The sequence below is a fragment of the Ranitomeya imitator genome, chromosome 2 (assembly GCF_032444005.1).
Source record: "Ranitomeya imitator isolate aRanImi1 chromosome 2, aRanImi1.pri, whole genome shotgun sequence".
Classification (NCBI taxonomy): Eukaryota; Metazoa; Chordata; class Amphibia; order Anura; family Dendrobatidae; genus Ranitomeya; species Ranitomeya imitator.
This window is the reverse complement of record NC_091283.1, coordinates 291,931,357-292,053,252: the sequence shown is the minus strand read 5'-3', so window position 1 is coordinate 292,053,252 and position 121,896 is coordinate 291,931,357. Positions and strand designations below refer to the sequence as shown.

Below are 121,896 nucleotides of genomic sequence, written 5' to 3'. Positions count from 1 at the left end.
TTGGGTAAACAAAAGCGATTTTTTATTTTCACGGCTCTAGGTTATAAACTTCCGTGAAGCACTTGGGGGTTCAAAGTGCTCACCACACATCTAGATAAGTTCCTTAAGGGGTCTAGTTTCCAAAATGGTGTCACTTGTGGGGAGTTTCCACTGTTTAGGTACATCAGGGGCTCTCTAAACGTGACATGGCGTGCGATCTCAATTCCAGCCAATTCTGCATTGAAAAAGTCAAACGGCGCTCCTTCACTTCCAAGTTCTGCGGTGCGCCCAAAAAGTGGTTTACCCCCACATATGGGGTATTGGCGTATTCAGGAGAAATTGCATAACAAAATTTATGGTTACATTTCTGTTTTTACACTTGTGAAAATAAAAAAAATGGTTCTGAATTAAGATGTTTGCAAAAAAAAGTTAAATGTTCATTTTTTCCTTCCACATTGTTTCAGTTCCTGTGAAGCACGTAAAGGGTTAATAAACTTCTTGAATGTGGTTTTGAGAACCTTGATGGGTGTAGTTTTTAGAATGGTGTCACACTTCGTTATTTTCTATCATATAGACCCCTCAAAATGACTTCAAATGTGATGTGGTCCCTAAAAAAAAATGGTGTTGAAAAAATGAGAAATTGCTGGTCAACTTTTAACCCTTATAACTCCCTAACAAAAAAAAAATTTGTTTCCAAAATTGTGCTGATGTAAAGTAGACATGTGGTAAATGTTATTTATTAACTATTTTTTGTGACATATCTCTCTGATTTAAGGGCATAAAAATACAAAGTTTGAAAATTGCAAAATTTTAAAAATTTTCGCCATATTTCCATTTTTTTCATAAATAATCACAAGTAATATCAAAGAAATGTTATTACTAACATGAAGTACAATATGTCACGAAAAAACAGTCTCAGAATCAGCAGGATCCGTTGAAGCGTTCCAGAGTTATAACCTCATAAAGTGACAGTGGTCAGAATTGTAAAAATTGGCTCGGTCATTAAGTACCAAATTGGCTCTGTCACTAAGGGGTTAAAGAAGGAGGGTTATTAGGTGGATTTTAATATTCTTAAAGGGACAGCAGTTGGTCCTCACTATTCTTAGAGAGCCATCAGCTGGCTATGCTTTGTTGTTCCCACTATTAAACAGTGTGTCTCCTATACTGTTATTGCCTATGCATTGAATGCAAGGCCTGCCCCAAATTTGGATGCACCCCAATAACCCTTTGAACAGACGTCCTGGATGGCCACATTAAACCAAAGTTCCCATTATTATGATTTTTTTTACTCCCACAAAGTTTGCCCATGAAGTGAATGCAAGGCCTGTTGTAAATCTGGATGCACCCCAATCCCCCTTGGAAGAAATTTGGAGGATAGCCTCCTAAAAATATTTTCCCAATTTAAAGGAGAGGGTGTCCTATACTTTTAATGCCCATACACTAAGTGTATGGGCTGACAAACATTTCCCCCTGGGGGGGAGTACACATGAACATACTGTGTGAACATTTTTTTTTATGGGCATCATAAACACCATTTAAAACAATAACGTGGCTGTTGCATCACGGACCAAGGTCTCCATGGTGATATAGTGGTGGCGGTGGCTGATGAGAAGGAGGAGGATAACAGCAAATAGCGAAAATCAGGAAGCGTACACCCTTGTGTGTGAGTGAAGAGGTACATGGGAATATACCTCTCAAAAAAAGACACAGGATTTGAGGTTATGTTTTGCTGTTATCATTCAGTTGTGTAGAGAAGTCTGGCCCAATCCAGTCAGCCTGTCAGCTTTTTCAGTTGACAGGCGCATGCGCTTATCGGTTATAATTCCACCAGCGGCACTAAAAAGCCATTCTGACAAAATGCTAGTGCAGGGCAGGCCAGGACCTCCAAGACGAGAGAGCCAGTTCTTGCCACATGTCCAGCTAAGATACCCAATAATTATAAGGTACAAAGGACTCACAGAGGACATTGGTACGATCAGCAAGGTACTCCCTCAGCATCTTCCCAAACATTGCACTCCTTGTGTGAGTACCGCGCACCTCAGGGCCACTGCAATGGGAGTGTCTGAGAAAACTCTCCTAGAACTTTGCCAGTGTTCCCCTGCTTCTGCTGGATTGGAGTTGTGTCTCTCTCTACCCATTGGTTGTCCAACGAACTGTGACATCTGCCGCCAGCGTTTTCAGATGGAATTTTTTTTAATAATTAAGCAACAAAGGCCTTCTGGTACTGCACCATTTTAGTATACCTGTCTGCCTCTGGAAGAACAGATTGAAAAAGTTCTCCTTGTAGGGGGAGTCTAGAAGTGTCACAAACCAGTAATGACAGTCACCCAAAATTTTGAGTACACAAGGGTCATGGGAAAGGCAGCGCAACATAAAGTCAGCCATGCGGGCCAGACTGCTAACAGGCAAAACTTCCATGTCCTTACCAAGATCACAACGGACCATGCTCTCCTCCTCCTATCTGTCATCAAGCCATCCACGTCATCGCCACTCACCATCTTGGTGGAGTCCTCAAAGTTTTGTAGGATGGTACATATGTCTGACATCCATGGCCACTCCTGAGGCCTTATGTGTGGAGTCTGAACTGAATGCCAAAGGCCTTGTTGCTGGTAGTCAACAACTGCCTTCTTCTGCTCTGAAATCAATTCCAACATCTGCAGTATTAAGTTCCATCACGTGGGGACATCACACACCAGTCGTTGAGCTGGAAGCTGCAAATGCTGCTGAAGCACGGCAACGCCGGCGGAAGCTATAACTGATTTTCTAAAATGGGCACACCTGTGGCATACTTTCACAAGCATATCCGGAAGCTCCATCTAGCTTTTCAGAAACCGTTGAACAACGGGGTTAAGCACATGGGCCAGGAATGGTATGTGTGTGAGCTCACCTTGCCTCAGAGCCGCCACCAGGTTTCGGCCATTGTCACACACAACCATGCCTGGCTGTAGGTTCAGCGGTGTTAACCACAGATCTGCCTGGTCTTTCAGAGCTGTCCACAACTCTTCAGCATTGTGCGGTTTGTCACCTAAGCATATTAGTTTCAGCACAGCCTGTTGCTGCTTGCCTGAGGCAGTGCTGCAGTGCGTCCAGCTTGTGACTGGTGTGGTCATTTCGGAGATGGAGGCTGAAGAGGAGGAGGTGCAGGAGCTGTAGATTGTGGCAACCCTAATTGACGTAGGGCCTGCAATCCTTGGCATCAGGAGGACGTGTTCCATCCCCAGGTCCGAATGGATCCCAGCTTCCACTTTGTTAACCTTGTGTGCCGTCAGGGAGATGTACCATCCCTGCCCAGAAGCACTTGTCCACATATCCATCTTTAGATGGACTTTCCCAGTAACAGCATGGATGAAGGCACAGCTAATGTTGTCAGACACGTGCTTGTGTAATGCGGGTACGGCACACTGGGGAAATAGTGGCGGCTGGGGACAAAGTACCTTGGGATGGCCACTGCCATCAGGTTGTGGAAATCTTCTGTCTACACGAGCCTAAAAGGCAACATTTTGAGTGGAACCAGACAAGAAATGTGTAAATTTAGTAGTGTGGCCTGTGGGGTGTTGGCAACGTATTTCTGCTCGCGTTCCAAGGAATGAGGTATGAACAACTGAATGCTGCGCTGGGACAAGGATGTGGGCATGCTTGATGATGGTACTACTTGACTATGTGCAACAACAGGTGCTGGGTAGGAGGCATCTTCGCAGGCACCATGGACAGGGGATTGGCTTTAACGCGCAACAGCAGAAGAAGCAGTGGTGTCACCAGCAGACACTGTTCTTGGACGATGGGGTTCGGCCCACAAAGTTGGGTGCTTTGCTGCCATGTGCCAGATCTTGCTGGTGGTGGTCAGGCTGGTAGTTTTGCTACGCCTGCTTATGCCGGCATTGCTGGTGGTGCAAATGGCGTTTTTGGGGTTATTGGCAGGGTCTTTATAAAAACAACCAGACTCGAGAAGATCTAACAGTTGGACTGGCAGCTTCCGTCGTGTTGGTGTTATGGGGAACGGTTGCCCGCCTTCTGTTTGCGGCCACCACACTGCTTCTTTTTGCTTGTTGTGGTGCTATGCCTCCCTCCCCCTGTGTGCTGCTGTCCTCGCTTTGCATATCCTCTTGCCAGATTGGATCAGTTACTAGATCATCCACCACCTCATCAACTACCATACCCTGGTCCTCCTCTTGACTTTCTGGAAATTGTGTCTCATCATCTTCCACCTCTTGTGACATGTTCTCACCGTCACCTTCGCGTGACCGGGGCTGCTCAAATATTTGACCATCGCTACATCAGATCTCATCTTGCCCCACTTCAAGTGGACTGGGCAAGAGGCCCAAATCTATAAATGGAAAAGCAAACAGCTCTTTGGAGTATCCAAGTGTATGATCAATTGTCTCCGGGCACTTGGCATGGTGGGAAGAAGGACGATCAGGGTGAGGAATATGCAGTCCAGATTCATGGCTACTCAGACTTGACCGTTTGGAAGACAGGGTGGTGGTGGTGGCAAAGTGACTGGAAGCATTATCTGCTATCCAACCAACAACCTTTTGACACTGCTCTGGGTTCAATAGTGATGTCCTGCTGTGGTCCCCTAGTAATTGTGACAGGAAGGTCAAGAGAGAAGATGAGGATGTTTGTTTTTCACGTTGCCCACGTACTCGGCCTCTGCATGCACCATCACGTCTAATTCCCTGTCCCTTGGCACGTGCTTTGCCCATTTTAAATGGACTTCAATATTTTATATGTTAACTACAAATGCCTGACTTTGGAGCAAACTTATATGTGATCCGTATGCGGGAAAACCACAGTTTAAAATATCTGGGCTGTAGGTAACACCTTTTTTTAAGCAAACTGGTGTCAATAACTAGGTTAAGACAGTCAAAAAATTTAAATGCAGGGCTGAAATGGCACTATTTTGAGCGCAATGATATGTGATGCCTGTGACACAGATATCCCACTTTAAAATATCTGGCCTGTGTTTTTTTGGCAGCAAAGTGTCAGACACAAAGCTAAGACACAAAAAAAAAATTCAATGGAGGCACGACATACCACAATTTTTAGCACAATGCTAGGCGATCCGTGTGGTGGTTAAAACGCAGTGTAAAATATCTCCCCTGTAGGTTAATTTTTTTCTATTAAACTGGTGTCAAGAACTTGTATAAGCCACTCCCCCAAAATTTTACACTACCACAAAAATGGCAGAATTTTATGCGCACTCAGATGTGATCGGTGTTAAGGCTAGACCCTGTTTAAAATAGTTGGATTCTAACGCTGTACTATGGAAAGGATCTGGCTGTGTTCTCCAGTTCAAACAAGCGAATTGAGAAAAAAAAAATAAAACGTGTGCTCTGGATTGCTTTTAAATAAAATAATCAGGATTAAGATGCAAAAAACAAATTATTCCTGGCTACTGATACCTGAGGCTATGTATATACGGTCAATATCTGTATTAGGCAGCAACAGACAGTAATGGAATGGACCATCTTGTTGTATGCAATAAAGTATGCCACATAGACTGCCTGCCTACCTATCACTGACATCTATATACCCTGTAATTAGTCCTTTGAAGGACTGTTGATTTAAGGCAAAAAAAAGGGAAGAAGCCAGCACTGCTTATGGTCAGAACGTAATAACTGAAGTGCAATTGCACATAAATTCTAACTGTATTTCAAATATGAGACATTTAGCAAACAATTGATCAATTCTTTGAGCTACCCTGCCACTTCACGGCATTCTCATAATGGGGCAGTCCTAATCTACGTATTTTATTTACATTGTGCCATTATGGCCTCCTGAATGTATAAAGAGTATAAAAAAAAAAAAAGGACCACATTACATGCGAACTGTACCTGGACCATTTTCAGAATCACTCCCTTGGTGCCAGGAAAGGCAAGCGCAAATAAAGGCCGATCAGGTCCAGTGCGGACATTTCAGATCTGGCTTCCACACTGCCAAACCTGCACCAAAGATGAAGGGTGAGACAGGCTGAGACACAGGTGCACAATTAACTGGAGCCTGAGGCAGGGCAGGGCTGCTGTGTGTGTGTGTGCACAGCAGCCTACCAATCACAGTGAACACAGAAAGAATGGTGCACATAACCCAGCGTGCGCGGCAACAGTGGTGGTCAGCCACATACCAATGCAAAGCAAAAAAAAGGGATGAAGCCAGCACTGCTTATGGTCAGAACGTAATAACTGAAGTGAACTGTTGATTTAGCTGGATTTGTGGATTCAACAATGCTATACACACACTAACTGATACCCCACCTATTCTGTCCCTATTGCTGCAGCAACTCTCCCTACACTGGTGATTCCGGAGCTGAGTGTGATGAGCAGGGGGGCGCCAGGTCTGTTAGGTCTTCTCGAATCTGGTTGTTTTTAAAAGACTCTGGCGACAACCCCGAAAATGCCATTTGCACCACCCGCCATGCCCGCATCAGCAGGGGTAGCAAAACTACCAGCCTGACCACCACCAGCATGATCAGGCACCTGGCAGCAAAGCATGCGACTTTGTGGGCCGAACCCCAGGGTCCATGAACAGTGTCTGCTGGTGACACCACTTTTGGTTGAGCGAAACGGATCGGACAAATTAAAAAATCGCCAACTTTCGGCAAAGTCGGGTTTCATGAAACCCGACCTAATCCTAGTGTGGGATTGGCCATGAGGTCGGCGATCTACGCGCAAAAGTCGCGTTTCGTATTACGCTTTCAGCGCCATTTTTCAGCCAATGAAGGAGGACGCAGAGTGTGGGCAGCGTGATGACATAGGTCTCGGTCCCCAACATCTTAGGCTACTTTCACACTGGCGTTTTTTGCCAGACGTCGCAATGCGTCGTTTATGGCAAAAAAACGCATCCTGCAAAGTTGTTTGCAGGATGCGTTTTTGCCCCATAGATTAACATTAGCGACGCATTGTGACGCTTTGCCACACGTCGCAACTGTCGTGCGACGGTTGCGCCGTGTTGTGGCGGACCGCCGGGAGCAAAAAACATTAAATGTAACGTTTTTTGCTCCTGACGGACCTCTTTTTCCGACTGCACATGTGCGGCCGGAACTCCGCCCCCACCTCACAATGGGGCAGCGGATGCGCCGGAGAATTGCATCCGCTGCACCCGTTGTGCAGTGCGTCAAACGCTAGCGTCGGAATCTCTGCCGGACGCATTGCGACGGGGAGATTCCGACGCTAGTGTTAAAGTAGCCTTAGAGAAGGGCATGACAGTGATTGGCTTGCTTTCTGCGGTGTCACAGGGTCTATATCTTGGCGTGCATGCCGGCTGCCATCTTACTTCTGCCGATCTTAGCATAGGGAGAGGTTGCTGCAGCTTCATCAGAAGAAGCAGAAGAAGGGATATAGTTAGGGAGGGAAGATTAACCCCAAACTGCTTGTGCTGTAGCGATTTCCACTGTCAAACACCACCTTTTCTTTGCAGGGACAGTGGAGGCTATATTTTTGTGCATCATCTCTGTAGCTTATTAGGCTGCCTTATAAGGCTCCCTGATAGCTGCATTGCTGTTTGTACGCTGCTGTGCAAACCAACTGCTTTTTTAAAAGCAAAAATCCTGTTGCTCCTTTCTGCAGTTATCTTGTTTATTTGTCCACACTTTTGTGTGCAGCAGTCCTTTTTATTGCTGCCATATTTTCCCTGAGATCATTGTAGGGAGATTGAAATTGTACTACAGTCCTTGTATTTTTTCATATTTTTCCAGCCACTTTCTGCCACTTACATTGTGTTGTTTTACACACTGGGCCTGAGTTTTGGTTCAGTCTCCCCCCAGAAAAGGGAGATTCAAATTCTCACAAAGTGGATATACTTCAGTCCTGTTAGTTTGTTGTACTGTATATCTTCCAGCCACTTTCTACCACTAACATTGTGTTGTTTTATACACTGGGCCTGAGTTTTGGTTCAGTCTCCCCCCAAAAAAGTGAGATTCAAATTCTCACAAAGTGGATATACTTCAGTCCTGTTAGTTTGTCGTATATCAGCCAGCCACTTTCTGCCACTTACATTGTGTTGTTTTATGCACAGGGCCTCAGTTTTGGTTCAGTCTCCCCCCAAAAAAGTGAGATTCAAATTCTCACAAAGTGGATATACTTCAGTCCTGTTAGTTTGTTGTATGTCAGCCAGCCTCTTTCTGCCACTTAGATTGCGTTGTTATATACACTGGGCCTGAGTTTTGGTTCAGTCTCCCCCCAAAAAAGGGAGATTTAAATTCTCACAAAGAGGATATACTTCAGTCCTGTTAGTTTGTTGTATGTCAGCCAGCCTCTTTCTGCCACTTAGATTGCGTTGTTATATACACTGGGCCTGAGTTTTGGTTCAGTCTCCCCCCAAAAAAGGGAGATTTAAATTCTCAACAAGTTTATATACACCTTCTACCTTGTTTTACAGTACCATATAACGGTTGTTATTTTGGTTAGATTTTCCAAAAAATGAGGAAGTCTGGTGGAAGAGCCCGTGGGCGGTGGTTGCCAGCTGGTACTGATGGTGGTGGTGGTGCATCTGGTGGTAGTGGCAAAAGCACAATAGCACCTAAGGCTGGAGGTGTTGAGTCAGCGTCATCATCTGGCTACACAAGGCCTCGAAGGCTCCCATATCTGGGAGTAGGAAAACAGCTTTTAAAGCCGGAGCAGCATGAAAAAGTTTTGGCTTTCCTTGCTGACTCCGCCTCTAGCTCTTTTGCCTCCTCTTCAGAAAGTTCCAAATATAAAAGCAGCGAGTCGTCAGTGGATGCTCCCGGTCAGGAACAAGACGTTTCCTTGTGTCCTTCACCCAAACCAAAAGTGAAGGATGCATCACGCGACACTACAGGTTACTCCATGGAGCTCTTTACACATACCGTGCCTGGGTTAGAAAGGGAAATTGTTAACTGCCCATTACAAGATGAATCGGACATGGAGTGCACTGATGCACAGCCACAGCTAGATTATTAGATATTATGCTGTTCCATTGACTCAGATGACTACATTGCCCTCGCAGTGTACTGAGCCAGAATCTGACCCTGCTGAGCCTATGGTGCCCCGTCCCGAATGCTATAGCACCTTACAAGGTGACACAGAGGAAGGTGCACATGACATTGAAGAGGTGATAGATGACCCAGTTGTTGACCCAGATTGGCAGCCATTGGGGGAAGAGGGTGCTGCTGCCAGTAGCTCAGAAGCGGAGGAGGATGATCCGCAGCAGCCATCTACATCGCAACACCTGTCATCTGGCAGGCCCGTATCAGGCCAAAAACGTTTGTCAAAAACAAAGTTTTAGGACAGCATGGCCATCCGGTGAAAGTAGCACAGCGTGCAATGCCTGAAAAGGTGTTCTATAGTAGGAAGAGTGTAATGTGGCAATTTTTTAACCAAGATCCGAATGATCAGTCAAAAGTTATCTGTAAGAAATGCTCAAAGACCTATAGCAGAGGGAAGAATCTTCAAAATTTAAGTACAACGTGCATGCTTAGACATTTAACCAGCATGCACTTGCAAGCCTGGACTAACTACCAAACGTCCTGTACCGTTGGTGCACCTGCTCAGAATGTAGTCAGCAAAGCTACATTGCTTCCCTCACTGTAAGCCCACCGGTTAGGACACCACCAGCAGCAAATGTGGAGGTATCGTCGCTAGGCCAAAGCAGTCAGGGAATCACAAGGTTATTGGTAGAAAACTGTTGTGAATTCCGCTCTTGGGCTCCCTCCGGTGGTTGTAAGTGGCACTTTTGTGAGTTCTGCTCTTGGGCTCCCTCCGGTGGTTTTAAGTGGAATGGCTGATCCTTGGATTTAGCAGTCTGCAACTGCTTCCACTGATTGTCTTTCTGCTCGGCTATTTATGCTTGGCTCTTCCCTTCAGCTAGTGCCACATGTCAATGGTTCCTGGTTGGATTCACATCTCTCTTGGATTTCCCTGATATCCTGACCAGTTCAGCAAAGATAAGTCCTTTCTTTGCTCTTTTCTGTCCACATGTTGTGGACTTATTTGTTCTGTGCATTCTATGTTTTGTCCAGCTTGTCAGTATAGATTAATTCAGTTAAGCTGGAAGTTCTGGGAAGCAGATTTACCCTCCACACCTTTAGTCAGGTGTGGAGATTTTTTGGAAACTCTGTGTGGATTTTTGTAGTTTTTTATACTGACCGCACAGTATTCCGTCCTGTCCTATCTATCTAGCTAGACTGGCCTCCTGTGCTACATCCTGGTTTCATTCTACGTATGTCTTTTCCCTCTCCACTCACAGTCATTACTTGTGGGGGGCTATCTATCCTTTGGGGATTTTCTCTGAGGCAAGATAGTTTTCCTGTTTCTATTTTTAGGGGTAGTTAATTCTCAGGCTGTGAGGAGGTGCCTAGGGAGTGACAGGAGCATCCCATGGCTACTTCTAGTGTTGTGTTGAGCTTAGGGACTGCGGTCAGTACAGGTACCACCTCCTTCAGAGCTCGTCCCATGTTGCTCCTAAACCACCAGATCATAACAGTACAAGTGGCCAAAAATGAATTAAATGCATCTCAAAAGGAAAAAAAAATTCTGAGCCATTTTTTTTTCTGTGCTCTGTTTTGTCTTGTCTTTTTTTTCCTCTTGATCTCTGGGTGGTTCAGGATTTATGCTCTGGCATGGATGTTCAGGGTTTGTTTTCTCGTGTGGATCAACTTGCTGCAAGAGTACAGAGTATCCAAGATTATGTTGTCCAGACTCCGGCTTTGGAGCCTAAAATTCCTACTCCTGATTTGTTTTTTGGGGACAGATCCAAGTTTTTGAACTTTAAAAATAACTGCAAATTGTTTTTTGCTTTGAAACCCCGTTCTTCTGGTGATCCTATTCAGCAAGTTAAAATCATCATATCCTTGCTGCGTGGTGACCCTCAGGACTGGGCATTCTCCCTTAAATCAGGGGATCCGGCATTGCTGAATGTAGACGAATTTTTTGAAGCGCTCAGATTATTGTATGATGAACCTAATTCTGTGGATCATGCAGAAAAAGCCCTGTTGGCCCTGTGTCAAGGTCAGGAAGCGGCAGAATTATACTGCCAGAAATTTAGGAAATGGTCTGTGCTCACTAAATGGAATGAGGATGCTCTGGCTGCTATTTTCAGAAAAGGTCTTTCTGAAGCCCTTAAAGATGTTATGGTGGGCTTCCCTACGCCTGCTGGTTTGAGCGAATCTATGTCTCTAGCCATTCAGATTGATCGGCGTCTGCGCGAGCGCAAAGCTGTGCACCATATGGCAGTGTCCTCTGAGCAGAGTCCTGAGCCTATGCAATGTGATAGTATTTTGACTAGAACAGAACGGCAGGAATTCAGACGTCAGAATAGGTTGTGTTTTTACTGTGGTGATTCTGCTCATGTTATTTCTGATTGCCCTAAGCGTACTAGGAGGGTCGCTAGGTCTGTTACCATCAGTACTGTACAGCCTAAATTTCTTTTATCTGTGACCCTGATTTGCTCATTGTCGTCCTTTTCTGTCATGGCATTTGTGGATTCAGGCGCTGCCCTGAACTTAATGGACTTAGAATTCGCCAGGCACTGTGGTTTTTCCTTGCAGCCTTTGCAGAGCCCTATTCCTTTGAGGGGCATTGATGCTACACCCTTGGCCAAGGATAAACCTCAGTACTGGACGCAGATGACCATGTACATGGCTCCAGCACATCAGGAAGATTGCCATTTTCTGGTGTTGCATAACCTGCATGATGTTGTTGTACTGGGTTTTCCATGGTTACAGGAACATAATCCGGTGCTGGTTTGGAAAACTATGTCTGTGACTAGTTGGGGTTGTCAAGGGGTACATAGTGATGTTCCTTTGATGTCAATTTCCTCTTCCCCCTCTTCGGCGGTCCCTGAGTTTTTGTCGGATTTCCAGGATGTATTTGATGAGCCCAAGTCCAGTTCCCTTCCTCCACATAGGGACTGTGATTGTGCTATTAACTTGATTCCAGGTTGTAAGTTCCCTAAGGGCCGACTTTTCAATCTGTCTGTGCCAGAGCATGCCGCCAAGCGGAGTTATGTTAAGAAATCTTTGGAGAAGGGGCATATTCGGCCGTCTTCATCACCATTGGGAGCAGGTTTCTTTTTTGTTGCTAAGAAGGATGGCTCCTTGAGACTTTGTATAGATTATCGTCTTGTTAATAAGATCACGGTCAAATTCCAATACCCCTTGCCTTTGCTTTCTGATTTGTTTGCTCAGATTAAGGGGGCTAGTTGGTTTACTAAGATTGACCTTCGAGGGGCATATAATCTTGTTCGTATTAAACAGGGTGACGAATGGAAAACTGCATTTAATACGCCCGAAGGCCATTTTGAATACCTTGTAATGCCATTCGGGCTCTCTAATGCTCCATCTGTGTTCCAATCTTTCATGCATGATATTTTCCGCAATTATCTTGATAAATTCATGGTTGTATATTTGGGTGATTTTTTGATTTTCTCCGATGATTGGGAGTCTCATGTGAAGCAGGTCAGGATGGTATTCCAGATCCTTCGTGATAATGCTTTATTTGTGAAGGGGTCTAAGTGCCTATTCGGAGTTCAGAAGGTCTCTTTTTTGGGTTTTATTTTTTCTCCCTCGTCTATGGAAATGGATCCTGTTAAGGTTCAAGCTATTCATGACTGGATTCAACCCACATCTGTGAAGAGCCTTCAAAAATTTTTGGGCTTTGCTAATTTCTATCGCTGTTTCATTGCCAACTTTTCCAGTGTGGTTAAGCCCCTTACTGATTTGACGAAGAAAGGCGCTGATGTGACGAATTGGTCCTCTGCGGCTGTTGAGGCCTTTCGGGAGCTTAAACACCAATTTACTTCTGCCCCTGTGTTGCGTCAGCCGGATGTTTCTCTTCCTTTTCAGGTTGAGGTTGACGCTTCTGAGATTGGGGCAGAGGCCGTTGTGTCTCAGAGGGATTCTGATGGTTCTTTGATGAAACCGTGTGCTTTTTTTTCCAGAAAGTTTTCGCCTGCGGATCGCAATTATGATGTCGGCAATCGGGAGTTGTTGGCTATGAAGTGGGCGTTTGAGGAGTGGCGACATTGGCTTGAGGGAGCTAAGCACCATGTTGTGGTCTTGACTGATCATAGGAATCTGATTTACCTCGAGTCGGCCAAGCGGCTGAATCCTAGACAGGCTCGATGATCCCTGTTTTTCTCCCGTTTTGATTTTGTGGTCTCGTATCTTCCGGGATCTAAGAATGTTAAGGCTGATGCCCTCTCTAGGAGTTTTTTGCCTGATTCTCCTGGAGTCCTTGAGCCGGTTGGCAATCTTAAGGAAGGGGTGATTCTTTCTGCCATCTCCCCTGATTTGCGGCGGGTGCTTTGGGAATTTCAGGCTGATAAGCCTGACTGCTGTCCAGTGGGGAAGCTGTTTGTTCCTGATAGATGGACAAGTAAGGTAATTTCTGAGGTTCATTGTTCAGTGTTGGCTGGTCATCCTGGGATTTTTGGTACCAGAGATTTGGTTGCTAGGTCCTTTTGGTGGCCTTCTTTGTCGCGGGATGTGTGCTTTTGTGCAGTCCTGTGGGACTTGCGCTCGGGCCAAGCCTTGCTGTTCCCGCGCTAGTGGGTTGCTTTTGCCTTTGCCGGTCCCTGAGAGGCCCTGGACGCATATTTCCATGGATTTTATTTCGGATCTTCCTGTTTCCCAGAAGATGTCTGTTATCTGGGTTGTTTGTGACCGGTTCTCTAAAATGGTCCATCTGGTACCTTTGCCTAAGTTGCCTTCCTCCTCAGATTTGGTTCCATTGTTTTTTCAGCATGTGGTTCGTTTGCATGGCATTTCGGAGAATATTGTGTCTGACAGAGGTTCTCAGATTGTCTCTAGGTTTTGGCGGGCCTTTTGTGCTAGGATGGGCATTGATTTGTCTTTTTCTTCAGCGTTTCATCCTCAGACTAATGGCCAAACTGAGCGAACTAATCAGACCTTGGAAACCTATTTGAGATGCTTTGTGTCTGCTAATCAGGATGATTGGGTGGCTTTCTTGCCGTTGGCCGAGTTTGCCCTTAATAATAGGGCTAGTTCGGCTACTTTGGTTTCACCTTTCTTTTGTAATTTTGGTTTTCATCCTCGTTTTTCTTCCGGGCAGGTTGAGCCTTCTGATTGTCCTTGTGTGGATTCTGTGGTGGACAGGCTGCAGCAGATTTGGACTCATGTGGTGGACAATTTGACGTTGTCTCAGGAAAAGGCTCAACGATTTGCTAACCGCCGTCGGTGTGTTGGTCCCTGGCTTCGTGTGGAAGATTTGGTTTGGTTGTCTTCTCGTCATGTTCCTATGATGTAAATACATCATTGTAAATACACACCTGTACTTTGCATCTCCCCCACCTCATTGTAGATTGTAAGCTCTCACGAGCAGGGTCGTCTTATTTTGCTTTAATTATTATATTGTTAACGTTGTTACTTATGACTTTTGAGTTTGAAACTGTTAAACTGTAAAGCGCTGCGGAATATGTTGGCGCTATATAAATAAAGATTATTATTATTATTATTATGAAGGTTTCTTCCCCTAAGTTTAAGCCTCGGTTTATTGGTCCTTATAAGATTTCTGAAATTATCAATCCGGTGTCTTTTCATTTGGCTCTTCCAGCCTCTTTTGCCATTCATAATGTTTTCCATAGATCTTTGTTGCGGAGATATGTGGTGCCCGTTGTTCCCTCGGTTGATCCTCCTGCCCCGGTGTTGGTTGAGGGAGAGTTGGAATATGAGGTTGAGAAAATTTTGGATTCTCGTTTTTCGAGGCGGAGGCTTCAGTATCTTGTCAAGTGGAAGGGTTATGGCCAGGAGGATAATTCTTGGGTTGTTGCCTCCGATGTCCATGCCGCCGATTTGGTTCGTGCTTTTCACTTGGCTCGTCCTGATCAGCCTGGGGGCTCTGGTGAGGGTTCGGTGACCCCTCCTCAAGGGGGGGTACTGTTGTGAATTCCGCTCTTGGGCTCCCTCCGGTGGTTGTAAGTGGCACTTTTGTGAGTTCTGCTCTTGGGCTCTCTCCGCTGGTTTTAAGTGGAATGGCTGCTCCTTGGATTTAGCAGTCTGCAACTGCTTCCACTGATTGTCTTTCTGCTCGGCTATTTATGCCTGGCTCTTCCCTTCAGCTAGTGCCACTTGTCAATGGTTCCTGGTTGGATTCACATCTCTCTTGGATTTCCCTGATATCCTGACCAGTTCAGCAAAGATAAGTCCTTTCTTTGCTCTTTTCTGTCCACATGTTGTGGACTTATTCGTTCTGTGCATTCTATGTTTTGTCCAGCTTGTCAGTATGGATTAATTCAGTTAAGCTGGAAGTTCTGGGAAGCAGATTTACCCTCCACACCTTTAGTCAGGTGTGGAGATTTTTGTAAACTCTGTGTGGATTTTTGTAGTTTTTTTATACTGACCGCACAGTGTTCCGTCCTGTCCTATCTATCTATCTAGACTGGCCTCCTGTGCTACATCCTGGTTTCATTCTACGTATGTCTTTTCCCTCTCCACTCACAGTCATTACTTGTGGGGGGCTATCTATCCTTTGGGGATTTTCTCTGAGGCAAGATAGTTTTCCTGTTTCTATCTTTAGGGGTAGTTAATTCTCAGGCTTTGACGAGGTGCCTAGGGAGTGACAGGAGCATCCCACGGCTACTTCTAGTGTTGTGTTGAGCTTAGGGACTGCGGTCAGTACAGGTACCACCTCCTTCAGAGCTCGTCCCATGTTGCTCCTAAACCACCAGATCATAACAGGAAACACTGTATGTAGGCCAACATCAAGAATACCATCACCCACCCTCTCTCAATCCGCCATGTCCACCACCGCTAGTTCCACCATATGCAGCTCTCCAGTCCAGCTCACCCTACAAGAGACTCTCATTAGGAAAAGAAAGTACTCATCCTCTCATCCATGTACACAGGGTTTGAACGCCAATATTGCTATACTAATCTCATTAGAGATGATGCCCTACTGGTTGGTTGAAAGCGAAGCTATCAAAGACCTGATGGCCTATGCAGTACCACGCTATGACCTACCTAGTCGGAACTTCTTTGCGAGAAAAGCCATCCCAGCCCTCCACCAGCCTGTCAAAGACCGCATTGTCCATGCACTGTGGCAATCAGTCAGTGGAAAGGTGCACCTCACAACAGATGCATGGACCAGTAGACATGGCCAGGGACGGTACGTGTCCATCATGACGCACTGGGTTAATGTGGTGGATGCAGGGTCCACAGGGAACAGCCATAGTGGGACAGTTCTGCCTAGCCCACGGTCTAGGAAACAGTTGGCTGTAGGCGTTCGCCACCCCTCCTCCTCCTCCAGAAGCAAAAGCTCGTCCACAGAGCAGTCACACGACCTCTCCATCCGCAACTGCCAGTGTTGCACACGAGGTGTCCCAGTATCGAACAGCTAGTGGTAAGCGTCAGCAGGCTGTGTTACAAATGAAGTGTTTGGGCGACAACAGACATACCGCGGAAGTACTGGCCAAATACTTGCAGCAACAAACTCAGTCATGGCTGCTCAGTGTACATCTTGAGGCAGGCAAGGTAGTCAGTGATAACAGAAGGAATTTTATGGCTGCCATAGCCCTTTCAGAACTTAAACACATACCTTGCCTGGCTCACACCTTGAACCTGGTGGTGCAGTGCTTCCTCAAAAATTATCCAGAGTTACTACCCTGCTCCTGAAGGTGCGAAGACTTTGCTCGCACATCCGCCGGTTGCCCGTACACTCCAGCCGTATGCTGAACCATCAGCGATCGCTGAATCTTCCCCAGCACTGCCTAATAATCGACATTGCAACAAGGTGGAACTCCACACTGCACATGGTTCAGAGGCTGTGCGAACAGAGGCATGCTTTAATTAATTTGTGGGAGGATACACATACATGGGCAGGCACTTGGATGGCAGACATGGAGTTGTCTGGTGTGCAGTGGTCGAAGCTACAAGACCTCTGTCAAGTCCTTCAGTGTTTTGAGGAATGCACACGGCTGGTAAGTGCAGACGACGTCATCATAAGCATGAGCATCCCACTAATGCGTCTGCTGATGCAAAGTTTGACGCACATTAAGGAGCTGGCATCTGCAGCCGAGGAGGAGGGAAGCCTTGATGACAGTCAGCCATTGTCTCCTGGACGAGGTGGCGGACGAAGAGGATGATGGGGATGAATATTTATGCTTCTCAGGGGGCAATAGAAGCTGGTGGCGTTGCAAGTTCAGGTACAGGGTTTTTGCGGGACATAAGTGATGTTGATTTGCAAGAAAGTGCTCCTCAACCCAGCACAAGCAGTGAATTGACACCTGGAACATTGGCCCACATGGCTGAGTATGCCTTGCGTATCCTAAAAAGGGACGCCCGCATTATCAAAATGATGACCGATGATGATTACTGGTTGGCCTGCCTCCTGGATCCACGATATAAAGGAAAATTACAAAATATCATGCCACATGAGAACCTTGAGCAAATATTGGCTACCAAACAAGCAACTCTTGTAGACCGTTTGGTTCAGGCATTCCCAGCACACAGAGGTGGTGATGGTTCTCTCACGAGCCGTAGGGGGCAACATGGCAGAGGTGTTAGAGGTGCACATATCCGAAGTGGCGTTGGACAGAGGGGTTTTATGACCAGTTTGTGGAGTGATTTTGCAATGACCGCTGACACGACAGGTACTGCTGCATCGATTCAAAGTGACAAGAGACAGCATTTGTCCAAGTATGGTTACAAACTACTCCCTTCCTCCCTTATCAATGTTCTCCCTGACAGGTCATTCCCCTTTGATTACTGGGCATCTAAACTAGACACCTGGCCTGAAGTGGCAGAATATGCATTACAGGAGCTCGCTTGCCCTGCTGTTAGTGTGCTATCAGAAAGAGTCTTCAGTGCTGCTGGTTCAATACTGCCTGAAAAAAGGACATGTCTGGCTACCCAGAATGTTGATGATCTAACCTTCATTAAAATGAACCAATCATGGATTTCAAATTATTTTGCCCACCTTCCCCTGCTGACACGTAGCTTGCCGGAAAAATGTCTTGCTTTTGGCCTCCTTTTACTAACTTCTCCAATTCCTCTATTTGCAGCTGCTGAATGTCCACCATAGGCCATTTTTATACCTCCCTAAATGGGCTGACTCCCCCCACAGGGCCATGATCACCACCTGGCGCAAGCAACCGTGCGAGTGCCGTTTGCCTGGACAGGTGGGTGGGCCCACTCTTGGGCGACGGCACTGGCACAGGGTTTCTCATAGTACAATAATGTGTCTCTGACGGTGGTGGTGCACAACCAACGTCAGACACACTGTCGTCATATGAGGGGCCCTGTTGTGAATTCTGTTGTCGAACTCCCTCCTGTGGTCGTGAATGGTACTTCGGCGAGTTCTGTCCATGGACTCCCTCTGGTGGCTGTGAGTGAAGCTGCTGCTTCTGAGGTTCCTTACACAGGTGACGTGGTTTATCCTTTGGTTGGCTGCTCTATTTAACTCCACTCAGATCGTTACTCCTTGCCAGCTGTCAATGTTCCTGCATTGGTTCAGTTCGCTCTTGGATCTTTCTGGTGACCTGTCTTCTCCAGCAGAAGCTAAGTTCCTGATAGTTATTATTTGTTCATTGTTTCCTTGTCCAGCTAGTTTTCATGATTTTGTCTTGCTAGCTGGAAGCTCTGGGATGCAGAGTGGCATCTCCGCACCGTTAGTCGGTGCGGAGGTCTTTTTGCACACTCTGCGTGGTCTTTTGTAGTTTTTTGTGCTGACCGCAAAGATACCTTTCCTATCCTCTGTCTGTTTAGTAAGTCTGGCCTCCCTTTGCTGAAACCTGTTTCAGTTCTTCGTTTGACTTTCATCTTTACTCACAGTCAATATATGTGGGGGGCTGCCTTTTCCTTTGGGGAATTTCTCTGAGGCAAGGTAGGCTTTGTTTTCTGTCTCTAGGGCTAGCTAGCTCTTAGGCTGTGAAGAGGCGTCTAGGGAGAGTCAGGAACGCTCCACGGCTATTTCTAGTTGTTGTGATAGGATTAGGGCCTGCGGTCAGCAGAGCTCCCACATCCCAGAGCTTGTCCTGTGTGAGTTTAACTATCAGGTCGTGCCGGGTGCTCCTAACCACCAGGTCATAACAGGGCCCTGTGCCAGTACCACCACCCATGAGAGTGTTCCCCCCCAGCTCGACCAGTGCTCTACCACTTGCAATACCTACCTCTCCCTGCTCCACCACTGTGTAGTCTGTGCTGTTAAATCCTTCAATGGCACTGCCAATACAAATTTGTTGAAATGATAGATGATAGTTAAAATATACAGGGGCCCTGGCCTCCATTTAGACCAGTTAATACTTTGCGCCTACTACCACTGTCTGCTACTCAGCAGAGGAGCCCAGCCCTGTACCTAGCTTTGCCGCCTGTTTATTCCTGTTACCAATTTTGAACTGCATTTAGCCTACTTTATTATTTGGGCCTACTAATTCTGTCTGCCACTCATTACAGTTGTCCTCCACTGAACAAAGCAATGCCGCCTGTTTAGTCCTGTTACCAATTTTGAACTGCATTTAGCCTACTTTATTATTTGGTCCTACTAACTGTGTCTGCCACTCATTACAGTTTTCCTCCACTGAACAAAGCAATGCCGCCTGTTTAGTCCTGTTACCAATTTTGAACTGCATTTAGCCTACTTTATTATTTGGGCATACTAAATGTGTCTGCCACCCAGTACAGTTGTCCTCCACTGAACAAAGCAATGCTGCCTGTTTAGTCCTGTTACCAATTTTGAACTGCATTTAGCCTACTTTATTATTTGGGCCTATATCTGGGTTTCCTCCTCATCCTGCCCATTGCCCAGCCACTGCTAGATGAGTCTGCTGGTACATTGACCCAGACCACTACATTCCCCTAGCACTCTACACAGCCAGAATCTGACCCTGCTGAAAGTCAGGTTCCCCTTCACGCATACTATACCACCTTACACGGGGACAAAGAGGAAGGTGTAGATGAAAGTGTAGGTTCCTTCATCAGGTGGGGGGCATACTCGTTGGCGACATCACTGGCACAGGGCCCCTCATAGTACGCAAAATTGTCTCTGCCAGTGGGAGGCACCACCCGCCATCAAACACACCGCCGTACTATGAGGAGCCCTGTGCCAGTGCCAACGAGTGGGCCCCCCCTGCTTGCTCAGGATCACAGCACTTCAAAGTTGAAATACTTACCTCTCCCTGCTCCACTGCTGTGACGTATTCCGCGTTTCCTGGACCCACGAAAATCTTGAGCCAGCCCTACCCCCCCACAACTTTAGCCAAATGACCCCCAGTTTTCAATGCCTAACTATTATTATAAAGTAAACTAAGATTGACAAGCTTAAGTAATAAGAATTGATGTTTTTGGCATTAAAATGGGCACTGTAGGTGTTTTCCTGTCCTCCACTCACTGCCGACTTTGATTCCCTATTGACTTGCATTGGGTTTCGTGTTTCAGTCGGCCCCCGACTTTTCGCAATAATCGGCCGATTTCAACCGACCCGACTTTTGACAAAGTCGAGTTTCGCGAAAACCAACTCGATCCGAAAAAAGTAAAAGTCGCTCAACTCTAGACACCACTGCTTCTTCCACTGCTGTGCGTGGATGCCCTGTCCATGGTGCCTGCAAAGATGCCTCACAACTAGCACCATCATCAAGCACGTCCTTGTCTCAGTGCAGCATCCAGTTGAACATACCCCAGTCCTTAGAACACAAGCGTAAATACGCAGCCAATGCCCACCAGAGGTCATCCCTCCAAACAATTTTCTATACCCCTACCTCATACTTCTCTAAGCTATTATACACTAGGGGAACTTCCCTCCTGCCTAAACTTCTGCCACCTTTATACATTTGATCAGGAATCAAGTAACCCCATGAATAAGACCCAGGAGGGTCGAAATGTCGGGTTCTATCTGCACATAATTTCTTTTGGTGGCAACCTTGATTGTTAACACAATAAACTTTTGTAATTTTTGCATCACATCAACTTTGAATGTGCGGTAATTTTTTGATATATGACTGTTTGGACCGCATGGTCTGTTTTACCAGCACCTCCCCGTTTCTGACCTGAGTGCACACCATTATCCCTCTATACTGGTGGAATTATAACTGATAAGCGCATTCGCCTGTCAACTGAAAATGCTGACAGGCTGACTCTTAGGCTGCCGTCACACTAGCAGTATTTGGTCAGTATTTTACATCAGTATTTGTAAGCCAAAACCGGTAGTGGAACAAAGAGAGGAAAAGTATAACAGAAACATATGCACCACTTCTGCATTTATCACCCACTCCTGGTTTTGGCTTACAAATACTGATGTAAAATACTGACCAAATACTGCTAGTGTGACGGCAGCCTGATAAAAATGATCAAGGATTGGTATGGGCCAGATTTCTCTAGCCCACCGAATGATCACAGGGAATCAACTTCAAATTCAGTGTCATTTTTTTGGGAGGTCTAGTCCCATGCACCTCTTCAAAGCCACACATGGGTTTACGCTTCCTTATTTTGCCTATTTGCTGTTATCCTTCTCCTTCCCCTCATCCTCATCAGCCACCACCACTAGATCAACATGGTGACCGTGATGCAACAGGCACGTTATTATGTTATAGGGTGTTTATGATGACTGTACAAACATTTTTTACACAGTATGTTGATGTGTACCCCCAGGGGGAAATATTTGTCAGCCCACTTAGTGTATGGGAATTCCAAGTATAGGAGACCCGTGCTCCGTTAAATTGGGAAAATAATTTTTAGGAGGCCATCATCCACATCTCTTCAAACATTAACACTACATCACCAGTGTGAACATGTTCCGTGATGCAACGAATTATTTTTTTTCAAGGGTGTTTATGATGTCCATACAAAAAATGTTTACACAGCATGTTGATGTGTACCCCCCCAGGGGAAAATGTTTGTCAGCCCATACACTTACTGCATGGGCATTACAAGTATAGGAGACCTGCTCCTTTAAACTGGGAAAACATTTTTCAAAGGCAATAGTCCACATTTATTCCAAGGGGGATTGGGGTGCATGCAAATTTGGAACAGGCCTTGCATTCACTTCATGGGCAAACTTTATGGGAGTACCAAATGACTAATAATGGGAACTTTGTTTTCATGTGGCCATTCAAACCTCATTTCAAAAGCTTATTGGGGTGCGTGTAACTTTGGGGCAGGGCAGGCATTGCATTCAATGCTTAAGCAAACAGTATGGGAGTACCAAATGAATAATGGAAACTTTGGTTGCATGTGGTCATCCATTACGTCTATTCAATAGGTTGTGTCCAAATTTTGGTCAGCCCTGCCACTCCCGGAATAAAAGTATAGGGGACCCACTGTTTAATAATGGGAACAACAAGCATAGCCAGCGGATGGATTTCTAAGAATAGTGAGGGCCGACTGCTGGCCCTATCAAAATAGACTTTGTGACTTTCAGAGTCCTTCCTTCATAAATGAAACAGGATGTGTCTGATGATGTGTCACACACCACATCGCCAAATAAGGTTGTAAAATGTTAAAATTACATTTCCCAGTGAATGCATTTGTTTTGGTTGAAAGCAATGCTAAAGTTGAAAAACGCATCAGAAATGCTATGTGTGAACATAGCCCAAGTAGTGGAGGAGCATGTTTGTTTTGGTTTATTTTGCCTTACATACTAATCAAAAGGATGTTCCTTAACAAATTTCCCAGGAAAATCCATTTTGGTTTCCTTTTTGTATGTTTTATTGTGCGCCTGTAAAAGTGGTGTAAGACTCTGACAACATTGTTCACAGCTGTGATCTGGGACTCAAAAATACTTCCAGAAGTATTCCCCATGATGTTCCCATGTCATTTGATCACTGTTCCCATCCATTTAAGACGTTTTTAGACCTCAAAAGGACCACAGGGGGAAGACGCGGCAAGAATGCTCGGTTTTCCTATAGACTTACATTGGGGTCATTGCTCGGGTCGAGCAACCAAGCATTCCAATTTCCTTGACCCCAGAAACGAGCACCCAAGCATTGTAGTGCTCGCCCATCATTAATAAAGACGTGATGACGCTCCGCGGCCAGCCAATCACTGTAATGCCACAACCAACATGGCTGCGGCATTACAGTACGTGGCAGACAATACCTGCCTGGTGATTAGTGCTCTTTAGAGTGCCAAACATGCAGGGTGGGGACGAGAGCTCCCGCCGAACAAACCCGGAAATGCTCGGCACTTGCCGAGTATCACGAGCACTGCGATGCTTGGGCGAGTACTGAGGATGCTCGTTCATCACTAATTATATAGTCATTACAGAGTGAACTATCTCAAGTGTTTAATTCTGTTAATGTTGATGATTATGACTTACAGCCAATAAAAACCCAAAGTCATTATCTCAGTAAATTAGAATACTTTATAACACCAGCTTGAAAAATGATTTTAAAATCCAAAATGTTGGCCTACAAAAATGGATATTCAGGAAATGCACTCAATACCTAGTTGAGGCTCTTTTGCATCAATTACTGCATCAATGTGGACTGGCATAGAGGCGATCAGCCTGTTGCACTGCTGAGGTGTTATGGAAGCCCAGGTTGATTTGCAGCCTTCAGCTCGTCTGCATTATTGGGTCTGGTGTCTCATCTTACTCTTGACAATACCCCATAGATTCTCTATGGGGTTAAGCACAGGTTAAGTTTTCTGGCCAATCAAGCACAGTGATAATGTTTTTAAACCAGGTATTCGTACTTGTGGCAGTGTGGACAGGTGCCAAGTTCTGCTGGAGAATTAAATTTCCATCTCCAAAAAGCTTGTCGGCAGAGGGAAGCATGAAGTGCTCTAAAATTTCCTGGTAGATGGCTGTGCTGACTGTGGTCTTGATAAAACACAGTGGACGTACAGGAGCAGATGACATAGCTCCCCAAACCATCACTGATTGTGGAAACTTCACACTAGACCTTAAACAGCTTGGATTGTGGCCTCTACACTCTTCTTCAGACCTGGGACCTCAATTTCCAAATGAAATGCAAAATTTACTTTCATCTGAAAACAACACCTTGGACTACTGAGCTTAAGTCCAGTTCTTTTTCTCCTTGGCCCAGGTTAGACGCTTTTGACGTAGTGTATTGGTCATGAGTGGCTTCATACAAGGAATGCGACACTTGTAGTCCATGTCCATGATACGTCTGTGTGTGGTGGTTCTTGAAGCAATGACTGTAGCAACATTCCACTCCTTGTAAATCTCCCCCAAATTTTTGAATAGCCTTTTCTTAACAATACTTTCAAGGCTGCAGTTATCCTGGTTGCTTCTAGCACATTTTTTCCTTCCACTCAACCTTCCATTAATATGCTTGGATACAGCACTCTGAACAGCCAGCTACTTTAGCAATGACCTTTTGTGGCTTACCCTCCTTCTGGACTGCGTGAATGACTGCCTTCTAGACATCTGTCCAGTCAGCAGTCTTCCTCATGATTGTGGAGCCTACTGAAACAGTCTAAGGGACCTTTTTTAAATGCTTAGGAAGCCACTGCAGGTGATTTTATTCTAATTTACTGACATAATGACTTTTGGGTTTTCATTGACTGTAGATATAGTCATCAACATAAATAAACACGAGATAGATCACTCTAATGGCTCTATATAATACGTTTTGCATTGAAGAACTGAAATAAATTAACTTTTTGATGATATACTAATTTAGTGAGAAGCACTTGTATGTGACTATGTAAAAACAATTAAGAACGTAAAGCTTCTCCCCTGTGTGAATTCTTTGGTGGCTAGAAAGAGATGGTTTCTTCACAAAACATTTTTCCACATTATGAACATGAAAATGGCTTCTCCCCTATGTGGGTTTTCTGGTGGCTAACAAGATTTGCTTTGTGGTTAAAACATTACCCACATTCTGAACAGGAAAAAGGCTTCTTCCCTGTGTGAGATCTATGATGTCTGACAAGAGCTGATTTATGTAGAAAACATTTCCCACATTCTGAACAGGAAAAAGGCTTATTTCCTGTGTGAGTTCTTTGGTGGCTAACAAGATGCGCTTTCCTGTAAAAACATTTATCACATTCTGAACATGAATAAGGTTTCTCCCCTGTGTGGATTTTCTGGTGGCTAACAAGATTCGTTTTGCGTTTAAAACATTTCCCACATTCTGAACAGGAAAAAGGCTTCTCCCCTGTGTGGGTTTTCTGGTGGTTAACAAGATTTGCCTTTTGGTTAAAACATTTCCCACATTCTGAACAGGAAAAAGGCTTCTCCCCTGTGTGGGTTTTCTGGTGGCTAACAAGATGCACTTTTTGCTTAAAACATTTCGCACATTCTGAACAGGAAAAAGGCTTATCCCCTGTGTGAGTTCTTCTGTGGGTAAAAAGATGCGCTTTGTTGTTAAAACATTTCCCACATTCTGAACAGGAAAAAGGCTTCTCCCCTGTGTGAGATCTATGATGTGTGATAAGAACGTTTTTATCTGCAAAACATTTCCCACATACTGAACAGGAAAAAGGCTTCTCCCCTGTGTGTGATCTATGATGTTTGACAAGATTTGATTTATGTACAAAACATTTCCCACATTCTGAACAGAAAAAAGGCTTCTCCCCTGTGTGGGATTTCTGGTGGCTAACAAGACTCGCTTTCTGGTTAAAACATTTCCCACATTCTGAACAGGAAAAATGCTTCTCCCCTGTGTGAGCTCTAAGATGTCTGACAAGAACTGATTTATCTAGAAAACATTTTCCACATTCTGAACAGGAAAAAGGCTTCTCTCCTGTGTGAGTTCTTTGGTGGGTAACAAGATGCGCTTTCCGAATAAAACATTTTCCACATTCTGAACATGAAAAACGCTTCTCCCCTGTGTGAATTCTCTGGTGACTAAGAAGATATGATTTCTGGGTAAAACATCTCCCACACTTGGAACAAGAAAATCTACTGTCTGTTTTATGAAGGTTTTGTTGATTAAGAAAGTTTTCCCCTAGAAAAGTCCTATTTCCATATTCTGAAAATGAAAATGTCTTCATTGCTTTAGGAGCTGTTCGTTTTTGTATGGTTAATTTGTGACTTTGATTTTCCTTAGCAGTCGGTAATGAATCAGAAGACAGGACCTGATCCAAAGGATCAGATGACAGATCTTTGCTGTGAAGGGATGATGGTATATCTTGAGTAATGGCATTTACTTCAATTGTATCCTGTGGAATCTCAAGATCATCTGATTTAAACATTGAAGATGTCAGCTGTCCTGCTGATCTCCTGGTATGGTCATCTGCCAAGAATAAAACTAAGTATTATTTTAGAATAAAATATCCTTGAATTCTATACTTAACATTTCTACTTAAATGGTCTCTAAAAATAGCAAGTTATGCAAAATTATTGAATTATTCACCAAGACAATGATAGTTTACAGTTTACTAGACTGTGCTCAAAACCGCATTAAGAAACAATTTTTTGGCATTACCATAGTGAGAAGAAACTACTTATTTTACGGCATGTGTATCTCCTGGAGCACAATCTGGGCACTATGTGTTGGGTAATAACTTGGGATATTTGCAATTTTCACTTTCCAACATCCACTGCGCGTGCTAATATCTGGAAACTGCAGTGCAGTCAAAATAGTCACTATTCCTATAGATTAATTCATTGAGGGTTATAATTTACAAAATGGAGTCACTTTATTAGGATTTCATCAGCTCTGGTTTTCTGCAATTTTATCATATTAGGGATTCTGCAAATGGTGTGCCCCATCTCCTCTGGGATATGCTTCTGCAATGTCTGCTTCGGACACCAGACACAGCCTTACTCATTCTGCAGACGATGCTGGTAACAGAGGTGGTGTTGGAACCAGAAGCCATCCAGTCTGGCTGTATTGGTATGTGTGCTGTCAGCCGCAGTAATCTGCTCTCTGTTTTAGCCAATCGGAATGCACCACATCTTTTTTTAATCAGATACATTTTTATTAACCGTAACAAGATTTACAACAGATCACATGTTCATACTAATTTTATGTTTTACAGTAAACTAACCCCCCCCCCCCATGGAGACTATATCAGGAGCAAACAATAATTCGTCCATAGTTGACAATATCAAACAGAGTTCCAGTTTACCATAAGTTGTACTCTATAATACTATATACTGGTATAACATAAATTAATCCTATCCAACCACGGCTGCCATAATTTATGGAAGAAATCTAGCTTGTTTCTCATGGTGTAAATATTTTCGCGTCTGGCCGGAGGCTCCTCTCTAATCCAAAATTTTGCAATCAGTTTCCTTGCAATAAATAATCTTGCAATTAGAATTTTAGTCACATTGTCAGATAATATTTCCTCCACATACCCTAACATACCGTATATACTCGAGTATAAGCCGAGATTTTCAGCCCAAATTTTTGGGCTGAAAGTGCCCCTCTCGGCTTATACTCGAGTCAAGGTGGGTGGCAGGGTCGGCGGGTGAGGGCGCTGAGGCATACTTACCTGCTTCCAGCGATCCTGGCGCTCCCCCTGCATTCCCACGGTCTTCGGTGCTGCAGCTCTTCCCCTCTTCAGCGGTCACGTGGGACCGCTCATTAGAGAAATGAATAGGCGGCTCCACCTCCCATAGGGGTGGAGCCGCCTATTCATTTCTCTAATCAGCGGTGCCGGTGACCGCTGATAGAGGAAGAAGCTGCGGCACCGAAGACAGCTGTCCGGGAGAAGGAGCCGGACGCAGGGAGCAGGTAAGTATGTCATATTTACCTGTCCCCGTTCCAGCCGCCGGGCGCCGCTCCATCTTCCCGGCGCCGCTACATCTTCCCGGCGTCACTGCGCTCTGACTGTGCAGGTCAGAGGGCGCGATGACGCATATAGTGTGCGCAGCACCCTCTGCCTGATCAGTCAGTGCGCAGAGATGCCGGGACCGGACGCTGGGAGCTGCAAGCAAGAGAGGTGAGTATGGCTTTTTTTTTTATTGCAGCGGCACAGATTTATGTGGAGCATTTATGGGGAAATATGAACGGTGCAGAGCATATAGGGCACAGCTATGGGGCAGTATGAACGGTGCAGAGCACTATATGGCACAGCTTTGGGGCAGTATGAACGGTGCAGAGCACTATATGGCACAGCTATGGGGCAGTATGAACGGTGCAGAGCACTATATGGCACAGCTATGGGGAAATATGAATGGTGCAGAGCACTATATGGCACAGCTATGGGGAAATAATGAACGGTGCAGAGCACTATATGGCACAGCTATGGGGAAATAATGAACGGTGCAGAGCACTATATAGCACAGCTATGGGGCAATAATGAACGGTGCAGGGAACTATATGGCACAGCTATGGGGAAATAATGAACGGTGCAGAGCACTATATGGCACAGCTATGGGGAAATAATGAACGGTGCAGAGCACTATATGGCACAGCTATGGGGAAATAATGATCTATTTTTATTTTTGAAATTCACCGGTAAATGCTGCATTTCCACCCTAGGCTTATACTCGAGTCAATAAGTTTTCCCAATTTTTTGTGGCAAAATTAGTGGGGTCGGCTTATACTCGGGTCGGCTTATACTCGAGTATATACGGTACATATTAATTAACGAATCTCTAGGGATAATGCACCCGTACACCACTCCAATGCAGTTCAACACTACAATCCAATAGGAGAAAATCTGGGACAATGCCAAAGCATATGCATAATGTCCGCCTGAGATTTCGAAAACCTTGGGCAATCAGATTTGGACTTTGAAAGCACCACACCTTACTAAAGCTTGAAGCATATTGCCGGAATCTGCCAGATACAGCCTTGATCTCCTCTAGTTCAGTCCTTTGTGCTTAGCTCCCAGCTTGTATATTTTTTTCCTGTTGTGACCTTGGCCTGTTTACTGACTACTCTTATGTCTCCCGAGTTAGTATTTTCTCTGGCCCCGTGGTTCTGACACAGTTATCTGTCTATTCTTCTTCCCACCTTATTCCACAGAACAGCCGGTAACACTGTGCCCCAAGGTCTCTGTATAAGTCCAAATCCATGTAGAGGTTAAAGAAGTTAAAAGATGATGGGCAAAACTGACTATAGACAATAACACATCTACTGAAATGATCAAGCTGAACAATCATCCTCAGGAAAAAAAATGAGTAGTGGTGAAACTTCTTTGGAGTAATTGGAGTAAGGGACTCGGTGGCTCTAAGCAATATAAACTATCGTGAGGGCCAATATTTTCTGTCAGATGAATGTCAAGAAGAAGTATTAGACATTTAAATAGAACTTTTTATAATAGTGCAGAGCTGAGGTGTCTTAAATTTTGATCTCAGGCATTTGGTAATTGAAACCTTTTTTTAAAACACTCCCAGGGAGTTACAGACTCAGATACGTGAGACAGGCCTACCACAATCAAACAATCATAAATAATGAACTTGTAAAAAAAAAAAAAAAATATATATATATATATATATATATATATATGTTATATCCTCAACAACATATGTATGAGGGGAGAACTCCAACACTAAACCGGGGTTGCACTCATTTATGGTGGACCATTGGAGCTACTATGAGTCCTGACCAGAAGAGTAGAGAAAGTATTAGTGTTCCCCATTTCAGGAGAGATTACTGCACAATCTGAATTATTTAGGATTATAAACATAAACGTAATTTATGATGTGGAGTGAATCCATGAAACCAGGGCTTGAGCCAACACATCTCCTGCAGGCAAGCATAAATTTACAGTGGGTACGAGAAGTAAACATAACCCTTTAAAGTTTCCACTTTGTGTTTCTTTGCAGCCATTTGTTAAATTCAAAAAAGTTCATTTTTTTCTCATTAATGTACACTCCAAGTGCGGTGAAATTGCAAAAAGAAGTGCAATCCCATACTTGTTTTTTGTTTGGCTTTTTTGCTACCTTCACTAAATGCTAAAACTGACCTGCCATTATAATTCTCCTGGTCATTACGAGTTCATAGACATCAAACATGTCTAAGTTCTTTTTTATCTAAATGGTGAAAAAAGATTCCAAACTTTGTTAAAAAAAAAACAACGCTATTTTTTGATACCCGCAGCGTCTCATTTTTCGCGATCTCGGGTTGGGTGTGGGCTTATTTTTTGTGCACTGAGCTGACTTTTTAAAGATACCATGTTGGTGCAGATACGATCTTTTGATCGCCCATTTTTGCATCTTAATGCAATGTCGTGGAAACGAAAAAAACATTTCTGGAGTTTTGACATTTTTTTCTCGCTACGATGTTTAGCGATCAGGCTAATCCTTTTTTTATTCACAGATCGGGCAATTCTGAAAGCGACAATACCAAATATGTGTAGGTTTGATTTTATTTTTGTTTTATTTTGAATGGGGCGAAAGGGGTGTGAGTTGAAATTTTATATTTTTTATTTTTACATTTTTAAAACTTTTTTTTATTAAACTTTCGGCATGCTTCAATGGTCTCCATAGGAGACTAGAAGCTGCTACAACTCGATTGGCTCTGCTACATAGAGGCTATGTTCAGGTCGCCTCTATATAACAGATTTATTCACTTGCAATAAGCGTCGACCACTGGGTGGTGCTCACAGAAAGCCGGCACTGACAACCATAGAAGTTTCCAGGAGACCTCAGATTGTCATGCCAAAACACTGGTGACCCGCAATGAAGTGACGGGTTGTCACCGGTGTGTTTATTTCTGGCACGATTGACAGAAGCAAAATTTAAATGCAGTTTGTAACGGGGTCTACCAAGCTGGGGTACCTCTTTCAGTACCACACCGTGTTTCAGGAGGTCCACTCTGTTTTGGCTGGAGTCTGAATGAAGGACGCTGGCTGGAATTGCTTGGTTACATGGGCGCATATAAAAGATCACTGCTTCTCCACGTATTTCCAGTCTGACAAGACTTTAATCACAGGACACCAAACATATCACACAGATACAGAGGGCAGGCCAATAGAAAAGCGGCAGGCCAGACATACATTACAATAGCCGCAGGTGGCCGGAGCCTGCCGATATTTACTGTGGGAATTACAAAGGTGGGGGGCGGACAAAAGGGGAATATCGTGTCCCCTCTGCCCAGGGTCGCAGCCTGTGGGCTGATGCATTAGGGACATGCATCTCACATGGAACCTATTATACATACATATAACTGCACAACATATTCTGGGTGCTGAGTGGTTCCGTAACACGGCTCCCCTTTTCAGCAATGCGATCGGCATACACAGTTTGATCCTTAACCGATCGGTTTGGGGATGACCGAAGTTTATGGGGTTGGTACAAGTTCCGTTTGTCGACTTAGTCCATTGGCGTTACCGTTTTGTTTGCCGGGTCTGTAGTGGATGGTGAAGTCCAGAGGTTGTAGGGCTAAACTCCACCGCAGCAATCTGGCGTTGTCTCCGGAGAACCGATTAAGCCAGACTAGGGGATTATGGTCCGTTAGGAGGGAAAACTGTCATCCATCATCCATACAAATATGGTTGCAACTTTTTGAGTGCCCATACTACCGCCAGGCACTCCTTCTCGATGGCCGCATAGCTTACTTCACGGGGCAGTAGTTTCCAACTCAGGTAAGCTACCGGGTGTTCTTGGCCGTCCGGCCCGACTTGGCTCAGTACTGCCCCCAATCCAAACATAGAAGCGTCTGTGTGAACAAGGAAACGTTTAGTTGGATCGGGTGCGGCCAATACTGGGGTATTGGTGAGGGCGTCCTTTAGTTGGCAGAAGGCTTCCTCACACTCTGGGGTCCAGGTTACCTGGCAGGGTTGGTTCTTACGGGTCAGATCAGTGAGGGGCTTGGTTACGCTGCTGTAATTGGGAATTAATTTCCTGTAATACCCCGCTATCCCTAGAAACGCCATGACCTGGGTTTTAGTGCGTGGGGTGGGCCATGTGGCTATGGCCTCAATCTTGGCTGGTTCTGGTTGCTGTTTCCCACTTCCCACCCAATGCCCTAAATACTGAACCTCTGCTTTGCCCACGTGACACTTGTTTGGGTTCAGGGTGATTCCGGCCTTGTGGATCCTGTCCAATACTGTCTCTAGGTGATTTAGATGCTCTTTCCATGACGCACTGTAGATGGCGATGTCGTCCATGTAGGCACAAGCATAGTCCTGGAGACCATCCAGAATCCGGTCAGCCAGCCTCTGGAAGGTCGCCGGGGCATTCTTCATCCCAAATGGCATAACTCGAAACTGGAATAAGCCGAACGAGGTGACAAATGCTGACTTGGGAATAACGTCAGGACTAAGGGGAATCTGCCAGTAGCCTTTGCATAGATCGATGATGGTCAAATACTTTGCCCCCGCCAGCCGGTCTAACAACTCATCCACACGCGGCATGGGATATGCATCCGTCACTGTTTTCTCATTGAGCTTACGATAGTCTACACAAAACCTTGTAGTCCCATCCTTCTTGGGCACTAACACTACAGGGGATGCCCAGGGACTATCTGACTCTTCAATGACCCCTAAACGCAACATCTCTTGTCGCATCGCCTCTCGTACAGACTCAGGGACATGGAAGGGGTTTTGTCGCAGGGGGTCTGATCCTGGGCCTCAACCTTGTGTTGTGCCAGGCGAGTGTACCCTGCTCTCTCCGAAAACATCCTCTCCTCTATTGCTGACTCAACAACTCCTCCGCCTGCTGTCTGTTGTGAATTCTGCTCTTGGGCTCCCTCCGGTGGTTATGAGTGGTAGTGCTGCGGTAGTTGGATCGCAGCATTTATCAGGTGTATCCATTTTTTGCAATTTGGGCTGGGCTATTTAAGTCCTGCTTTATCCTTTAGTCAGTGCCAGTTGTCCATTGTTTTTGGAGGATTCACATCCATACTTGGTCTCTCCTGGTCTGCTGTTCATTTCTTCAAAGATAAGTTCTGGCCTTGTTTTTGCTGTCCACCTGCTGTGGACCTTATAGTCTGTGCATTTTCTTGTTTTGTTTTGTCCAGCTTTGTCTGTGAAGGATTTTTTGCAGCCTAGCTTTGTCTCTGGAGATGCAGATATACCCTCCATGTCTTTAGTCAGATGTGGTGTTTTGTATTTTCTGTGGTGAATATTTTCTAGTGTTTTAATACTGACCGCATAGTACTCTGTCCTATTCTTCCTTTTCAGCTAGTATGGCCTCCTATGCTAAATCCTGATTTCATGTCTGCGTATGTTATTTCCCTCTCCTTTCAGAGTCAATATTTGTGGGCGGCTGTCTATCCTTTGGGGGATTTTCTCTGAGGCAAGATAGTTTTCCCGTTTCTGTCTTTAGGGGTAGTTAGTTCTTAGGCTGTGTCGAGGGGTCTAGGGAGTGTTAGGTACCCCCCACGACTACTTCTAGTTGTGCTGCTAGTTCAGGGTTGCGGTCAGTAAAGGTACCACCTTCTCCAGAGTACGTCTCATGCTGCTCCTAGGCCACCAGATCATAACAGTACAACTGGCCAACAATGAATTAAATGCATCTCAGAAGAAGAGAAGGAAGCTCTTGAGCCATTTTTTTTCTCCAGTCTATTCTGTGTTCTCTTCCCTCTTAATCTCTGGGTGGCTACGGAACCTAGTATTAACATGAATGTTCAGGAGTTAGTTTCTTGGGTGGATCAGCTTGCTGCCAGGGTACAGGGTATTTCAGATTTTATTATTCAGACTCCTGCCTTAGAACCTAAGATTCCCACTCCTGATTTATTTTTTGGTGACAGATCCAAATTTTTGAGTTTCAAAAATAATTGTAAACTGTTTTTTGCATTGAGACCCCGTTCTTCTGGTGATCCCATTCAGCAGGTTAAAATCATCATATCCTTGCTGCGTGGTGACCCACAGGATTGGGCATTTTCCCTGGAATCTGGCAATCCTGCTTTGCTTAATGTTGATTCTTTCTTTCAAGCATTGGGGTTATTGTATGATGAGCCTAATTCTGTGACTCAAGCTGAGAAGATCTTGTTGGCCCTGTGTCAGGGTCAAGAAGCGGCAGAATCGTATTGCCAGAAATTTAGAAAATGGTCTGTACTGACTAAATGGAATGAGGATGCCTTGGCGGCAATTTTCAGAAAGGGTCTTTCTGAATCCATTAAAGATGTTATAGTGGGGTTCCCCATGCCTGCTGGTCTGAGTGATTCTATGTCTCTGGCTATTCAGATTGATCGGCGCTTGCGCGAGCGCAGAGTTGTGCACACTGTGGCATTGTCCTCCGAGAGGAGCCCTGAGCCTTTGCAGTGTGATAGGATTTTGTCTAGAGCTGAACGACAAGGATTTAGGCGTCAGAATAGGTTGTGTTTTTACTGCGGCAATTCTGCTCATGTTATTTCTGATTGCCCTAAGCGTACAAAGAGAATCGCTAGTTCTGTTACCATCAGTACTGTACAACCAAAATTTCTGTTATCTGTGACCTTGATCTGCTCATTTTCCGTCATGGCATTTGTGGATTCAGGCGCCGCTCTGAATTTAATGGACTTAGAATTTGCCAGACGTTGTGGTTTCCCCTTGCAGCCTTTGCAGGACCCTATTCCTTTAAGGGGGATTGATGCTACACCATTGGCTAAAAATAAACCTCAGTTTTGGACACAGCTGACCATGCGCATGGCGCCAGCCCATCAGAAAGATTGTCATTTTCTGGTGTTGCATAATTTGCATGATGATATTGTGCTGGGTTTTCCATGGTTACAGCTACATAATCCGGTGTTAGATTGGAAATCCATGTCTGTGACTAGTTGGGGTTGTCAGGGGGTTCATGATCACGTTCCTTTGATGTCGATTTCCTCTTCCCCCTCTTCTGAAATTCCTGAGTTTTTGTCAGATTTCCAGGATGTATTCGATGAGCCTAAATCCAGTTCCCTTCCACCACATAGGGACTATGATTGTGCTATTGACTTGATTCCAGGTTGTAAGTTCCCTAAGGGTCGACTTTTCAACCTGTCTGTGCCAGAACATGCCGCCATGCGGAGCTATATTAAGGAGTCTTTGGAGAAGGGGCATATTCGGCCATCTTCTTCACCATTGGGAGCAGGTTTTTTTTTGTTGCCAAGAAGGATGGCTCCTTGAGACCGTGTATTGATTATCGCCTCTTGAATAAAATCACGGTCAAATTTCAATACCCTTTGCCTTTGCTTACTGATTTGTTTGCTAGAATTAAGGGGGCTAGCTGGTTTACTAAGATTGACCTTCGAGGGGCATATAATCTTATTCGTATTAAACAGGGTGACGAGTGGAAAACTGCATTTAATACGCCCGAAGGCCATTTTGAATACCTAGTGATGCCATTCGGACTCTCTAATGCCCCATCTGTGTTCCAGTCCTTCTGCATGATATTTTTCGTAGTTATCTTGATAAGTTCATGGTTGTATATTTGGATGATATTTTGATTTTTTCCGATGATTGGGAGTCTCATGTGAAACAGGTCAGTATGGTATTTCAGATCCTCTGTGATAATGCTTTGTTTGTGAAGGGGTCGAAGTGCCTCTTTGGAGTGCAGAAGGTTTCTTTTTTGGGCTTCATTTTTTCTCCCTCATCTAAAGAAATGGATCCGGTTAAGGTTCAGGCCATTCATGATTGGATTCAGCCCACATCTGTGAAAAGCCTTCAGAAATTCTTGGGCTTTGCTAATTTTTATCGTCGTTTCATTGCCAACTTCTCCAGTGTGGTTAAACCTCTGACCGATTTGACGAAGAAAGGCGCTGATGTGACGAATTGGTCCTCTGCAGCTGTTTCTGCCTTTCAGGAGCTTAAACGCCGATTTACTTCTGCCCCTGTGTTGCGTCAGCCGGATGTTTCTCTTCCATTTCAGGTTGAGGTTGTCACGTCTGAGATTGGGGCAGGGGCCGTTTTGTCTCAGAGGAATTCTGATGGTTCCTTGATGAAACCGTGTGCCTTCTTTTCTCGGAAGTTTTCACCTGCGGAACGCAATTATGATATCGGCAATCGGGAGTTGTTGGCTATGAAGTGGGCATTTGAGGAGTGGCGTCATTGGCTTGAGGGGGCCAAGCACCGTATTGTGGTCCTGACCGATCATAAGAATCTGATTTACCTCGAGTCTGCCAAACGGCTGAATCCTAGACAGGCTCGATGGTCCATGTTTTTCTCCCATTTTGATTTTGTGGTCTCGTACATTCCTGGTACTAAGAATGTTAAGGTGGATGCCCTCTCTAGGAGTTTTTTTCCTGATTCCCCTGGGGTTCTTGAGCCGGTCGGCATTCTGAAGGAAGGGGTGATTGTTTCGGCCATCTCCCCTGATTTACGACGGGTTCTTCAGGAATTTCAGGCTAATAAACCTGACCGCTGTCCAGTGGGGAAACTGTTTGTTCCTGATAGATGGACTAGTAAAGTGATTTCTGAGGTTCATTGTTCTGTGTTGGCTGGCCATCCTGGGATTTTTGGTACCAGAGATTTGGTTGGTAGGTCATTTTGGTGGTCTTCTTTGTCGCGGGATGTGCATTCTTTTGTGCAGTCCTGTGGGATTTGTGCGTGGGCTAAGCCTTGCTGTTCCCGCGCTAGTGGGTTGCTTCTGCCTTTGCCGGTCCCTGAGAGACCTTGGACACATATTTCTATGGATTTTATTTCAGATCTTCCGGTTTCCCAGAGGATGTCGGTTATCTGGGTGGTTTGTGACCGGTTTTCTAAGATGGTTCATTTGGTACCTTTGCCTAAACTGCCTTCCTCTTCTGATTTGGTTCCGTTGTTTTTTCAGCATGTGGTTCGTTTGCATGGCATCCCGGAGAATATTGTGTCCGATAGAGGTTCCCAGTTTGTTTCTAGGTTTTGGCGGGCCTTTTGTGCTAGGCTGGGCATTGATTTGTCTTTTTCTTCCGCATTTCATCCTCAGATAAATGGCCAGACGGAGCGAACTAATCAGACTTTGGAAACTTATTTGAGATGCTTTGTGTCTGCTGATTAGGATGATTGGGTGGCGTTCTTGCCATTGGCCGAGTTTGCCCTTAATAATCGGGCTAGTTCTGGTACCTTGGTTTCGCCTTTTTTTGTAATTTTGGTTTTCATCCTCATTTTTCTTCAGGGCAGGTTGAGCCTTCTGATTGTCCTGGTGTGGATTCAGTGGTTGACAGGCTGCAGCGGATTTGGGCTCATGTGGTGGACAATTTGGTGTTGTCTCAGGAGGAGGCTCAGCGTTTTGCTAACCGTCGTCGGTGTGTTGGTTCCCGGCTTCGGGTTGGGGATTTGGTAAGGTTGTCTTCCCGTCATGTTCCTATGAAGGTTTCTTCCCCTAAGTTCAAGCCTCGGTTTATTGGTCCTGATAGGATTTCTGAGATTATCAATCCGGTGTCTTTTCGTTTGGCCCTTCCAGCCTCTTTTTCCATCCATAATGTGTTCCATAGATCTTTGTTGCGGAAGTATGTGGTGCCCGTTGTTCCCTCTGCTGATCCTCCGGTCCCGGTGTTGATTGATGGGGAGTTGGAGTATGTGGTTGAGAAGATTTTGGATTCTCGTTTTTCGAGGCGGAAGCTTCAGTATCTGGTCAAATAGAAGGGTTATGGCCAGGAGGATAATTCTTGGGTTGTTGCCTCCGATGTTCATGCTGACGATTTGGTTCGTGCCTTTCATTTGGCTCATCCTGATCGGCCTGGGGGCTCTGGTGAGGGTTTGGTGACCCCTCCTCAAGGGGGGGTACTGTTGTGAATTCTGCTCTTGGGCTCCCTCCGGTGGTTATGAGTGGTAGTGCTGCGGTAGTTGGATCGCAGCATTTATCAGGTGTATCCATTTTTTGCAATTTGGGCTGGGCTATTTAAGTCCTGCTTTATCCTTTAGTCAGTGCCAGTTGTCCATTGTTTTTGGAGGATTCACATCCATACTTGGTCTCTCCTGGTCTGCTGTTCATTTCTTCAAAGATAAGTTCTGGCCTTGTTTTTGCTGTCCACCTGCTGTGGACCTTATAGTCTGTGCATTTTCTTGTTTTGTTTTGCCCAGCTTTGTCTGTGAAGGATTTTTTGCTACCTAGCTTTGTCTCTGGAGATGCAGATATACCCTCCATGTCTTTAGTCAGATGTGGTGTTTTGTATTTTCTGTGGTGGATATTTTCTAGTGTTTTAATACTGACCGCATAGTACTCTGTCCTATTCTTCCTTTTTAGCTAGTATGGCCTCCTATGCTAAATCCTGATTTCATGTCTGCATATGTTATTTCCCTCTCCTTTCACAGTCAATATTTGTGGGCGGCTGTCTATCCTTTGGGGGATTTTCTCTGAAGCAAGATAGTTTTCCCGTTTCTGTCTTTAGGGGTAGTTAGTTCTTAGGCTGTGTCGAGGGGTCTAGGGAGTGTTAGGTACCCCCCACGGCTACTTCTAGTTGCGCTGCTAGTTCAGGGTTGCGGTCAGTAAAGGTACCACCTTCTCCAGAGTATGTCTCATGCTGCTCCTAGGCCACCAGATCATAACAGCTGTCTCTCCCGGGGGCCTAGGTCTTCAACCAAGTGTACCTGGTCCAATGTTTTAGACTGAGTCCTTTCCCCTAAGACATCCGGCAAGGGAAGTCCGGCTAAATCCGCTGCTTCAGGTGCACAGATGGCCACTACCTCTTCAGGGCGCTCCAGGTAGGGCTTCAGCATATTCACGTGGAACATGCGGATAACCCTAGGGTCATCACAATCGGTGACATTATAGGTTGTGTTGGCTATTTCCCCCACTACCTGGTAGGGCCCCTGCCATGCAGCTTGGAACTTGTTCTGCCTAGTGGGCTCTAACACCAGGACCTTCTGTCCTATTTCCAAGGTGCACTCTCTGGCCCTCCGATCGTACCATACGCACTGGCACTGCTGGGTCACCTGCATGTTCTCATGTACAGCCTGGGTCAGCTCCTGTAGGCGGTCCCGGAATTCCAGCACATAGGGTACAATAGGTACCCCATCTATGAGGCCCTCCCCTTCCCAGTGTTCTAGCACTAAGTCTAGGGGTCCCCTTACCCGTCTTCCGTATACCAGATCGAACTGGGAGAACCCCGTGGATTCTTGGGGCACCTCCTGATAGGCAAACAGGTGTGGCAAGAATTTCTCTCAGTCCCTGTAGGTCCTGGTAAAAGTCCCAATGAGCTGTTTTAACATCCCGTTAAAACGTTCACACAACCTATTGGTTTGCGGGTGGTACGGGGCGCTTCTAATGGACTTTAGGCCGCACAGCTTCCACAGTTGGTTGGTCATCTCTGCTGTAAACTGGGTACCCTGGTCCGAGATAATCTCCCAGGGAAATCCAATCTATGAGAAAACCTGGAGCAGGGCGGCCGCCACCATCTCTGTCAGTATGTTAGGTAACGCAACAGCCTCTGGATACCGTGTAGCATAACCTACCACTGTCAATATATACCTTTTCCCTGACGGACTGGGTTTGGCTAATGGCCCTATCAGATCGACCGCTACTCGGCTACATGGTTCCTCCACAATGGGGAGGGGGCGTAATTTGGCCTTGCATCGATCTCCCCTCTTGCCAATGCGCTGGCAACTGTCACAGGTCTGGCAGTATTGACGAACATCATAGGTTACCCCCGGCCAAAAGAAGTTTTGTGTCAGACGATGTCTGGTGCGCCTGACGCCGAAGTGTCTGGCCAAGGGTATGTCATGAGAGATTCGCAGTAACTCCTGCCTATACTTCTTGGGAACTACCAGCTGTCGTTTTATAGTGGGGCTCATCTCTGTGTGGTGCTGCGCTGTGATCCGGTACAGGAGTCCCTGCTTCCATATAAACTGTTCCCCTTCCAGTACCCCTCTCCCCTCCTGTGCCTTCCCACGATATCCCTCCAATGAAGGATCCTCAAGTAACTCCCTCTTAAATTCATCTGGGGTGGCCCAAGAAATGTGTCTGGCTATGGGAATACGTGTTGGGCTGGGATGTCTTACCTGGGCCTCCTCTGAGTGTGATTCCGCCTCTGCAGCTCGAGCTCGTCTCCGGGTGGTCACAGGATATGTCTCAGCCAGAGGGGCAACCGAGAAGGCAGACAACATGGGCCCCAAGTCATTTCCCAGCAAGACGTCTGCAGGCAAATCCTTCATCAAGCCATCAACAAGGCCATCCCCGACTCCCCAGTTCAGGTGAATCCTGGCAGTGGGCAGTCGATGTATAGCTTCCCCTGCTACACGGACTGACACTGTCCGGTCCGTCTTCTCTTGGTCCCGGTAGGCCGGGTTCCTAGCTGGTCCCCCTACAATCTTCGGTGGTTTGGGGCTCTCCAGGTCCATGGGCGGACCCTTAGTGACCATCTTTGATCCGGACAACTGAGGCCTCCTGGCATCATGATGTTCATCGGCCAGACGAGCGGCTTCCTCAAGAGTCGTTGGCCGCCTGTCCTGAAGCCATTCCTGTGTCTCAGAGGTTAGTCCATTAAAGAATCATTCTAACAAGAAGAGCTGGAGGACGTCCTCCTTAGTGGTTGCTTGGCTCCCTTGTACCCACTGTAGCAGTGACCGCCGTAATTTACAGGCCCATTCAGCGTGGGTATCGGTTACGGGTTTTATAACTTTTGGCGGTATGCCTCTGGTGTCAGCGCATACCGGGCCAAAATCACTTCTTTGATCCGCTCATAGTCCATACAGTCCTCATCGGGTACCGTGCGATAGGCGTCCGCTGCCCAGCCTGTCAGGTTGCTGGCCAGAATCTGAACCCGTTCCTCCGGCTTCACTTGATGAAGGGCACACTGCCGCTCAAAGTCCTGCAGAAAGCCATGAATGTCTTCCTCTGCCTCCCCCAACTGTCGGAAGGCATTATACTGGATCTTTTTGTGGCTTACTGTTAAAGGTACCTGGTCGAAGGCAAGAGCTCCCCCTGCTCGCTGACTCTCCTCTCTCCACTCTGCCATCTCCATCTTGGCCAGCTCCACTTTGGTCCGCTCTGCCATCTCCATCTTGGCTAGCTCTATCCTGGTCCGCTCGGCCATCTTTTGCTTCAGATCAGTACCCACATCAGCCATCACCTCTCGTATGATGTCTACAGCAGGGTTTGGGCCATAGAATGCCAGTCTGTTCTTTACCTCCCTCTGGAATTCAGTCTCCTCCATGTTCACATTGGGGGGCGCTGCACTGTCGTGTTCCATGATGGCTGCTATCAAATCCGCTTTTGTTTTGTTGCTGGCGATCAACCCTCGGGCTTCCACCAGATCTTTTAATGTAGTCCTCTTTAACTTCTGGTAGTTGTTTTCCATTCATTCATTTCCTCCTGTAGAAGGGGTATCATATCCCGCTGTCTGCCACCAGTGTAATGGGGTCTACCAAACTGGGGTACCTCTTTCAGTACCACCCCGTGTTTCAGGAGGTCCACTCTGCTTTGGCTGGAGTCTGAATGAAGGACGCTGGCTGAAATTGCTTGGTTACGTGGGCGCATATAAAAGATCACTGCTTTTCCACGTATTTCCAGTCTGACAACACTTTACTCACAGGACACCGAATATAGCACATAGATACAGAGGGCAGGCCAATAGAAAAGCGGCAGGCCAGACATACATTACAATAGCCGCAGGTGGCCGGAGCCTGCCGATATTTACTGCGGGAATTACAAAGGTGGGGGGCGGACAAAAGGGGAATATTGTGTCCCCTCTGCCCAGGGGCGCAGCCTGTGGGCTGATGCATTAGGGACATGTATCTCACATGGAACCTATTATACATACATATATCTGCACAACATATTCTGGGTGCTGAGTGGTTCCGTAACACGTAACACAGTTGTCAGAGTTTGACAGCGTCATTTAACTGGTTAATAGCTGTGGGTGATCTCGATTCCACCCATGGCTATTGTGAGCACATGCCAGCTGTTCAAAGATGTGGGCTCACCGCCGTAGCCCACATCAAAGGGAGGGAGTCAGACATCGGCGTACTATTACACCCGATGTCAGTAAGGGGTTAAACCGATAAGACTTGATTTGGAAAGGCACACACCTGTATATATAAGACCGCATAGCTCACAGTGCATGTCAGACCAAATGAGAATCATGAGGTCAAAAGGAACTGGCCAAGGAGCTCAGAGACAGAATTGTGGCACGGCACAGATCTGGCCAAGGTTACAACAGAATTTCTGCAGTACTCAAGGTTCTTAAGAGCACCGTGGCCTCCATAATCCTTAAATGGAAGATGTTTGGGACCACCAGAAGTCTTCGTAGACCTGGTCGTCCAGCTAAACTGGGAGAAGAGCCTTGGTGAGAGAAGTAAAGAAGAAAACTAAGATCACTGTGGCTGAGCTCCAGAGATGCAGTAGGGAGATGGGAGAAAGTCAACTATCACTACATCCCTCCACCCGTCGGGCATTTATGGCAGAGTGGCCCAACAGAAGCCTTTCCTCAGTGCAAGACATATGAAAGTCCACATAGAGTTTACTAAAAAACACATGAAGGACTCCCAGACTATGAGAAATAAGATTCTCTGGTCTGTTGAGATGAAGATAGACCTTTTTGGTGATAATTCTATGTGATGTGTGTGGAGGAAAACAGCCAGCCAGAGCCCTGACCTAGATCCAATTGAGCATCTCTGGAGAGACCTGAAAATGGCTGTCCACCAACGTTCACCATCCAACCTGACTAAACTGGAGAGGATCTGCAAGGAAGAATGGCAGAGAATCCCCAAATCCAGGTGTGAAAAACTTGTTGCATCATTCCCAAGAAGACTCATGGCTATACTAGCTCAAAAGGGTGTTTCTACTCAATACTGAGCAAATAGTCTGAATACTTATGACCATGTGATATTTCAGTTTTTCTTTTTTAATAAATTTGCAAAAATTACTACATTTCTGTTTTTTTCAGTCAAGATGGGGTGCAAAATGTACATTACTGAAAAAAAATTAACTTTTTTGAATTTACCCAATGGCTGCAATGAAACAAAGAGTGAAAAATTTAAAGGGACCTGAATACTTTCCGTACCCAGTGTATATTACAGCCATCAGCCACGCACCACTTAGAGATATATCATGGCGCAGGTGTACTGTTTATTATGCAGTTTATCACAATCTTGTATGATGTTAGTCAGTTTTATAAGTAATTGTAAAATCAGAATATAGGGAAACTCTGCTGTTATTGTACAGATATTCACACTTGGCCTCACTGCACATTTAATGTTGTCAATTATAAAAGTGAGGTTTGGCCAGAAAGACTGGACCTGGTCTTGTAGGGACCATATGAGCACATTCAGCAGCACAGAAGGGGAGAAGGGAGATTCATCCAATATCAGGGATCTAAAAACGACCCAAGCGATCCATAATAGGATGACCAGCCAGAGACATAATATTAGGAAAGGTTTAATCTGTCTGTTTAGGCATTTTGTTTTAGAATATAAATGAGATCCCACCAGTTTCAGACTCAATATATTAGAACAAATATCAGAACATGTGTCTAATAGGTCCCAGAGACTTGTGAATAGAGAATCCTATTGGATTTTTAAACTATCCACACTCAAACCGGAGAATTTTCCATGTACATACTGTATATTTTTCTTTATATACATTTTATTGTGCATCCAATATGCATTTTACATCTATTTGTATTGTTTTGTATACGAAGAAAGGTTTCGATACAAAAAACTGCACCATGGGCGCGGTTTAATTAATGAATTAAGCAATTGGATTAGTGACACCGTTCTGGAGGATATAAAACATCCACAATGTATCATTTGTATATGCCTGAGGAAGGAGCTGGTTCACATAGGAAATGGGTAGAATATTAAAATGAAAAGCTTTTTTTTTTTTTTTTTTTTACGTCCATTTGTTTTGATGCCCAACTTTATGGCTCAGCACTTGGCAGCGCTTTTCAAAGCCCTGATTTTTTTCCTTCTTCCCACACCAGGGATTTTGGAAGCCAACAACATCATTACCCTCCATTTTCTCTAAAAGGCTCATCATAATATTTTTCTAACTTGTCAGCACATTCTACGTACGCTGTCATTTGGCTTTGTAGTTTACAGATCTGGGCAGGTAACGGTCAGAGTCTTCTAATCTCAGGGGGTAGGTGGATCCTCCAGTTGGTAAGTTCTATAGAAAAGGGCTTTTAATGCCCAAAGCCACTTGGACAGTTTTGGGTGGAGGAGAATGTTGTGATCTAGAGGCAAAATGGTGATCACACGATTGTGATACAGTCGGACTACACCACCGATAAAGCAGCCACAGCCAGTGACGGAAAAGAATCTGTGACTTCTCTTCATTTAGTGGTTACTCCTCACCTGGGTAGCCATATGTAGGAATCTCCTCTTTACACCGCTCATCACCCCTCACATATGTCTCTGTAGTATTAATATGGGTCAGATCTTCACCCTGAAACAAATATTATAAAAGTCACAGACAGATGGAGAAGTCACAGCTATCATCATCTCTAATCCTGCCATCTCCACCGTTCTCATTACACAAGTATAAAACATATAATACTGGTGGATAAAGCAACACTGAACACAAGAAGTTCACAGCCGTCTACACATTGTGACAGGGTCACTGGTAAGGTGATAGAGGGGATATATGTGTCACTGCGCTTAACAGCGTCAGTGATGTGAAACCAGAGCATTTTTCTCCAGCACACTACGTGTTGTGAGGGTTAAGTTGCATAAACAGGGCTGGTTTTATGTGGACCTTCACAGAGCGGGTGGGAGAAGGTCCACTTTATCTCCCCTGGCAGACCTGCCAGGACCTGCATGAGGTCGTGATCATGTGATCAATCACATGATGGGGAAGTTACAGGCTTGGGTTGAAATAACAGAGCTCTACAGACAGTCTGGGTTCAGCTAGCTTGGAGAGAGGACTCCAGAGGCTTTAAGGTTCGTCGACTACAGACTGAACCTGTCCTGCTCCACAGCAGAGTGCCACCCACAACATACGGACTGTGCTGCTGCATTCTGTTTTCTTTTGTTCCTGTTTTAGTGATTTTCTTACTCATCAGTTCATACTCAGTCCAATCAATGTTTCTATTTAGTGGCAGTCAGCAGAGGAAGACAAGCAGGCTAGAGTTTATGTGAACCTAAAGGTACCGTTACACTAAACGACTTACCAACGATCACGACCAGCAATACGACCTGGCAGTGATCATTGGTAAGTCGTTGTGTGGTCGCTGGGGAGCTGTCACACAGACAGCTCTCTCCAGCGACCAACGATCAGGGGAACGACTTCGGCATCGTTGAAACTGTCTTCAACGATGTCGAAGTCCCCGGGTAATCAGGGTAAACATCGGGTTACTAAGTGCAGGGCCGCACTTAGTAACCCGATATTTATCCTGGTTACCATTGTAAAAGTAAAAAAAAAAACACTACATACTCACATTCTGATGTCTGTCACGTCCCCCGCTGTCAGCTTCCCGCACTGACTGTGTCAGCGCCGGCCGTAAAGCAGAGCACAGCGGTGACGTCACCGCTGTGCTCTGCTTTACGGTTGGTGCTGACAGTCAGTGCAGGGAAGCTGACGGCGGGGGACGTGACAGACATCAGAATGTGAGTATGTACTGTTTTTTTTTTTTTACTTTTACAATGGTAACCAGGGTAAATATCGGGTTACTAAGCGCGGCCCTGTGCTTAGTAACCCGATATTTACCCTGGTTACAAGTGAACACATCGCTGGATCGGCGTCACACACGCCGATCCAGCGATGACAGCGGGTGATCAGCGACCAAAAAAAGGTCCTGATCATTCCCCAACGACCAACGATCTCCCAGCAGGGGCCTGATCGTTGGTCGCTGTCACACATAACGAGATCGTTATCGGGATCGTTGCTACGTCACAAAAAGCGTGACGTTGCAACGATATCATTAATGAAATCGTTATGTGTGAAGGTACCTTAAGGACAGACTCTATCAATCTCATTTGTATCAAGGTCTCACTCCCATTGTACTCCCAATCTCAGGCCTATTGTGTGGTTGGGGATAGCACTCAGGGAAGCCATCACCACGGGGGGTCTCACATACAGTCCCAGCTGATGGAATATGCCTTGTTCTGTGAGCTAAAGGAAAATGTTTAAGGGGCGGGAAAAAAGACATAGGGTTGAATCAGGCAGTTGTTGGAGGGATTTCGATGGAAGAGGATCCAAGCTGGAATGGATGGATGACCTATGGAGCTTTGGAGATTGTTAGCTGGAGGGGTATCCATGAGCTACGGTCTGGATATCCATAATCTGGAGGAACATAGGCTGTGACTGCACACTATACGAGCTGGAGATGCAAAATCTGTGGGCCAACCAAAAGTTGGGAGACAGTGGGCATCGCCTGGTATGGAGCCAGTGGAACTACCGATCTCAGATTGGGAACTTGTGGACTGAGGACATTGTATGTTGGCCATCTACCTAGATTTGCTGTACAACCATGGATGTATGGAATAAAAAAATTAGTTGCATCGTTAACCTGCCTAGGTGATTTTTATAACCCACAACCTCAGATCTTCACACCCTCTATTCTTGATAACCAGCCTTGCTGAAGCTGACAGGTGAGGGTTGCATCCCCCAGCTGTGAGTTTTACCTGGTTGGTTCAAGAAAATAGGGGGGAACCCAGACCGGGATTTTCATTCATTTATTTCATTATATCGCAAGTAGCGACTGAGGAATACCCCGATCATCTGCTCTTGCTGTCACAGTTACTAGCGGCAGCAAGTTTTGGATGATGGGAGTAAGAGTCCCAAAAGCCCCCACCTGTTGTCATCACTCAGATTTTAATATAACTCATCATTCTCTTCTGATTGTGCCGATCGCCGGCAGAGCAGAAGAGAGCGATGAGAGCTGTCTTCAGCACCCGCCACCGAGAAAAAGCGCTTACAGTAGCGCTTCTTCCCTGACGATCATCTGTGTGGTACTGAGGCGGCACACGGTTGCCAGATGTGTGCCGCAAGTATTACACACACGGACACTGATATCTCCGGTACCGGACATAAACGGACGTGTGAAATCGGCCTAAGGGAGATCTCATGACACCTTCTCTCCATCTACCTGATAATCCTGAGGAACATTGGGATCTTCTTGTTTAAAGTCCTGTGGAAGAAGAGGACGGGGACATCTCTCTGGTGTTGTCCTCTTACTGGATAGATCTGGATGAAACACATACAGGGACTGAATTCATTCTTTACATACAGATAATTATAGGCCGTGTGTATTTAGTCCTGTCTATTACCTGGTGATGTGAGGGGCTGGGGAACCTCCATCATGACGTCCTTGTACGGATATTTATGTCCTTCTAAATACTCCCACTCCTCCATGGAGAAATAGATGGCGACATCCTGACACCTTATTAGAACCTGACACATACAATGATACCGTCATCCCCCCAATCCCTTCTTACTGAATAATTTCCCAGCATTCCCAGTAGTGTCACCTCTCCAGTTAGCAGCTCAATCATCTTGTAGGTGAGTTCTAGGATCTTCTGGTCATTGATGTCCTCATGTATCAGGGGGTGAGGTGGGGGCCCCATGATTGGGCTCAGAGGTCTTCCCCATCCCTCAGACACAGGGTCCTGACAGCGCTCACTAGAGGTCTTCTTCACTACTGTGTAATCCTGGTTATGGAGAGACAAATTAATAAATCTCACTACAGACATTTCTGGAGTCCTCCCCTCTCCAGTTCTGTCCATCTGTTATTCCCATAGATAAGAATGATGTAATGTGACGTCATCAGAATCTCTCACCTCTCCAGTAAGCTGGAAGAGGATCTCTAGGGTGAGGTGTAGTATCCTCTCCGCCATCTTGTCTCTGTCCATATCCATCTTTAATGGGTAAATCTGGAAAATTCTCTTCTATAGATCTTCACTGAGAGGATCTGATATTGTAGAGACCTGAATGAGAAGAAGATGAGCTGATGTAACATCATAAAAATCTTGTGTAATAATACAATTACTGGAGATAATAAAAAACAAAAGTTAATTTATTTCAGTTCTTCAATACAAAAAGTGAAACTCATATCATATAGTCATTACAAACAGAGTGATCTATTTCAAGCATTTATTTCTGTTTATGTTGATGATTATGGCTTACAGCCAATGATAACCCAAAATAATTATCTCAGTAAATTAGAATAACTAGCAAAAAACACCTGCAAAGACTTCCTAAGGGTTTAAACTTGACAGATTACTGCTGACTTGACAGATGTCCACAAGGCAGTCATTGACACACTCCAAAAGGTCGGGTAAACCACAAAAGGTAAATGCTAAAGAAGCTGTATCCAAGCATATTAATGGAAAGTTGAGTCTAGGGAAAAAGTATGGTAGAAAAAGGTGCACAAGCAACCGGAATAACCGCAGCCTTGAAAGGATTAAGAAAGAGCCATTCAAAAATTTGGGGGAGATTCACAAGGAGTGATCTGCTGCTGGAGTCATTGATTCAAGAGCCACCACACACAGACATGTCAGGACATGGCCTACAAGTATCGCATTCCTTGTGTCAAGCCACTCATGACCAATAGACAATGCCAGAAGTGTCTTACCTGCGCCAAGAAGAAAAAGAACTGGACTGTTCCTCAGTGGTCCAAGATGTTGTTTTCAGATTTTGCATTTCATTTGGAAATCAAGCTCCCAGAGTCTGGAGGAAAAGTGGATTGGTCACAATCCAAGCTGCTTTAGGTCTATTGTGAAGTCTCCACAATCAGGTATAGTTTGGGGAGCCATGTCATCTGCTGTGTAGGTCTACTGTGTTTTATCAAGACCAAAGTCAGTGCAGCCGTCTAACAGGAAATTATAGAACGCTTCATGATTCCCTCTGCCAAAAAAAATTTGCCAGCAGGACTTGGCACCTATCCACACTGCCAAAAGTACCAATACCTGTATCAGTATCACTGTGCTTGATTGGCCAGCAAACTTGTCTAACTTTAACCCCATAGAGAATCTATGGGGTATTGTCAAGAGGAAGATGAGAGACACCAGACCCAACAATGCAGGCTGAAGGCTGCTATCAAAGCAACCTGGGCTTCCATAACACTTCAGCAGTGCCACAGGCTGATCGCCTCCATGCCACGCCACATTGATTAAGTAATTGATGCAAAAGGAGCCTCGACCAAGTATTGAGTGCATTCACTTAACACTAGTGATGAGAAAGTGTACTCATTGCTCAGGTTTTCCTGAGCACGCTCAGGTGACCTCCGAGTATTTGTTAGTGTTCAGAGATTAAGTTTTCATCGCAGTAGCTGAATGATTTACAGATATTAGCCAGGCTGAGTACATGTGAGGATTCCCTAGCAACTAGGCAACCCCCACATGTACTCAGCCTGGCTAATAGCTGAAAATCATTCAGCTGAGACGATGAAAACTTTATCTCCGAACACTAACAAATACTCGGAGATCACCCGAGCGTGCTCGGGAAACCCAACGAGTATACTCGCTCATCACTACTGAACACACATTTCTGTAGGCCAACATTTCCAAATTTAAAATCATTTTTCAAGCTGGTGTTATAAATTATTCTAATTACCTGAGATAATGACTTTTGGGTTTTAATTGACTGTACGCCATAATCATCAACAATATCAGAAATAAATGCTTGAAATAGATCACTCTTTGTAATGACTCTATATGAGTTTCATTTTTTGTAGTACTGAAGAACTGAAATAAATTAACTTATTGATAATATTCTAATTTTGTGAGAAACACCTGTATATTTTGTAGGGATTGTACTCATTCAGGTACGACAGGAGGAAGATAGGAGGCACGTTCCTTTCAAAGTCCATATGAGTTTATTTGCTTTATAAACCCGGAAGCGCCAAGAAAAAGGAAAAAAACAGCCTTTATAGCAGGTAAAACAAAGCATCAGTGTCCATAGCACAGTCCTCTAGCTCCTCCGAGAGCTATGTGGGAGTACCTGCTCTCCTAAGACACCAGCAGTCACTAACTCACATGGCCAGGTCACCTGACCCTGACTTGACACAGGTCCTGGCAGGATTCTGCTCCCTCAGGCTTGTGGGCACAGAGGCTGGGGTAATTTCCAGCACTCAGGCTCGGTCTGGAGCCACATACACAGGAAGCCTTCACCCTCTCAGTACACAGACAATGTGCCAAACAGCCTCCACACTCTGGCTCACAGTATCCAGCACGGCCACCCATGTACAAACCCACAGGCACCATCTTGGGTGCTCAGACACACCCCTTTGAGTGGGGTATGTAGGTGACTGGACCCACTCATCTCGCAAAGTCACCTAGAAGCCTTCCCAATGCATAGAAAACCCTCAGTGGTAGATCTGCTGAGAAAAAAAGCTCAGGCTTCCATCACAGGGCCATCCACCTCTGCGATATATACCGCCCATTAACCACATGACCAGTCATCATACCACATACCTCCCCTTCTGCCTAAAGCCGTGGGGCTTGGCACTTTCTATTACCCGACCAGTTTCCCTTCTCTGTCGTCTCTGACAGTCAAACCATCTGTCAAAGTCGGCCCTGTCACTTTTGGAACCATCCATCATTCGACTCCATCACCTCGTCTGATAGAGTTGACCCTTTGATGGACCACCCCCATCCCCAGTGGTCTGTACGGTGTTGCGATTTCCTGACACCCATACCTTCTGTCTGGTGTGACTCTTTGTCACCATGTCCACTACAGGGTCTCCTGCCTAGGTCATTAGGCACTGAGCTACAGAGGAGTCACTACTTCTAACTCTTCCATCAGGCCACCTTCGGTTGTCTCTCTGTTGGCAATTTCTTCTATTCTCTTTGTTACCCAGAGAGCAGTCATTCCATTTATCTTTAGCTTGGGTACTTCCACTGTTATGAACAGGTGATTCAGAACCACAATGGACCTAGTGGTTAAGAGCACACAAAGTGACCTGATAGTTACCAACATAGGACGAGCTCTGAGACGTGGGAACTCTGCTGACAGCAATCCCTAATCCTATCATACCACACTAGAGGTAGCCGTGGATTGCTCCTAACGCTCCCTATGCAACTCGGCACAGCCTGAGAAACTAGCCAGCCCTGAAGATAGAAAAATAAGCCTACCTTGCCTCAGAGAAATTCCCCAAAGGAAAAGGCAGCCCCCCACATACAATGACTGTGAGTTAAGATGAAAATACAAACACTAAGATGAAATAGATTTTATCAAAGTGAGGCCCGACTTACTGAATAGACCGAGGATAGGAAAGATAGCTTTGCGGTCAGCACAAAAACCTACAAACAACCACACAGAGGGGGCAAAAAGACCCACCGCACCGACTAACGGTACGGAGGTGCTCCCTCTGCGTCTCAGAGCTTCCAGCAAGCAAGAAAAACCAATATAGCAAGCTGGACAGAAAATATAGCAAACAAAAGTAACACAAGCAAAACTTAGCTTATGCAGGGCAGACAGGCCACAAGAACGATCCAGGGGAGAGCTAGACCAATACTGGAACATTGACTGGAGGCCAGGAACAAAGAACTAGGTGGAGTTAAATAGAGCAGCACCTAACGACTTAACCTCGTCACCTGAGGAAGGAAACTCAGAAGCCGCAGCCCCACTCACATCTACCAGAGGAAGCTCATAGACAGAACCAGCCGAAGTACCACTCATGACCACAGGAGGGAGCTTGACCACAGAATTCACAACATTCCACCCTTTAAAGAACCCCTTCGTCTCTCCAAATCTCGGGTTGAAAGTGGCCGACATCTTCTTCAGCTTTCCTGCAGCTGTTTATTAATTTGCAGTCTTTCAAGTCTCAGCTGCTCTATCTCTCTTAGGTACACCATGCGATATGCTGGCAGATATGCAACAGATACAGACTTGTGTGCATGAGGAGTTTACACTTTTCTGACAGTAGATGGCGAAGTTGTTACTGTTATATGCTTAGTTTAGTGTAATGCATATACTTGTTCTTCTTTGGTTTCACTTTCTTTCTAGTAAAAGGTCTTTCAGACTTCCTGTTATGCTGTATAAAGAAGCTGATGCATGTACCTCATGTTCTGTGACTATAAGTTGAATTACCCCCATATAATCTACTCCTACAAGTTTCTTCTGCGACCAAACTGTGCAACACAATATTCCAGGAGCATTTGGATATTCTTAAGGCTCCCCATTCATCTGACAACAAAGAATGGAACCATCCCATCTATACCAGCTACCTCGGCTTCGTCATCAGCCGGAATCCTCACACACCGGACTTATCTATGATATCCTGCATCACTCTTCCAAGTCTCCCAATAACTTTTCTCACCAAATTTCTGGGCACTTGAACAATGTCCTCCACCAATACCATCTGACTTTGAGCTTTCTTGGCACGCGCCAGATGTCAAGTGACTTTCGTGCGAAGACAGTGTAGGTGCATATGACTCAGGATAGCCACCTGCTTCACTGTGACTTCCCTAGTTGACAGTATAATCAACTGTTTAGTCTTGGGTGCCTACTTCGCACTACACACTTCCACTGCCTTCCTAAAATTTTCATGCCTTACTGGCATAAGCTTCTCACACGTCCTCTGGTACCTATACTATGCACTTGAAGAGCGAAGTCTCTTCCTCTTCATGGACGGACGGCTCCTGCTTTGCCTTGGACAATCCTATCAAGTCCCCTGCCATGACAGGGAGATTGTCTTGTCCAGCTTTTAGCGAAGGCTCCCCTGAGCTTTACACTCTTCTAAAACCCTCGCCAAGATGGGCCGCTCCGCCTCTTTACCACTCTGACACTGCCATTGTAAGTCTCCTGTAGAAGTCCTCTTAATGCTTCTCTGAGCACATCCATATTTTTCAAAATGGCCTTGCTCACAGATTGACACGTTGATAGGTGACCTTTGAGCTCAGAGACTTCCTTCTACAGCTAATCCACTCTGTACTCAGCCGCTTGTCTCAGGACCATTACTCGCTCGATATGGTCTCTTAGTGTCTCTTTAAGCATCTCTAGTTTGTGATCCTGTTCCCTTTTGGCTAGCATGTGTTGCACCATAACTTCTTTAATTATATTTTCAGATGGGGCAGCTTGCTCATCCACTCTCTGTTGCATCAAAGTTCTACCTGTTCCTTCATCAGCAGGTTCAGCTTTCTCTTGAGTGTTCACTCCATTACCTTCAACCGCCTCTAGGGTCTCTGCTGGGCTCTCTGAAGATTCAATGTCCTCGTTCCCTAACTCCATCTCCCCAGCCTCGGTTTCCCTGGAGTTCTCACCATCTACTGTCCTGGTGTCACACAACTCAATACAGTTCCCTTCTCCTTCTGGAGTTTTGACACAGTTGTCCTTTTCCGCCACCTCAGAGGTAAATGAACCACCAGTCTCCTCTCTGTGACCTTTGTGGGTTTTCCCTCCACCTGCACTCTCAGGGATTTCTCCTGCTACCGCGATCTTTGCTGATGGACCTCCAGCGTCACAATGTTTCAGATTTATTTTCCACTCATCAGCGACGACCTCTGTGCTGGGGTTTGTCAGTGGTAATGTGACCTCCTTATCTAGGACATTAAGTTTGTTTGCCCCTGACCCTGTCTCTTCACTCCTCTTCTCAGAGGGTGTAGTCTGTCCTGCCTTTCTGTGGCCACCGTGTCACCAGCAATGAGAGGATGACTTGCCATTTTTACTCGGGTCCTCTTTACTGCACTCTCTTTCTCTAGAGTTAGAGTCACACTCTGAATTGGAGTCACCACTACACACCCTGTCCTCCTGGGGCAACAAGTCCCCACTTAACCAGGTGTCAGACCCCTTATCTGGAGCTACCTCATTTTTAACAGTCAAACTGTTGGTCACCTCTGCTAAGTCCCAGAGTTGGTCAGACCCACACTTTCTTCTGGTCACCCTAACTCTGGACTATCGACCTTAGGGGGCACTACCAACTTCCCTTTATGCATCACATTAACAGGAACCCCTTTAGCCACCTGCAGTGGTGAGGCTCCCTTAAGGTCATTCCAGCTCCCCTCTAAGCAAACATACACTCCCCTTTCCTCTCACAAGTCCCAAAACAATTCAAAGTCTTGACCGATTACAATAGGGTATGGTAAGTCCAGGACTACAGGGACTTCATGGCTGGTAAGAATCGTGGGTGTCTCAATGATTACCCTGGTCACGGATAATCCCTAGGGACCCCGTGGATGAAGTGGACTTCCATCTTCCTTCCAGGAATCAGATAGACAGGGAGTGTGGCGCTCACAAGGGTTGTGAAGGAACAAATTATGAAAGATTCTCCATTTTGTGCTTTGACTCCATTTTCTTGTTGGTTAAAGATAAATTCTGTTATTTACTTAGGTAGAAGGTTACAGCTGCTGTGAAGTAACTCTGTCCTGTTTCTCACGAAGATAACATTTTGTTATTCAACTAGGCCATGGTTCATAATTGGTATAAAGACCTTGAGTGTTCTAACTCGAGCCGAGCCAGATAAGAGACTCGTGGGTGTATTGCTATACAAGACTGAGGCATCTGTTAATATGTTTTTTTTATGCCAAAAAGAAACGACCATATCTGTAGTTTCCATTTTTCCTGTATCCTCATGGGTTAAGTTTTTCCTGTATTCTTATAGGTTAAGAACTGTGAGCGTATTCTTATGCTGATTGGTTGAAGTATAATTTCTATGACTATGAAAACTCATACACAATAAACGGGGGCCCAGAGATCTGCTCGATCCCCCACACAGATTAATTTGGAAATCACTGAGTCAACCGTGAAGGATGAATTTAGATCCTCCCTCAACAGCTTGGCACCTGTAACGTGGGGCCCCAAACAGGGACGCCTCTGCCCCCCGGAGGACAACCAAAGGACCCTCGGAGAGGACACGGGCACTGGAAAATTGGGACTGATCATCCCCCACAACAACCACGGTAAGTTGGCAGTTATACTGTCCAGACTGACTGTTTGGTGTGGTTTTCCTGTGTTTGTGCTGCAAAGAGGATCTGAGGTTTGTCCCCGATGGTGGGGTGATTTTTGGGTGGAATCATATAGAGGTGTAGTTCCGTTGGGAGCACAGTGCTCGAACCGTACCTCATAAGGGACGGACACCCCGGATTGACCAGTGATGTAATTCTCTTTATAGTCAAAATATCCTGAATTCCTGATCATTGTTAGAATCAGGCGCGGTGAGGTGATCGAAGATTGGGTAGGATACGTAACTCAGGAATATATAGAAGTATACAATATATATATCCAGAGGTATCCGGAGGGAAGTCTAAGACGCCCTCCTCCTTTCACTGAGTACCGTGTTTATGGGTTGTCCCAGCGGGGGACAGGTAGACCCAGTGAAATAGACTATATATGGCCGCTCTAGTACTATGCACGACAAAGTAAGGATATTTAGCTCTAAAGGAGAATCATGTTTCCATGGAAGTAAGAGAAGACTTTGAATTTGTGTGATGAATCTGATATTGTTAGCCCAAAGATGAGGAAAATATTCTCAATCATTGGTTTTTCTAAGGTGTTCTGGCATGTGAATTGTGTGATGAAGGTTTTGTAGAAATTAATTAAGTCTGAGAACTGCTGTATTCCGTTTCTGTGTGAAATTTCCAAGATGGGAGGGGTCAAACATCTGCGCTATTGTTTTTCTTCCTTCTGTGCTGAGGAATGCTGTGATGTTCTTATCTGTTCTGTGTCTCTGGTATGGAGGGGGCACCAAGCTGCGTCCTCTCTGAATTTTCTATCCTTGTGTAGTATGTGCTAGGAGATCTGTGTTTTGTTTGAAGCAATAGTACAATATTGTATTGAATTAGAAAGAAATATTGTAAGTTTAAAGTAAAAAAATGGCGCCTAGTTTTAGAAGGAAACTTGTAAGAGATTGTTTGGTTATCAGTGTGATTGAAAGATTGGTAAAAGATTCACCTGCTTCAAGTCGAATGGTTGATATATAGCAAATTAAGGATTAACAGAGAAAGTGAATTCTGATTTGTTTTTGTTACTGTGAAGGATTACCCCTTCCTACCACGTCCCCAATCTGTGACGTCACTACAAAGGCCCAGCTCTCCGGCGCCCCCTTTGTCTCTCAGGTCCGTAAAGGAACTGCACCTAGAGCAAATGGCCGCCGGGGAGACTGCCCTGTTACCCACCCTGGGTATGCTAAGATTCGCAATCAGAGTAAAAGGATCAGCCCAAAATTAATTTATGATTTAATTGCCTTAAGGGCGCACTAGATAATTACAAGAAATATACAATCACAATATATCAAGAGTTACAGTCAGAGTACAATATAACAACAATAATACAAGGCTTAAAGGTATAAAGCTGGAGGTCAATTTACCAGGTTGACGGTCGCTTGTGGAAGCCGGGGGGGCATAGCATTCCGCAGGTCCAAAAACTTAGTTGCCGGGCAGCCCCCAGAAAGCATGTGCTTGCTCCCCCCTCTGGCTGGCATACCCTGTTCCTTAAGACAGTGTTTTTCAACCAGTGTGCCGCGGCACACTAGTGTGCCGCGACACATGGTCGGGTGTGCCGCGGGGAACGGGAGTCAGCTGTTCTCTGTGCCGACTGTCAAGCTGACAGCCGGCACAGAGAAGCTGCAGCGCGCCGGCTCCCAGAGATCAATTGTACTCGCAGACATCTACCAGCTGCGAGTACAATTGAGGCTCTGACCGCTGGGTCAGAGCGACGCCAGCAGCGTGATCAAGTCATGTGATCACGCTGCTAACGTCACTATCCGGCGCGCAGGAGAAAGAAGAGACTTGGTGGTAAGTGCTCCTGTGCTGTGGAGCTGAAGACACCGAAGATTCAGCGTGGGGTGGGTTTATGGGGAGTATGTGGGGGGATTTATTAAGTGTTGGGGGATTTATTAAGTGTGTGGGGGGATTTATTAAGTGTGTGGGGGGGATTTATTCAGTGTGTGGGGGGGATTTATTCCGTGTGTGGGGGGATTTATTCAGTGTGTGGGGGGGATTTATTCAGTGTGTGGGGGGGATTTATTCAGTGTGTGGGGGGATTTATTCAGTGTGTGGGGGGATTTATTCAGTGTGTGGGGGGGATTTATTCAGTGTGTGGGGGGGATTTATTCTGTGGGGGGGATTTATTCAGTGTGTGTGGGGGGGATTTATTCAGTGTGTGGGGGGATTTATTCAGTGTGTGTGGGGGGGATTTATTCAGTGTGTGGGGGGATTTATTCAGTGTGTACGTGGGGGGGGCTGGAATTTATTTAGCATGTGTGGGGCAGGGTGCATTTATTCTGTGGAAGGGGATGGATTTATTCTATCGGAAGGGCAGTGGATATATTCTGTGGGGGTGAGTGGGGAGATGGGGGTGGACACAGTAGCGAGGGGAAAAATGTGTGCTGACAGTACTGGGAGCAACGGTGATGGGATGTGTGAGGACAGTATGGGGAGTCGGGGGAATGTGTGAGGAGGAAATATGGAGAGAGCAAAGGGGTATGTTAGCAGGGGGGGGATGTACAGGAGGAGGCTATTAGAAATGTGTGCAGACAGTATGGGGGGATGAAAGTGTGAGTGGACACATAATAGATACTGAGTAGTGTGAGGGTAACAGCCAGGAGGAGACAGTATGCCAAGTAGGAGGAGTGTAATGAAGGGGCACAGTAGAGAGACTGGGCTCTCTATGAGGGACACCGTATGAGAAGGCAGTGTGAAGTATGGAAAAGAGAGAGAGGGTAGTGTGGATGGCATGTACCATAAGAGGGACAGTGAGGGTCATATTATGTGCTGGGAATAAAGTGAGGGGCAATTATTTACTCAGGGGCTCAGCCTAGGGCAGATATTGTTATTCCGGAGCATTATAATAACACTGCTATCTTTAAGGGTGTTGTGTCGGGATGTGCTGCAGAAGACAGGAGAAGATGGAAGTCTGCAGAAACGAGCTCTGCCGGTGGATGAGAAGAGTCATCATGGCATCTGGACAAGGTGAAGATGAAAAGAAAGAGGCGACTCCACAAACAACGTCATCTATCAGGTACCTGGATGTAAATGTGTTTTTTTTGTGATACTAATTCTCATTTTTATTTGTTAGGAACATTAAAGGGGATGTCCAAGGTTGTGATGAGTCTGCAGTCATACTATATGACTGCAGACTTCTGAATTCTCACAGTGCACACTGCTATCATAATTCTCTGATGTTGGTGATTTACATACATGCGGTCACGTGCTGACTAGACATGTGTGGCCTCATTCAATGAAAATGAATTGACGGAGGCCGGACACGTCTAGTTAGAATGTGGCCAGAAGTATCCAAATCACATACTTGTGCTGTCATGACCGTCCACTCTGGCCACCGGCAAGGGAGAATCCTGAAAGTGTGCAGTGCTTGCGCTGTGAGAATTCAGAAGCCTGCAGTCACATAGAATGACTGCAGACTTTCATCTCAAACATGGACGCACCATTTTGTGCCATTTTGGTTGGTGGTGTGCCTCGGGATTTTTTAAGTACAAAAAGTGTGCCGCGGCTCAAAAAAGGTTGAAAATCACTGCCTTAAGAGATCATTATAGTCTTCTTCTGTGGAGTGAGACCCTCCCAGTGACCTCAGCTTCTTCTTATACCTGGCTGAGCCCCCCTGCCTGCAGCTGGGTGGGCTTAGCAATCTCCACCCCCTCTGCCTCCCTGCAAGATTTATTCCAATTTCTAATAAATGGGATAACTTCCCTCACGATGATCGGATCAGCACACGGGCAGTACCAGCGTCTGTGGTTTGTTCTGCCGGTCGTACTGGGATCAAACCTGGACCCATTCAGTCCCTGTGGGAGGCTGATCTCTATATCTCGGGTTTCTGACCTCCCACCGCCACGGGAGTCACACTGTTGGATGCACAATTTCTTTAGGGCAAGGAGAATATTTTTTATGAGCCTGTACCTCGGACGATGCGTCCATAATTCACAATTCCATGTTGGAGACGGTTCGGCTGGGCTGCCATAATAGATGTGTATCCAGTGGCCACTTGGCATGCGTGTTTTAATTAAGTCCCCAAGCTTTTCCAAGCCCCCTGCTGGCGTGGTTTCCTCACAGCTTTGAAATACCATCTACAGTTTACACTGAGCTCAGCCCGTTAGCATACTAATAGGAACTCTATTCATTAGCAAAGGTGGGGGCCAGGAGCGCTCCTGTGACCAGGAGACAAAATGGGGTCACGCCAATCTGATAGCATGCCTGTTCAAAGATGGCGGCTGTTCCCTCATCACACCTCCCTGCTTTAGAGGGCGCTAGGGGGCATCACATTCCTGTGTTCCCCCATGCGCCCTTCCACACCTCCGTGCCGGGGCAACCCATCAGCATTACTAGGGTCTCGGCCTCTCTCTCCCTGAGCCTGTCCCTGCCTCCTCCTCTCTGAGGCTGACTCTGTCCCTCCTCTCTCTCTCTCTGAGGCTGTCTCTGCCTCTCCCCTCTTTCTGAGGCTGTCTCTGCCTCCTTCCCTGGCTCTCTCTGAGGCTGTCTCTGCCCCCTCCTCCTTCTCTCTCTGAGGCTGACTCTGTCTCCTCCCCTCTCTCTCTCTGAGGCTGTCCCTGCCTCCCCCTCTGTCTCTCTCCGAGGCTGTCTCCGCCCCCTCCTCTCTCTCTCTGAGGCTGTCTCTGCCCCCTCCTCCTCCTTTCTCTGAGGCTGTCTCTGCCCCCTCCTCTCTCTGAGGCTGTCTCTGCCCCCTCCTCCTTCTCTCTCTGAGGCTGTCCCTGCCTTCTCCTTTCTCTCTCTGAGGCTGTCTCTGCCCCCTCCTCCTCTCTCGGAGGCTGTCTCTGCCTCCTCCCCTCTCTTCCTGAGTCTGCCTCCGCCTCCTCCGCTGTCTCTCTCTGAGGCGGTCTCGGCCTCCTCCTCTCTCTCTCTGAGGCTGTCCCTGCCTCCCCCTCTGTCTCTCTCCGAGGCTGTCTCCGCCCCCTCCTCTCTCTCTCTGAGGCTGTCTCTGCCCCCTCCTCCTTCTTTCTCTGAGGCTGTCCCTGCCCCCTCCTCTCTCTCTCTCTGAGGCTGTCTCTGCCCCCTCCTCCTTCTCTCTCTGAGGCTGTCTCTGCCCCCTCCTCTCTCTCTCTGAGGCTGTCTCTGCCCCCTCCTCCTTCTCTCTCTGAGGCTGTCCCTGCCTTCTCCTTTCTCTCTCTGAGGCTGTCTCTGCCCCCTCCTCCTCTCTCGGAGGCTGTCTCTGCCTCCTCCCCTCTCTTCCTGAGTCTGCCTCCGCCTCCTCCGCTGTCTCTCTCTGAGGCGGTCTCGGCCTCCTCCTCTCTCTCTCTGAGGCTGTCCCTGCCTCCCCCTCTGTCTCTCTCCGAGGCTGTCTCCGCCCCCTCCTCTCTCTCTCTGAGGCTGTCTCTGCCCCCTCCTCCTTCTTTCTCTGAGGCTGTCCCTGCCCCCTCCTCTCTCTCTCTCTGAGGCTGTCTCTGCCCCCTCCTCCTTCTCTCTCTGAGGCTGTCTCTGCCCCCTCCTCCTCTCTCTGAGGCTGTCTCTGCCTCCTCCCCTCTCTTCCTGAGGCTGTCTCCGCCTCCTCCTCTGTCTCTCTCTGAGGCTGTCTCCGCCCCCTCCTCTCTCTGAGGCGGTCTCTGCCCCCTCCTCCTTCTTTCTCTGAGGCTGTCTCTGCCCCCTCCTCTCTCTCTCTGAGGCTGTCTCTGCCCCCTCCTCCCTCTCTCTCTGAGGCTGTCTCTGCCCCCTCCCCTCTCTCTCTGAGGCTGCCTCTGCCCCCTCCTCCTTCTCTCTCTCTCAGAGGCTGCCTCTAACTGTCGGTCCCTGGGCCACGCCTCCGGTGAACCCTGCTGGACCGTTACCCGGTACAGCCGTCCCTGGTCCCAGACCACCCGCTCGCGGTCTGACTCCCCGGGAGGCTGTGCCGCCTGCTCCTTAAGAGCTTTCAGGCTAGCGTCGGCTTCCAGCGCTTCCTGACATCCCTGACTCGATGTGGCGAGAATGGACAACACCGCCACATCCACCGTCAGCTCCCCGGGATCTGTCTCCTGGCCGCTGTCTGACTCGGCAGCCACTTGGTCAGAGAGGGGGAAGCCGTCGGACCTCTGCAAGGCTCCTTGGGCTCCGGCGCTCCCATTCCTGGTGACAGCGGCCACGACCACTGTGTCCATGGGTAGCACCTGCTTCCCCCCGGCTCCTGACCAAGTCGCCGGGTCAGGCAGACTTCCCGGCCCTCCTGACATCCCGGGTGTGGGGAACTCCCGCCCTGGGGTCTTACCTGGTGGCTCGTCTCCCGGGACGCCTCCTCCCCCCAGGGCCTGTTCCTCTTCCCGCAGGGGCCCTAGACTCAGCAGGCTGGATTCACTTAAGGGCCCTACACTGCCCGTAGCAGCCCCTCCCTCCACCTCTGAGCTCTCCCCTACAGTCTCCTCACCTGTCCTCACTGTGAGCCCTGTGTGTGTGGTGTCAGTGTATGGAGTACCCTCAGGTTTCACTCCCTCCCCCACTGTTGGAGGCACATTCAACACATCAACATTCACAGTAGAGACATGACATTCTTGGGGAGCCGAACTTGGGGGTTCAGTGGCCACATACTGAGACACTAGCCGCCCCAAATCGGTCCCAAGTAATACATTAGCAGGAATATTCGACGTTACTCCCACCTCCCGCATTCCCCTCCCGGCACCCCAGTCCAAAAACACCTTTGCGACAGGCAGCGCCGGTTCCACGCCTCCAATTCCGGAGACGGACAGGGTTCTCCCTGGCACCAAGTCTTGAGGGGACACCACCTCAGGACGTACCAGGGTTCGTTCAGCGCCTGTGTCCCGCAGTCCCATGACCGCTGAGCGGCCGATAGTGACGGGTTGGTAATTGTCCAGGGACCTCCCACCACCCCCTCCCACACATAAAACAGTGGACGGTTCCGGGGACAGGGATGGGGCCTTAAGACGCTGGGGACATGCTGTCTTGAAGTGCCCCAGCTGGTTGCAGTGATGACGTCTGGGTTCTGCACCTGGCCTGGAGAGGGCAGCAGGGGGGTACACCCCTTGCACTCTGAGGGCTGGGGGAACAGGGGCAGGATTGGGCTTACCCCCTCTCCAGGTGCTGCTGGCAGGCTTCTTCGGCTCAGGCGCCCTGTTATTGGCATACTCATCTGCCAGGGCGGCTGTAGCAGAAGCCCCCTTCGGTTTCCGGTCACGGAGGAACTGCTGGAGGTCCTCTGGGCAGTTCCACAAGAACTGCTCCATGACGAACAGTTCCTGGACCTCCTGGCGGGTGGTGAGCGCTAGACCCGAAGTCCAGTGCTCTGCAGCTCTCAGCAAAGCCCGCATGTGGTCGGTCCAGGTGTCCTTTGGGCCCCGCTGCAGGCTCCGGAACTTCTTGCGGTAAGACTCTGGGGTGAGGTTGTAGTGCTGGATCAGGGCCCGCTTGATGCTGCTGTAGTCCTGCTCCTCCCCGGCAGGTAAGTCCCCCAAAACTTCCAGGGACTTACCCCTCAAACGGGGGGTCAGGTATCTTGCCCACTGATCCGGGGCCAGATGGTGTTGAAGGCAGGTCCTTTCAAAGGCCAGCAAGAAGGAATCCAGGTCTCCATCCTTCTCAAGCAGAGGGAAGTCCTCGGCCCGGACTTTGGAAACCCTGGACTCTGGCGGTGCTGGGGCGTCCAGCGGGAGCCCGCGTTGAGCAATCTCCAGTCGGTGCTGGCGCTCCGCTGCTCTCTCTGCCGCTGCTTGCTCCGCTGCCCATCGGCGTTCTGCACGCTCTCGCTCCGCTGCCTCATGGCGTTCTGCCCTCTCCCGCTCCTCTGCTTCACGGCGTTCTGCACGCTCGGCCTCCGCTGCTTTCTCTGCAGCTGCCATGAGTCTCATATAGGCATCTTCATTACCCGCCTCAAGACGTGCCACTGCTGCTGCAACAAGGGCCGCTGATGTGGACAGGCTGGGGCGGGTAGGTGGTGGGTAGTCCCTTGCCGGACTAAGCACGGGTGGCTGGCTCCTTGGGGAGTCCTGGCTGAACTCCCCCTCGCCTGGAACAGTACCGTCCACCACCACCTCCTCATAGACCATAGCACTGGCCTGCGCCCTCACTGCACTCCTGGTGCCTTCCGCCATCTCTGGAACCTCTGGCTACTGACACAGCTGTAACCCTGACCTTGCACACAACTTATTATATCTACACTCTGACCGTCTAGTGCTGGGCTGACCTTAAGACCCCAGCAGTGAAAGTTACCACTGGTAGTCTTTAGTGTCTGGGAGTAGGGGTCCCACGCACACTATTACTCTGATCCCACGTACGCTGCCACCACTGTGAAGGATTACCCCTTCCTCCCACGTCACCAATCCGTGACGTCACTACACAGGCCCAGCTCTCCGGCGCCCCCTTTGTCTCTCAGGTCCGTAAAGGAACTGCACCTAGAGCAAATGGCTGCCGGGGAGACTGCCCTGTTACCCACCCTGGGTATTCTAAGATTCGCAATCAGAGTAAAAGGATCAGCCCAAAATTAATTTATGATTTAATTGCCTTAAGGGCGCACTAGATAATTACAAGAAATATACAATCACAATATATCAAGAGTTACAGTCAGAGTACAATATAACAACAATAATACAAGGCTTAAAGGTATAAAGCTGGAGGTCAACTTACCAGGTTGAAGGTCACTTGTGGAAGCCGGGGGGGCATAGCATTCCGCAGGTCCAAAAACTTAGTTGCCGGGCAGCCCCCAGAAAGCATGTGCTTGCTCCCCCCTCTGGCTGGCATACCCTGTTCCTTAAGAGATCATCATAGTCTTCTTCTGTGGAGTGAGACCCTCCCAGTGACCTCAGCTTCTTCTTATGCCTGGCTGAGCCCCCCTGCCTGCAGCTGGGTGGGCTTAGCAATCTCCACCCCCTCTGCCTCCCTGCAAGATTTATTCCAATTTCTAATAAATGGGATAACTTCCCTCACGATGATCGGATCAGCACACGGGCAGTACCAGCGTCTGTGGTTTGTTCTGCCGGTCGTACTGGGATCAAACCTGGACCCATTCGGTCCCTGTGGGAGGCTGATCTCTATATCTCGGGTTTCTGACCTCCCACCGCCACGGGAGTCACACTGTTGGATGCACAATTTCTTTAGGGCAAGGAGAATATTTTTTATGAGCCTGTACCTCGGACGATGCGTCCATAATTCACAATTCCATGTTGGAGACGGTTCGGCTGGGCTGCCATAATAGATGTGTATCCAGTGGCCACTTGGCATGCGTGTTTTAATTAAGTCCCCAAGCTTTTCCAAGCCCCCTGCTGGCGTGGTTTCCTCACAGCTTTGAAATACCATCTACAGTTTACACTGAGCTCAGTCCGTTAGCATACTAATAGGAACTCTATTCATTAGCAAGGAAAGTTGTCTATTACTATGACAAAAAACTGGATGTTTGTGGTGCAAGAAGGAACTGAGAAAGTGATTGAGGGTAATGTGTTAGAAAGACAAATAATTAAAAATAATAATCTGAAACAGGGGGGTTCCCTGTTAGGTAATATGGTCCCTCCCCAGGAAATTAAGCCTCTTCTCCCGACTGTAAGCCCTATGCCCCTTAACCCCAATGCACCAATATATCCTGGACTGCTGAGAAGTTCTATGGGCGTCTTATGGTAGTATTTAAAGATCTGGGGTTTTCACTGTATAATAAAGCCCATTCACACCTTTTTGTGGCAGCTTTGATGTCCGGCCTTAAATCTGAATTGAAAGAGGCAATAATGTCAGTCAGATCCGATATTGAGACTTCCATTCTGGACGATGCATTGGAAAAAAAAAAAAGTAGTACAAAGTTTTCAGAAGAACTTAACCCACTCTACATCAGCAGAGAAATCAAGGGTTAAATCAGTAGCGGCAGCGATTTCTGCTCCAATCTCAGCTCCCCCCCCCCCACAGTTACAAGGACACAGCTGGTTCCTTATCAGTGGCCCAGACTCCAGCTCCAGCCCTCCTGCACAAATCCAGTCCCATACTCCAATATCCCTTTTTAACCCTATGTCTGGGAATCTCCCTCGCCATGTTAATTCTCAGATCAAGAGCTTGTTTTAAGCAGTGTAGATGGCAGACCCAATAAATATACTCTCACAAAAACGCATCCCTGTGGGAGCTTTCCCTGAAGTTACTGCTAAGTTCGTAATCTCTCCCTCATGTCCGGTAAATTTACTGGGGGCAGATTTATTATCACAGTCCCCAGAATATAATTCCAAGATGATGGTCAGATGGTATTTACGTTATATAACCCCTAGGCAGATGAACATAATGAGATGTGTATCTTACATGCCCTTCCCACGGTTATGATGGCCCTGATAGGCCCAGATCCACCCCCAATAATGCCTGTAGAACCAGTAAAAGTGTTTCTCAGACCTGGTGCCCCTTTTCCCAAAGTCCATCAGTACCCTTTGAAACATGATCAGGAGTCGGGCCCCAAGGGTCAAATACAAACGTTACTCGATAATGGTGCCCTGGTACCCTGTGTTTCCCCATGTAACACGCCCTTGTTTCCCGTTAAGAAAAAGACCCCACCCGGCCAACCCCCTGTGTACCGGCTGGTACAAGATCTACGGGCAGTTAATGCAGCCACTGTTCTAGAAACTCCAGTGGTGCCTAATCCACATACTCTTGTCCCAGATACCTCAGGATGCTGCTTGGTTCACAGTCATCGACCTCGCCAATGCTTTCTTCAACATTCCATTACACCCAGATTGCCAGTTTCTGTTTGCATTCACTTATCAGGGACAACAATTGACGTGGACAGTTATGCTACAAGGGGCCCAAAAAACAGTCCCAATCAGTTTGAAAAAAAATATGGGCCAATGTCTTTTACCCTGGCAGTTAAATCACCCCTATGTCACGCTGCTTCAGTATGTGGCTGATATTTTGTTGTGTGCACGGACAGAGCAGGAAGCCATTGTTGCCACTGTTAGTCTCCTCAAGTATCTGGCAGATCTGAACTGTCGGGTTTCGGCCTCGAAACTTCAGTTCTGCCTTGGTCAAGTGATATTTTTGGGTCACTGTCTCCTTCAGGGTGCCAGACACCTCACAGAAGAAAAAACAAAAAAAATAGCCGTCAGCTCCCTTCCTTTCCCAAAAGATGAGACTGCACTCCAGCGTTTTCTTGGACTATGTACTTATTGTTGTCAGTGGATACCGGACGCATCCCGCATAATGCAACCTCTCTACAATGCCCTGAAAGACGGTTCAAGATATGGTGATGATTTTGGCAGATTCCACACCGGATACACTGTTACTACGGAAGACACTGTATTGCACGGAGCTGCACTCCCTCCCTCACAGTCAGCACAAGAAGCAGAACTTCAGGCTCTGTCTACTGTATGTGTTCTGGCCAAAGACAGGCGGGCTAATATATACACGGACTCACAGTATGCATTTGGTATTGCTCATGATTTCGGAGCCCTATGGGCCAATCGAGGGTTTATTACTACCGCCGGAACTCCAGTGAAGAATGCTGAAGCTGTTAAAACCCTCATGGACTCAATCAAATTACCTACTCAGGTGGCCATTATCAAAGTTAAGGAGCACGGTACTATGGAACAGTCCACAGACTGTTGGTAACACCTTTGCGGATATGCAAGCAAAAGCTGCTGCTCTCCCACCTGTTGAACAGACCATACCAACTATGGTGACCACACGCTCTCAACGTAAATAGTTACAAGAAACACTGACTCTACAAGAACCTGATCATCCACGACAGACTGAGGTTTTCTGCCGGACCCCGCGAGACCGCTTAATGACGATGCAGAGAATGTCTCCAAAGGAAGAAGTGAAGCAGTGGAAGACTGATGGAGCACGTATGGACAATGGTCTCTGGAAAAAGGACCAACTTGTGTGTCTCCCTAAGCCGATGTACCCTGCTATTGCCACGTGGGCACATGGGCCCACACATCGAGGAAAAAAAAAAACAGGCCCTTGACCTGGTACAAAAATTCTACTGGGCTCCAGGTATTTCTACAGTCCTGACAGCACTCAACCGTATATGTAATATCTGTCAGACCTGCAATCCCGGTCAACTTCAACGTGTACCCCCGAAGCACCTTGCTAAGCCCGACAATTTTTTCCAATGGCTCCAGGTGGACCTCATCACGTTGCCCAAGTCTGGAAGGTATGAATATTGTCTGGTGGTTGTCGACATGTTCTCCAATTGGCCGGAAGCATTCCCCGTTACCAACATGACTGCAAAAAGACCACAGCAAAGAAACTGGTGATGGAAGTTATATGCAGATATGGTGTTCCAGAAGTTGTTGAAAGTGACCAAGGCCCGGCCTTTCCTTCTTGGGTATCAGGAGGTTCTGACAATGCTTAGATCCACTGCAGCCCTCCATACTCTCCACAATCCAGTGGGAAAGTTGAGAGGCTGAATGGCACACTGAAGGGACAATTGACCAAAATGATGCAGGAGACTACGGCTCCATGGCCAGAGCTCCTATCCATTGTACTGTACCACATTCATACTACCCCTAAGGCAAAACATGGCCTGTCCCCATATGAGATATTGTTTGGTGCTAGGTTCTCAGTTGCAAATTTCCAGTCTCAGTAGTTATCAGAAGAAACTGACCGTGCTGTTCAATATGTTATTCAGCTTAGTAAAAATGTTGCTAACACCCATGTTTTAGTTTCTTCTTCCCTTCCAGATTCAGCAGAAACCGACACTTGTCACAATTTGAAGCCTGGTGGTTTTATGGTCGTGAAAAGCTATGTTAGAAAACATGGACTAGAACCCTTGTATGACGGTCTCTACCAAGTCCTCCTCATTACTCCTATGTCAGTAAAGCTGGAAGGAAGGCCGACGTGGATCCACGTATCGCACTGCAAGCTGGTCAAACAGACTAGTAGCAAATAAGGGGACATAATGTTTTGGTTTTTCATATTGCTATATAATAATATTGATAACCGAATGGGAGAGTCTAAATTCCCCAATATCCTTGAATAATAAGTTTGTATAATATCATGAAAGATTAGTAGTACAGATGGGTATAGCCAATAAAATTCAGTTCTATTTTCATTTACCCTATGATTACACAAATGTGGGATAAATTGCTTAGGGCCACAGATTATCCAGATGATCAAATTTGAGATATATTGGATATACTTAATACTACTGTCGCTGTCCAAAACCAACTTATCATAGTCACTAATCAAAATACTGTAGTACTGGACTACTTAACAGCAGCACAGGGTGGTATGTGTCAGGTTATTGGACCCGCTTTCTGTTATTATACAGATCCCAATAGTACTTTAAAGTTAAAGTTAGAAGACATTCAAAGACTCAGAGATTAATATGATAAAGACAATGACTGTAATAGGGACAGTTGGTGGGCAGACACCTTCTCCTTTCTTAATCCAGCCAATTGGTTTAAGGGATTTGGGGGCTGAATAGCTGGAATCTTTCAAAGTTTGTTACACATCGCTGCCTTTATCCTTGTCATGTATGTAATACGAAAACTTGTTCTTTGGTGTATTTCTGTATGTATTAGGAAATTCTGCACTAAGACAACTAATGATGAAACCAAAAGCGTTGCCACCCCTGCTCTTCTCTACACCGATTTCACAAAGTTACCTGATGAAGATGTTGAAGCCAAGCGCATGGCTGTCTTCAAAAGATCCCCACTACCGTTATCAATAATTGTTATTCGTAAATTCTAGTATACAGGGGGGACGGGTACGCCGCAACAGCCATGGCTGGTAACATGGCACCAGTCATGTGAAGACCAGTACCCCTCGAGCTTATAGCTTGGGATAGTACCTCTGATGCTGGACATTAATTAACAAAATTTATCTAGGGGGGAATGTGAAGGAACAAATTATGAAAGATTTTCCATTTTGTGCTTTGACTCCATTTTCTTGTTGGTTAAAGATAAATTCTATTATTTACTTAGGTAGAAGGTTACAGCTGCTGTGAAGTAACTCTGTCCTGTTTCTCACGAAGATAACATTTTGTTATTCAACTAGGCCATGGTTCATAACTGGTATAAAGACCTTGAGTGTTCTAACTCGAGCCGAGCCAGATAAGAGACTCGTGGGTGTATCGCTATACAAGACTGAGGCATCTGTTAATATGTTTTTTATGCCAAAAAGACACGACCATATCTGTAGTTTCCATTTTTCCTGTATCCTCATGGGTTAAGTTTTTCCTGTATTCTTATAGGTTAAGAACTGTGAGCGTATTCTTATGCTGATTGGTTGAAGTATAATTTCTTTGACTATGAAAACTCATACACAATAAACGGGGGCCCAGAGATCTGCTTGATCCCCCACACAGAGGCACGCGTCTCCGTCTGGTCATTTTCAGTTGCCGGCAACGCCCTGTAGATTAATTTCGAAATCACTGAGTCAACCGTGAAGGATCAATTTAGATCCTCCCTCAACAGGGTCACCACGTTCCCTGAGTCTAGAAGTCCAGTCACGCACTCTCCATTGACTTCCACAGAACAGCTTTGCGACATCATCTTGTCAGAAGCTCAGTACAAACCCGGACGTTCGAACACTCCTCCTGCCATCAGTCCCTCGGCGCATTCGCTGCTGCCCCTTTTTGGGCCACCATCCCTATTTGGGTCACCGCCCCCTTTTGAGACTCCACCACCTTTTGGGCCACCGCCCCTTTGGGATTCCACCCCTTTCAGGGCAACTATCCCTATTAGGGTTACAGCCCCTTTTTGGACTCAACCCCCTTTCAGGCAACCATCCCTCCTTGGGGTGCATGCCGTGGACTCCCAATATCCTCTCAAGTCCCTCACAGCTTATGCACAGCAGTCTATTAGCCCTAACAGTACGGCAGTCTATTCGCCCTAAGAGTACCTCACAGTGAGGCTCCACAACGCTCTGCACCACTTATTCCAGGCACTGCATGGCTCCGCACCTCTCTGTATGGCTCTGCAATGCTCTAGATGGCTCTAAGGACCTCCAGACGGCTTTGTGGACCTCCAGACAGCTCACCGATCCACACGGGTACTCTGCACAGCTCCTGCTATGGTCGCTCCCGGTCCCGGCACGCTCCTCTGAGCCACAGCAAACTTTGTAACCCTGCCGAGTTACCGCCAGAAGCTTGCAATCTTAATGGCCCCACCAAACCACAGCAAACGCCTGCTGTAGTCCCCCCAGGTACCCTGGATCGATGCTCGCAGTCTAGCACCAACTGTAGGGATTGAACTCACTTAGGTGCGACAGGTGGAAGACAGGAATCATGCTCCTTTCAAAGTTCATATGGGTTTATTTGCTTCATAAACCCGGAAGCACCAAGAAAAAGGAAAAACAGTTTTTATAGATGGTAAAACAAAGCATCAGTGTCTATAGCACAGTCCTCTAGCTCCTCCGAGATGTTTAAATTTTAAATTCAAGCATCTTTTTATATAATTATAATAAAATATTTTGATTTTATCTTATGCCTATACCTCTGTATCCCTCCAATATCATTGTTTGGAAATCTTGCATGAACAAATAGATGGTACACTAGGTCAAGTGACCTTGATGAATCAGTTTACTGTTATTATAAAGACCATAGCCCTAAAGTCAGAACAGATTTGGAGCCAAGCAAAAAAACGGCTTGCCAGGGAAAGAATCTGAGGTACCAGGCCATGGTAAAGTGCCCGAGGCAGCTGGTTGTGGAGGCAGAACCCAGGCAGCACCAGACAAGTCCCAGAGTCCAGACTATGCCAGCCAAGGCCCGAGAACCAGACTTGCACCGGTCAAGACCCAGAGTCCAGACTATGCCTGCCAAGGCCTGAGAACTTGACCTGCACCGGTCAAGACCCAGAGTCCAAACTTCACCAGGCAAGAGCAGAGTCACAGCTCTTATTTCTTCTGGTACAAGAGACATCTGCCGTTGGTCAAGCACCGAAGATCTGTGAGGAGACTCCACTCAGTAGTATATGCTTGCAGCGAAGAGCAGGAGGCGCGAGTGAGCCGGGCCATAGCTTCCAGCACTGACGTCAGTACAGGTGTTGGTCCAGGGTGTACAACAGACCAGGTGAAAGTCAGTTGAAGTGAAGGCGACCCAGCGAGGCTTGATAGACTTTGTTAGGAGGACTTATGGCCTAAAGGGAAGAGGCGGAGACCCCGCTATGACCTGTGTTCGCAGAAGAGACAGTGTTGTCGACCATATGTATCAGTAAAATCACCCTTGTCAGTAGTTAAAGTAACATGTGGTTAGAGGCTGCTATTACAGTGAGAGTGAGCAGGGCCGGCGTCAGCACCCGGGCAAATGCCGGGGCCCTAGAGAGAGAGGGGGGCCCACTCACGCTGTCATAGCTACAGCTGGGAGAGCAGAGCAGGAGAACATGCTCTCTCCGCCCACAAAGTCACTGCTGGCTGCGTTCTCTTAACCCCTATGTGCCAGCTCTGACACAAGCATCTTCTCACTCAGTCAGTGCAGCCAGGCAGGCACATAGGGGTTAAGAGAAGGCAGCCAGTGTGACATTGTTTGTGGGCGGAGAGAGCACATTCGCTGGCTGCAGTGCTGAACTTATGAGGCAGATTCCGGAGGAGCTCCTACAAGTGCCTGAGTGAGTGCAAAGGTATCCAGCAGTGGTTGCAGTTGGACTTGTGGCTCAGTCTGTCTCCGCTGCCTAAAAATGTGGGTGATGTCTGGAGGAGCAGCTGGTGGGGTGCAGCCTGCAACCTGCAGCCGCCCAGCTCACCCAGAACCCCAGAATACATGCATGCCCCACCCGAACCTGCACCAGTGGGGTAGGAAGAAGCTTAACCCCTTCCCATCTGTATGAAGGTTATTGCTGAACCTTAAAGATAACAATCCGACCCGCATAAATGGGGTTAACCAGATGCCAGGAGGAAGGGGAGCTGCTGCCATGGATAAAACTGAGCTGTGGGCTGTGTCACCCCTGAGTCACCAGGCTGGTGACTGGAGGGACTCTGCCCAGTGCTGGCATGTGGGTGATTTCTGCTCCGGAGTCTCAGCTTCTCTCCTCCACATCACACTGTGCAGTCACAGCAACATTGGTTGTCTCTGTCCAGGTCCCAGCAGCTGCCACCGCTCCCACCACGGACATGGCATCACTTAACCCTTCCCCTGCAGCCACCGGCAACAAATCCACATTATTCCTTGATTAAATCAGGTTCCAACCCAATAGAGGAGCAGACATTTCCTGCTGCCATTAGGGTCCGGGAGGGGGTGACATTGGCTGCCCTGCTACTCTGTAGTGGGGGGTGACAAGTGTAAAATGGGGTAACGATGACGGAGAAATACACAGGATAATAGTGAGCGCGACAGAGGGCAGTGTATGGTATGGAGCAGTCAGGGGGTGGGCTGCAGGATCCCCCCATACTGTACATGACTGCTCGGGACAGGGAGGCGTTTAATGAGCTTCTAATGGCGGGGCACTAATTGGGTCATTAGGGTTTGTGGAAAGGATTCAGCATCAGGTCCCTCATTAACGCCCGAGCCGCCTGTTACTTTGTAGCACAAATCTGTTGGGGCCGCAAAACCAAACAACGTTGTTTATGTAGAAAAGTCTTTGTTTCATAGAAAAACTCAAAACAGAAAAGATTTTCTGATACAACAACGCCCTGCTCACGACACTGCACAGCACCTCTCCTGTATATATACAGTGCACAGCACCTCTCCCCCTGTATATATACACTGCACAGTACCGCTCCTCCTGTATATATACACTGCACAGTACCACTCCTCCTCTATATATACTGTTATGATCTGGTGGTTTAGGAGCAACATGGAACGAGCTCTGAAGGAAGTGGTATCTGTACTGACCGCAGTCCCTAAGCTCAACACAACACTAGAAGTAGCCGTGGGATGCTCCTAACACTCCCTAGGCACCTCGTCACAGCCTGAGAACTAACTACCCCTAAAGATAGAAACAGGAAAACTATCTTGCCTCAGAGAAAATCCCCAAAGGATAGATAGCCCCCCACAAGTAATGACTGTGAGTGGAGAGGGAAAAGACATACACAGAATGAAACTAGGATGAGCATAGGAGGCCAGTCTAGCTAGATAGATAGGACAGGATGGAATACTGTGCGGTCAGTATAAAACACTACAAAAAATCCACACAGAGTTTACAAAAATCTCCACACCTGACTAAAGGTGTGGAGGGTAAATCTGCTTCCCAGAGCTTCCAGCATAACAGAATTAATTCATACTGACAAGCTGGACAAACATAGAAAGCACAGAACGGATAAGTCCACAACCTGTGGACAGAAAAGAGCAAGCAAGGACTTAGCTTTGCTGAACTGGTCAGGGTAACAGGGAAATCCAAAGAGATGTGAATCCAACCAGGAACCATTGACAAGTGGCACAAGCTGAAGGAAAGAGCCAGGCTAAATAGCCGAGCAGAAAAGACAATCAGTGGAAGCAGCTGCTGACAGCTAAATCCAAGGAGCAGCCATACCACTTAAAACCACCGGAGGGAGCCCAAGAGCAGAACTCACAAAAGTGCCACTTACAACCACCGGAGGGAGCCCAAGAGCGGAATTCACAACAATATACACTGCACAGCACCTCTCCCCCTGTATATATACACTGCACAGCAACACTGCACAGCACCTTTCCTCCTGTATATATACACTGCAGAATTTACAATAGCTGTCACTCATGTAAGAAGTGAAATCTGGCATTGTACTATACATTTCTCTGCCGTATCTGGGCATCAAGAATCGGGGTATGTGTTAAAGGTGGGGGCCCACTGAGACTCTTTCGCCCGGGGCCCTCGAAAACCTGGAGCCGGCCCTGAGAGTGAGGCGGAGAATTCATTGTGTATCTGATATTGTATATTTCACTTTGTAATCACCCTGTTTCACATTATTCACTGTTGCCATAGTGATCACAATTCCCATTATCAGGGAAATTAATAATTATATTGGTTACTTCCGGTATGTCTGTGTATTTTATCCGGTCACCTGCTTATAAGGGCATTATATTGTGTGGGGGCATCATATATACTGCATAAAGGGCAAAATGGGGGCATTACACTGTGTGGCCAAGAAAGGGGCCCTGTACTATGAGAACAATACATTTCCTCACTTCCTGTCTCCCATAGTTGGGTCGTGTGTATCTATTACAGGAAACAGAACAAAAACGCAATGATTCCTATAAAGTGGCAACAAAAACCCCAAGAGTCTCAGTGCTGAAGGGGTTAATTCCCCCCACGCCCAGTAATGGGGAATCTCCAGCACTTACCTCCACCTGCAGAGCCGCACTCCACATATATGGCTCTGGCTGCTCTGTGCGCACAGGACCTGTGATGAGGTCACAGGAGGGGAGGAGTCAGGGGTCACATGATCAGGGGCCTCAGTGATGATCTCCAGAGTGCAGACTCTACATGGAAACTTCTCCTCAGTCAGTGACATTTCCGCCATTATTCGCCCCTCACTACTGGCACAATTACCCCGCGCCGCCTTTTCTACACAGTGTTATGTGTGGAATGTAACGTGTGATTTATCTGGAGACAAATAGACCCCACACATGAGGGAATTATTACTAGTTACCGGACGGCTACTATATGGCGGCATATGATTGTGCTATCGACTCCACACCAGGAGCTAAAATGCCGAAATCTCGTTTATTTCACCCCTTCCAGGGAGGGCAGCTTCACAGACTATATTCAGAAGAGTCCGGCTAAGGGTCATATACGACCATCCACCTCTCCAGTCGCTGTGAGTTTTTTTTTTGTTAAAAGGATGGAGGGCGGCGTCCATGCTTGGACTTTAGAAAGATTAAACCAAGCACGGTGCACAATCCCTATACTTTACCTCTTATACCCGACCTGTTTAACCAATTATCTGGAGATAATTGATTTTACAAACTCAACATGAGAGAGGCTGTAACATCCCTGCTGGCGTCACTGCATGACTTCACACCTCCCATCTTACTCACCACTCTGGGCCATGCTGTGAGTTCTGTCTTCTGCCGGATCCTTGCTCTGGGCCTCATGTCCTTGCTGCATACTTCCTGGATGTATGCTTAGGGCGGCGGCCCTGACACTTCCTGAGTCTTATAGAGACTGTGTGCACACTTCTGATTTGTCCCCAGCCAAGAGGCATCAGTGTCTCGTTTCCGCCACCCTGGGGGCTGCATACCCAGGCCTGTTCCTGTTTCTGAGTCCCTGGGGGCTGCATTCCCAGGCTTGTTCCTGTTTCTGCCACCCTGGGGGCTGTATACCCAGGCCTCTTCCTGTTTCTGCCACCCTGGGGGCTGCATACCCAGGCCTGTTCCTGTTTCCGCCACCCTGGGGGCTGTATACCCAGGCCTGAATCCTTCTGTACTTGCTCCCGTGTCTGTCCCTGTCTGAACTCTGGTCTATACCTGTACATGTTTTTCTCCTTGTCTGTTGCCTTTCTCGCTCAGCTGTGCGTATCCGTGTGCAACCGGCTCCTCTGCTCTGCTTGCCGCAACCTGCAGCTCTACTCTGCTCTTCGCAACCTGCGTCTCTGCTCCACTCTGCTCTCTGCTACCTGCATCTCTGCTCCACTCTGCTCTCTGCTACCTACGGTTCTGCTCTGCTCACCATAACCTGCAGCTCTACTTTGCTTGCCGCATCCTGTGGCTCTGCTCTACTCACCGCAACCTGCGTTTCCGCTGTGCTCTGCTTTCCGCATTCTGCAGTTCTGCTCTACTCCCATCTCTCCTCCTGCGGCTCTGCCCTGCTCTCCGCATCCTGCAGCTTTGCTCCCGCTCCGTGCCCTGTGTGTCCCTGACCTTCTAGTCTCCATTGGTCCCTTGTAGTTCCTGTCCCTCCAGTCTGTACGGTTACTACTTGATTTCTTATCCTACTCGTACCTACCTGTATTCCAGTGTCTCCTAAAGCAGTTCCTGTCCCTCCAGTCTGAACTGGTTCCAATCTGTTACCTACTCTTACCTGCCTGTGTTCCTGCACTACCTGTTACCATCCTGATTCCCCCAGTGTGTTCCGTGCCCGCCTGCATGTCAGAGTGCCAGCCGTGCCCGCCAGAGTACCATTCGTGCCCGTGTGTACTTCCCCACACCTGTCAATAGACATCTGTTCCCCAGTGGGATCAACTACTATGGCCAGACACCGCCCTGGAGTGGAACCTGGCAATTACCTGCTGCACAAGCCTGACCTCACCGCTAGAGGCTCCAGTGGACACCAAGGTAGCTGCTTAGTCTTGCCCCTCCTGGGTAGTCTGGTTGGTGGCACAGTGGGGCCATAATCCTCTCTCGCGCCAAACAGTCAGGGTGCGAGCGTTACTGAGGCATAACTGTTGTGAATTCAGCTTTTGGGCTCCCTCCGGTGGTTGTAGAGGGTAATGCAGTTGTGTCTGGATTGCAGGAGTGGACATGTGTATCTACTAATTGTAGGACGGACTGGGGTATATAGCTTTGCAGGATCCTTTAATCAGTGCCAGTTGTCCTTTGTTCTTGAAGGATTCACTTCCCTGCTGGTCTCTCCAGTTTGCTGTGTTTGTCTACAAAGATAAGTCCTGGCTTTGTTTTTTCTGTCCACCTGCAGTGGACCTTATTGTTCTGTGCATTTTCATGTTTTTGTCTTGTCCAGCTTGGTCTGTGAAGGATTTTTTGCAGGCTAGCTATTTCTCTGGAGATGCAGATATACCCCACATGTCTTTAGTCAGATGTGGTGATACGTATTTTCTGCGGTGGATATTTTATAGTGTTTTTGTACTGACCGCATAGTACACTGTTCTATTCTTTCTTTTTAGCTAGTATGGCCTCCTATGCTAAAATCTGATTTCATTTCTGCGTATGTTATTTCCCTCTCCTCTCACAGTCAATATTTGTGGGGGCTATCTATCCTTTGGGGATTTTCTCTGAGGCAAGATAGGTTTCCTGTTTCTGTCTTTAGGGGTAGTTAGATCTTAGGCTGTGCTGAGGGGTCTAGGGAGAGTTAGGTACCCCCCCACGGCTGCTTTTGGTTGCGCTGCTAGGTTCAGGGTTTGCGGTCAGTACAGGGACCACCTCCAGAGTACGTCTCATGCTGCTCCAAGGCCACCAGATCATAACACATATCACCTTATACATGTACGCCATGGTGATGAATGGAAGACCACATTCAATACCCCTGAGGGTCATATTGAAAATTTGGTGATGCCATTCCGATTAAGCAATGCTCCATCAGTCTTTGAAAATTTCATAAATTATATGTTTTTCTCACTGGTGAGTAGATTTGCGGGAGTTTACCTGGATGATATATTGAGTTACTCACATAATCTGCAAGAGCGTCATGAGCATGTCAGACAGCTGGAGTGGGAAAAACATTACCCATCAATCCTCCTTTGAAATTTCGAATAGAGCTCCATCATTAAAAAATGTCCTAGCACCAAGAAAGATAAAAAAAATAGAAGATTTGTTAAAAGTGGCCTGTCTTTCAAATAAAATCATTACAAGCAATATGAAAAATTGTCTATGTTGTCACACGATCTGCCATGGTGTCTCTAAATTCAGCCTTAATTATACAGGTGAAATTTTCCCTATTAAAAGTCCCATGTGATGTTCCACCAGTTACGTTATATATGTGATTATATGCTCATCCCAGAATTTACATGTGGGAAGGACGACCCAACCCCTCCACAAAAGGCTGAACTCACACCGTTCCAATATTTAATAGGGTTTTCTCAAACATGGGCTTTCACGCCACTGCACCACCAAACACAATAAAGATCACAAACAGCTGAAAATATTCCCCATAGAGGAGATTCCCCCACAGGGTCAGAATCGCATTGAATTACTAAATCGGAAAAAAATCTTTTGGATTTATAAACTAAACACCCTAACTCCACATGGACTCAGTGAAATCACAGATGTATTTTTGTCACCACCATTTTTACTTCATAAATTGTATTATTTATTAAAACATTTTATTGTCATATTCATCATATTATTGGTCTATTCATTGGGGATCTTAATTATTTTAATATTTTTAACATACTTCTAATACATTCATAAATTTGTCATTTTTTTTATCACCTTTTTTTTATAATACAATTCTAATACATTTCTACTATAATAACACATATGATCATCAGAGAAAGAAAATGACCAATTGGCGCTTCCAAAAGGAAGCAAGTCATCAAAAAAAGAACATCAAGGAAGCTATGCGCCGTAAAACTGTATACATTTTACTAGTAATGCAATTAAAATGTAATATAACATATGTTAAAATCCACTAGAGGGGGACAACAGTGCAAAGAGAGCAACCATACAAGAGACGATAGTACCACAATACAATTCCGTATTGCCCCAACCAAAAGGTCAATAACAAGATGTTGAAGATTAAATGAAAAGGCATGTTGCATCAGGGTAATGAGCAAGAAACCAGCTTCAAAAATAGTCAACTCTTTGGGCCTATATAAATACAACCTAAGGGCACACTCATACACACTCCCCTCGATAAAGCTAACGCGAAACGCGCGTCGGGGTGTCAGCACAACTCCAGGTATAGTGCCCACGGAGCACCAATGATTTTTTTATTTATTTAATCCATATTGCTGCCACTTGTTCCAGATTTGCTTTCTCTACTATTAAGGATATGCACACTGAGCCCCTTAATCCTCCATTTGGACATATGCACATTGGCACTTTCTTCTAAACAGGACATGCATTAATTATTTATTACTTAGGCATAATGTGACTATTTTTGAAGCTGGTTTCTTGCTCATTACCCTGATGCAACATGCCTTTTGTTTAATCTTCAACATCTTGTTATTGACCTTTTGGTTGGGGCAATACAGAATTGTATTGTGGTACTATAGTCTCTTGTATGGTTGCGCTCTGTGCACTGTTGTCCCCCTCTAGTGGATTTTAACATATGTTATATTACATTTTAATTGCATTACTAATAAAATGTATACAGTTTTACGGTGCATAGCTTCCTTGTTGTTCTACGTATTTCTGATGTATAATAAATAACATAGTTTGTTTATATCACATCAGATAATTATTCCTTTCATATCCCGATATATACTATACTAGCTGAAGAGCCCGGCGTTGCCTGGGCATAGTAAATATCTGTGGTTAATTATAGCACCTCAGTTCTCTTATTTTCCCATCACGCCTCTCATTTTCCCAATCACATCTTTCATTTTCCCCCTCACATCTCTCATTTTCTCCCTCACACCTCTCATTTTCTCCGTCACTCCTCTCATTCCCCCCTAACACTTGTCATTTCAACCTCACATCTGTCATTTTCTGATCACTCCACTATTTTTCCTCACTCCTCTCATTTTGCACTCACACCTTTTCATTTTCACCTCACACCTCTCATTTTCACCTCATCACCTCAGTATATACATGTTTGTCATCTCCCTTATATATAGTATACATCTGTATGTCATCTCCTTTATATAGTATATACCTGTATGTCATCTCCCCTGTATATAGTATATACCTGCTGTGTGTCATCTCCCCTATATATAGTATATACCTGAATGTCATCTCCTTCTATATATAGTATATACCTGTATGTCATCTCCTCCTGTATATAGTATATACCTGTGTGTCATCTCCCCTGTATATAGTATATATCTGTGTGTCATCTCCTCCTGTATATAGTATATACCTGCATGTCATCTTCTATATATAGCATATACCTGTATGTCATATCCTCCTGTATATAGTATATACCTGTAGGTCATCTGCTCCTGTATATAGTATATACCTGTGTGTCATCTCCTCCTGTATATAGTATGTACCTGTATGTCATCTCCTCCTCTATATAGTATATACCTGTGTGTCATCTCTCCTGTATATAGTATATATCTGTGTGTCATCTCCCCTGTATATAGTATATACCTGTGTGTCATCTCCTCCTGTATTAGACCTCTTCACACGTTATTTGCTCAGTATTTTTACCTCAGTATTTGTAAGCTAAATTGGCAGCCTGATAAATCCCCAGCCAACAGGAAGCCCCCTCCCTGGCAGTATATATTAGCTCACACATACACATAATAGACAGGTCATGTGACTGACAGCTGCCGTATTTCCTATATGGTACATTTGTTGTAGTTTGTCTGATTATTAATCAGATTTTTATTTTTGAAGGATAATACCAGACTTGTGTGTGTTTTAGGGCGAGTTTCGTTTGTCAAGTTGTGTGTGTTGAGTTGCGTGTGGCAACATGCATGTAGCGACTTTTGTGAGATGAGTTTTGTGTGGCAACATGCGTGTAGCAACTTTTTGTGTGTCGAGTTGCATGTGACAGGTTAGTGTAGCAAGTTGTGTGCAGCAAGTTTTGCGCATGGCGAGTTTTGCGCGTGGCGAGTTTTATGTGTGGTGCCTTTTGAGTATGTGCAAGTTTTGTGTGAGGCAACTTTTGCAACTTTTGTGCATGTGGCAATTTTTCCGCGTGTGCAAGTTTTGCGTGTGGCGAGTTTTCCATGAGGTGAGTTTTGCACTAGTGGCGAGTTTTGCAAGAGCCTAGTTTTTGCATGTGGCGAGTTCTGCGCGTGGCGACTTTTGAGCGGCGACTTTTGTGTTTCGACTTTTATGTGGCGAGGTTGGTGTATTTGTGGTGAAATGTGTGCTGAGGGTAATATGTGTTCAAGCACGTGGTAGTGTGTGGCGCATTTTGTGTGTGTGTTGATATCCCCGTGTGTGGTGAGTATCCCATGTCGGGGCCCCACCTTAGCAACTGTACGGTATATACTCTTTGGCTCCATCGCTCTCATTCTTTAAGTCCCCCTTGTTCACATCTGGCAGCTGTCAATTTGCCTCCTACACTTTTCCTTTCATTTTTTCCCATTATGTAGATAGGGGCAAAATTGTTTGGTGAATTGGAAAGCGCGGGGTTAAAATTTCACCTCACAACATAGCCTATGATGCTCTCGGGGTCCAGACGTGTGACTGTGCAAAATTTTGTGGCTGTAGCTGCGACGCCTCCAACACTTTTCCTTTCACTTTTTCCCCATTATGTAGATAGGGGCAAAATTGTTTGGTGAATTGGAACGCGCGGGTTTAAAATTTCACCTCACAACATAGCATATGATGCTCTCAGGGTCCAGACGTGTGACTGTGCAAAATTTTGTGGCTGTAGCTGCAACGCCTCCAACACTTTTCCTTTCACTTTATTCCCCACTATGTAGATAGGGGCAAAATTGTTTGGTGAATTGGAATGCGCGGGGTTAAAATTTCACCTCACAACATAGCCTATGACACTCTCGGGGTCCAGACGTGTGACTGTGCAAAATTTTGTGGCTGTAGCTGCGACGGTGCAGATGCCAATCCCTGACATACATACATACATACACACACACTCATTCAGCTTTATATATTAGATTATATACTACACAGCTGCCGCCAATTCATGTGTGTATAGTTCATTCCTCCAGTTTTTTCGTAGTCTCTGGCATCCATAGTGCTCCTCCAATGGATCCTCCGTTCTGTAGCCTGAGTGATCAGCCGACGCTCCTTGTATCGTTTATTCACCATCATCTACAACACCTCCCTCATTTTCCCTCACTCCCATGCACTACACGTTCTATCAGCTTCCACCATAGTATTTTGACCCCGATACATGCTCACTAGGTTTATGTCTCCTGTTACCAGAACAGCCGCGATCAGGAACCAACACGCGCTCTTCGAATTGACAGCCGTCACATACAAGATTCAATCACATTCTTGTTTTGTCAGCACTTCCATTTCTCACTATGTAACACCCCAGGATGGCATTCATTATTATTACTTATTAACCATTGGGTTAAGTATTTGTCTTATGGTTTTATGGATTCTTTTCCAATAATCCTATTTTTTCAGTCTGATGCTGCTCCATCAAGTTCAGTAGTGGTGCACAGCTTTACACCACTATACCTGTGACTTCAGAAACTTACTGATCACCAGGTCACATCTCATATAGGAAACTACTGACACAACTAAGTAAAACCATTTATAACTGATTTATATAATGGCAAGAACTTTTTCATTCATTTTACATACATTTTATTCATTCTTTTAGGTGACCTCACTAAATTCATTGGTACTTTTTAATATAATCAATGTAGGTAAGTGTTTTTTCTTTTCTCATGAACCATAATTTATCTTTGTTTTACAGACTTTCTCATGGACTTTTTTCCATTTGTGACACCACACCTGACATGGTTTCCACTCAGACCTCAACCTGTGCGAATGACAGGATTACTATAGACAATACATCTGTAGGAACAAATGCCCTGATTCCTTTATTACCCCAGGATCTTTCTCCCAAAGAGGATCAAATAAATCATTCCCCCCCTAAAGCCAGGAAAAAGAAAAATTCATATAGGGGAATCAGGGGAGGAAGAAAGAGAACAAAAGAAAGGGAAATAACCCGCTCTTCCAACCACAAATAGTTCAGCCTTCTAATATACAGTGGGGCAAAAAAGTATTTAGTCAGTCAGCAATAGTGCAAGTTCCACCACTTAAAAAGATGAGAGGCGTCTGTAATTTACATCATAGGTAGACCTCAACTATGGGAGACAAACTGAGAAAAAAAAATCCAGAAAATCACATTGTCTGTTTTTTTAACATTTTATTTGCATATTATGGTGGAAAATAAGTATTTGGTCAGAAACAAAATTTCATCTCAATACTTTGTAATATATCCTTTGTTGGCAATGACAGAGGTCAAACGTTTTCTGTAAGTCTTCACAAGGTTGCCACACACTGTTGTTGGTATGTTGGCCCATTCCTCCATGCAGATCTCCTCTAGAGCAGTGATGTTTTGGGCTTTTCGCTTGGCAACACGGACTTTCAACTCCCTCCAAAGGTTTTCTATAGGGCTGAGATCTGGAGACTGGCTAGGCCACTCCAGGACCTTGAAATGCTTCTTACGAAGCCATTCCTTCGTTGCCCTGGCGGTGTGCTTTGGATCATTGTCATGTTGAAAGACCCAGCCACGTTTCATCTTCAATGCCCTTGCTGATGGAAGGAGGTTTGCACTCAAAATCTCACGATACATGGCCCCATTCATTCTTTCATGTACCCTGATCAGTCGTCCTGGCCCCTTTGCAGAGAAACAGCCCCAAAGCATGATGTTTCCACCACCATACTTTACAGTAGGTATGGTGTTTGATGGATGCAACTCAGTATTCTTTTTCCTCCAAACACGACAAGTTGTGCTTCTACCAAACAGTTCCAGTTTGGTTTCATCAGACCATAGGACATTCTCCCAAAACTCCTCTGGATCATCCAAATGCTCTCTAGCAAACTTCAGACGGGCCCGGACATGTACTGGCTTAAGCAGTGGGACACGTCTGGCACTGCAGGATCTGAGTCCATGGTGGCGTAGTGTGTTACTTATGGTAGGCCTTGTTACATTGGTCCCAGCTCTCTGCAGTTCATTCACTAGGTCCCCCCGCGTGGTTCTGGGATTTTTGCTTACCGTTCTTGTGATCATTCTGACCCCACGGGGTGGGATTTTGCGTGGAGCCCCAGATCGAGGGAGATTATCAGTGGTCTTGTATGTCTTCCATTTTCTGATTATTGCTCCCACTGTTGATTTCTTCACTCCAAGCTGGTTGGCTATTGCAGATTCAGTCTTCCCAGCCTGGTGCAGGGCTACAATTTTGTTTCTGGTGTCCTTTGACAGCTCTTTGGTCTTCACCATAGTGGAGTTTGGAGTCAGACTGTTTGAGGGTGTGCACAGGTGTCTTTTTATACTGATAACAAGTTTAAACAGGTGCCATTACTACAGGTAATGAGTGGAGGAAAGAGGAGACTCTTAAAGAAGAAGTTACAGGTCTGTGAGAGCCAGAAATCTTAATTGTTTGTTTCTGACCAAATACTTATTTTCCACCATAATATGCAAATAAAATGTTAAAAAAAACAGACATTGTGATTTTTTGGATTTTTTTTTCTCAGTTTGTCTCCCATAGTTGAGGTCTACCTATGATGTAAATTACAGACGCCTCTCATCTTTTTAAGTGGTGGAACTTGCAATATTGCTGACTGACTAAATACTTTTTTGCCCCACTGTATATAATCTACCAGGATATCAGTTAACAGCTGTAGAATCCTCATAATTCCAAAGGTCTCTCCTTTTGCCCCTCTTTTTATTATAAAGATTTTGACCTTATTCTTGACCTACAAGTATTTGTTAGGAAAATGACACTGAAATGACCCTTTATTATTGACAGTGAAAAATCAAAATCCACTCTACCCATACCACAGGATAATACTGGTTACCTGGTTAGGGAAGTCCAATTTTTATCCCACAGAGAATAAAGGTCATCACCTTAACTCTTTAAATGACCTAGTCCTTAATAAATCGATCACGGAAAATCCGAGGAACAAAATAAAAAAAACACACAACCTGACTAAGGGAGAAAGGGAAGCCCTCCGGTCATTAAGTGAAAACAAAAATATTGTAGTAAGATCAGTGGTGGTATACAGAATCGTGAGGATCATTGTAAGGAAGCACTACAAAGCCTCTCAGATAGCAATTATTATGTTAAAACAACCTCTGAGCAATTACTAATGCAATTCTGGAATATAACGCTCTAATTACCAAAGCGTTTCTCAATGGTGTATTAAGTCAAGCTGAGAAGATATTCTTATCCATTAAAAATCCATCAACCCCCTTTTTAATCACCTACCCAAGATCCATAAAAACATTAATAATCCCCCTCGGAGACCAATTATTTTAGGTGTTAGTTCCCTTACAAACAAGCAATCTATCGGAATACACAGATACAATTATGCAAACCCATGTTCTTAACCTTGAAAGTCATCTCAGGGATTCCTCTCATTTAATTCAAATATTGCAGGATATTGAATGGAAACCCACTTGTGTGATCTTATATGTTTCAAGAAATATCTGAATATGGATTTAAGACTTTAAGAACATCAGAAAGACTTTTTATATGAAAGCCTATCCTTTATCTTACATAATACAGTTCTGACCTGCACGCCCCTTTATTGTTGTGAATTCTGTGGTCAAGCTCCCTCCTGTGGTCATGAGTGGTACTTCGGCTGGTTCTGTCTATGAGCTTCCTCTGGTGGATGTGAGTGGGGCTGCGGCTTCTGAGTTTCCTTCCTCAGGTGACGAGGTTAAGTCGTTAGGTGCTGCTATATTTAACTCCACCTAGTTCTTTGTTACTGGCCTCCAGTCAATGTTCCAGTATTGGTCTTGCTTTCTCCTGGATCGTTCTTGTGGCCTGTCTGCCCTGCATAAGCTAAGTTTTGCTTGTGTTACTTTTGTTTGCTATATTTTCTGTCCAGCTTGCTATATTGGTTTTTCTTGCTTGCTGGAAGCTCTGAGACGCAGAGGGAGCACCTCCGTACCGTTAGTCGGTGCGGAGGGTCTTTTTGCGCCCTCTGCGTGGTTGTTTGTAGGTTTTTGTGTTGACCGCAAAGCTATCTTTCCTATCCTCAGTCTATTCAGTAAGTCGGGCCTCACTTTGCTAAAATCTATTTCATCTCTGTGTTTGTGTTTTCATCTTTACTCACAGTCATTATATGTGGGGGGCTGCCTTTTCCTTTGGGGAATTTCTCTGAGGCAAGGTAGGCTTATTTTTTCTATCTTCAGGGCTAGCTAGTTTCTTAGGCTGTGCCCGAGGCGCCTAAGTCTGGTCAGGAGCGCTCCACGGCTACCTCTAGTGTGGTATGATAGGATTAGGGATTGCGGTCAGCAGAGTTCCCACGTCTCAGAGCTCGTCCTATGTTATTAGTAACTATCAGGTCACTTTGTGTGCTCTTAACCACCAGGTCCATTGTGTTTCTGAATCACCAGTTCATAACAGTACTGGAGGCCCAAAGTACTAATGCTTCTCAATAGAGGGAAAGGAGAAGTTCTGAGACCATTTTTTTTTCTTTGCACTGTGTTTTGTCTTTCCTTTCCCCTAGACATTTGGGTGGTTCAGGACACAGGTGTATTGATGGACATTAAAGGTCTGTCTTCTTCTGTGGATCATCTCACTGCAAGAGTACAACAAATTCAAGACATTGTGGTTCAGAAATCTATGTTAGAACCTAGAATTCCTATTCCTGATTTATTTTCTGGAGATAGAGCTAAGTTTCTGAATTTCAAAAATAATTGCAAACTGTTTCTGGCTTTGAAACCCCGCTCCTCTGGTGACCCAGTTCAACAAGTTAAGATCATTATTTCTTTATTACGTGGTGACCCTCAAGACTGGGCATTTTCCCTTGCGCCAGGAGATCCTGCATTATGTGATATTGATGCGTTTTTTCTGGCGCTCGGATTGCTTTATGATGAACCTAATTCAGTGGATCAGGCAGAGAAAAATTTGCTGGCTCTGTGTCAGGGTCAGGATGAGGTAGAGATATATTGTCAGAAGTTTAGGAAGTGGTCTGTGCTCACTCAATGGAATGAATGTGCGCTGGCAGCAATTTTCAGAAAGGGTCTCTCTGAAGCCCTTAAGGATGTCATGGTTGGATTTCCTATGCCTGCTGGTCTGAATGAGTCTATGTCTTTGGCCATTCAGATCGGTCGACGCTTGCGTGAGCGTAAAACTGTGCACCATTTGGCGGTATTATCTGAGCATAAACCTGAGCCTATGCAGTGCGATAGGACTTTGACCAGAGCTGAACGGCAAGAACACAGACGTCAGAATGGGCTGTGTTTCTACTGTGGTGATGCCACTCATGCTATCTCCGATTGTCCTAAGCGCACTAAGCGGTTCGCTAGGTCTGCCACCATTGGTACGGTACAGTCGAAATTTCTTTTGTCCGTTACTTTGATCTGCTCTTTGTCATCCTTTTCTGTCATGGCATTTGTGGATTCAGGCGCTGCCCTGAATTTGATGGACTTGGAGTTAGCTAGGCGCTGTGGGTTTTTCTTGGAGCCCTTGCAGCATCCTATTCCATTGAGAGGAATTGATGCTACGCCTTTGGCCAAGAATAAGCCTCAGTATTGGACCCAACTGACCATGTGCATGGCTCCTGCGCATCAGGAGGATATTCGCTTTTTGGTGTTGCATAATCTGCATGATGTGGTCGTGTTGGGGTTGCCATGGCTACAAGTCCATAACCCAGTATTGGATTGGAAATCAATGTCTGTGTCCAGCTGGGGTTGTCAGGGGGTACATGGTGATGTTCCATTTCTGTCTATTTCATCATCCACCCCTTCTGAGGTCCCAGAGTTCTTGTCGGATTACCGGGAAGTATTTAATGAGCCCAAGTCCAATGCCCTACCCCCGCATAGGGATTGCGATTGTGCTATCGATTTGATTCCTGGTAGTAAGTTTCCTAAAGGTCGACTGTTTAATTTGTCTGTGCCTGAGCACGCCGCTATGCGGAGTTACGTAAAGGAATCCTTGGAGAAGGGTCATATTCGCCCGTCGTCGTCGCCATTGGGAGCAGGGGCTGTTTTGTCGCAAAGAAGTTCTGATGGCTCGGTGATAAAATCATGCGCCTTCTTTTCCAGGAAGTTTTCGCCTGCTGAGCGTAATTATGATGTTGGCAATCGAGAGTTGCTGGCCATGAAGTGGGCATTCGAGGAGTGGCGTCATTGGCTTGAAGGAGCTAAGCATCGCGTGGTGGTCTTGACTGATCACAAGAACTTGACTTATCTCGAGTCTGCCAAACGGTTGAATCCTAGACAGGCTCGTTGGTCGCTGTTTTTCTCCCATTTTGACTTTGTGGTTTCGTACCATCCGGGCTCTAAAAATGTGAAGGCGGATGCCCTGTCTAGGAGTTTTGTGCCCGACTCTCCGGGTTTGCCTGAGCCGGCGGGTATTCTCAAAGAGGGGGTAATTTTGTCTGCCATCTCCCCTGATTTGCGGTGGGTGCTGCAAAAATTTCAGGCTAATAGACCTGACCGTTGCCCAGCGGAGAAACTGTTTGTCCCTGATAAATGGACAAGTAGAGTTATCTCTGAGGTTCATTGTTCGGTGTTGGCTGGTCATCCTGGAATCTTTGGTACCAGAGATTTGGTGGCTAGATCCTTTTGGTGGCCGTCTCTGTCACGGGATGTGCGTTCGTTTATGCAGTCCTGTGGGATTTGTGCTCGGGCTAAGCCCTGCTGTTCTCGTGCCAGTGGGTTGCTTTTGCCCTTGCCAGTCCCAAAGAGGCCCTGGACACATATCTCTATGGATTTTATTTCGGATCTCTCCGTCTCTTAAAAAAATGTCGGTCATTTGGGTGGTTTGTGATCGCTTCTCTAAGATGGTCCATTTGGTACCCTTGTCTAAATTGCCTTCCTCCTCTGATTTGGTGCCATTGTTCTTCCAGCATGTGGTTTGTTTACATGGCATTCCGGAGAACATCGTTTCTGACAGAGGTTCCCAGTTTGTTTTGAGGTTTTGGCGAGCCTTTTGTGCTAGGATGGGCATTGATTTGTCTTTTTCCTCGGCTTTCCATCCTCAGACAAATGGCCAGACTGAATGAACCAATCAGACCTTGGAAACATATCTGAGATGTTTTGTTTCTGCTGATCAGGATGATTGGGTGTCCTTTTTGCCTTTGGCTGAGTTCGCCCTTAATAATCGGGCCAGCTCGGCTACTTTGGTTTCGCCGTTTTTCTGCAATTCTGGTTTCCATCCTCGTTTCTCTTCAGGGCAGGTTGAGTCTTCTGACTGTCCTGGTGTGGATACTGTGGTGGATAGGTTGCAGCAGATTTGGACTCATGTGGTGGACAATTTGACATTGTCTCAGGAGAAGGCTCAACGTTTCGCTAACCGCAGGCGCTGTGTGGGTCCCCGACTTTGTGTTGGGGATTTGGTTTGGTTGTCATCTCGTTATATTCCTATGAAAGTTTCCTCTCCTAAGTTTAAGCCTCGTTTCATTGGTCCGTATAGGATTTCTGAGGTTCTTAATCCTGTGTCTTTTCGTTTGACCCTTCCAGCTTCTTTTTCCATCCATAACGTATTCCATAGGTCATTGTTGCGGAGATACGTGGCACCTGTGGTTCCATCCGTTGATCCTCCTGTCCCGGTTTTGGTTGAGGGGGAGTTGGAGTATATAGTGGAGAAGATTTTGGATTCTCGTATTTCGAGACGGAAACTCCAGTACCTGGTTAAGTGGAAGGGTTATGGTCAGGAAGATAATTCCTGGGTCTTTGCCTCTGATGTTCATGCTGCCGATCTGGTTCGTGCCTTTCATTTGGCTCATCCTGGTCGGCCTGGGGGCTCTGGTGAGGGTTCGGTGACCCCTCCTCAAGGGGGGGTACTGTTGTGAATTCTGTGGTCAAGCTCCCTCCTGTGGTCATGAGTGGTACTTCGGCTGGTTCTGTCTATGAGCTTCCTCTGGTGGATGTGAGTGGGGCTGCGGCTTCTGAGTTTCCTTCCTCAGGTGACGAGGTTAAGTCGTTAGGTGCTGCTATATTTAACTCCACCTAGTTCTTTGTTCCTGGCCTCCAGTCAATGTTCCAGTATTGGTCTTGCTTTCTCCTGGATCGTTCTTGTGGCCTGTCTGCCCTGCATAAGCTAAGTTTTGCTTGTGTTACTTTTGTTTGCTATATTTTCTGTCCAGCTTGCTATATTGGTTTTTCTTGCTTGCTGGAAGCTCTGAGACGCAGAGGGAGCACCTCCGTACCGTTAGTCGGTGCGGAGGGTCATTTTGCGCCCTCTGCGTGGTTGTTTGTAGGTTTTTGCGTTGACCGCAAAGCTATATTTCCTATCCTCGGTCTATTCAGTAAGTCGGGCCTCACTTTGCTAAAATCTATTTCATCTCTGTGTTTGTGTTTTCATCTTTACTCACAGTCATTATATGTGGGGGGCTGCCTTTTCCTTTGGGGAATTTATCTGAGGCAAGGTAGGCTTATTTTTTCTATCTTCAGGGCTAGCTAGTTTCTCAGGCTGTGCCCGAGGCGCCTAGGTCTGGTCAGGAGCGCTCCACGGCTACCTCTAGTGTGGTATGATAGGATTAGGGATTGCGGTCAGCAGAGTTCCCACGTCTCAGAGCTCGTCCTATGTTATTAGTAACTATCAGGTCACTTTGTGTGCTCTTAACTACCAGGTCCATTGTGTTTCTGAATCACCAGTTCATAACACTTTATAGCCCCTGTGACGCTGCAGAAAGCAAGCCAATCACTGTCATGCCCTTCCCTAAGATGGTGGGGACCGAGACCTATGTTATCACACTGCCCACACTCTGCATCCTCCTTCATTGGCTGAAAAATAGCGCTGAAAGGGTCATACGAAACGCGACTTTGGCGCGTAGATCGCCAACCTCATGGCCGATCCCACACTAGGATCGGGTGGGGTTTCATGAAACCCGATTTTGCCGAAAGTCGCCGATTTTTGAATTTGTCCGATCCGTTTCGCTCAACCCTAATGATGAGTGTGACAAAGGGGAAGCACTCCGCTAAATGGTTCTGCTCAGAGTTTAGGCGCTGGGCAGCTGAAGTTTCTTGGAACGATGCAGCCCTGAGGGGGTTGTTCCGCATGGGTCTGTCTGACCGTCTGAAGTACACTCTGGCACTTCATCCTCCTCCTGATACCCTGGAGGACGCCATGAAACAGGCAGTTCGAATGGACCGGAGACTACGTGCTAGAGGAATGATGCAACAGGGGACTTCCTTGTTTTCTAAATTATGTGAAGCTGCACCTGTATCTGAGCCCATGGAGATTGGGTCAGTCTCGGTTTCTGAGAGAGAGATAAGACACCGCAGAGACAATCAACTGTGTTTTTACTGTGGAGCCTCTGGACAATGGAAAAGGAACTGTCCATCCTGCCCTTCTTCTGTGAAACCGTCTGAGAAACGACTGAGTCTGAGCAACAATCGAGGAGGTTTTTCAGACTCCCAGGTACATTTTTTCTCGCTTACAAAACTTGTGCTCCAGGTGAAATTGGAACTTGCTGGCAGTCCTGTGATGACCACAGCTTTTGTTGACTGCGGTTCTTCCGTTAATTTGATTGATGCCCAAGTTGTGACTCGAAATAAGATAGGGACAGTTAGGCTGAAAACCCCTGTTAAAACTGTGGCTTTTGATTCGTCCCCTCTTACCTGGGATGGAATTTGTTTCAAAACTGATGTTTTTTTCTCTGAAAGTGGGTTCCACTCACGTGGAGCAATTAAGTTGTTTTGTACTGAATAATCTGCCTGAAGGACTGGTTCTGGGAGTGCCTTGGCTGCAACGTCACAATCATGCCATTGATTGTGTGGCAGGGGAGATTACTCAATGGAGATGTAAGGGTAATGGTCCGTGTTTAACCTAGGACCTTTTGTTGACCCGGTAAATCTGTATCTGTGTCGTCTGTCGTTCTGGAGGATATTCCGGTGTACATGAAAGACTTCGAAGACATGTTTTCCGAAATTGAGGCCAAGGTGCTACCACCACATCGACCCGGTGATTGTGCTATTTGTTGTGAATTCTGCTCTTGGGTTCCCTCCAGTGGTTGTAGGTGGGAATGCAGTTGTCTCTGAGTCGCAGTCCTGGCCAGGTGTATCTGCTGATTACAATTCTGACTGTGATATTTAGGTGTGCAGGATTCATTAGCCCTTGCCAGTTGTCAATGTTCCTTGTGAAGTGTTGGATCACTTTCTGGCTTCTCCTGCTTAGCTGCCAAATTCAGCAAAGATAAGTGTTTGGTTTTTGTGTCTGTGGCACACTGTTGTGTGCTTGTTTTTGTTTGTATTCCTGCTCTGATTGTAGGATTCGCTGGAGTTGCAGATATACGCTCCTACATCTTTAGTTAGATGTAGGAAGTTTTTTGTATATTCTGCTGTGGATATTTTTGAAGGGTTTTAATACTGACCGCACAGAACTCTGTCCTATCCTGTGCTTTCTAGCTAGAGTGGCCTCCTGTGCTAAATCCTGTTTTTCTGCCTGTGTATGTTTTTTCCTCTCCGACTCACCGCCAATATTTGTGGGGGGCTGTCTATCCTTTGGGGATCTGCTCTGAGGCAAGATAGTATTACTATTTCCATCTTTAGGGGTATTTAGTCCTCCGGCTGTGACGAGGTGTCTAGGATTGTTAGGTACACTCCACGGCTACTACTAGTTGCGGTGTTAAGTTCAGGATTGTGGTCAGTATAGTGACCACCTTCTCCAGTGAAAGTTCTCATGCTGCTCCAAGGTCACCGGATCATAACAGTACAACTGGCCAGCAATGAGTTAAATGCATCTCAGAAGAAGGGAAGAAAAGTCTTGAGCCATTTTTTTTTCTCCAGTCTGTTTTGTGTTCTCTTCCCTCTTAATATCTGGGTGGCTGAGGAGCCTGGTGCAAGCATGAATGTTCAGGAATTAGCTTCTCGTGTAGACCAGCTTGCTGCTAGGGTGCAGGGTATTTCTGATTATATTGTTCAGACTCCTGCTTTAGAACCGAAGATTCCTACTCCTGATTTGTTTTCTGGTGACAGGTCCAAATTTTTGAGTTTTAAAAACAACTGTAAACTGTTTTTTGCTCTGAGACCTCGATCCTCTGGTGATTCCATTCAGCAGGTAAAAATCGTAATCTCCCTGCTGCGTGGCGACCCGCAGGATTGGGCGTTTTCCCTGGAATCTGGGAATCCGGCTTTGCTTAATATTGACTCCTTTTTTCAGCCTTTGGGATTATTATATGATGAACCTAATTCTGTGGATCAAGCTGAGAAGACCTTGTTGGCCCTGTCTCAGGGTCAAGAGGCGGCAGAATTGTATTGTCAGAAATTCAGAAAATGGTCTGTGTTGACTAAATGGAATAATGATGCTTTGGCGGCAATTTTCAGAAGGGGGCTTTCTGAATCCGTTAAAGATGTTATGGTGGGGTTTCCCACGCCTTCCAGTCTGAGTGATTCTATGTCTCTGGCCATTCAGATTGACCGACGCTTGCGGGAGCGCAGAACTGTGCGCGCTGTGGCGTTATCCTCAGAGCAAATTCCTGAGCCTATGCAGTGTGATAGAATTCTGTCTAGAACGGAACGACAAGGTTTCAGATGTCAAAATAGGTTGTGTTATTATTGTGGCGACGCTTCTCATGTAATTTCTGTCTGCCCTAAGCGGACAAAGAGGATCGCCAGTTCAATTACCATCAGTACTGTACAACCTAAATTTTTGTTATCTGTGTCCTTGATCTGCTCATTGTCATCATTTTCTATCATGGCGTTTGTGGATTCAGGCGCCGCCTTGAACTTAATTGACTTTGAGTTTGCCAAGCGTTGTGGTTTTCCCTTGCAGCCTTTGCAGAACCTTATTCCTTTAAGAGGCATTGATGCTACACCCTTGGCTAAAAATAAGCCCCAGTTTTGGACACAGGTGACCATGCACATGGTGCCAGCCCATCAGGAAGATTGTCGATTTCTGGTGTTGCATAACTTGCATGATGCTATCATGCTGGGTTTTCCATGGTTGCAGGTACATAATCCTGTGTTGGATTGGAAGTCCATGTCTGTGACTAGTTGGGGTTGGCAGGGGGTTCATAATGATGTTCCTTTGATGTCAATCTCCTCTTCTTCCTCTAATGAAATTCCAGAGTTTTTGTCTGATTTTCAGGATGTATTCGATGAGCCCAAGTCCAGTTTCCTTCCACCGCACAGGGACTGCGATTGTGCTATTGACTTGATTCCAGGCTGTAAGTTTCCTAAGGGTCGACTTTTCAACCTGTCTGTGCCTGAACATACCGCCATGCGGAGCTATATTAAGGAGTCTTTGGAGAAAGGGCATATTCGACCATCTTCTTCACCGTTGGGAGCGGGGTTCTCTTTTGTTGCTAAAAAAGATGGTTCCTTGAGAAATCACGGTCAAGTTTCAATACCATTTACCTTTGCTTTCCGATTTGTTTGCTAGGATTAAGGGAGCTAGTTGGTTTACGAAGATTGACCTTCGAGGGGCATATAATCTTGTTCGTATTAAGCAGGGTGATGAATGGAAAACTGCGTTTAACATGCCCGAATGCCATTTTGAATACCTTGTGATGCCATTCGGACTCTCTAATGCTTCATCTGTTTTTCAGTCCTTCATGCATGATATCTTCCGGACTTATCTTGATAAATTCTTGATTGTATATTTAGACGATATTTTGATTTTTTCCGATGATTGGGAGTCTCATGTGCAACAGGTCATCATGGTATTTCAGATCCTCTGTGACAATGCTTTGTTTGTGAAAGGGTCTAAGTGTCTCTTTGGGGTGCAGAAGGTTTCTTTTTTGGGCTTTATTTTTTCTCCCTCGTCTATAGAGATGGATCCGGTTTAGGTTCAGGCCATTCATGATTGGATTTAGCCCACATCCGTGAAGAGCCTTCAGAAATTTTTGGGTTTTGCGAATTTTTATCGCCGTTTCATTGCTAATTTTTCCAGCATGGAGCATCCAGCATTGACCGATTTGACGAAGAAAGGCGCTGATGTGGTGAATTGGTCCTCTGCGGCTGTCTCTGCCTTTCAGGAGCTTAAACGTCGATTTACTTCTGCTCCGGTGTTGCGCCAACCGGATGTTTCTCTTCCGTTTCAGGTTGAGGTTGACGCTTCTGAGATTGAGGCAGGGGCCGTTTTGTCTCAGAGGGATCCTGTTGGTTTCTTAATGAAACCGTGTGCCTTCTTTTCCCGTAAGTTTTTGCCTGCTGAACGCAATTATGATGTCGGCAATCGGGAGTTGTTGGCTATGAAGTGGGCGTTTGAGGAGTGGCGACATTGGCTTGAGGGAGCTAAGCACCGTATTGTGGTCTTGACCGATCATAAGAATTTGATTTACCTCGAGTCTGCTAAACGGCTGAATCCTAGACAGGCTCGATGGTCCTTGTTTTTTTCCCGTTTTGATTTCGTGGTCTCGTACCTTCTGGGTTCTAAGAATATTAAGGCTGATGCCCTCTCTAGGAGTTTTTTACCTGATTCTCCTGAGGTCTTAGAGCTGGTCGGTATTCTGAAAGAGGGGGTAGTCCTCTCTGCCATTTCCCCTGATTTACGACGGGTTCTTCAGGAATATCAGGCTGACAAACCTGACCGCTGTCCTGTGGGGAAACTGTTTGTTCCTGACAGATGGACTAGTAGAGTGATTTCTGAGGTTCACTGTTCCGTGTTGGCTGGTCATCCTGGCATTTTTGGTACCAGAGATTTGGTTGGTAGGTCCTTTTGGTGGCCTTCATTGTTGCGTGATGTGCGTTCTTTTGTGCAGTCCTGTGGGACTTGTGCGCGGGCCAAGCCTTATTGTTCCCAAGCTAGTGGGTTGCTTTTGCCATTGCCAGTCCCTGAGAGGCCCTGGACGCATATTTCGATGGATTTTATTTCTGATCTTCCGGTCTCCCAGAAGATGTCTGTTATCTGGGTTGTTTGTGACCGGTTCTCTAAGATGGTTCATTTGGTACCTTTGCCTAAATTGCCTTCCTCTTCAGATTTGGTTCCGTTGTTTTTTCAGCATGTGGTTCGTTTGCATGGTATTCCAGAGAATATTGTGTCCGACAGAGGTTCCCAGTTTGTTTCTAGGTTTTGGCGGGCCTTTTGTGCTAGGCTGGGCATTGATTTGTCTTTTTCTTCTGCATTTCATCCTCAGACAAATGGCCAGACCGAGCGAACTAATCAGACTTTGGAGACTTATATAAGTTGCTTTGTGTCTTCTGATCAGGATGATTGTGTGGCTTTCTTGCCATTGGCCGAGTTTGCCCTTAACCCTGCTGTTCTGTTGGTCAAAAATGACCGACTTTGAACTTCAATATTCTTTAAAATATTCAAGATGCGGCTCTGAAACCCGTGGCCGACCGACCCATCCTCATTTAAGTCAATCAACCACAAGTTTCAGAACCGCATCTTGAACACCCCAAAAAATACCAAAGTTCAAAATAGGTCTCCCCAGACCGAACAGAACAGCAGGGTTAATAATCGGGCTAGTTCGGCTACCTTGGTTTCGCCTTTCTTTTGTAATTTTGGTTTTCATCCTCGTTTTTCTTCTGGGCAGGTTGAGCCTTCTGACTGTCCTGGTGTGGATTCTGTGGTGGACAGGTTGCAGCAGATTTGGGCTCATGTGGTGGACAAGTTGGTGTTGTCTCAAGAGGAGGCTCAACGTTTTGCTAATCGTCGTCGGTGTGTTGGTTCCCGGCTTCGAGTTGGGGATCTGGTCTAGTTGTCTTCCCGTCATGTTCCTATGAAGGTTTCTTCTCCTAAGTTTAGGCCTCGGTTTATTGGTCCTTATAGGATTTCTGAGATTATTAATCCGGTGCCTTTTCGACTGGCGCTTCCGGCCTCTTTTGCTATCCATAATGTCTTCCATAGATCTTTGTTGCGGAAATACGTGGACCCCGTTGTTCCCTCTGTTGATCCTCCGGCCCCTGTGTTGGTTGATGGGGAGTTGGAATATGTTGTTGAGAAGATTTTGGATTCCCGTTTTTCGAGGCGGACGCTTCAGTACCTGGTCAAATGGAAGGGTTATGGCCAGGAGGATAATTCTTGGGTTTTTGCCTCTGATGTCAATGCTGCTGATTTGGTTCGTGCCTTTCATCTGGCTCATCCTGATCGTCCTGGGGGCCCTGGTGAGGGTTCGGTGACCCCTCCTCAAGGGGGGGTACTGTTGTGAATCCTGCTCTTGGGTTCCCTCCAGTGGTTGTAGGTGGGAATGCAGTTGTCTCTGAGTCGCAGTCCTGGCCAGGTGTATCTGCTGATTACAATTCTGACTGTGATATTTAGGTGTGCAGGATTCATTAGCCCTTGCCAGTTGTCAATGTTCCTTGTGAAGTGTTGGATCACTTTCTGGCTTCTCCTGCTTAGCTTCCAAATTCAGCAAAGATAAGTGTTTGGTTTTTGTGTCTGTGGCACACTGCTGTGTGCTTGTTTTTGTTTGTATTCCTGCTCTGATTGTAGGATTCGCTGGATTTGCAGATATACGCTCCTACATCTTTAGTTAGATGTAGGAAGTTTTTTGTACATTCTGCTGTGGATATTTTTGAAGGGTTTTAATACTGACCGCACAGAACTCTGTCCTATCCTGTCCTATTTAGCTAGAGTGGCCTCCTGTGCTAAATCCTGTTTTTCTGCCTGTGTATGTTTTTTCCTCCCCGACTCACCGCCAATATTTGTGGGGACTGTCTATCCTTTGGGGATCTGCTCTGAGGCAAGATAGTATTCCTATTTCCATCTTTAGGGGTATTTAGTCCTCCGGCTGTGACGAGGTGTCTAGGATTGTTAACTACACTCCACGGCTACTTCTAGTTGCGGTGTTAAGTTCAGGATTGCGATCAGTATAGTGACCACCTTCTCCAGTGAAAGTTCTCATGCTGCTCCAAGGTCACCGGATCATAACAGCTATTAATTTAATCCCAGGAGCCAAATTCCCCAAGGCTCGTTTATACAATTTGTTTGGGCCCGAGCGCCAAGCCATGAAAGAGTACATCACTGAGAGTCTCCGCAAGGGGCATATTCGGCCTTCTGTTTCACCCGATGCAGCGGGGTTTTTGTTTGTGAAGAAAAAAGATGGTGGTTTGCGAGCGTGCCTCGACTTTCGGGAACTGAATAAGATCACTGTGAAAAATACGTATCCTCTTCTTCTGATTCCTGATTTATGTAATCAACTCACTGGAGTCAAATGGATTTCTAAGCTTGACTTACGAGGGGCTTATAACCTGATAAGGATTCGAGCGGGAGATGAATGGAAAACAGCGTTTCTGACTACTGATGGCTTATTTGAAAATATGGTTATGCCCTTCGGTCTCACTAAAGCCCCTGCTGTGTTCCAGAATTTTATTAATGTTGTTTTTTCTGACCTGATGGGGCGCTATGTTGTCATTTACCTGGATGACATCTTGATATACTCAGAGGACAGTCAGTCTCACACCATCTTCAGACAGTTCTTGTGAGACTCAGGGAGAACCATTTATATGCAAAACTGGAGAAGTGCTCATTTTTTATGCAAGAACTGTCTTTTCTGGGATTAATTATATCTGGGAATGGGTTCCGCATGCATCCGGGGAAGGTTCGGGTTATTTCTGATTGGGTGCAACCTCATGACCTGAAAAGGTTGCAGCGATTTCTGGGCTTCGCTAACTATTATAGGAAGTTCATTAAAGGGTTTTCGCAGGTGGTGAAACCCTTAACGGACCTCACACTCAAAGGGGTGTTAGGCGTCGAGTTCCCACCTCTGCACAGGGGGAATCTCGGGCCATCTCTGCTGCAGTCTCCCATTCTTCTCCTGCTCAGCGGAGACGTTGGTCCCAGCGTCTCGCTCAGTCTGACTCTGTGCAAAGGGTTAGTGCTGCTTTTCCAGCTTCTGCCATTGAAGCCAGTGCTAGGCAGCGGCGAGCAGACGCTTTTTGGACTAAATCCTGCTTTTCTCCTTCTGAGCACGCCCAGGGTAAGATCTCTCATTGGAGATGGAGGGTCACATGCTTGGATACTGCAGCAAAGCCCACTGGTTCTCCAGGAAGGTCCTGAAGGTGCTCAGGCTCTGTGGCAGCCTCTCATTGGTCCTTCTAGGAAGGTCTTGTACTTGCTGCAGCAATAAAAGGTTCGCATTGCCGCACGGCCATGCACTAGTATCAATGCATGTCATGAGTTTTGCGCCAATGTGGTCACGCTTGTGTGGATTCAGGGAGCTGGCTGAAATAAGCCACTTAGAATACCGGCACCTCCGTTGAGGAGATTGTGTGTATGGTTTCAGGGCCCCGGCTGAAATAAGCCACCTAGAATACCGGCTCCTCTGGTCTGGAGATTGTATGTTTGCCTCTGTGATTGCGTGACCACAAGCTGCTATCTGCTCAGCAGTTACTGTGTATTCCTGTGGAGTTTAACAGGACACAGTCCTTTCCTTATAGCGACTCTGTGAAGCAACAGAGATCGCTTCTACCGCCATATAGTGCTGCCGTTTGCCAGCAGCAGGTACTTTTCCTGCACGGTGGACCCCGGGATGCGAACGCACCAAATAACGTCTCTATATTTACCCGGTGCGTTCCGCCAGCCCTAACAAGGGTCGGAGGTAAAAAATTGGTTTGAGGCCGCAAAACATTTCTTCCAGACACTGAAGAAATGTTTTATTTCAGCCCCCGTGTTGATACAACCCGATCCGTCGAGACCTTTTATCGTGGAGGTTGATGCATTGGAGGTGGGGGTGAAGGCAGTGTTGTCTCATTCTCCTGAGGTCTTAGAGCTGGTCGGTATTCTGAAAGAGGGGGTAGTCCTTTCTGCCATTTCCCCTGATTTACGACGGGTTCTTCAGGAATTTCAGGCTGACAAACCTGACCGCTGTCCTGTGGGGAAACTGTTTGTTCCTGACAGATGGACTAGTAGAGTGATTTCTGAGGTTCACTGTTCCGTGTTGGCTGGTCATCCTGGCATTTTTGGTACCAGAGATTTGGTTGGTAGGTCCTTTTGGTGGCCTTCTTTGTTGCGTGATGTGCGTTCTTTTGTGCAGTCCTGTGGGACTTGTGCGCGGGCCAAGCCTTGTTGTTCCCATGCTAGTGGGTTGCTTTTGCCATTGCCAGTCCCTGAGAGGCCCTGGACGCATATTTCGATGGATTTTATTTCTGATCTTCCGGTCTCCCAGAAGATGTCTGTTATCTGGGTTGTTTGTGACCGGTTCTCTAAGATGGTTCATTTGGTACCTTTGCCTAAATTGCCTTCCTCTTCAGATTTGGTTCCGTTGTTTTTTCAGCATGTGGTTCGTTTGCATGGTATTCCAGAGAATATTGTGTCCGACAGAGGTTCCCAGTTTGTTTCTAGGTTTTGGCGGGCCTTTTGTGCTAGGCTGGGCATTGATTTGTCTTTTTCTTCTGCATTTCATCCTCAGACAAATGGCCAGACCGAGTGAACTAATCAGACTTTGGAGACTTATTTGAGATGCTTTGTGTCTTCTGATCAGGATGATTGGGTGGCTTTCTTGCCATTGGCCGAGTTTGCCCTTAATAATCGGGCTAGTTCGGCTACCTTGGTTTCGCCTTTCTTTTGTAATTTTGGTTTTCATCCTCGTTTTTCTTCTGGGCAGGTTGAGCCTTCTGACTGTCCTGGTGTGGATTCTGTGGTGGACAGGTTGCAGCAGATTTGGGCTCATGTGGTGGACAAGTTGGTGTTGTCTCAAGAGGAGGCTCAACGTTTTGCTAATCGTCGTCGGTGTGTTGGTTCCCGGCTTCGAGTTGGGGATCTGGTCTGGTTGTCTTCCCGTCATGTTCCTATGAAGGTTTCTTCTCCTAAGTTTAGGCCTCGGTTTATTGGTCCTTATAGGATTTCTGAGATTATTAATCCGGTGCCTTTTCGACTGGCGCTTCCGGCCTCTTTTGCTATCCATAATGTCTTCCATAGATCTTTGTTGCGGAAATACGTGGAGCCCGTTGTTCCCTCTGTTGATCCTCCGGCCCCTGTGTTGGTTGATGGGGAGTTGGAATATGTTGTTGAGAAGATTTTGGATTCCCGTTTTTCGAGGCGGAAGCTTCAGTACCTGGTCAAATGGAAGGGTTATGGCCAGGAGGATAATTCTTGGGTTTTTGCCTCTGATGTCAATGCTGCTGATTTGGTTCGTGCCTTTCATCTGGCTCATCCTGATCGTCCTGGGGGCCCTGGTGAGGGTTCGGTGACCCCTCCTCAAGGGGGGGTACTGTTGTGAATCCTGCTCTTGGGTTCCCTCCAGTGGTTGTAGGTGGGAATGCAGTTGTCTCTGAGTCGCAGTCCTGGCCAGGTGTATCTGCTGATTACAATTCTGACTGTGATATTTAGGTGTGCAGGATTCATTAGCCCTTGCCAGTTGTCAATGTTCCTTGTGAAGTGTTGGATCACTTTCTGGCTTCTCCTGCTTAGCTTCCAAATTCAGCAAAGATAAGTGTTTGGTTTTTGTGTCTGTGGCACACTGCTGTGTGCTTGCTTGTTTTTGTTTGTATTCCTGCTCTGATTGTAGGATTCGCTGGATTTGCAGATATACGCTCCTACATCTTTAGTTAGATGTAGGAAGTTTTTTGTACATTCTGCTGTGGATATTTTTGAAGGGTTTTAATACTGACCGCACAGAACTCTGTCCTATCCTGTCCTATTTAGCTAGAGTGGCCTCCTGTGCTAAATCCTATTTTTCTGCCTGTGTATGTTTTTTCCTCCCCAACTCACCGCCAATATTTGTGGGGACTGTCTATCCTTTGGGGATCTGCTCTGAGGCAAGATAGTATTCCTATTTCCATCTTTAGGGGTATTTAGTCCTCCGGCTGTGACGAGGTGTCTAGGATTGTTAACTACACTCCACGGCTACTTCTAGTTGCGGTGTTAAGTTCAGGATTGCGATCAGTATAGTGACCACCTTCTCCAGTGAAAGTTCTCATGCTGCTCCAAGGTCACCGGATCATAACAGCTATTAATTTAATCCCAGGAGCCAAATTCCCCAAGGCTCGTTTATACAATTTGTTTGGGCCCGAGCGCCAAGCCATGAAAGAGTACATCACTGAGAGTCTCCGCAAGGGGCATATTCGGCCTTCTGTTTCACCCGATGCAGCGGGGTTTTAGTTTGTGAAGAAAAAAGATGGTGGTTTGCGAGCGTGCCTCGACTTTCGGGAACTGAATAAGATCACTGTGAAAAATACGAATCCTCTTCTTCTGATTCCTGATTTATGTAATCAACTCACTGGAGTCAAATGGATTTCTAAGCTTGACTTACGAGGGGCTTATAACCTGATAAGGATTCGAGCCGGAGATGAATGGAAAACAGCGTTTCTGACTACTGATGGCTTATTTGAAAATATGGTTATGCCCTTCGGTCTCACTAAAGCCCCTGCTGTGTTCCAGAATTTTATTAATGTTGTTTTTTCTGACCTGATGGGGCGCTATGTTGTCATTTACCTGGATGACATCTTGATATACTCAGAGGACAGTCAGTCTCACACCATCTTCAGACAGTTCTTGTGAGACTCAGGGAGAACCATTTATATGCAAAACTGGAGAAGTGCTCATTTTTTATGCAAGAACTGTCTTTTCTGGGATTAATTATATCTGGGGATGGGTTCCGCATGCATCCGGGGAAGGTTCGGGTTATTTCTGATTGGGTGCAACCTCATGACCTGAAAAGGTTGCAGCGATTTCTGGGCTTCGCTAACTATTATAGGAAGTTCATTAAAGGGTTTTCGCAAGTGGTGAAACCCTTAACGGACCTCACACTCAAAGGGGTGTTAGGCGTCGAGTTCCCACCTCTGCACAGGGGGAATCTCGGGCCATCTCCGCTGCAGTCTCCCATTCTTCTCCTGCTCAGCGGAGACGTCGGTCCCAGCGTCTCGCTCAGTCTGACTCTGTGCAAAGGGTTAGTGCTGCTTTTCCAGCTTCTGCCATTGAAGCCAGTGCTAGGCAGCGGCGAGCAGACGCTTTTTGGACTAAATCCTGCTTTTCTCCTTCTGAGCACGCCCAGGGTAAGATCTCTCATTGGAGATGGAGGGTCACATGCTTGGATACTGCAGCAAAGCCCACTGGTTCTCCAGGAAGGTCCTGAAGGTGCTCAGGCTCTGTGGCAGCCTCTCATTGGTCCTTCTAGGAAGATCTTGTACTTGCTGCAGCAATAAAAGGTTCGCATTGCCGCACGGCCATGCACTAGTATCAATGCATGTCATGAGTTTTGCGCCAATGTGGTCACGCTTGTGTGGATTCAGGGAGCTGGCTGAAATAAGCCACTTAGAATACCGGCACCTCCGTTGAGGAGATTGTGTGTATGGTTTCAGGGCCCCGGCTGAAATAAGCCACCTAGAATACCGGCTCCTCTGGTCTGGAGATTGTATGTTTGCCTCTGTGATTGCGTGACCACAAGCTGCTATCTGCTCAGCAGTTACTGTGTATTCCTGTGGAGTTTAACAGGACACAGTCCTTTCCTTATAGCGACTCTGTGAAGCAACAGAGATCGCTTCTACCGCCATATAGTGCTGCCGTTTGCCAGCAGCAGGTACTTTTCCTGCACGGTGGACCCCGGGATGCGAACGCACCAAATAACGTCTCTATATTTACCCGGTGCGTTCCGCCAGCCCTAACAAGGGTCGGAGGTAAAAAATTGGTTTGAGGCCGCAAAACATTTCTTCCAGACACTGAAGAAATGTTTTATTTCAGCCCCCGTGTTGATACAACCCGATCCGTCGAGACCTTTTATCGTGGAGGTTGATGCATTGGAGGTGGGGGTGAAGGCAGTGTTGTCTCAGGTCCCTTCCACCCTTACTAACTTTAAACCCTGTGCCTTTTCTCTAAAAAATTATCTTCAGCTGAGAGAAATTATGATGTCGGCAACAGGGAATTGTTGGCAATTAAATTGACCTTCGAAGAATGGAGGCATTTTTTGGAGGGGGCTGTTCATCCCGTTACGGTCATCACAATTGCTTTTCCTTAGCCCATTGTGACCTTGTTCTTTTCTGTTTTAGGTGTTAATGATGGCTTTTGTTTGACTTTTCTGTATGTAAATCCCATTTCCTTTAGGCAGTGTCTTACAGTTCGGTCACAGACGTTGATTCCAGTTTCCACCCATTCGTTCATCATTTGTTTTGTTGTGCATTTCCTGTTTTGGAGACATATTGCTTTAAGTTTCCGGTCTTGACGCTTTGATGTCTTCCTTGGTCTACCAGTATGTTTGCCTTTAAAAACCTTCCCATGTTGTTTGTATTTGGTCCAGATTTTAGATACAGCTGACTGTGAACAACCAACATCTTTTGCAACATTGTATGATGGTTTACCCTCTTTTAAGAGTTTGATAATCCTCTCCTTTGTTTCAATTGACATCTCTCATGTTGGAGCCATGATTCATGTCAGTCCACTTGGTGCAACAGCTCTCCAAGGTGTGATCACTCCTTTTTAGATGCAGACTAACGAGCAGATCTAATTTGATGCAGGTGTTATTGTTGGGTATGAAAATTTACAGGGTGATTCCATATTTTTTTCCTCAGAATTGAGTGATTTCATAATTTTTCCCCTATGCTTGGTTAAAAAACTAATCATTACTGACTACTAGCGTTGAGTGAAACGGATTGGACAATTTCAAAAATCGCCGACTTTTGGCAAAGTCGGGTTTCGTGAAACCCGACCCGATCTCAATGTGGGATCGGCCATGAGGTTGGCGATCTGCGCGCCAAAGTTGCGTTTCGTATGACGCTTTAAGCACCATTTCTCAGCCAATGAAGGTGCACGCAGAGTGTGGGCAGCGTGATGACATAGGTCTCTGTCCCCACCATCTTAGAGAAGGGCATGACAGTGATTGGCTTGCTTTCTGCGGCATCACAGGGGCTATAAAGGGGCGTGCACGCCGACCGCTATCTTACTTCTGCCGATCTGAGCACAGGGAGAGGTTGCTGCTGCTTTGTCAGAAGCAGGGATATAGCTAGGGAGGGAAGATTAACCCCCAAACTGCTTGTGCTGTAGCGATTTCCACTGTCCAACACCACCTTTTCTTTGCAGGGACAGTGGATTTTTTTTTTTGGTGCATCAGCTCTGTAGCTTCTTAGGCTGCCTTATAAGGCTCCCTGATAGCTGCATTGCTGTGTGTACGCCGCTGTGCAAACCAACTGCTTTTTTCAAAGCAAAAATCCTGTTGCTAATTTCTGCACAGTTCTCTTGTTTCTTTGTCCACACTCTTTTGTGTGCAGCAGTCCTTTTTATTGCTGCCATACTTGTCCTTTGATCATTGTAGGGAGATTGAAATTCTACTACAGCCCTTGTATTTTTTGATATATCTGCCAGCCACGCTCTGCCTTGTACATTGTGTAGTGTAATACACAGAACCTGTTTTTTTCCTGCAGCCTCCCCCCCCAAAAAAGGGAGCTTTAAATTGCCACTAAGTGGATCAACGTGAGTTCTGTTTGGCATATATCTGCCAGCCGCGTTCTGCCTTATACATTGTGTGGTATAATACAGAGAGCCTGTTTTTTCCTGCAGTCCCCCCCCCCCCAAAAAAAAAAGTTGTGTTGTGTACTAATACACAGGGCCTGTTTTTTCCTGCAGTCCCCCCCCCCCCAAAAAAAAACCTTTAAATAGCCACTAAGTGGATCTACGCGAGTTCTGTTTGGCGTATATCTGTCAGCCACGTTCTACCTTGTACATTGTGTTGTGTAATACACAGGGCCTGTTTTTTCCTGCAGTCTCCCCCCCCCAAAAAAAAAGGGGAGCTTTAAATTGCCACTAAGTGGATCAACGTGAGTTCTGTTTGGCGTATATCTGCCAGCCATGTTCTGCCTTGTACATTGTGTTGTGTACTAATACACAGGGCCTGTTTTTTCCTGCAGTCCCCCCCCCCAAAAAAAGAAAGCTTTAAATTGCCACTAAGTGGATCTACGCGAGTTCTGTTTGGCGTATATCTGTCAGCCACGTTCTGCCTTGTACATTGTGTTGTGTAATTCACAGGGCCTGTTTTTTCCTGCAGTCTCCCCCCCAAAAAAAAGGGAGCTTTAAATTGCCACTAAGTGCATCTACGTGAGTTCTGTTTGGCGTATATCTGTCAGCCACGTTCTGCCTTGTACATTGTGTTGTGTAATACACAGGGCCTGTTTTTTCCTGCAGTCTCCCCCCCCCCAAAAAAAAGGGAGCTTGAAATTGCCACTAAGTGGATCTACGTGAGTTCTGTTTGGCGTATATCTGCCAGCCACGTTCTGCCTTGTACATTTTGTGGTGTAATACACAGGGCCTGTTTTTTTCCTGCAATCTTCCCCTCCCCCAAATAAAAAGGGAGCTTTAAATTGCTACTAAGTGGATCTACGTGATTTCTGTTTGGCGTATATCTGCCAGCCACGTTCTGCCTTGTACATTTTGTTGTGTACTACACAGGGCCTGTTTTTTCCTGCAGTCTTCCCACCAAATAAAGGGAGATATAAAATCGCCAACAGTTAATATACACCTTCTACCTTGTTTAACAGTAGCATATAGCGGTTGTTATTTTGGTAACATTTCCGCAAAAATGAGGAAGTCTGGAGGAAGAGGCCGTGGGTGATCGTTGCCAGCTGGTACTGATGGTGGTGGTGGTAGTAGTGGAGCATCTGGTGGTAATGAGAAAAGCAAGATAGCACCAAAGGCTCGAGGTGTTGAGGCAGTGTCATCGTCTGGCTTGAAGGCTCACTTATCTGGGAGTTGGAAAACAGCTTTTTTTTGTTTCAATAATTTTTATTTAAAGAGTAATTCAAAGGTCTTCCAACATGGGAGTTTTGACAACATATCAAGGGACCACTCTTACAACATTATAAATATAGTAAATTCAAAATAAAGGATCCTTACGTACGAACATATGTGACAAGACAGAGACAAGACAGGAACAGTAGGGAAAAACAGACTAGGACATGAATCATAAAAGTCCACTTAACAGACAATAGAATGCTCTAGGTCGACACCTGACGGAGATCAGATTTTGTATCACAACTCGTAGTGTAGGGGAAGCAAAGAGATAAGAAGAAGAAAACAGAACCCACATACTTATATATATTATCAGTTGGTTATCTACTGGCCTCCCGCCCTTGCCTCATGGAGAAAGCGTAAGGGCAAGCGTCAGCTGATCTCCAGGGTTCAAATCCAGCCATGGGGACCAAACCCGGAAAAAGGTGTTCCAACTATCAGTTGTCGTAGCCTGGATGCGCTCATATATCATAATAGTGTTCATTTTGTTCTTGACTTGTGGCATTGATAGCGACGGTGTCCTCCACTTTGATGCTATGTGTATTTTGGCCGCCATGCCCAGTAAGGTTAACAGTCTAAAAAATCCCTTGGACACTCCCTGTGGTTTTATTCCAGAGGTATATCTCTTCCAGCCATTCCATCGATCAAAAGTTTCACCTCCCGCCAGAGACCTGCCACCACCGGGCATGTCCACCATATATGTCTCATGTCTCCAGGCATAGCACAACCCCTAAAACATTTATCTGAGATCTGAGGACAAATGGCATGGAGTCTCGTGGGTACCTGGTAAGTTCTGTGGAGGACTTTAAGAGAGGATTCGACCAAGGATACCTGATGAGAACCTTTTGATAAAGTGTCACAAGAGCGCCACCACTCCTCCAATGATATTTCGAGCCCCAGATCTTCTTCCCACTGGCGCATAAATTTAAGTTTTTCCTCCCCCCTTGCTGCAGAAAAGGAGGAGTACAACATGGATATTACCCCCCTTCCCAAGGGGTCATTCGAGCATGTTTGTTCAAATCCTGTTAGCCTAAAGGGGTTTTTGTCCGGTACACTTTTCCTAACAAAATCAAAAATTTGGTTCAAGCGGAATATTTCCCTAACTGGAGGTTCATGTTTTTGAATAAATTCCCGTCTAGTTAAGGCGATATTAAACGGGGAGCAGAGGTGTTTAATTGTGGTTATGCCTTTCAGGATCCACCAGGAGAAGGGCCGGGGGTCAAGACCCGGAGGAAAAGCTGGATTATTAAATAGCGAGTTTAACGGAGTACCTTTAGTCTGTAGTTTGTTCTTAAATCTCTCCTTTCTCCAGAGAAGCAGAGATTGCACTGCAAAGGGTGCTATGGTACTGAATTGTTTTGGTAATTTCGCCTCAGTCCATAGTAGACCTGATAGGGAGTATGGTTTTAGTAGAAATGACTCCAGGTGGACCCATCTAGGTTTGTCTAGAGTTGAGCAGATTCTAGTTAGTTGTGCTATCTGGGCAGCTTTAAAATAGTTAGCGAAGTTAGGTAAAGAAAATCCTCCCCTCCTCTTGTGTAGGAACATTATTTTTTGTTTAACCCTCGGCTTCTTCCCTTGCCAAATAAATTTGGAGATCCTGGAATGAATGTCTCGTATTACCCCAGGGGGTACTGGTATGGGCAGGGAACGGAATAGGTATAGGAATCTTGGGAGAGAGACCATTTTTATGGCATTTATTCTGCCTAGCCATGACAGTGTTAATGATGACCACCTAGACAAGTCCTTTTGGAAGTTCTCTATTAGAGGGGCATAATTCCATTTAAATAGGGTCGATTTATTAGACGTAAGATTAATCCCCAGATAGGTCAGGTAGTGCTCCTTTTTTTCAATTCCAAACTGAGATACTAAGTGTGACTGCATTTTTTCTGGTGTGTTCAGAAATAGAGCCTCCGATTTTTCGATGTTTATTTTTAGCCCTGATATTAGTTCAAAGTTACAGAGTAGTGAAAATAGATTCGGAAGAGTGCTGTGGGGGTTAGTGAGGGACAAGAGCAAATCGTCAGCAAATAAACTGACTTTGTATTGCTCTCCCAAATTAGTTGGCCCTGATATGTCCGGACTACGCCTTATTGCTTCTGCCAAAGGCTCCATTGCTAACGCAAATATCGCCGGTGAAAGGGGGCATCCCTGTCTGGTACCTCTCATTATGTTTATTGGATTAGGGTGTGATGATGGAAGTTTGAGGTAAGCCGTTGGCTTATCGTACAACAAGGTTAAGCAGTTTATTAACTTTTGGGGTAGGCCAAATACCGATAGTATTCTGAAAAGATATGACCACGAAACCGAGTCGAATGCTTTTTCTATGTCTAGAGCTAAAAGCATGGTGGGCTGTAATGAATTAGTCGCTGAATGTATTATATTTGGGTTTCGCCTAATATTGTCTGGCCCTTGTCTCCTAGGAATAAAGCCTACCTGGTCTCTGTGTACAATGGAAGGGAGTACTCTGTTAACTCTATCCGTAATGATGGATGTGAATATTTTAAGGTCAACGTTAAGTAACGAGATGGGTCTGTAATTTTTGGTTTAGGTATCACTACTATGTGTGCTACATAAAATTCCGGGGGCATTTGGTAACCATTCAGTAATGCGTTACAAAATTTTGCAATATGTGGTATAAGTAACTCTTTGAACTTTTTATAATAGGGAGCTGTAAGTCCATCGGGTCCTGGGGCTTTATCAATTTTCAATTTTTGAATTTTTTGGTCTACTTCCTCCTCTGTTATTTCAGATTGTAGTGTTTGGGAGGTGTGTTCATTAATTTTAGGGAGTGAGAGGTGTTGCAAGAACGAATCTAAAAGTAGCGGCGATGGGGGGTTAGGGGCTGAGTATAATTTTTGATAGAAGCTGTGAAATTCTTTGTAGATTGCTTTGGGGTGAGCAGAGATATGGCCATTGCTGCCCCTGATAGAGTAAATAGTGTTCAAAGATTCTTTTTGGCGTAGTTGACGTGCCAACAGCCTACTAGGTTTATTAGCCTGTCTATAGAAGGAGGCTTTTGTCCAAGCCAAAGCACGCTCTGTTCTATGAGTAAGGACAGCATCCAACTGGAGCTTGACATCCTGTATCTGTTTACTCAGATATCTCGAGGGGAGTTGTTGATTTGCTTGTTCTAGATTTAGTAATTTGTTCTCTAACTTTGATTGTAGCTCAGATCTGCTCTTTTTTTTAATAGAGGCCAGTTTAATTAAGGTGCCAGTGATAAATTTTTTATGTGCTTGCCAAATGTTTCCCGGGGTTGATTCCTCAGTTACATTAGTTTGAAAAAAAAGCTTAAGATCATTTCTGACTTTATTAGCGATCTCTGGGTCTGACAGTAGCGATTCATTCAAGCGCCATCTAAATAGTTTTGATGAGTTTGTGTTAAATTTATACACCGATAGGACCGCATCGTGATCCGACCAGGAAGATGGGATGTGGTGGGAAAACAGCACTCCTGGCAATGTGTTGGTCGTGGTCAATTGCATGTCTATTCTTGAGTACGTTTTATGTACATTAGAATAAAAGGTGTACCCTCTTGTGGCTTCGTTTATCTCTCTCCATACGTCCACCATTCTATACTCTTTCATTAATTTATGTATCTTTCGTCTATCTATAGTGATGTCAGATCGTTTTGTTGCTGTACAATCTAGGGTCGGGTTCAGAGTGAAGTTAAAGTCACCACACCATATAAGGTGTTGATAGGGGATTGTCGAGATCTTAGATAGTATTAATTCGGATACAAGTGTCTGAGTTGTTGCTGGCATGTAACTATTTATTATACATAGATTTTGCCCTTGTAGAGTACCATACAGAATTATGAATCTGCCCTCTGGGTCTATGATAGTATTGTCTATTTGAAACGCTAGGGTATTTTTAAGGAATATGGCCACACCTCTAGTTTTGTGTTCCCATGTTGCTAGGAAGATACGAGAGAATCCAGAGTCAAAGTATTTAGGGCTAGAGGTCTTTGAAAAGTGAGTTTCCTGCAGACAAATGATATCTGGTTTATGTTTGTGATAATCTATAAAAGCTTTCTTGCGCTTGGTGGGCGAGTTGAAGCCGTGTACGTTATGAGATATAATTCTACACATAGATGCGATTTTCGTTACCGCTTATCGTCGCCTTTTGATTTTTAGATGATCTCGCGCCCCTATCTGGTAGTCGGTTCCAGCTTAGCCTGAATTGTGGAGTACATTCACATCTGTTAGGAGACAAGAGGGTATGAACGAGGCAGGGGAAGACAAATACACAAAACAAAAAACATCCAAATAGCCGGGTGCAATACCCGTTATAGGCGATACTCTGGGGGCCCATAATAAAGGGGGTCCCAGACATCGTCCGAATCAGGCAACACGTTTTAAGTCCCAACAACCTAACCCTTGCTAAGTGTTACCCCTGTAGGGTAAAAAATAAAAAAATAAAAATGGGAAAGTTAGCTAAATACATATTAATAGGGTAAGTCATATATTGCTTAATGCTTGCGGTTTAACTCAACAACCACCGGAAACGGCAAGACAAATCCGCCAGTGCCCTGACACAGGATTGAAACATCAATCCAAAGCACTGAGATTAGACTGCTGTAGTCTCATGAAAAGGATAACTTCCTGACACGGTTCCAGGTTGTGATCAAGTGATCTACGCGCTCTGGCTCCTGGTTCTAGGGGTCTGTGTCCATTCTCTTTGTGGACGTGGTCTCCTTTGTGGCTGGGGAGGAACATTCTCTGTAATAGGTATTTCAGCTCTTTCCAAAGCTTTTCTTCCCTCCTCCAGCAATCGGCATACAAACGACTCGTTATTGTAAGTGAATAGCAGGGCAAACGGGAAACCCCATCGGTATTTAGTATGCTTCTCCTGAAGAGCAGTGGTGATTGGCTGTAGTGATCTCCTTCTGGAGAGTGTGGCTGGAGATAGGTCTGCAAACAGTCGCACAGAATTCGGTAGTCCTGGGAGGGAGGCCAGTTCCCTAGTTGCTGCCAATATTAGGTCTCTTGACTCTTCATAGTGCATTTTAAGCACTACATCCCTAGGGAAGTCTTTAGAGCGTGGTCTGCCTAGGGCCCTGTGAATCCTTGTGATATGAAGCAGTGCTGGGTCAATTTCAGGGAGTAGGGTCCCAAACAGCGTCATTGCTGTATCTTTGAGGAACACTATAGACTCTGGAAGACCTCTTATGCGGATGTTGCTTCTACGAGATCTGTTCTCGTAATCCTCACATTTTATCTCAAGATCTGCTATGCGCTCAGCATGGGCCCTAATGTTCTCATGATCTTCTTCTAGGGCCTCGGATGCCAATGACAGACTATATGCCGGGACAATGTGAATACACACGGGTTAACTTCACCCTGTGTGAAGGAAGCAAACCCTGTTAAGTCACAGGGCCGCGGTACCGCACACAAGAGCACAAGCAAGGAGTCTCCGAGCTCAGTCCAAAGACTTGGGATCTGAGTCTGTGAAGACTACTTGCGGTCGACACCGCAACTGGGGTGTCAGCGTAACCAAAACAATAACAAAGGAATGCACGAGAGTGCGTGCGGTGCCACACTGGCGGACGCCACTAACCACCCAGGCTTGGGTCAGGAAAGCGCTGTGAAAGCGCACGGCGCCGCAGTGGCGGACACAGCAACTAGACGCTGAATTAGTGTGTAACGTGCTGTTGGATAAGTCGGGCGCTAGATAGCAAACATACACCTTCCACGAACAGTCATCCAATAGGGAGGGTTATTTAAAGAGCGACTTTCACTCACAACACACACACACGTTTACAAATGTACACTAGCGCATGGCCGTGCGGCCATGTGAGCCTTAAATAGCTGGAGCACGTACAGGACCCTTCAAAGAAGGACCAATGGAATTGCTGCAGTACCAGAGCATGTGACCCTAGATCTCCACTGAGAGATCTTGCCCTGGGCATGCTCAGTGTGCAAAGCCGAACTCAGTCCTAATACCTGCAGGTCCTTCCGTGAGAAGGACCAATGGAAGTCGCTGCAGTACCTGAGCATGTGACCCTAGATCTCCACTGAGAGATCTTGCCCTGGGCATGCTCAGTGTGTGCAAAGTAGGACTTAGCCCCAGAAGCGTCTGCTCGCCGCTGCCCAGCACTGGCTTCAATGGCAGAAGCTGGAAAAGCAGCAGTAACCCTTTGCACAGAGTGAGACTGAGCAAGACACTGGGACCGATGTCTGCGCTTAGCAGACTCCACTGCGGCTGGAGAAGAATGGGAGACCGCAGCAGAGATGGTTCGAGATTCCCCCTGTGCAGAGGCGGGAACTCGACACCTAACATTACCCCCCCTAGGGCTCCCCCCCCTTGGACCTCGCTACACTCGAAGGCAGCAATGAGCTGTGGAGCTCGAATGTGTTTAGCAGGCTCCCAGGACCTGTCCTCTGGGCCATAAACCTTCCAATCCACCAAATAGAATTTTCTGCCACGTATCACCTCGTAATCGTCCGTAGACGAACCCGATGTCCCGGCAGATGACTCGGAAAACCGGGACATGTATACAGGTTTCAAGAGTGACACATGAAAGGTGTCGGTGATACCCAGGCGTGGAGGAAGGGCCAGACGGTAGACCACAGGATTAACCTGTTCAAGGACCTTGAAGGGACCCAAGTAGCGAGGTGCAAACTTAGTGGACTCAGCACGCAGCCTGATGTTACGGGCGGAGAGCCACACTAAGTTGTCAGGAGCAAAGGTCGGAGCGGGGCGCCGATGGGCATCGGCGGAGGACCTCATTCTCTCCTTGGAGGCCCGAATGGCATCCTGAGTGCGGTCCCAAATGTCCCGTGCCTCCACAGCCCAGTCTGCCATCCTGGAGTCGGCGGAAGACACGAGCATGGGCACAGGGACACGCGGATGCTGGCTGTAATTTAGGAGGAATGGAGTCTGACCGGTGGAGTCGGCTACGGCGTTGTTAAGCGCAAACTCTGCCCACGGTAGCAAGGATGCCCAGTCATCCTGCCTGGCAGAAACAAAATGTCGCAAATATGTGACCAGGGTCTGGTTGGCCCTCTCTACCAACCCATTCGTCTCAGGATGATATGCCGAAGAGAGATTCAACGCAATACTGAGTAGACGACAAAGCTCTCTCCAGAATCGAGACGCAAACTGGGGACCCCGGTCACTAACAATTTTGTCTGGCATACCATGTAGGCGAAAGATATGCTTGATGAACAACACAGCCAGAGCCCGTGCAGAAGGTAGCCGTGGAAGAGGCACCAAGTGCACCATTTTGGAAAAATGGTCGGTGATCACCCAGATAATGGTGCAGTTACGAGACTTGGGTAAGCCCACCACAAAATCCATCCCAACCATTTCCCAGGGCCTGTCCGCCACCGGCATGGGGTAAAGCAACCCAGCTGGCCGTTGCCAAGGAGATTTATTCTTGGCGCAGGAAACACATGCCCAAACATAGTCTGCGACGTCACCAGCCATATGCGGCCACCAGTACATCCTCGCCAAGAGCTCAGATGTCCTCTTGGTCCCAAAGTGTCCACCCACCATGGACGAGTGAGCCCAAGAGAGAACCTCCAGTCGCAAATTAGATGGAACGAAAGTCTTGCCTGGGGGCACAGACTCTAGCGAAACCGGAGCCACCATTCTCAGGCTCTCTGAAGGGACAATAAGCCAAGGCTCCTCCTCCTCCACAGATGACACAACGGAGCGAGAGAGAGCGTCGGCCCAAATGTTCTTCTCCCCAGAAAGAAAATGGAGGGTGAAATGAAACCGGGAGAAGAACAAGGACCATCTGGCCTGGCGAGAATTTAACCGCTGGGCTGTCTGCATGTAAACCAAATTTTTGTGATCTGTGAAGACTTGGAAGGGAAAACGAGCTCCCTCCAAGAGATGTCTCCACTCCGAGAAAGCCAACTTCATGGCTAGCAACTCCCTGTCCCCGATGGAATAATTCCTCTCTGCTGGTGAGAAGGTCTTAGAAAAGAAGAAGCAAGGATGCTTCCGACCTTGAGCATCCTTTTGGAAGAGGACTGCTCCAGCACCAACAGAAGAGGCATCCACCTCCATGATAAATGGCTTATCTACATCGGGGCGATGTAGGATGGGAGCGCTAGCGAAGTGTGACTTTATGGAGTTAATGAATGAACTGGCGATAATAGTTTATGAACCCCATAAAGCGCTGCACCGCTTTAAGAGAATGGGGTTCCTGCCAGTCCATCACAGCCTGTAGTTTGGCAGGATCCATAGCCAATCCCTGGGCGGAGATGATATAGCCCAGGAATGGTAAGGACTCCTGCTCGAACATACACTTCTCCAAATTGGCGTAGAGGGAGTTTGCCCGTAGGAGGTCGAAGACTTTGCAAACATCTCTCCGGTGGGAGTCAATATCTGGAGAGTAGATGAGAATATCATCCAGATAGACTACGACCGAGATGGAGAGCATATCCCGGAAGATGTCGTTCACAAAGTCTTGGAAAATGGCTGGGGCATTACAGAGCCCGAAGGGCATCACCAGATATTCATAGTGCCCATCCCTGGTGTTAAAAGCCGTCTTCCATTCGTCCCCCTCACGGATGCGAATCAGGTTGTAAGCACCCCGCAGATCTAATTTAGTAAATACCCTTGCACCCCGAAGCCTATCAAAGAGCTCAGATATCAAGGGCAAAGGATACTTATTCTTAACGGTGATGGCGTTAAGACCTCTGTAGTCTATGCATGGATGCAATTCCCCATTCTTCTTCTGCACGAAGAAGAACCCTGCCCCAGCAGGTGACACTGACTTCCTAATGAATCCTCTTGCCAGATTTTCCTGGATGTACTGTGACATTGCCTCCATCTCCGGGAGAGATAACGGATAAACTCGACCCCGAGGAGGCTTAGCACCAGGCAAGAGATCAATAGGACAGTCATAGGAGCGATGGGAAGGAAGGGTCTCCGCCGCCTTTTTGGAGAACATGTCTGCATAAGACCAATATTGCTTGGGGAGAGAGGATAAATCTGCGGGTACCTCTGTAGTAGCAACCTGAACGCACTCCCTCTGACACCTACCCCCACAAGATTCACCCCATCCCAGAATTCTGCCTGAGGACCACTCGATATGAGGAGAGTGGTGCCGCAGCCAAGGTATTCCCAACAGGACCTCATCAATTCCCTCTGGAATGACAAGCAGAGATATAATCTCCTGATGGGATGGCGACATGGACAGAGTAAAATGGATGGTCTGGTGTGTTATCTGTGAGGGCAGTGTCGACCCATTCACCACTCGTACCATTACTGGTTGAGCTAGCATAACCAGGGGTATTGCGTGACGTTGGGCGAAGGCAGAAGACATAAAATTGCCCTCCACCCCAGAATCCACGCAGAGCTCTACCGAGTGAGTGAATGAGCCTATTGTTATTGTCCCCTTAAAGGACAATTTGGATGCAAACGTCGCCGTGTCTAGTATACCTCCACCTACCACTAGACGCTGACGTTTCCTCAACCGCTGGGAACATCTGGTGGCAAGATGTCCTGACTGCTGGCAAACATGACAAACCTGGAGTGCACGAGCGGTCCGGGACTTAGATACCGCTCGTGACACTTCCATGGCCTCGTGTGACTCAGGAGCCTGGACTGGAGATTCCAAAGGTTTGGCGAAGGTGGGAGCCAGCCGAAACCTCTGCCTACACTGGCCTCGCTCTAACCTCCGCACGTGAAAACGGAGGTCAATACGAGTGGACACAGCTATTAACTCCTCCAGTGTGGCGGTAATCTCCCTAGTAGCCAGGGCGTCCTTTACGTGGTCAGCCAGCCCCCTCCAAAATATCGGAATTAGGGCTTTATCCGACCACTCCAGCTCAGATGCTAGGGTGCGGAAGTTGACGGCAAAATGGCTGACCAAGGATGAGCCCTGACTCAATGCCAACAGTTGGAGCGCTGTATCATGGGTGACACGAGGTCCTAAAAAAGACCTGTTTCAGAGTGCTCAGGAAAAACGGAGCACTCTGCACCACATGATCGCCACACTCCCACAGCGGCGTAGCCCACTCTAACGCCCTGTCCGACAGGAGATACACTATAAACCCCACCTTTGCCCGCTCTGTAGGGAAATGAGAGGCCAGAAGTTCGAGATGTATAGAGCACTGACTCACGAAACCCCTACAGGACTTACTATCACCAGAAAATTTTTCTGGCAGCGGGAGGCGTGATAGTCGGTACAGGGGTAGCCGTGGACAAGGATGCTGCAGCCACGCTAGCAGCTTGAACAGCAACTCCAGAAACATCCACAGCTGAGTATGTGCGCTCGAGAGCCGCCAACCTACCCCCCAGCTGCTGGATGTACAGCAAGGATTGCTGTTTGTCCGTCATTACTAGCCAGACCCTGGCGCTAGTGTAATGTTAGGGCTAGCGGAACGCACCAAATAATAAGATAGGTAGAATAAGGTGCGTTTGCAGCCCGGGGTCCACCATGCAGAGATGGAACCTGCTGCCAAGGAATGACAGACTATATGGCGGTACAATGTGAATACACACGGGTTAACTTCACCCTGTGTGAAGGAAGCAAACCCTGTTAAGTCACAGGGCCGCGGTACCGCACACAAGAGCACAAGCAAGGAGTCTCCGAGCTCAGTCCAAAGACTTTGGATCTGAGTCTGTGAAGACTACTTGCGGTCGACACTGCAACTGGGGTGTCAGCGTAACCAAAACAATAACAAAGGAATGCACGAGAGTGCGTGTGGTGCCGCACTGGCGGACGCCACTAACCACCCAGGCTTGGGTCAGGAAAGCGCTGTGAAAGCGCACGGCGCCGCAGTGGCGGACACAGCAACTAGACGCTGAATTAGTGTGTAACGTGCTGTTGGATAAGTCGGGCGCTAGATAGCAAACATACACCTTCCATGAACAGTCATCCAATAGGGAGGGTTATTTAAAGAGCGACTTTCACTCACAACACACACGTTTACAAATGTACACTAGCGCATGGCCATGCGGCCATGCGAGCTGTTGTGAATTCTGTTGTCAAGCTCCCTCCTGTGGTCATGAATGGTACTTCGGCTGGTTCTGTCCATGGGCTTCCTCTGGTGGTGGTGAGTGGGGCTGCGGCTTCTGAGGTTCCTTCCACAGGTGACGAGGTTAATTCGTTAGTTGGCTGCTCTATTTAACTCCACCTAGATCATTGCTCCTTGCCACCTGTCAATGTTCCAGTATTGGTCTAGTTCACTCCTGGATCGTTCTTGTGACCTGTCTTCCCAGCAGAAGCTAAGTTCCTGCTTGTTTTTCTCTGGTTTGCTATTTTTCTGTCCAGCTTGCTATTTTGATTGTTGTCTTGCTTGCTGGAAGCTCTGGGACGCAGAGGGAGCGCCTCCGCACCGTGAGTCGGTGCAGAGGGTCTTTTTGCGCCCTCTGCGTGGTCTTTTTGTAGTTTTTTGTGCTGACCACAAAGCTACCTTTCCTATCCTCTGTCTGTTCAGTAAGTCGGGCCTCACATTGCTAAATCTATTTCATCTCTGTGTTTGTAATTTTCATCTTTACTCACAGTCATTATATGTGGGGGGCTGCCTTTTCCTTTGGGAAATTTCTCTGAGGCAAGGTAGGCTTTATTTTTCTATCTTTAGGGCTAGCTAGTTCCTTAGGCTGTGTCGAGTTGCATAGGGAGCGTTAGGAGCAATCCACGGCTATTTCTAGTGTGTGTGAGAGGATTAGGGATTGCGGTCAGCAGAGTTCCCACGTCTCAGAGCTCGTCCTATATTATCAGTAACTATCAGGTCATTCCGTGTGCTCTTAACCACCAGGTCCATTATTGTCTTGACCACCAGGTCATAACAGCGAGCCTTAAATAGCTACAGCACGTACAGGACCCTTCAAAGAAGGACCAATGGAATTGCTGCAGTACCAGAGCATGTGACCCTAGATCCCCACTGAGAGATCTTGCCCTGGGCATGCTCAGTGTGCAAAGCAGAACTCAGTCCTAATACCTGCAGGACCTTCCGTGAGAAGGACCAATGGAAGTCGCTGCAGTACCTGAGCATGTGACCCTAGATCTCCACTGAGTGATCTTGCCCTGGGCATGCTCAGTGTGTGCAAAGTAGGACTTAGCCCCAGAAGCGTCTGCTCGCCGCTGCCCAGCACTGGCTTCAATGGCAGAAGCCGGAAAAGCAGCAGTAACCCTATGCACAGAGTGAGACTGAGCAAGACGCTGGGACCGACGTCTGCGCTGAACAGACTCCACTGCGGCTGGAGAAGAATGGGAGACCGCAGCAGAGATGGTTTGGGATTCCCCCTGTGCAGAGGCGGGAACTCAACACCTAACAACTATTTTGCCCTTGCAGTGTACTGAGCCCGAATCTGAACCTGATGAGACTATGGTGCCCAGTCCCGAACGCAATAGCACCTTACACGGTGACACAGAGGATGGTGCACATGACATTGAAGAGGAGGTGATAGATGACCCAGTTGTTGACCCTGATTGGAAGCCATTGGAGGAAGAGGGTGCCGCTGTCTGTAGCTCAGAAGCGGAGGAGGATGATCTGCAGCAGCCATCTACATTGCAACAGCATAATCATAATCATTTTGATGATGTCATAATGAACGGATGATGTCATAATTATTTTGATGATGTCATAATGAACTGATGATGTCATATTCATTTTGATGATGTCATAATCAACTGATGATGTCATACTCATTTTGATGCTGTCATAATGTATGGATGATGTCATAATCATTTTGATGATGTCATAATGAATGGATGATGTCATAATCAATTTGATGATGTCATAATCAACTGATGATGTCATAATCAGTTTGACGCTGTCGTAATCATCTGATGTCATCATAATCATTTTGATGATGTCATAATGAACTGATGATGTCATAATGAACTGATGATGTCATAATCATTTTGATAATGTCATAATGAATGGATGATGTCATAATCATTTTGATGATGTCATAATCAACTGATGATGTCGTAATCATTTTGATGATGTCATAATCATTTTGATGATGTCATAATCAACTGATAATGTCATAATCATTGTGATGCTGTTGTAATCATCTGATGTCATCAAAATAATTTTGATGATGTCATAATGAACTGATGATGTCATAATCATTTTGATGATGTCATAATGAATTTATATTATAATCATTTTGTTGCTGTCATAATCAACTGATGATGTCATAATCGTTTTGATAATGTTATAATCATTTTGATGTCATAATGAATGGATGATGTCATAATCATTTTGATGATGTCATAATCAACTGATGATGTCATAATCATTTTGATGATGTCATAATGAACGGATGATGTCATAATTAGGGTTGAGCGACCTTTACTTTTATAGGATCGGGTCGGGTTTCACGAAACCCGACTTTTGAAAAAGTCGGGTCGAGTGAAATCGGCCGATCCTATAAAAAAGTCGGGGTCGGACGAAACCCGAAACCCAATGCAGTGCATTGGGTTTCCATGGTTCCCAGGGTCTGAAGGAGCGGAAACTCTCCTTCAGGCCCTGCGATCCATATTTTAGTGTAAAATAAAGAATTAAAATAAAAAATATCGCAATACTTACCCTCTGACGCGCCCTGGTACTAACCGGGAACCTTCCTTCCTTAGAATCAGCCTTCCAGGACCCTGCGGTGACGTCGCGGTGACGTCACGGCTTGTGATTGGCCGTGCGGCCGCCCATGTGACCGCTCGCGCGGTCCGATATACTCACCGAATATACTCACCCTCGGACGCGCCCTGCTTCTTTCCGGCAGCCTTCCTTCCTAAGAATCAGCCCTTCCAGGACCTTCGGTGACGTCGCGGGTGACGTCGCGGCTTGTGATTGGCCGCGCGAGCGGTCACATGGGCGGCCGCGCGGCCAATCACAAGTCGCGACGTCACCGCAGGGTCCTGGAAGGCTGATTCTAAGGAAGGAAGGTTCCCGGTTAGTACCAGGGCGCGTCAGAGGGTAAGTATTGCGATATTTTTTATTTTAATTCTTTATTTTACACTTAAATCTGAATTCCGATACCAATTCCCGAAATCTTAAACATATCGGGAATCGGTATCGGAATTCCGATTCTAGATTCAAAAGATCGCCGACTTCATGGCCGACCCCACACTGGGGTCGGGTCGGGTTTCATGAAACCCGACCTTGCCAAAAGTCGGCGACTTTTGAAAAATTTCGACCCGTTTCGCTCAACCCTAGTCATAATCATTTTGATGATGTCATAATAATTTTGATAATGTCATAATGAATGTATGATGTCATAATCATTTTGATGATGTCATAATGAATGAATGATGTCATAATCATTTTGATAATGTCATAATGAATGGATGATGTCATAATCATTTTGATGATGTCATAATGAACTGATGATGTCATAATCATTTTGATGATGTCATAATGAACTGATGATGTTATAATCATTTTGATGATGTCATAATTAATGGATGATGTCATAATCATTTTGATGATGTCATAATGAATTGATGTTATAATCATTTTGATGCTGTCATAATCAACTGATGATGTCATCATTATTTTGATGATGTCATAATGAATGGATGATGTCATAATCATTTTGATGATGTCATAATCAACTGATGATGTCATAATCATTTTGATGATGTCATAATGAACGGATGATGTCATAATCATTTTGATGATGTCATAATGAACGGATGATGTCATAATAATTTTGATGATGTCATAATGAATGGATGATGTCATAATAATTTTGATGATGTCATAATGAATGAATGATGTCATAATGATTTTGATTATGTCATAATGAATTGATGTTATAAACATTTTGATGCTGTCATAATCAACTGATGATGTCATAATCATTTTGATGTGTCATAATCATTTTGATTATATCATAATCAACTGATGATGTCATAATTATTGTCACGATATGGTATGAAATATCACATAAGTAGCTCTCTTGCTCAAGGCTGTGGGCTAACAAGACCCTCTTCCCTTTCACTCAGCCAAGAGCTGCTTTGCCAATGTACTGGGGGGAGTTTTATGGCCGAAAGGTATTTACGACCGGCATTTCCTGCCGTGTAAGCTCTTGTCCAGCTATAAGTGAACTAGAAACTTCTAGGATTCATGAAAGTTCTTTGTTTTGTTTTTGTAAGATATTATGCACAATGTTTATGTTACAAACACGAAAATATATATCCTTGGTCGCACTCGGTGGACCTACCCATCCCGCGAAACACGGGCTTCTAACTCCATCTGGTAAAGAAGTAGGGATTTCTCTGTAAATATGTATCCCAGATAGGACATATTTGATCTCATTAGAATGCCCACGTTAATCCGAGATGAATGATGGGTTTGTTATGACTATGACATGTTTTGTAGCGAAGTTATAGAAATTAGAGAGAATAGTTTAAAGTTTAGTCAGAATGTAGAGAGAGGAGGGTCTGGATAAGCCAGCCTTTCTGTGATGTCACTAGCTGCAGGTCTTAAGTTTGTGGCAGGCTCTCAGCTCAGTCTTCTTCTTCCTGCTTGCTTGCTTCTTCAGAAAAGCCCTGCGCACGTCCAATGAGCTGGGATGTATGGTTGCCTGCCATGCTTTGAACATGTGAGTGTTACCTTTTCTCATTTAATCCCTGTTTATTTCATAATTACCCTTGTACATATTTGCAATTGTCTCATTTGTAACATCTTTATAAAATATTTTTGATAAAGCACTGCCTAATTTTTATGGGATATAATATTATATGTTAGTTCATTCTCCATGCTCTAAAAACCGTACCCTAAGTCTTCTGAAGGGAAATACGCTACTGTTGTGTTGGGTTAGCTTTGGACACGTTTAATCGAAGCTGGTGGCAGCGGCCGTGTGCAGACGTTTGGGTTATCTTGTAGCGACTGCGGCATTGATTATTATTGATCCTGCCTAATTGTTAGTAGTTTATCGCGTCGCTGCAGCGTGCCCAATAGCCAGTACATAGCAGGCAGCCTTTCTGGCGACTAATTACCCAGGGTGCAGTACCTAATCTGACCTGTGAGTAAGGGGGGCGCCAGAGAGCTGCAAGTGTTAAGTGAAACTGTAAGCGGGATATACATAAATCCCTGCAGTTCGTGGTATGTGTTATGTTTGCTAATGACAGGTGTTATGAAGGCAATCCAGAAACACAGTGTGCTTAGCGATCAGAGCGCACACAGTGATCTGACAAATACCCAAAAATACAAGAACGAGCTCTGAGACGTGGAAACTCTGTAGACTGCACACCTGATCCTATCCTAAACACAACTAAAAGCGGCTGTGGATTGCGCCTAACAACTACCTAGGCAACTCGGCACAGCCTAAGAAACTAGCTAGCCTGAAGATAGAAAAATAGGCCTGACTTGCCCCAGAGAAATTCCCCAAAGGAAAAGGCAGCCCCCCACATATAATGACTGTGAGTAAGATGAAAAGACAAAACGTAGGGATGAAATAGATTCAGCAAAGTGGGGCCCGATATTCTAGGACAGAGCGAGGACAGTAAAGCGAACTTTGCAGTCTACAAAAAACCCTAAAGCAAAACCACGCAAAGGGGGCAAAAAAAACCCACCGTGCCGAACTAACGGCACGGCGGTACACCCTTTGCGTCTCAGAGATTCCAGCAAAACAAAAGACAAGCTGGACAGAAAAAAAGCAACAAAAAAGCAAAAAGCACTTAGCTATACAGAGCAGCAGGTCACAGGAACAATCAGGAGAAGCTCAGATCCAACACTGAAACATTGACAAGGAGCAAGGATAGCAGCATCAGGCGGAGTTAAGTAATGAAGCAGTTAACGAGCTCACCAGAACACCTGAGGGAGGAAGCTCAGAAG

The 121,896-nt window shown here is 46.2% G+C and overlaps 1 protein-coding gene across 1 annotated transcript; it reads right to left on the bottom strand.

Annotated features, from left to right (window-relative positions):
- Nucleotides 1–21,710: 21,710 nt before the first annotated feature.
- Nucleotides 21,711–73,552, bottom strand: LOC138663266 (oocyte zinc finger protein XlCOF22-like). Its single transcript, XM_069749440.1, has 7 exons — nt 73,491–73,552; nt 47,288–47,434; nt 46,979–47,158; nt 46,778–46,901; nt 46,597–46,694; nt 43,865–43,955; nt 21,711–26,082 (listed from the first exon to the last, which is right to left on the bottom strand). The coding sequence occupies exons 2-7, from the start codon at nt 47,363–47,365 to the stop codon at nt 24,716–24,718; spliced, it is 1,938 nt and encodes a 645-aa protein (XP_069605541.1). The 5' UTR covers nt 47,366–47,434; nt 73,491–73,552; the 3' UTR covers nt 21,711–24,715.
- Nucleotides 73,553–121,896: the final 48,344 nt, after the last annotated feature.

Excerpts from the sequence above, each read along its gene's own strand:
- LOC138663266 (XM_069749440.1), bottom strand. The coding sequence starts at position 47,365 with ATGGATATGGACAGAGACAAGATGGCGGAGAGGATACTACACCTCACC. Across the intron at positions 46,695-46,777 it reads CCAGCCCCTCACATCACCAG|ATCTATCCAGTAAGAGGACA; the intron begins GTAATAGACAGG and ends TGTTTCATCCAG. Across the intron at positions 43,956-46,596 it reads ATGTTCCTCAGGATTATCAG|GGTGAAGATCTGACCCATAT; the intron begins GTAGATGGAGAG and ends TATTTGTTTCAG.